Here is a 109501-nt window from a genome sequence, read left to right on the forward strand (position 1 = left end):
GAACATGCGCCAGGTTGTAAACACTCCCCGCCTGGTGCCCGACCACAGATGTCGCTTCAATCAGCCTTCAGTCAGGTTGAAAAATAAATCCTGGAGGTCCATACCTGTGTGATTACATTCTCTAATTATAGTTTGGAGCAGTAACTCCGAGATTACTAAACGAGACGGGTCCTCAGGGTGTTGTGAATGTAATTATATCTTGACAATTAATAGGCCCATTCCTCAGAGAAGAGTTTGTTGCACGGTGACGTACCTGACTGTTTTTAGCTCGCCGGGGAAGCCTTTGAATTATGACATAATTACAAGGGAAAACATGATATACAAGGATGATGTTTATCCCCAGGTACAGTAACAGTAAAGGCCTTTAATGATACAAGTCCATATCAGGGGAAAGTTTATATTTCTGCCGCACAGTGTAGCGCCTATCATTCACTGCTTGCTCAAAAGAGGAAACATGTTGAAGACGGAGTGCATCATGTCGACGGACACCACTGGGTCCCTGAAGTGTTGCTTTGTTCAAAGGAGGCTTGAATCAAAAGAACTGAAGCAAGGAAACACATGTGTAAGTGTTTCAGAAAAGAAAACATGAAGGTAAAGGCTGAAACATGAGGAAAATGTATTGCTGCCCGGCTTTCTGCATTCGCCAAAGTGTCTTTAGACAAGATGTTGAAAAAGAAAATTGGTAAAAAAATACGTGTTGTGGCTCACTTGGTAGAGCTGGAGCCCAATAGTTGCAGCCCTTTGCAATGGCCCCGGGTTTGATTCCCACTCGCACCCCTCCTTCCTGCTTTCACACTTATTCTATCCCATCAAATTATGAATTAAATTCAAAACAAGTTCTGTTGACACAATTGCTAACTCTTATTTGAAAAAACTTAATTTATGTATGTGTTGATAATTGTTACCAATTAAAGTCATTTTTAAGTTGGCCCTAAATTGTCCAGATAGCTATAGCGCTGCATATAGAGCTGCTGTACATGTGTGATTTAGTCAATGTGACTTGAAGTACTATGAAGCGCTTTGAGTGGAGTTGAAACTGGAAAAACTATATTGGATATACATATATATAGATATACATACATATACTGTATATATGTATATATATATACATACATGTGTACATTGATGTTTAGACATCTTCTCAGGACAGTGATGAATGGCCCTCATCTCGTTCTTCTGTTAGTTTTATTTGCACCTTTAAGAACAGGACGAATTTTGTCTTTATCACAATTAGCAAGTATATGTATAAAGTTTACTGACCTTACATTATTCCAAAATTATTTTATTATCGTCCAGCATATTAGTTTTTACTTTTAAACCCTAATCAAGATATGGCTTTAAAGTGTTACTGACTGATTATGTAGTGATGGAGTGCGAATCTCTGTGCTGGGCTCGGGTTGGCTCAAAGTCAAGGTGAGGCAGGAAATAGTTCAGGGGAGGTAATCCGAAGAGGAAGGTCACTGCTCGAGTGAGGTTTCCCCACACACACACACTCACATGCTGACACCAGATTTATTCATTCCTCTTGGTCGTACTGTTCATATTGAGATACATTCCTTCTGTACGTGATGCAGATGCAAAGTCCTCGTTCTATGTGAAAATGTATTCAGAAGTTTATCTGAAGCTAATATGAGGCTTTGGCAGCCAGAGTTAGACAAATAAAACGGATATCTTCTAGAATGAAAGTCTCATTTGGTGTAAAACTCCCTGCCCACCCCTCAGCAGTGTCAGATAACAATCCAACACAGTTCTGCAGCTAAATCCTGTGATTCTCACTTACACCCATTGCTCCCAGTCCACCTCCATCTCTCCCACCCTGTCAGCTCACATCTGCCCTGGATTTTCAAGCCTTTTCATATTTTCCACTTCCCTGCCATCCCTCCCATCGCAACTGGGGAGAAATCGAGAGTGAGTGAGCTACATGATGTGTGTGTGTGTGTGTGTTTGTGTGTATTGTATGTAGCATGTGGGCGTGAACATATGCATGTGTGACAGCGATGAAGACAGGCAGGTGAGGGGAGGCCAAGGGTGGGCGCAGGCTCCTGACGTGCCAGTCAGTAATACTTTTCCTCAGGTTGAGGTGTGCTCACCAGGAGGGTGTGTTGCTGCTGGAAAGCTCTGTAATGAACAGAAGGCTGGCGCTCTGCCTGATCAAATTCCACCACGGCCTCATATCTATCTTGCCTTCCAAAAATGTTCAGCATACCAGTGGGTTTTATTGACTTGTCAGAGCAGACAGCGGAGTGCAAGCTCTGCCTTGTAAGGTGTGCAGTTAGCAGGTTCCTGACGCAGGAATGTCTGCTGGTGACTTTTTAACAATTTCTAATACATTTTTGTGTCTTTAGGTGAAATTGGCAAGGGCTGATTAGAAGTACGACATATGCTGGGACAGTGGTAACTGGGATTCAAAACTTTACACCTGTGTTTATCCAAACTGGACTCGATCATGTCGGCACAAGTTTCCTTCAAATGAACAAGACAATAAGTCCAATATGAGTTTGCCTCATACCCAGAATGCAGCTTAGTAGTTCGTCTGGCAGCTCAGAAGATATTTACAGAATCTACAAAGATTTCAAACCATCTGGAGGAAAAAATTCCTCTGCTGTGCCACAAAAAGGGGTTAGGTTTTGTAGATCTTTAAGATTTTTAACCTGTTTCCTCAGCTGTGTCTTTGTTTCCTAATCCAAACGAAGAAAGGTGGAAATAACATGTTTAAAAGGATAACTCCTTTAAACCTATTTTTTCGGGTGTCGGCTACTACTGCATATGTGGAAAACTAAATTCTGGAGGATGTGGAGTTGGAAAATGTAAAGTAACCAGGCCTATAGAGCCTGTTCCTAACCTCAGTTTGAGGCTACAAGTGCGAAGCTACACAAGAACCACTGTTACAGGTTTTCTGCAGGTTTCAACACGTTGAATTTAATACTTTTTAAGACCATGATGAATGAAATTTAGGACCTATGTCAACTATAACAGACATAAAGGATTATCAGATTCCCAGAACTACTTACCCTTCACCATAAATTTAAGATTATAACCTGAAGTAGCCTCAAAGCACCACATTATCTCACAAACTACAGGTAGAGACAGGTGGTATCCATACTCTTTTTCACAGCCAAGCCAAACTAAACCAAATTAAACATGCCAACAAAACATGTCTCTTAAAAAAGCAAAACTAATTTCTAGGAGTGATGGAAGTAGTGTTAAATGAACGTTAGCATTAATAAGACCTACCTAAACATATTGAAGAACTATAATATTCTAATGTATTTAAGAGTTTTTAATACCTAAAATTCAGATTGTTTAATTTTTAGACTTTGTAAGACTCTGCGGAAACCCTGTATCAGCATAAAATACCAAAAGGCCCAATCTCTAACTCTAGTGTCATGGTTGAACAGCATCGTGGGCAATGTAGGCACCTTGGATCCTATATTAATAGGATCCAACTATATAAAAACCACAAGTGCAATGTTAAATTCATGAGATGATCTTAAAATGAAGAAAAATATCTATTTATTGATGTTACTGTCTGATATTGTATTCTTTCTTGTATCGTGCAGTGGACGGGTCATTGTTTCATGAAGATGGTTTGCAAAGTCTGAGGATTTTGAAAATACCTTGAGAACAGCTGTAAATGTTCAGCAACCTTCTGGGCTTCTCAAACATCGCGGGGTATTTATCTTCCTGAGAAGTAGATGCTGAGGTCTGTGACTTCGTTGTAATGGTAATAGCCTTCACGAGAGGCACAGAACGGGGTCAGTGTGAGCCTGCGAAAATCTACAAAACATCTTCCTTCCCAAGAAGGCTGTTCATGATTATTTCCCACACTTCTGCAGGATGTGTGCAAAAACACTGACTGGAAAGCAGTGGTTTGACTTTCACTGGTAAAACTGAGTCAGGCAAAAGGAGCTATGGTAAAGGGCCAATGCTGACAGATGCTACTCGGCTATCTGTGTCATAATGAGTTTAGCCACTTCCCCCCCGCTATTTCTCCATCTTTCTACTCTTTCCTCTCACCCCCTGTCCTGCAAATACAGTTAACTGCATGACCGTCCGCGATGAATGGCTGTTAACAGCTGCCTCTTTTTTGATGGTTGCTTGTGAGAGCATGTAATTGCATTTGGCCCTGGGTGTACATGCACTTATTTAACCAGTGTCAGTGCCCATTACATTCCACAGCAGTGCAACCCAGGTACAGAATGCAGATCCACAGGCACAAATGCAGCATGCTCTGTGGACGTTTGAGCCCAGAGGAACAATAGCACGAAAAACCTCCACTCAATACAAGACGATACTGCATTGCACTGATTGTTTAAAGGGTCAATTGACCTTTTCCAAGTGAACACAAGCTTACTTATTTCATTTTACTGTGTAAAGTATGATTTCCCACACGAAAAAATTTGGTAAATGCATTCAAATCTAAAATACTAGGACATAACAGTCGTAAACTTCACCGCTACTAGCAGGAGGATGTGCCTCGCTGGGGTAATTTAGCTGGTCCCAGTTGTTAGGGCTCAGAGAGGCTAATATCTGCTATGCTGGGACCAGATCCACACCGGGATCAGATGCAGAATTCCAAAAATGCCCATCCCCGTGCCAAGATTCAGTGTTGGACCCTTTTTATTTTGTTGAACCATCTTATCTCTTTGCATATTGTTCTGGTACCCCCCATCCCTCCACCCCCCGATAGAAAAAACCCATTATGAAGACAAAACATTTTTCAATGAAACTCATCTGAGCAGCCCGTCCTGACTCTGTGGATGGGAAGAGGGAGGTCTCTTTTGTGAACCAATGTTATGGAACTGGAATTTGTAGTTGGCAAAAAATAAACTACAAATTCCTCAAACCCACAAAAACAGACCTAATGTTCTCAGTGGCTTTCAGGCCCTATATCCATCAGTTATTGTGATATGTTATGTCACGCTGTGTCCATTACTGTGGCTCGGGCCTGTCTGTTGTGTGAGACAAACCATCAGTCATGTAACAGCCGGGGAGGTGAGACGTCCGTCTGAATCCCACAACATCGCTGCAGAGACAAAGAAGATGTGACGTTTCATACACGAGACCCAGATTCAGTCCTGTGGCCCTGCAATACGACTTGTAAGTGATTTATGAGGACAAAAGCTGGAGGTGTTTCATGCAATAAGGTGAGAGATGGCGTTTTGTGTTTGGGCCTCACATTCTGCAAGTGCAGCCTGACACCTAGAGGACAAACTGCGCACGTACGTACACCTGCGTGCACACGTCACACCATCGTCACCACACACAGGAAACCACACCCCCCCCCCCAGGCAATGACCCGTGGATGAGAAATACAAAACATGCATCTTATTAGCTCTTAGTTGTTTATGTGTTGTCCCCTGATCACTCTGTGGAATTAAGTTGTTGCATGATCAGTGATAAACACTCTGAGGGGGGTGCAATGCTGCAACCAACCAACAGATGGCAAAGTCTGCCCAGTTTACAGTGAGACCTGTGGGCCTCTGTCTGGACAATGTTAACCACGTTGTCACACTCAAAAAGCACATGGAGATCATAAATGATTTATAAATGTAAGACCATTAGTAAGGTTAAACTAGTAGTGGGACTGTAAACTCAGCACTGCTCCCAGTAGACCACATGCACCTTATAGGCTATATCTTATCCAGGGTTTCAACTAATTTTACTGTAATAATGATTTTCTAGGTGGACAAACTCATTATCACATATGTGCAATACTGCTACTTTGTATGCATTTTGTTTACATTTTACATTGGTCTCTCCTTTTTTATAGTTCATTGTGTTTATATAGTTTTTTACCTATTTATTACCTTTAGCAAGTGTGTATTTCAATATTTGCATCTTGCTGCAGTCACATGGAAACTTTCCTGGGACAACTTAAGAAAACTCTTATTCTATCGTACCTAATCATATCGCAGCTTATTTTTTCTTATCTCATTTTAGCGTATTGTATCAAATTGTATTGTATCGTATCCTATCATATTGTGTCCCATCACATTGTGTCTTATCTTATCTTATCTTGTTTTATTGTGTCGCATCAATAACCCATCTTATCTTATCTTATATCTTATCTTATCGCATTGCAACGTATCCAATCTTATTGTATCTTTTTCTATCTTAATTTATTGTATCGTATCTTATCTTATCTTGTCTTCTCTTGTCATATCGTATCGTATCGTATTGTATTATATCGTATCGTATTGTAGCGTATCGTATATTATCGTATTGTATCTTATCGCATCGTATCATATTGTATTGTATCTAATCGTATCATATTGTATGGCATCTCATCTTGTTTTATCGCATTGTATCAAATTGTATCTCATCTTGGCTTATCTAATCTTGTCTTCTTCTGTCACATCCTATCTTATTGTATCTTATAGAATTAATAAACTAAACAGAAAAAACAAACATATAAACACAAGAAATAAAACATTTTACTCACATCATTCCAGCATTAACTCTACCCTTTATTCAAAAACATTCCTAACACATCATCAATACGTTGCATCATGAGGTTTCTCTGTACAACCACCACATCAGGGGCCTTCCACAAGTGGAACTAGGAACCTTCCGCAGGTTTGTGCACTCGCCTGCACTTGTGTCCGGACTGAATCTGGCGGACACTGGCTCCCACTGTGCGATAACTGCTTGCTGGTGACTTGAATCACGAAGAGGAGACAAAGGGAGTGTATGTCTGTGGGATAGGGAGCGATCCCTCCATCCTTCCTGGTGGGAGGTTTGCGATGCACTGCGCAGACCCGTCATCCGCTACCGACGCATCTTCCTGGCCCCCTCCCCTCTCTCTCCCTCGCTCTCTCTCTCTCTCAGTCTCTCTTTCCTCCTCTTGCTGCCTGCCACTAGCTTACCTTACCTGAAGGGAAGTGCACAAAAAGGAAGGCTAATCAAGAGAACAGGGGCACGTCGGGCCGCGGGGCCTTGTGGTGTGGGGCGGCTGCTATGCTGCGGTAAAAACAAAAAACACGAAAAAGGCCTCGGTGCCGTCTGCGGTGTTTCCAGGGGATGTAGAGAGAGGGACGGCTCGGAGGGACACACCGACGGACCGCCGCGCCGTGTCTTGCTCTGCTCTGCCCAGCCCGCTGCACCGCTGAGCGGCCTGCGAGCCACACAAGATGTCGACCAGAACGCCATTGCCCACGGTGAACGAGCGCGACACCGAGAATGTAAGTGCTGCCGTCCGGGCAGAGACACCGGAGGGAGGGAGGGACGGGGGATAGCGGGATACAAAAAACAGCCTCGAACAGCGGCGGATTTAGCATGTGTGTGTGTGTGTGTGGTGGCTTTTTTTGGCGCACTGGTCGGTGCAGGTTTGTGATTTAAGCCGCTTCATTGTTGCACAGACACCGAGTCGGAGCGATTCTCTTCCTCCTTCACGCCCAACTTCTTTATTTCACGGCGGACTTGCGGGATTTCGGTGCGGCTGTGTCCCCGGCTCGTGTGCACACAATACGGCTACAGCCACAACATCGCACTGCGTCAGTGTGCTGCCTTTTTTTTAGCGGCAACACCGGGAGAATTCCCCCCCGTGTGGCCCGGGAGAGGTCTGAAAAACACACCGCCCGGTTCTCCCCTCGCACCACTGAGGGCATTTTCTAGTCCACAACGTCAATAATTAGGGAGGGTGGGGGAGGATGTTGCCCTACTTTTCAATGGCAACGCTCGGTAGCATCGCAATGTGACATCCATCACCTATTGGGCCCTGTTGTAACTGCACGCTCACTGCTGAGGAGGTGGAGGAGGAGGAGGGAGGTGTTGTTCACCAACACGACACTGATGAGCTGAGGCAGCACACACACACAAGTATTCATCTTAACGTAGAACAGCAAAGAAATGGCGAAAGATTTCTGTGTGAAGGAATGTTTGCAGGCACCAGTGGCGGATCTAGGATTTCTCTTGCCTGGGGGGCCATACAGGGGGGGCAGAGTTTTAACAGAGGGTGGGGGCAATTGTGTTTTTGGAACATGGGACAAGATGGTGAATATCACATGTGTGTGTGTTTGAAGCTGTAATGCTAACAGCCATCAAGGAATGCCTTAAAGGATCAGTGTGTAGAATTGAGAGACAGCTGGTGGTGAAGTTTCATGTTGCAGCTGAATACCCCTCACCTCACCCTCCACTTCCAGACATTAAAGAGAACCTGTAGTAGCCTTGAGTTGTAATAAAAACTCAAAAGGTGTCTAGTTTGTCCCGTCTGGACTACTGTAAAAAAACATGGCGGCCTCCATAGAGGGGACCCGCTCCCAATTTAAGTATAAAGTATTTAAATATAATTCTATGGTAAAGACAACAACAATTTGTACAATTTAAATGATTAAACACTTGTGAAAACATCACTAAGACCATTTTATATTCAATTTCCGCCAATAGACCCCTTTCACTTAAATCTTGCACACCTCTTCAATGTGCACCTTACACAAAAGGAAGTTGTGCATCGATGTTGGACATACCACCGTCGGGTTGGTCAAAGAGCTTGGAGTTCACGGACAAGCCCTGCGTCCAGGCCATAAAAGAAACATCGCAGACTGTAGAACGCTGCAGCTATTGGCTCTGGATCAGGAGGAAAGACCCCAACTAGGCCCCAAGATGTTAGGGACACACACCCAGATCTGATCAGCCTGTGGTGGGCCTGACTTAGAAGAGGGTGTCTTGCTATTAAAAGGCCCAAACACCCGTGGATGCTAAGGTACACAACTGATGATGTGTCCCTAATATCTGCTGGTAGTGTTTTCTCACTCTAGTAAAGTGTTAATGAAAAGAGAGGATGTTGCCCTGTGTTAAGCCCTGTGAGGCAAATTGTGATTTGTGAATATGGGCTGTACAAATACAATTTGATTGATTGACATTGAATATATTAGAAAAATTGTTCCTGGTGTACTTCAAAAAAGCATAGAAAATTATATTTCTGCCCAAATTGTCATATTAATTGTTGGAGTATTATTTGTAACACCACTGACAAAACAGGGGCCAATCAGATTTCAATGCCTTCCCTGACCCACACGCAGAGTACAACAATAAAATAATACCTCCTCTGACATGAGTCCAAAATGAGAACTGCTGTACGTGTACACTGACAGACTCTGACATATCTGGGTTCATCAGATTTTTTCTTTCTTTCCTGGAAACAAGAATAAAGCCTCCCTGTGTTATAATGTGTTACAGTGGAAAATGGCTGGGAGCAGTATTTCATTACCAGATAAAAAAAATGTGCTTTTATTTTTTGCATTTACAGTATGTATCCGTATTGTTCCTAATCACATGTTTAAATGTATTCTAGAAAATGCCCATTTGTTCCAGCAAAGTTATGTAACTTACAGAAACCTCAACATTAAGTTCTAATGGTGGTATCCGATCTCTGATCGCTCTTCGGGTTCAGTAATGCATCAGCTGAGGGGGCAGCTAATGTCCTTACAGTATATTGCTGCTTCAGGTCTCACAGACGTGGACGTAGACTGCTAGGCGGCTATTAAAGTGGTGCCCGAGCCTCGCTGCCTCTGTTTGGCTCTAGCATGCAGGCCCTGGGCCCACTAGCAGCTGAACTGCATTGCATAACAGCTTATTACTCACAGGGACAAGTGTCTTTTAGTGCAGGACAATAGAATCTCTACTGGCTTCCTTATTTTTAAATCTGTGTGTGTGTGTCTGCACAGGTGTGTGTTCATATTTTTTTCAATGTCTGGCCTCCCTGATGACACAGCGTCAGTTGTTGGGAGTTAATGGCCCAGCGAGTGAGATAAACTTAGTGTATTAATCACCTGCCTGTCCTGATGCTCCTCAATTTAATTTAGGGAATCTGGAGCGAGGCCAAGTGTGTGTGCGTCTGTGTGTACGCTGAAGGAAAAACTGACCGCATTACAAATCAGATCTTAAGTTAATGGGAAGAACTGAAGTCAATTTATTGTGGATATTTACCAGCTGCAATATAAAACGTGTGGAGGCTCCACAGATTGCTCTGTCATGGAGATCTGAAAGAGGGTTTTGGTGCATTAGAAACAAGGATGCTGACTTTGACTGGCATCTAATCAAGATTTGTCCTTGCCCACCTTTCTCTCTCTCTCTCTCACTTACACACACAAACTCTGACACCAGGGAGCGTTTGAATCCTGCTGTGCAGCTCTCACCTCTGTCGGGGATGTGGGCTAACCGAGGTGACGATGCACGCACTGCAGGGTGTAGCATTTCCCGGGTGAAACGGGAGCAGGGGAGCCTGGGTAACAAGACCAAGGCTTTATTCTCTGAATGGGTGTGGTCAGGAGCTCAGGAGCAGAGGATCATGGGATTTCTGACCTGGACTGACATCAGCAGCTGTTGTAGAGGAAAGGAAACAGACAGTAGAGACTGCGCATAGCCGACGTTGTACGTCCAGCCAGCTCTTCCTAATTCACCTTCACATGCCATGTCAGGGGGATGCTTGTTGTTATCTGTGGACCCAGCAACATTTTTTATAACTCTTGACTTACAGGGATTATCAAAGTCTTCAAATCTCTTCTTGAGGTCAGGAGGGTAAGTTTTCACGAAGGGAGAGAGGGTGAACCTGATTCTCAGCCCAGTTCCTCTGTAGACTTCCTTGCAGGTTACCTCTGTGTGTCTGTCTGTAAACGTACATGCTGAGACACACAGACACATGTAGAACACTGGATACCTCCTTGTATCTGAGAGAGTTAATGGGTTCATCTCTGTTTGCACAGCAAATATCCCTGTTCTGGCACACACACTAACCTCCACTGCTGCACTCTGCTGCATTGTTTGCATGTGTGCAGCTGATTTTGAGAAATAAGTCCATGTGGAGGTTCAGGGAATTGTAGCTGTAGCATTTGTGTGTCTATATTAATAAAAAACATCCGTCAGTGAATGAATATGTTTCTGATCTCCACTTGTATGGGTTCTCTGCAGCACTCATCGGTGGACGGCTTTGTTGAACCCCCAGCGCCCCCCACAAAGTCTGCGAGTCGCCATAGTCTGCCGCGATGTCGCAACTCTTTCACCTCCACGGAGGAGCATCCCCATATAGGCAATTACCGCCTCCTCAAGACCATCGGGAAGGGCAACTTCGCCAAGGTGAAGCTTGCACGACACGTCCTGACTGGACGAGAGGTGAGACAAATTTTCAAATATTTCATCTCAAAACCTATGTCAGCATTGCTCTTTCATTTCTACATGTCAACATTTAGGGCTGTGTCTTATTGGTTATTATTCAGATTATTTTCTCAATGAAATGATAGTGTGATTCATCTACATAGTCTGAAATTAGCCAAATATAATCTCTCATTCACTCTCACTCTCACTCACTCACTCAGACTCCGCATACGTATCCGATCTGCTACGTTTAAACTTTGATTTGTTTGAAATGATACCACAATATCAACACTGATCACCACATAATGATCCATACTGTTCTTGGCCTGGCGCACTCAGTTTGGCTCGACTCCGTTTGCAGTGCGCAGCGTGAATGATGGAAACACAGAGAGGAGCAGTAAATAACTGACAGAGCCGGTAAAAACTGTAAAAAATATATTTTTTACAGTCCAAACATGTATGAAAAGACCCAAATGAACACTGTAAGTGAACATAGTGGCGCTGTGCATGGCTCCCTGGGTGTCTGCCCCGTTGACGCGCCATTGTTCTGTGTGCACTGATCAGAAATGTTAATGATGCCTTGATTTGCTCCAGGTTAAACCTAGTTCATGGCCTGTTCTGACTGAGAATGAATGATCTCCTGTCATGATGATATTGTACTTGACCATGTTCGTTCTCTCAGTCTGGTCAGGTCAAGCTGTCTGTTTCTCTCAGTCACACACTCACACTGCTGACCTGTCGCAGTGATGGACGTGCTGGTTTGCTGCGTCTGTAATTAAAGCTCCTGTTTCCCTATGGAGAAAACAATGTCCTACGATCTGTTCACCGTCTTCCACTCACCAGGACTCACAGCACACACTGACAGCACTGATCCACCTCAGATTTCCTCTCACGTCTGTGCATTAGCCACTTCCCTCCTTTTAACTCCCAGAATTACATTATCTACCTGTTCACGTCAGAATATTTGGGACGTAATTATTCTCCAAGGTGAAACAGCTAACGGTTCCATCCCTTCTGTTTCCTTTAATGCTAATGTTGAACAGGCACACCGGGTATGCAACACTGTTTGCTGAGAAGGTCAGCCGCTGCTCTGAGTGCCTGAGTGCTTTTGCTAGCTCATCAGAATTCAAAGACATGGATCAGAACAGGTGGAAAGAACATAGCCCACTAAAACTGTTGCTATCGTAGCTTAAAGTCAAGTCTCCAAGCAGCAAAAAATTGCTCAAATGGAAAACAAATAATGAATTTGCTTTATTGCACATTATTTAAAGATAAAATGGAGATGAGACTGAGCAGCAGTTGCTTATAGGTGACAGAGAGTCCTCTTTATGCTGCAGAGAGTGACTACGGGATGTGGACACACGTCACACACCAACACTCGCTCAGCTCCACTCATGGAAACATTTGCTTCGACCATATGCCCTCATCTTCTCCCAACTAAGGGTGGGACCATGATACAGTATTATCGATTTAAGTGTATCAACTTTCAGTGAAATCCCATCGTCACAGATCATCATCACACATTAACCGACTATCGATTATCTTATCGTTTTAGCCATAAGATAATTCTGACTCCACTATGAACAATATAAACCAGAGAGCAAATGATAAAAATGGGGGGGGGGAGGAGCTATATAGCAGAAATTAACTTGCTCCTGGGCATTGTATATACAGGGTTACATACTCAATGAACTGTAAGTGTGAAAGTGCATGGCAGTGTAAAGAACAGTGGGATATAATGTGGATAATTACTCTGCATAAAGAGGAAGTTTATGTGCTTCCACTGATGCATAGAGAATCTGTACAGTCTGCTTTGGCATACATGTGACAAATAGAGAAGAAATCAGAAGAGCACATTCCCCCGCCTAGGCTAAATAGTCTGCTTAAATTCAATCAAGCTGCACCAAATCTATTTGTTACTATGCACACTCATGCTTATTGTAGCATTGATGTGGACTTGTCACCCAGCTCTGTATACCTTCCTAAAAACGGTGTTTACCTTCCGTTTCTCTGTATGAGAAATGACCACCATATATGTTAAAATACTTCCCTTTAGCGAACAGACTTCATGAGATAAAAATGCTGTCGAGAGGGAAATAAAAGTGTAGAGGAACATGTCACAAGCACTTCAGCATAAGTGATGCTGTTTCCGCTCGCAAAATGCGTGCACGATCACAAGACCTGCGCACGGTGACGAGCATATGGCCGGTGTATTACGACTGCGCTGAATAATTAACAATGATGCTCGTTGCCCTTCTGTCACTGTGGGGCTGAATTATTCACCTTGAAATCCATTAGAGAGACACACATGCACACAAACACTCGCATAGGATGTGATGCCACCCAGGCATTCATCAAATCTCTGAGAGCTCAGAAAGGGAAATATTGGTGGAGTGAATCGTGGAGGAAATGTAATAAATATCTCTGACTCATGCAAAGAGAATAGTGGAAGTTGGAACAATAGAGTGTCACATGAGGACAGCTTCAACACCTGCAGGCATACATCAACACACACACACAATCGCATACACACACAGGCTCCCCCGAACACATGTACATGCCTCCACCTGAGTTTTGTCCATGACAGGAGGAAGCAGAGAAGACTGAGGTTGGTCTATGCACCTGGCCTCCAAAGACGGGCTGCAAAAAGACACCACCTGCGCACTGTGTGTGTTTCTACACAAACAGACACACACATAGCGAGCCTGTCTGCTGTCTTACACTCGGGTTTCTCATCTCCCAGCTACACTGTGTTCTTGGTGTTATTATGGGGTTTAGCTTCCGGGTTTGGATGAAATCAAATGTAGGTCTCAGGGAAAGGTAGGTTTCAGGGAAACCCTGCTTGGGATGAGTAGCCACTAGCCTTTAATCTTTCAATGACTCTGCATTTTATTTCTGGTTTCCCCTTTAACAGGCTGTTTGGGACTAGAGCCTCAGTCTACATCCATTGAAATATATTTTTAAAGCTCTTAATCAGTTGCCTATTTTCAATTCTCCCATTGTCTTTCATCTCTAAAGGCAATTTCTACCCTTTCTACCTTCTCCAGAGAGGTCAGAGGTTAGGGCTGGTATCTTCTTTGTGTCAGAATCTTGTAGATTAGTTTAACTCAAAGGGTTACAAAAGACAGGGCAAGCTTTATTTACCTGAGTATTGAGTGTGGTCTTGATAATCCCACAATGCAACACAAATAAACAATAATCTTTAGTGCAATTGCTCTTAACACAGTCCAGGAAAAAACTAAAAAAAACACTCATTAGGTATTAGGGCTTCAGTTTTGATGGTAGTAGAGTGTGCAAACCCGACCTGGGTCGTACTCAAGTTCAAATATAAATACAAGCAGGGACAAATAACACACAAACATAGTAAACCGATTTAAAAACAAGGAACATTCATAGCATCATTATGCACTAACATTTTTAAATAAAACGGTACTCAAATGTACAATGTCTAATGCGGACAGAGTGTATTATGTGTAATACTAATTGGTGCCATATTTAGATCATTTCTTGACAAGACATTAGCAGTCGATACTGGCTGATGAAATGTGAACCAACCAGGAACTTCGTGTTTGTTCCATCATCAGGGCTGTGATTTCTTCATTGTGGTTAAAAACATTCTGTGGTCATTTGTCTTTGGTTAGATCACACACTCAAATATATTTATTTAGCCATTCATAAGTCTATTACTTAAAACTATGTAGATATTTTTGATTAATCTTGTGCAAGTACAAAAAGCCATATGTAGTAATTCCATTATATAGTAAAAGTGCTCGTCAGTCACTCATCAGCATAATGTATGGGGCTGACTGGTGAGTCTGCAGTATGGCTCAGCTCGTGGCTTTGTGAAAGCTGCTGAGCTCTCAGAAAGTGAGGGGAGCAGGTCTGTTTCACCGAGCACTTTGGGGTGATTATTGAGATGGATGGATCAGACCGAGGCCCGGCGAGATCTGCCGAGCCAACTGTAGATCAACCTGCACGGCCATATATATATTATATACCGGCTCGGCTGCAACACCGGGACAGTTCACTTCAGCCACTCTGTCCTGAGACTTTTAGCAGCTGCATTTACTTATTATATATTCACCATCATGAACAGATGCATATTTCCCCCCCTGTATCTGTTATATTTATATCTGCGATTCAAAGCTTCATCTCTTCACAAATTGCTGAACAGAGGAGCTTTAAGGTGTGTTCAGACAGAACAGCCCTGATTCAACTGTGACATGTTTTGACAAAAGCGGCTTCACAGCAGAAGAGTGAAATGATGAGGAGAGTTCATTACGACACAGGCTTTAGCTGTACAACCAAAATACAAAAAGTAGGATTGGTTTTGACATCTCTGTTGTCTTTTATCTCCTCCTGTCTCCCCCTCGACTCCCCTCCCCTTCTCTCTGTCTTCTCTCTCTCTAGGTGGCCGTGAAGATTATAGATAAAACCCAGCTGAATCCCACTAGTCTACAGAAGGTGAGTCTTTTGTTTTGTAGACACATGGTAACATTAACGTCTTGGTCGCAGTGACCGGTTAGTCACTCCTGAGTTTCAGCCGCTCTGCTTCTTTACTCTTTTTGAACTCAGGATGTGCTGTTTTCCATAATGTAGTCAGGAGAGACCACAGGGCATGTTTAATCCCACCCCCTCCTTCATTCTCTGTCAGTGTGTGGTTAGCAGCAGCTAAAAATACCCCTGCCTGGATGTTTGTCACTTACCCTTTTCTAGCAGTCATAACCGATTACAACGAAGGCTTTGGGACTGTTTCCTGATTACTGAGTCCAAATCCAGCCCTTTCTGCTGATTACACACACACACACACACACACACACACACACACACACACACACACACACACCTGATGCTAGATTAGACCATGTGTAAGGAAAGCAGTCACAGCTACACTATGATCCAGCATCGCCAACTTTAGAAGTAATGCAGGTGTGCTACTGACTGACTTTTCATGGTCATGACATTATTCTAGCCTGGCTCATTTCTGTTTTACTGTAGAGCAGAGGTCACTAATGGGCTAAGCGCACCTATAACTGATAAGTCAAACAGAATTGTCAAATTTGCCACTTTTCTAACCTTTACGGCACCGGTTAAGACCCTTACAGAGGAAAGGAGGGAGAATAGACGATGACAAGTGAGTCAGAGAAGAGTAAGGAAAGTATCTTCGCATGACTTTCTCTAAAATGAGAACGTCATGATGTTCTTTTTTTAGCTGTAAAACGAATTTCCCCCCTGTGATAATAAAGATATCCTTCCTCCTAAAAAGAGAAAATCAGGCAGCGAGAGAGGATTTATTTTTTATTAGACTTCTTATTAATAATCGCTCCAGTGCAGTGTGAAAATTAACAATATAGTAAATATTATAAAAATATTATTGCATTATACTTTCTTTGATTTGACACTGAGACCATAAATCTAATATTTCAATATACAAGTGTAGTCTAAACCTGCCTGTTTGCCATGGACTGTTAGCAGCGTTCTTTAGAAACTGTACAAGTGACCTGCAGATTGGGTCATAGTCTGCAGAACCCTGAAGCTGCGCCACCGCTGCTGCATAAAGAGTTGTTCACCTGTTTGCTCATATTGTGTAGATATTGATTGTATCACGTGAGAAAATTGCACCAAATATAACACTGAACTTCCTTGGGCTCTTAACACTGCACATGCCAAGTGTGAAGCCAATAAGATGAATGGTTCTCAAGATATGTGAGCCACAGACAGATTTCTGGAATCAGAACAATGTCAGTTACACATTATGATGTTTGATTAAGGACATTTTCTCTATCTGGAACTCTCTGAATTTTAATTGAATAACCCTGCTGTAGAGGTTGAACAAATTACAAAGCAGCTGCCAAGTATTTGTAATAAACGTAAGTTGAGGTCTTGATGGATCTCCTGGCCTCTTTCTCACTGTCGGCCATCAGGATGAGAAAATAATGCTGCTGTAGCATCTTAATGCCCAAATAATGAAAATATACAAAAAGGAATCCAGTGTAAGGATGAGAGGAGTGAAATCAATAAGTGCTACTGGAATAAATGAATTCTGGCACATTCAGATATTGGTATAAGGTACTAATGATGAGAGACCAACCTCAAGAAATTCTTTGTAGATCTGTGAAACGGCACAATTATTTCAGGGCATTTCTGAAAGGGTTTTGTTTCCAGACATTATTGTCTGTGAGCAAAGCGCATCTGTAATTGACTTGGACCCTAATGGGATCCGACTGCAATTCTTTAGCCAATCAGTGTGGAGACACTGCAAGAATTCTCAAGCTCTCAGTTCCACACTCATCTAATCTAACTGAGATACATTTCATTGTGTGAGCCCTTTTGTTTAGCAGCCTCTTGTGTGGTTCCTAATCTGCACACACGCAGTGGTGTAATGATCATTTAGAAGTGCGTGTGTGTGGCATTTAGATTCTGAATACGAACTGACTCTGACTTTACTGATTCACGTCTCGTCTAGGTCATGATAAGCGCTTACATTCCCGACAGGGTCTGCGTTTTCCGCTGCCGGGTGATGAACATAGCCTGCAAACGGATCATGTGAGACTGCAGACCAATCAGAATCTCTCTGATCAATTATTCAGTGGGCCTTTCAGATGTCAGCTGCAGTAGAACTGAGAGGGTCAATAAGTAGAAGTCTTACAGCTTTTTATGGGGAATGAAGTAATATTGGTGTGTTAGCATTTATGCTTGTTGATGTTACGCATACATTCATGTGTTAATCGTGATGCGTTTTTGTATCGTTATGAGAGGTGCTTGTATCTCTGTATGGAGCTTATAGGTGTAGGTTTTAATGTCCTCTGCTCTGTACTATAGATTTCTGTAATGGTATACAGACGTGTCATCTGCAATGCAGAAGCTTGTCTTATAATGCAGCAGCAGTCTCCTGGATTGAATCGATTATCTCATCGACTCTGAGCGTCCTATAGGATCCTTGTGAAAGCTCTTACTATGGATGCATTGAAGGGAGCATCCACTTTACTACACTTTGCACCCTTATAACCTTGGATTGGTCAAATCATATCAGGGAAAAATGTATTCCAAGAAAGGAATACAACCTTTCAGTCACTGTTAAAGATATAAAATGTAACAATTCTTCATTTATGTCTGTAAAACTACGCATTATGATGATGGAAGAAGACACTGTTTAGCCAGTTAGCCAGTCAGCTGTTTTTTCCTTCCACTGTTTGTATTGGTTACTCGTAATGGACGATTATTCATTGCCTCTTCCTGCGTGTTCTGTCACCCAAGCTCTTCCAGTAAAGTGCAAATGTTATTGGTGGTCAAGACAACTCCCATGATACGACTCTTCTTCATGATTTCATCAAGAGACCCCTTAGTGGCTTAAGGTCAAGAAATTATTGAAAAATAATCCATTGTTGGTCCTCAGAGTTGGTCCACATTTGTTGCTGATTTAATTCATTTTAGTATTTTTTAGTGGTGCACCGATGTATCGGCCGTATATCGGTAGCGGCCGATATTCGCCTCGTTTACTGCTATCGGCGTATCGGTAATAAACTTGACTTTCACCGATAACATTGGCCGATATTCATTGGTATGTTTTCTGCAGCCTGCCAATCTGGCATCCAGATTATGGTACACTGACGCCGGGTTTACACCGGGCGCTGAAGCGCAGCGCAGCGCCAAGGAAAGCCAGGCGCCTCCCATCCACCCCCCTGTTAAACCTTTGTGCGGTTCACATGGGCTGCGATGCGCCGCGCCAGCGCCCTTCACCGATGGTTTCGGCGTGCGAGCGTATCGCGCCAGGAAACAGACTGAAAAATGATTTTAAACGATATAAATGACATATTTGATATGATATAAATGATCAAATATGCATCCCATACTTTGTATTCCCCTTCTGTTGTCCTGGAGTTTTAATTTTCCCAATTTTCCCAATCACATAATTAAATGTCCCCCTCTGCCCATCCACTACAGCCACACAAGCAGTCATATAGATAAAAAGAGAGAGAGGGGGGGGCTAAAGGCTTGCTTGGAGAATACGTCATTTACCCCCGACACCCGACATTGAACGGGTTACATACAACAACAAGCGGAGAATCACGGGCTGACCGACGCGGAGAAATGCGGGTCCGGTGTGAACAGCCAGGCGGCTGCGCGCTTGAGAATAACGCGGCGCGGGGCGGCGCTTCAGCGCCCGGTGTAAACCCGGCGTTACACACCAAGAAGGCCACATGCAAGTAATAAACAAATATCTGTATCGGCTATCGGCTAGATTGTTGTTTTAAATATCGGTATCGGCCAAGAATTTCCATATCGGTGCATCCCTAGTATTTTTGGCTTTTTTTGCATGTTCAGTTGGAGGCATCCTTGTGGTTTAGACGTCTGGACTGAATTTGACTTGCTCCCCCTGAGGCTGCACGGCCTGCTGTTCTTCCTCATTACCCATTCCATCATGACCCTTACTCTGAGAAGGCAACAAGAAATGTTAGCAGTGAATGGATGTAAAATTTAAGAAGCCACACAGAAATTCAGGAGTCATATTAGTTGTGCAATGCAGCCTCTTGGACAGTAGATTTATCACAGTGCAGTGTACATTTTAATGGCTAAAATGCGTCTGCGTATCGCTGAGCAGCCTATTTCTAGATGCAGATATAAACAACAGACGGGCGTAATTATTGACTCAGTGACTCAGGCTTTTTACATTGCATTGGAGAGCAGAGGTTAAAGGATTCTGCATCTGTAAAGTGGACCTTGTCTCCTTCTCTTGCTCTGCTGTGGAGTTAATTAAACATTTTGTACTGAGGACAAATGACGAACTGTCTTTCACTCTATACTTTTACTGTTTTATTTTGTGATCCTGTTTGTTAGTCAGTGTGGGGGAGCGAGGTCTGAGCGTCCGATTTGGCCACATCACTCCGTTCACTGTTCTTTCATGTTGTCCTGTCAAAATGCCACTGATCTCTGTTGTTTACGGTCTCAGAGGAGCCAGGCTGTGGGCACACCATCTGGCACTGTAGGCCCAGCCAGCGCTCTGGCATATCCTATGTAGCCACACGCACGCACGCACACACACAAACACATAAGCATGCAAACACATGCAGACATACTGTACACAGGAGATCCTTTGGTTTATGCACAAGACTCCAGCTGGCTGAACCTGAATTCTTAGTTTTTTAATCATAGTTTTGGCAAAATTGTATATTTACATGCATTTATTGGTGTGTGCAGCCAGTTCACTTGCACATGCACCGCCATTCACTCACTTATCTCAGAGGTGGATTTAAAGTATGGCTCATATCACAGAGACAAAGAGATGAACATAAAATCCGTTTTTATCACTTCTTTTCCTGAGCTTATCTTTGTCTCTCTGGTGTTTCCCTCGGATTATTCGATTTAAAAAAAAAAAAAGAAAGGTAAAGCAGGAGCAAGAATGAGTCATGAGGTTAGAATGAAGCTCTGGTCTGTTCCTTTATGGCCCATTGGCGCTCTCTGCCCTGGTGTGACTTTGTGGTGGTTTCGATGTTACAGGAAATGAGGTCAGCTGAGATCCAAAGCACCTCCTCGGCTCTGCCACAGGAAACGCATCACAAGTCATCTGTGGTCAGGGATGTTGACGTTGTCATGGTTTTTCTGCATTTTAGCCCTAAAATAGGCCTCTCCGTTAATCCCCTCTTTCACTGTGCACACACCGCTCTGATCCCACCATCCCCTCGCTCGCCGTCTCTTTCCAATGTGCAAATAAGAGTTTTTCTTTTTCTTTTCATTGCTTCAACAAAGAGACCAGATCAACAAAATAATAAAGATGATATGATTGACATGTCAGGCGTGCTGCTGTGGATTTGCTGTTGCAGACGATATCAAAGCTTGTGCTGTTGGAATGCGAGACACATTCATATTTGGAAACCGTGGAGCTGTTTGACTTGTGACGCAAAACAGGCTGCAGCAAGTGAAGAGAGTAAACGACACGACTGAAACACTGACCGAGGGGGAAAAGAGAAAAACTCTTAACCAAATTAAAACCACAAAGCTTAAGTTCAGTCTCCCTCTTATATCTGAACATGACTTTATGATGTTTTCTGGTTAGTCAGAAGCCTTCGGAACATACCCTGACTCTGTTTGTGTAAAACACTTTCTGCTAGTTGTAAAAAGCCCACCATGGGGTCAAGCTTTCCTAATGTCTGTTGTTTGCGTCTATCTTGCGCCTGCCACTCTGCATTAGCCAATGAAATGCTGTCGGGGCCCATGGGCTAGAGGAGCTTTGGTCTTGTTCATATGAGTGGAATGTAATTAGACAGACAGCGTTGTTGTATGAGGTGAATCATAGTACAACTCAAATGTTGAGGCTGCTTAGATGCGTGCAGTTTACAGATTCATTCATGAGAGTTTTCAGTGCTGTGATTGAAAGAGCATCTTGCCAAAAGTGAAGTGCTTTTTGGGGCTTTTTGGAAAAGACTGCAGCTGCGTTGTGTCTTGGTGTGGTGGATAATGAATAAAAGACGGCACGACACAGAGAAAGAGACGAAGAGGCGTGCTGTTTCTCGTTGGGATTATTCTCAGCACCTCAGGAGTCGAGGACAGGACAAGACGGTGCGTCTGAAAGTCTTTCGATCGCTCCGTCTGCTTCTTTGTTTGTCTCTCTGTCCCTCGCTGTCTCTCTGTGACACACAGCGAGCAGGACTTATTTACAGATAGGCGGTTTTCAGGTAATGTTTGTGCACATTAAAACATGCAGACACATTCATTAGAGGGATGAAGGCTTCCCGGCTACCCATCCTATCAATAATCTCCATGTTGACTGAGCAGCTGTGCCACTGTGACTGAAATAGTCCAGCCAGTTCCTGTAAGTGCTCCCAGACTGATATCTGCTCCTCTGCTCCTTCTGCATGGGGACCCTGCAGTAATTAAGGCTAGTTTGGGAGTCTGGGCGCCCCTGGGTTGGTGGAAGTAGGTCACTGGCACAGACTACTGAGATTCAGGCACATTGGAAACGGCGTGTTTTCCTGTGTGTGATACACACTTTGTTTTTTGCAGCTAATCATTTTTGTCAAATACAGTCTCAGTTCCAAGTTTCAATTTTTAGTTTGTTTTCAAAATTAAAGTAAAAGAAAGAAATTTGGCCCAAATATTCACTAATTGTTCACCTTGTCCAGGTCCACCTTAAAAGCTACTTTATGCCACACTGACTCCCCTTTGTGCCTGTAGATATTATTGATATTTATACTAGACTGGATCAAACACACCACACTCATTATCTCTTGTCATCCTCCATATTGGCTACATCGCTATTGAGCTTGTATTGACAGGCACTGTGTTTGTTGTTGTCTGTTTTCCACCGCCCTTCTCAGATTTGTTCTAATTTTTTTTCCAAGTGGCTGCACGCGTGCTTCCCATGTGAGGGGCTTTAGGGCAATGACGCAAACAAGAGAGGGAGCGAGAGAGAAATAGAGAGAGAGAGAGAGAGAATGAGGCAGAGCTCGAGATAAAACACTGACTCTGGAGTCCATCACTCATTCAGAATGAGGATAATAAAGAGTTTCTCTCTCCATGGATGTGTCACATGTAAAAGTAACATGCGTGAATGTATGCACATTTATTTGAGGCTACGACTTCTGTGTTTATTCCTGTGCACTGCAGGGCGTCTTGTGGTGATTGTGTCAGTGTGTTTCTAACCCTAATTGACTTTGTTACCATGGGGGAACCTCTCAGGCCGACACAGCAGCTGATGAATATGGAACAGGGTTTTGCCACACAGGAGAAGCTTGGAAACAAAACCAGGTTCCCACAACAAATCAAACTATGACGTCTGCATGCACTTTACTTTAAAATACCTGATTCAAAATGAACAAATTAACTTTTTTTAAATGACTCCATATTCCGGTGTCACAGCAGACAAATCACACAAATTACTGAAAACTAGAGATGTTCTGATACCTGATATCGATTCAGGAACGTGGACTTTGCGTATCAGCCGATTCCGAGTACCGATCCAACACCATGTATTTAAAATATAACAACACTAACCCAGTATAACAGTAAGTGATGATTGATTTTATTGTTGTATGGCCTGACATACAGAGAATGAATTCATGCCATAGAACTTCTTTTATTAGTTAATTTGACAAAGCTAACGCTAGAATACAGGAAATCTCTTCTTGACTGCTCTAAAATCAGCACCTACCAGTGGCAGTACAGTGCAACTTCTGTTTTGGAGCAAGAAAAAGAAAATTGCATTTTTATCTTGGTGAAACTAATATTCAATTAGTACTTCAAAGACATGGTATCAGATTGGTTAAAAGATTCACATACTTGCCGATGCCCACCTCGGGATTCACATCAGTAGCAGCAGCATTTCTGATGCTGGTGTCGGGAAAAACCCCACTAAAAACTATTAAAATTCTTATTCAAAGTTGATGTGAGACAAATTAACATTTGTGCACAACTTATGTTTCTTTAAATGATAAAATAGTATTTGAAGCATTTTCTTTTTAACTATGACAGTTTGAGCCTATTTATACTTCAGGTTTTTACCATTCAAAATGTGCAATTCTAGATTGTTCTTGTTGTCTCAAAAAAATCCCACGTGACCAAACTAGTGCATATTTTTGGAAATATTTTCAGCTGCAGATTAACACGTGTGTGTGTGTGTGATGCCTAAATGAGAGAAGGAGGATGCTGTATGTGTGGTAGAGTGTAGCTCAGGCCGCAATTTTCTTTCCAAACGATTGTGAGCCAGTGAGAAAAGTAACTGGACCAACAGGACCAGAACCGATTCATTATTTAAAAAATCATAACCCAGCCAGACTGGGTCCGGGGGGACTCGGGTCGGGTATCCACACTCTAATGTGGGAACAACAGTGCTCATGTTCATTGTAGATGTCACCCAGTGCTGCAGTCTGACTAATTTAATGCATTTTAAATTGTTTTTTGGGACAAAAGTGGAGCTCTATGGCACATAGGAGTAATCTATAACAGGCCTTGATAACTCATAAATAATACAATTTAGTCATTATAAAATACTTTGTTGTAGAAAAAAAATTGCATTCTTATTCTTTTAATGGGATTTTAAACAGCAAGAAAATATGACAATGTGAGGTGATATTCTTGAAGCTGCTGCAGCTTTCTGAATGCTGTGTGTTTAAGTGTGTGTGCATGAGTGTGTGCAGGTTGAGAGGCGTCAGAAAGAAAGAAAAAGGGAGGCAGGTGAGCAAGTAGAGACAGATAAGAGAAAGAATTGGAGGGAGAGAGAGAGAGTGAGTACCTGCATGTTGTTGAACCAGACTAGCTGAGAGGACAGGACAGAGTCGGGCCTGCTCACACTGGTCTAATGCCTGTGTTTGATGACCTAGAAACATTAGAATATCCCAGCACTTATGTAAGACTTTAAAGGACCATTGCTTTGCACGGACACAGCTACACAAATGCATATACTATACTAGTGTCCATTCTCATGACATGTTATTGTCACTTTTCCCATTTTAAGCTGGAGATGAAAGCATCACTTTTTAAAACTTTTAGCTCAATCAAAGAGTTCTGCAAAAATCTGTGCTCTGTCTCCCGGTAGCAGTAGATGCTAAATCCCAGTCGAGTGAGTGTTGAAATTTAACACTCAAACACACCCTCAGCGTGGCACGACCGGGACTCGGCAGAATGTAAATGATTCAACAGCACCTCTGAGTGGCTGCAGGAGCTCGTCTGACACAAACACAGTCACACCAACGCTGAAGGAGGAGACACGCTTTTGAATGATTACAGCCCTGAATGCTCTCCTTTCTGACTCATGCTGTTATGTATGGTCCTCAGAGAAAATACAGGCAAGATAGCGACTTTCCTTTTTGCTGTTTCCCCCAAGAGTGGATGGAAACTTTTCCCCTCTGCAGTAGAGGGACTCGTATCAAATTAAACCCTGTACAGGAACTTGAATTCTGCTACAATTTGTTTTCAAGAACGGCAGCACCAAGGCAATCGATATGGTTATGTCCATGTTAAGATGGTTACATTAAGAAGCAGATGTGTAACTTGCAGCCTGTGTTGTGTTACTCTGCAGTGGCTGACTGTGTGTTACGCTGTTGTCTGGCTATTTAAATGGACGACTGGCCCAGTGGCTTGACTGCAGCGTGTCATTGGAGTTGTAATTCTGCTCCTTATCTGTGTAGGGCAGGGTTTAGTGTGACTTTCCCTTGCTGCATAAGTCATATTGCTTTTCACTGTACAGTAGTGCCATGATCCTAAGGTCCTCTCATTCTCCTGCAGAGTATAATCCGGTTTCAGATGTAGACACATTTGGAGTTTGTTGTGGCTCATTTTTCTCCGCTTAGCCCCCTCATCAGAGCTTAATACCATTTTCTAACTTTGCATCTAACCGGGTTACTCCGTGTCCCTCTGTGTCTCTGCAGCTCTTCAGGGAAGTCCGAATAATGAAGATACTGAATCATCCAAATATAGGTAAGTCTAAGCAAGTAACACCCCGTGAGAAGCTAAACCTGCGTAACAATTTGCTGGATCTGTCCAAGAAAATTTAAGTTCATTTGATTTATTGATAATTTTTTCAATGTGGATTGTCTGGTTTCCTGCTTCAATACTATTTGATTTTGCATCGAATTTATGCTTAACCCTGAAATTGCGTATTTCTTTACTGATATCACGATACCTTACTGGTTCACTGAATGCATTATTTCTGCCGAGTGTATCATTGTTTGAGCATTGAGCAACGTCCATCTCCAGTGAATTCTTAACTTCCCGATTTCTAGTTTTAGTTCCCCTATTCATTCCAACAAAGATTATGATTTATGTCACAATAATTACATTTGGGGCACTAGTTTTAGTTATCAGGGCTCAAACTTATGCAGCCAGTAGTCTCGCCTCATGCCACTGGAAGTCCACTGTTTGCTGATTTGGTGCCATAGAGTTACTCAAACAAGACCAGTAAACTAAAAACCTCCACCAATAAAAAACATCCCTTCTACTGTGAATGACTAATTTATTTGACCTCTGCCTCATTTCTTTTTTTCCCGATCTCTCCTGCAGTGAAATTGTTTGAAGTGATTGAGACAGAGAAGACACTTTATTTGGTGATGGAGTATGCCAGCGGTGGTGAGTGACGCTTTAATGCATGTCCTCCAACTGTGTGACATTTGGTTGATTTTTGTGAGTTTATTCAAGCTTTTAATTTCCACCATAGTCAGTTTTAGAGCAATTTAATAAGCATATACACGGACAAAAACACAGTCAGTTCTTAACAACATATCATAACTATCCCGACAAGAATGAACTGCTTCATAATTGTATATTTCTTGTGTCTCCTCCAGGAGAGGTATTTGATTATCTAGTGGCTCATGGCAGAATGAAGGAGAAGGAGGCCAGGGCCAAGTTCAGACAGGTGAGTCATCAGTATTGCTGCGCTCGCAGCTCTGCCGTCATTCCATTACTGCTTTCAGTGGGAACACTGCATGCACCAAGCTCAGGCTTCGTCACTAACTGCAGAGGAGAGATGGAGCGCAGATAGCTCGGCCTGAGAGAACAGGGGTTGAGAACGGTTCCTTATAGATGCTGCTCTGACACCTAGTGGTGCTGCTAGAGCAATAAGGCATCTAGAGCAGTTCATGGATTAAATAACCTCTTTCATGATTATGTTCTAAAATGAACAGAATGTGAATCCTGTGATTTTTATTCAATAAAGCACAAGCATGATCTTGATAAACAAGTTCCTATCGCATCCATGCTGTTCAGAATCCCTAACTGATGGTTTTAGATGACTCAGAGGATCAGTGTGTGACACAGTGTGGGCAGTGTGTGTATGTGTGTCAACGTTCAGAAAGGTAAGTGTGTGTGTGCCTGAGTGCAGGCAGGTGGGTGGCATCTGTCACAGAACAGTGCGTTTTCTCTTAGATTGATCTTGTCGGACACACGTTAGTTAATCTCCCTGTCAACTGCCACAGCAACTGTTCAGTGTTGATCTGCTTGATAAATACAGTTTGACAACACATACAGATTAAAATATCTTGGTGATGCTTAATCATTTACCATCATTCCCCTGTTTTTGGACTTAAACCACTTGCAACCATTAACAATACTGGGGATGTTTGCAAAGATTTGCTTAATTGAATGGTATTTCTGTTAGCGTGATAAAAGGATATAATTGAGATGAGAATCATATATTGTTTTTTCTTATCCAGGCAAAAAGTAACATCTTACTTTGTTAGCAGTCCTCCTAAAGTGTAATTCTGTTGTGCTTTTTGTTTCCATGTTTTCGCCTCTTCTATACATTTTATACATCCTATAAACCTTTTGTATCTCTGTCTCTTTATGTAAAGACTACTGTTTTGAAAAGTGCTGTTATCTTTCTTAATCTTAATATGTGTGTTTCTGTTTCAGATTGTGTCTGCAGTGCAGTATTGTCACCAGAGGAGGATAGTACACAGGGATCTTAAGGTGAGGATCCAAAGTCTTGCTCTCAATATCCATCTGAGAAAAACTCTTTGTAAATAAAGCTGATTTCAGACATGCACTGATCTCCAGACATTTTCCTGGAATTTTCTGGAGGGGCTGTATGTGAGAACGCAAATGTCCGAGTCAGTTGCTCCTTTTCCTGCCAGACCACTTTTAAAATGCCTGGAAAATATCAGAGTTAGCCCGTATGAGAATACAGAAGGAAAATGTCCAGAAAACTTACAGCGAGCAAGTGGGCCATGTTGATGATGTTTCTAACACAATGCAAAACTGGAAAAAAAAAAGAATACAAAAACACAGAGTGGAATTTATATGTCCTGCCTCCTGCTTTTCCATCCAGGAGCTACCCCTCACCTACATGTTCCGGACACTTTCCTGTTATGTGAAAGATAAACTCCGTAAAATGTCCAGTACCCAATTTTCTGGACTTTTTCCGGAGTCCATGTCTGAAAATGGCTTATATGTTTTAATTATGCTGATAATTTGACCATCCACATTGTATTTTCCTCTCTGTCTCTCCCCAGGCAGAGAACCTGTTGTTAGATGCAGACATGAACATCAAGATCGCCGACTTCGGCTTTAGCAACGAGTTCACTGTGGGCAGTAAGCTGGACACTTTCTGTGGCTCCCCGCCGTACGCTGCTCCAGAACTCTTCCAGGGCAAGAAGTACGATGGACCAGAGGTGGATGTCTGGAGCTTGGGGGTCATCCTCTACACGCTGGTCAGCGGATCGCTGCCCTTTGACGGCCAGAACCTAAAGGTGTGCACTTGTTCTGGCTCTTGGAAGGTTTACACGAACAGCAGCTTTAAATGTCTCACTTAAGTTGTTTATGTTTAACTTTGATAGAGTAGTAATTTTTCATGTGCAACTGAGTGAAACACCACAAATGCCTATTGGGAGACATTCCTAAGATGTGCGGTGTTTCATCTCATCTCTATAATAGCAGACTTGTGGTTGATCAGAACAGGTATAAACAGTTATAGACATTTTCGCAGGACACGCATCCAAGCTCATCTAAAACATGCTGAGACCTTTAATCTGGCTCCTAAGTTATTAAACCACACAGTTGCAAGGGGGGGAAACAACTATAGCAATACGTGCATGCATCAAAATGATGAATAATTAAATTCATACAGACAGTAAAGCCCAAATTCAAAGAGAGGAGCAGAATAAAGCGATACACCCTGGTATCTTGACCAAGTTTCTTATAAGTGAGATATGAACTCAATCTCTTCTAAGTGAGTTAGGATGTTTACATGCATCAACCTAAAACTGGGTTACTTGAATAACCAAATTTAGAGTGGAATTTCCTGTGTCTTTAGTTTGGAATGAGACTTTGTATTATTCCACCCTTCTTTATTATTGCAGCAAAATAAGCTGCAGTGATTATAGCAGGTCAAGGGACGGGGAAATAGCAATTTACCTTTTTTGTGTGTTTATAGCCCATCACCCTTATTTCCCTTAATTCTCCATTGTAGCACATAGGTTTTATGGCTCACAACCTTTTGTTTTAGGCTATGACAAGAGACTGGTTTTAGCAAAAAGGCTTTATTAAGCCCACTGCACACTACAAGCATTGCTAGTGAATATTATAAAACATTTAGCAGCTAAGAGCCAGTTATTTCCCTCAGGAGTTAACGTAGACCAAAACATCACTAGACAATATTGTGAATATTAAACTCACTCTATTCGCAATTTCTTGTTGCTAATTGTTGTATTTGATTTTGTCTCCGACGGTCTGGTGTGCAGGAGCTGAGGGAGAGGGTCCTCCGGGGAAAGTACCGCATTCCTTTCTACATGTCCACAGACTGTGAAAACTTGCTGAAGAAGCTGCTCGTGCTCAACCCTGTCAAACGAGGCAGTCTGGAGGTATTTCCAGCGTGTTTCACTGCAGCTTCTCTCCAGTTATTCGCTCCTCATTCACAAATGTTTTGCACTGGCCTGCAGTGGAACAGACCGTCCTGATGATTTGGAAGCACAGTTGTTGTGAGTCACCCGAAAGCACATAATTGTTGCTGTAGAAGACTTTAGTTTACAGCCTCAGACTGAGATCTGGGAACATTATTCATCTGAGACCAAACAGTGGTCTTACATAAGTCTTTAACTAAAACAATCAGAGAGAGTAAAACTAAATTGAATTAGTCAAAGCATTATAAGTAATACAACTAAATAAAAACAACAAAATACTCTGATGCTGTGTACTTTCACTGCATCCAGGTAATTTGTGATGATTGGCGCTTGTTTTTTCTTTACATACGATATATACAGTAGTTGTTGGTACAATTCACACTGGACAGTCGGTCCAGAGTCGATATCACCCCTGCACTGAGAATCAGGCTGACGTTCAATAGTAAAGATTTCTCCACCAATACTATCCATTGATCTCGCTGTTGTTCAGCCACAGCGGAACTCGCAATCAAAAAGGTTTCACAGTTGGAAATCAAGTCATCCGTTTCTTTAATTGTCATGTTGTGTAATTAACTGATGTTAGTCACGATTAATTATCTGTCATTATAAGATTTATAATTGTCCCGTTTCTTTGTTAGCAAATCATGAAAGACCATTGGATGAATGTGGGTCACGAGGAGGAGGAGCTAAAACCTCACATCGAGCCCGAGGCAGACTTCAGTGATTCATCCAGAATAGGTGTGGCAGACTGCCTGTGTGTGTGTCTGTATATTTGTGTGTGCATGTCGACGTCTCTTAATGTCACTTCCACGACTATCCCTGGGATTCATGTTGACTTCTGTTCGCCATCAGAGCTCATGGTGACGATGGGTTTCCCGAATGATGAGATCACAGAGTCTCTAAAAAGCCAGAAGTACGATGAGGTCATGGCCACCTACCTGCTGCTGGGCAGAAAAGCTCCAGAGGTCAGTCTGTCGACCTACAGCGCCCTGACATCATCACCAGTGTCAAACACACGGACCTCATGCCTCAACCTGTGTCTTTATATATTTCAGTTTGAGGGGAGCGAGCCTCTGACCAACAGCATCCTGGGCCAGCGGCAGCGACCGACCAGTGACATTAACAACGGTTCCAGCGTTTCTCCCGCCCATCCTAAGGTCACGCGCAGCATCTCGGCCAATCAGAAGCAGCGCCGCTACAGTGATCATGGTGGGGATGATGATGATGGTGGTGGTGGTGGTGTCGTAGAGAAGCCAAGTAAAGTAACCTCATCCTTCCCAGCTCTGAGAGGGCTGTGTGTTGAGTAGGGGGAAGTTGCTTTTATTTGCTGAGGATTAGCCAGTAATACGGGTATCCAACCTGTTGATGTGCCCGTGAGCAAATCATTAGAGCATGTCCAGCTCCACTGTGCAGCTGAATAATGCTGAGTAAGCTTTAAATCTTTGCTGTCTGGTTATCAAGCACATTTTATTGCGTGTGGTAACAGATTTGATTTCAACCTCAATTTTTATGGTGGAAAAAAGGCGTTCATCAAACCATTTAATTTTCATAAACGCTATATTTAAATGTGTGCAAGTCAGTGACTCAACCTGACCACTGCACTGATTGTGTAGCAGCTTCCTTCTATGTCACGTGGGGCCATTGTGTCTGCTGCCATCTGCTGGTTGGCTGCTTTCCTGCAGCTCCCTCAGGAACAGCACCTCAAAGCATGAGGAGGGAACAGCTTTGCCTTGTACCCGCTCCCCTTGGCTTCTGTAGTTGTCCAATTTTTATAACAAATTGTTGTTGCTGAGTTTAATATTTGACAGACTGGATTGTGTGTAAATCCTGGCTTTGAGTGGCTTTTTAGTGGTGTTGTAATGAGGTCATTGTCCTTATCTGTTCTTTTTTTTTTTGTGTAAAAATCCCGGCATCCGAGCAGTAGAAGGAAAGGGTGTGCTTCATAGAACTTGTCTAAATTTGTTCGTGTGTGCCTCTCTCCCAGTTGGTCCTTCGGTTCCTCCAGCCGTATCGTATACTAAGCGTGGCCAGGCCTTGAGTGTGGAAAGTGACCACAGGGAGGAATGGGACGGAGCACGCCGGCTGGAGCTCAACACCTCCAAAGGAGACGTCCCTGCTTCACCACTGGGGGTGCAGGAGAGGAAGAAAACTACAAGTGCTGTCGGGGTGAGAAAGTAGAGAACACGCAAAGAAACGCATGTACACATGAGCAAACAGGTTCATTCTGCAAGATTTTTTATCTGATATCATGAAATCCTCTTCATGTTCCAATAACCATCAATAAATATAGTCATCTGGGAAAAAATGAAAAATAGCCATGTCTGTGGCCCTAATATGATTGGCTGCAGTACCTGTCTGTCACTAACCGACCTGCCAGGCTGCACACATCATGCCTGTGCACTCACTTCACATGACCAGAGACCAGATGTGTAGCCTGCTCTTTCTAGCTCTTCCAGGATTACAAACCCTAACTAAGCTTTACTCATGTTTCAGTAATAATCAGTTCAAAATCCATGTTTTGTGGTGTCTAATTTCTCAAATAGACCAATGGATCGATGACTCGCAGGAACACATACGTGTGTGAACGTACCTCCACTGACCGATACTCAGCGATTCCTAACGGCAAAGACAGCAGGTAATTACAAATACATTCACATTAACCCACAGGGTGAGATTCTGCTCTGCATGTTCCCTGTTTATCTCTTGTCCAGGTTATTATTTCTGTATAGTGTTATAATGCATTGTTAACAATCCGCTCGCGTGCAAATACTCTCTGCCCTTTGTCCACAGTTTAACCGAGGTGTCAGGTAGCACCCCATCGACTGCAATGAGCTCCACACGACCTCGTCACACTAAGTCCATGTCATCGTCAGGGCATCCTTCAAAGAGCACACTGCCCCCCATCGACGACAACACGGAGCTAAAAGCCAGGTGAGCTGTACCCTGGCTTTGTCATCTCATATAACAGAGGCTGAAGGACGATGACGTGTTAAACTCTATTTTTGGCAAAGAAGATGGAGCAGACAATATAATTTACTTCTTAGCGCATGATGATATGCACCATCCATCTTATAATCTTTCTTTACTTTGCAGCTCCTCTCCGCGGGGTCCCTCCACCTCTCCGTCTGCACACAGTATTAGCACACCCGAGAAGAACCGCTTCCCCCGTGGCACCACCAGTCGCAGCACGTTCCATGGAGCCCAGCTGAGAGACCGACGCAGCGCCACCTACAATGGCCCCCCGGCCTCACCCACGCTGTCCCACGATACGGGGGCTCTCGCTCAGCAACGCAGGGGCACCTCCACTGGAATCATCAGCAAGATCACCTCCAAGTTTGTGCGCAGGTCAGTGAAGACAAACGGCTGCACAGATGATACTCGAGGTGCTAGTTAACACTTCTTGGACAGTGCAGATATTCACATTTCTTTCATTCCTTCCATTTGTCATCTTGAAGTAGAAAACATCTGATTCTCTCAAAAAACACAGGATTAGTGCGCTTCATTTTGTTAATTTTGTTTCTACTGTTGCATCATTATTATATTCCTACAAGCAAAATGAACGTCCTCATCTTTCAAACATTGTGTCGTCGGTGGTGAAGACGATCAGCAATCCTGCTTCTGCTTCTGCTTCTTCTTCTCTATTATCTAACGCTGTCTCTACTTCCTGCATTTGGTCCAAAAAAGGGCAGAGATGCCAGTTTAGACTTAAAGATGGATGATCATACTTACATTTTCTCTGAATGCCATCAGCTTTCATTATTTACAAAACTTAAACATCTATTTTCCATTTACATGCTTCAAAGTGGACGAGGAGACATACAATATCATCCATGGATTTGTCTGTCTCTGGTTAAAACCAAACTGCCTGACCGAGAGATTAAAGGATTACTTGTTGCAAAATGTGTTCAGATGACTTAATGGAAACTTTTTCAGCCGTGAAAACTAGGAAAGCATCTCATCCTTCTCTTGCGTCTTGAAAACATACATGCTGTTATCTTTTCTCAATCTATCGATCTTATTGTACCTGTTGCTCCACTGTTTCCCTTTCCTGTCAATGTGACAAGCAAAAGCCAGAACCACGTTGTCCAAACACCAGTTAGCTCCTTGTGTCACCTTGATGCTGGACCTTCTGCTAGAGGCTCACGGCTTTCTCTCCTTTTCTTTCTGCATAGAGCTCTGTCTTTCAGGTCAAGCCGGAGGTAGGAGAACACAACGCTTGCTGCACCTGTTATCCCCTGTTGAAACAAACCTAAAACCAAAACTCTGTGCCCACTATGACCTTGGCCCATGTTTCCTTAACCCCCTTACGTACTTGCCCACCACACCACGTCCTTGCTTACTGACACCCTTGTTATGTCGTGTATTTCCTTCCCGTGTGTCCACTGCCTCGAGAACGAACCTCACGAGCCCACCAGCTTCTCCTCGACTAAGCCACAATATCTGCTCCTCCGGTTGCTGGCTTTCCTCTCCTTACTTTCCCCCAGTTTTCATGCTGCGCTTAAGAGAACAGATTTAGAGCCACTTCTACTCTTCTTACAGATCAGTGGGGATTAAGGAAAGGTAGAGCGCAGTAGACGGTAGGATGCATTGGGTCATTGTGAACGAGTCCCGAAACGTCACAGTCTCCTCATTGTGTTCTGATCCCTGATAACCCAGGAGTGTGGATTCTTTCCTGGCATGATGCCTGACACCCTTCTGTGTCCAGTGATGATGACAGTGCTGTTGGAAGTGGGTGGGGGGGGACACATGTTGGCGGCAGCTTGTGGGTGTAACAGTGTATTCCCGGTTTATTTCAGGGTGCCCAGTGAGGGAGAGGCCAGTGCCAGGACAGAAACACCGAGGTGAGAGTTTGAGCGAGGACGTAGATTTCAACGAGAGCCTATAACCAACTTCTACCTCCTTCAACGTCTCTCTCTGTCTCCCCTCTTCTCTGCTCTTTCTTCCTTATCTCACTGAAGGAGTGTGTCCGGTGAGACTAAAGAGGACGGCAGTCGGGACTCCAAGCCTCGTTCGCTACGTTTCACCTGGAGCATGAAGACCACCTCCTCCATGGAGCCCGCCGAGATGATGAGGGAGATCCGGAAGGTTCTGGACGCCAACAGCTGCGACTACGAGCAGCGCGAACGCTTCCTGCTCTTCTGCGTCCACGGCGACGCCCGCCAGGACAACCTGGTCCAGTGGGAGATGGAGGTGTGCAAGCTGCCGCGCCTTTCGCTCAACGGCGTGCGCTTCAAGAGGATATCGGGCACGTCCATCGCCTTTAAGAACATCGCCTGCAAAATTGCCAACGAGCTCAAACTGTGACGACAGATGGAGTCCCAGTCAGTCTTCGGTGAGCTCTGATCGCGGTCTCATCTCATCACTGGATGTTGACTCACAGGACAAAATTCAGCACTGTAGGTCCTCGCCGTGCAGAATCAGGGTGGACTCGGCTGGTAACGTGCAATACTGGCCACGAATGTACTGTACAGGGTAGTGGATCAGAGAGATCGCGCAAGAATTAACCTCTTTGACGGAGAGATAGCAAAAACAGCTAACCCCCCTCTCTTTTATTTTTCTTCCGTCCGACTCTCTCTCTGTCTCTCATCAGCCCACTGCTCCTCGTCATAGGACACATTCATGTAACATGCAGTATGCAACTGAAGATGACCATCCTGCAATAATGTTTTCAATCTCTTTTTCTAATCGCCTACTACAAGATCTACTGTCCTCGCTGAAAAACCATTAAAATTACTGAAAGCTAAAATAGCCGCTTCGACACCTGTGTTAAGTCAGTATATAGATCAGGCTGGAGCCCATACTAAAACTATGTAAAAAGAGAATTGTACTGTATGCATAACATCTGCAGGTACTGTATTGTATATTGATTTTGCGTTCTGTACAGAATTTTATTGTCAATACTGTCTTTTTTCATTGAATTTTAAGTTCTTTCCTAATATAATTGATGTCTCTTAGAGCATTATCCTTTCAGCCTGTGAGTTTTTTTAATTCCTTTTTTGTAAGAGCCACCATATGACAAGTGTTTTTAATTTTATTTAAAGAGCACTAAATTATTTTGTGGAATATTAAGGGACGTGTTCCCTTGCCTTTTATGTTCTATTTTATTTGCCTACAGAGAAAAAAAAAAAACACTACGTTGCACCACATAGACTTGAGTAGTAAGTTCAGTTCAAACTGAGAAATGTGTTCACTTTATTTTCTCTCAGCAGCAGGTCGGCGATTCGGAGGTGCCTGCTGCTATTGCACAAGTTTTCCAGGGTGACGTGAACATGAGAGTATGCACCTGTGTTTCTTTCATGTTAGTTTGGTAGTTCTCAATTACAAACAAAATGCAGGGTGTAAATCGGTTTACTTTAGAAAACAAAAAGGACGGGACACCTTTTTTCCGAAGGAGTGAAGATGCATGAAAAGTCAAACAATCATCCTGAAAGAAGCAGAATTTTCTAAAGAGTCCGATTTAATCCTGCCACCAGTGTGATTGTGCAGGTACTTGTGTATCTCCTCGCTTGTGGTTTTCTTTTTTTTTTTTGTTTTCTTTTTTTTAATTCAGCGGAATTTATTGTATTTATTCCATTACATTGTAATGTGCTGCTTTGTAGAATTGAGGCGTGCACTTTGTTGGAGAAAATAAAAAAGATTTTATTTGTTTGTATATTTTTTGTTTGATTTCTCATGTTTGTACCATAACTACACCGCTAACTTCTTGGCTGCAATGTCCCGTGAAGTAGATGTGTTGCTGGAGTGTGTTGTTTTTGTGTGTTGTCATTTCACACTGACGCCACACGGTGCCAGCAATAGTTAGTGATGTAAACCTTTATTGACTCTAAATGACATGATATTAGTCAATAACTTAAATCCTAATCATGACACAATAAAATGCATTTTGCCAACATGTTAGTCGAAGGTAAAGCGTTATGAACAATATCCTCAGTTTTTCATTTCAGTCCCTTGTAAGTGTGCGAGAATAGTTCCAAGTTTGCCCGAAACGTTATTCTGAAAAAAACTGCATTTTTCAATACTTTTCAATACTACATTATACAAAGCGTTAATGATATAAATGTCACTCTCACACTACATCTCTGTTGAAATTCTCCAAATTATAAAGATAGATTTTAAATCATTCTCCTGAACAAATGTGTATCTAACTGGCGTGGTCCCTCTCAAACTTACAAAAGCTTCATTTATTTTTTACAAATATTTTTAGCGAACAAGTGGAAAGAGAAAAATGTAAACATTTAGTTTTGGCAGATTTGTTCGGTTGAACATGTTAATCGGTTAAAAAGTACCATTTCATTATTACTCTCTGTAGATAAATATATGAGATTACAAATGTATAAACTTTGTTGAGTCACATGGATGATCCAACATGAACAAAATAAGCTACTGGCCAACGGTAGAATTGAAATGATGAATGAGGATGGATGTTGCATTTGTAATCTGAGGGACGGCCTGAGTGAGGCCCTGGTCATGCATTGATGTCTCGGGTTTTAATCCTAACTTGAGATCCATGCATTGAACTCAACGTGCATCTCAGCCAAATACATTTGGTTGAGACACGTGCGTCTACATTTACCATGCACTGATTTCAATGGAAGATTTTTTAAAGAGAAAAAGAGTAATGCCTGCCTTTCTCAAGTTAGGATCAACTGATAGTTACTTTCAGTGATGTTCAGAGCTGCATCTGCTGCAACAGTCTTCTTTAAACACAAAAAACCCCCACTAAAGTTACCTATAATCTATCAATCAGCCAGAAAAAAAAAAACAATCACTCAATTGCTCAGATCAATAACCAGGTGCTCGTAGATCTGAGTTTTCCCTTTGAAACTGGAGGCCAGCAGGAACTGCCGGTTGTCTATGGAGACTGGAGAGAAGGCTCTTGGCGCCTGGATGTTCAGCTCCTGGAAATGGACAAACGTGCCCTTCTTGGTGTCCCAGCGGTACACCTGCGTGAACGAGTAATCACTGCCCAGAATGGCGTACTGCCAGCTGCCCACGGCGAAGGGCTGGAACACCATGGAGCCGCGAGAGGGCATGGTCTGCAGCTCTCGGAAGAGGGCCCCGTCCCAGCGCATCACCTTGGAGTCGCCGATGAAGCGCGTCAGGCAGATGAAGAGGTCGGACTTGACCTGGAAGTGCTTCACGGCGTAGACGTCCTCCATCTCCGGGATGTCCGTGCGCCGGTCAAACAGCTTGGTGCTTTTGTTCCACTGGTAGATGACAGGCCTCTGGGAGCTGCTGGACAGGATCAGGTGAGGCTTGGAGGAGATCTCCATGAACTCCACATCGGTGTCCCGGTACCACGGATGGAGCGACTGGTGGGAGTAGAAGCCGTTGCCGTTCCACTTGTAGATGGTGGTGGAACCGGCCTTGGAGCTGTCCGCTATGACGAAGAAAGATTCTCCGTCGATGCGGAAAGTCTCAACGTCGTTCGGTTTGCGGATTCTGAGGATGTCGATGCCTTGGAGCTTGATGAATTTGTTGGCGGAGGTGTCGCGTTTGTAGATGTGTGAGCCACCGAACAGCTGAGCCACGATGACGAAGAGCTGGTTGTCGATAACCAGAGGCTTGCAGATCACTGTGGAAGTGCCTGGTGAGGAGAAAGAGAGGACACAAACAATACAGCTGCACATGGAGTCTCCACGTGGTCCCTTAAAGATTCAAGATCTTAAGTCTTTAATGTTACTGTGCAAATAGAACAAAATTTAGTTTGAAGCCTGTAGATGCCTTATAGTTAACACACTATACTATAAGGTAAACAAGTATAAAAAATGGAATTAACAGGAAAGTTTAGATTTAGAAAACATGGTGAAATAGGATCAAAACAAAAAATATCTATTAACTTATTCCACAAACGTCTTTCTGTCTGTATGTGGAACGCATATCTCGCAAACTGTTTATCCCATCGGCTTTACATTTGGCAAATGTTTTCTAAGTGCACCAGGGAAGTGCTTTGTTAAATGTGGTGCGATTTGGACACGCGATATGTTCAGTATTAGTAAAAATTAAATTAACAGGCAACCAGCGCTCAACCAAGCTAGCAGTTAGCAGGAATGTGTCTTCAGTCTTCTCCTACTTCCTCTGACAAACTACAGCAGAGGTCGGCAGCTGGGTCTAACAGCAGGTCATAATTGCTGCAGGGACATTTTGATAATCTGATTATTTATATTTCACCATATCGGACCTAGACACAGACACTCACGGGTTTTAATCTCTGTCATAGACACAACAACAAAAAATCCCTTCCTCATTGGCAATTTGTCTTCGAAGTAAAAGCACAACCTTTGTTTTGTTGCTGTCATGCTTTTTCTCGAGCTGATTTGCTGAGATTTTATTTTGAAAAGTTGTGAAGTTGGGTCTGAAGTTCTCTGAAATGATTGATTCATTTTACTGAAACTGACTATAAAATCCTCACTGCAGATGAACCAGGTAGGATGAACACAAACGTTTCTAACTTCACTCTGCACCATAGACATAGTGACAGTATATTGTGGAAACATTTGCAGAGGAATCACTAAAGACAAAGAATAATTCAGCTCCGTAGCATTAACGCAGGTCAAGCTTACAGGAAAGTTTTGAACGGGCACTGCACTCAAAGCAATTCAAAATCGAGCTGTACTAAAGTGACAAATCAATCCTGTCACCACACGGCACTCCGTCACCACTTTACATCGGAAAATGACGTTCACTTACTGTCAATGTCATCGTAGTTCCTGAAGACCATCTCCACGTGGTCCCACTCCAGAAAGCTGCATTTCCCGATAAAGGGCTGAGCAAACACCACATACTGATCGTTCCCAAAGGAAAAGGCCTCCACCGATATGGACTCAAACTTCAGGGACTGGTAGGAGGCAAACTCTGCGAGAGAAACGAAAACACACTTCAAATAACGCTACGAAGTCAGGAGAAGCTGCGATTATTGAAGGAAACAGAGTATTTTCTGCGCCGCACCTGTGGTGATGCAGTCGAACGACTGCGCCACCAGATCGTTGATCTTCTTGTCCAGCTGTGAGGCCGGGCCTTTGCAGTAAATCTGATCCACTGTGGCGTTGGTGCTGTAAATCCACTCCACCAGCCACTTGAGCTTACAGTCACAGGTGAACTGGTTCCCCCGCAGGTCTCTGAGGGGAGAGAACCAGACAAGAACTAACCTCAGACAGCTCTCAGCTTTGAGAAGGGATTTTTACACGGAGCTGTGGTACGAGTGCAGGCTCTGCTCTGTGACCCTCGCTGCTTCCTCCGGTGTTCTCATTAATATCGAGGAGCTATAAAGAAGAAACGTCTTCGGTCGCTGATAGATGGCGAACTCTCTCTCCTCCTCGCTGCCTCATGTAATTTTAATGGTGTTAAAAGCACCAGCTGCCCACACATTTTTCAAGCTGTGGCTGAAGTAGAATAATGATACAGTTTTCTATATTTAGAGCGTGTACAGAAAACTCATTGTCCGCGTTAGGCTTTAACAGTATATGTACAGTTTATCTCTTTGTTTCCTGGTAACGCAGGATTGAAAATTCACACTTACACTTTAGTCAAGGCCTCAAGACCCTTGAACAAATCTTTAGGCAGAGTGTCCAGATTGTTGTAGGCCAGACTCCTGCAAGAGAAGAGAACAATAGCATCTGATCATTACGTCCCTCTAGATCACGACTATACACTTATTCTGCTGTGTTTTCTAGAGAAGAACCTGCAGTGCCTCACGGAATCTGAGTTTGGACGTGGATAATGCAGTGTTGCTTTGCAGAGGAATATATGAATATGTGCGAAAAGAACCTGGGAACATAATTCCACCCTGGAGGCTGGAGGCAGGAACATTGGTTATTGTGAGTTTGAGGAAACATTAAGCTATTTTTAGAGCTGCCTCCTCAGCCATTTTATGGCTTTCACAGCAACAGAAACGAGGGGAAAGAGGTGGATTCCGCTGCGGGGAAGGGTGTCGTCGTGTTTTCGAGGGACGACTAAACAATCTTACTTCTCTATTAGAAATAAAGACAATTAAAGCTGCAAAGCAAATGTGTATTTAAAAGGCCTTCAGCGTATAAACTTTATTAATCTGGACAGCGAAGGTGAGCGGATTTGCTTGATAATCATATTAACAGCTGCACAGTGTCCAGAGAAATGTCTATGTGGCACTAAATGTTGTGTAATAAACTTTGTCAGCACCTTTCTGCACCTGCACCTGGATGACAACACTATCTACTGACACAAGGGTTCTTTGTATTTTTGCTATTCTGCTGACGTATACGTGTAATGTTTTGCACAAGAAGTTATAGACGCATACTTACAGGTGCACTAAGGTTTTCAGTCCCCGGAAAGCGTGTGGCGATATCGACTTGATCTGGTTGTTTTCGATGAACCTGTGAAAAAGGCGACGAGTGAACGCAAAGAGGAAGGAAGGAGACAAACAGCTTCCAGGAGGAGTTTGTGTCGAATACTCACAGATACTCCAGATGAGGAAGACCGAGGAAGGCGTCCTCGTTTATAGATTCCAGGTTATTGGCTGTAAAGAGGCTGTGGAGAGATGCATGTAGTTAATATTTTATTATCTAGGGTCAGAAATGGGAGGATAACAAGCTGTTGTCCCACATTTGGAGCTACCGTGAAAAAAAAGGAAAGAAAGGAAACCCCTTGTCTTTGTTCCTCAGAGCCACACACCCCCTCCAATACATCAGAGACAGGGATCGATGCGCCACGAGGATTCCTGCAGGCTTACATGTTTGTTTTGAAGGACAAGGTAACTCAGTCAATACTCTCCCCCATGAGACAGGGAGGAGTGGAGGGGATTCCCTCCTGAAATGAAGGGATTCCCCCCATAGATGAAGCTCAGTGTGATACACACAGATACATGTCATGACAGGAGGTGGATGGATTCACAGCAAAGACACATGGTAAAATGGAGATTATGACAATTTCAAGAGCTAGAGCAACATCCATTCTAACACAGTGTGCATGATCAGTGGAGGAGGTGGGGAGAGGAGATGTATTGAAACGTTAAAAATGGCGTTTGATCACCTCACTGGAGGGGACTGACAGCATGCAACAAAGACTGAGGGACAAAAAGCTGGAGCAGGAGAGGTTTCTCACAGGAGGTGCAGGGCAGGCGTGTGTATGAAGCTCTCCTTCGGGATCTCGGTGAATTCAGACTTGACGAATGATCTGTGGAGGGGAAAGAGAAAAAGAGCCTGTATTACCAGTATGTCCCAGAGTGCTCAGTTGGACGTGCATGATCCTGTGCAGCAGCAGACACACATTTTGGAGAAGAGCACGTTTTGCAGACTGCACAAACAGCGGTGTGGAGATCAGGCATAAACCAGCGATAAATGGGACTTACAGAGATATGACATCCAGGGGGAAGCTGCGAGGGATCAGTCCTGCGCTCTCGCACAGCGCGTTATCTTTGGTGCATGTGCACGATGAGGGGCAGCGCGGCTGTTTGGGTTTCTTACTCTCCGCCACGAGTAGAACACACGCCAGCACCAGTAAACCGAGCAGGGGCGATCTCCTGCGCATCCTGCGTGTGTTTTCCATCCTTGCGGGGCGCTGCGGGCACGAACGACAGCCGTGCGCCAGAACCAGGGGTCTCGGCTCTGGTTCCTTCTTCCACCAGCACCACCACCACCACCGCCGCTGCTGCTGCTGCTGCTGCCGCCGCTGCTGCCTGTGTCTCTGCTGCTTCTCTTGGTGCCTGGAGGCCAAAGCGACGCGTTGTCCGCTCGTGTTTATCTCCAAGCGCCGTGCGCCACCGCCGCCTCTCTGGAGGTGATTAAACCGTGCGCCCCGTGCGTCCACAGCGCCGCAACTACTCCACACTTCACCCCCCCTTAGAGAACAAACCTACACACCTCGATCCAAATGTTAAATCTAATCAAACGCGCGCCTGTGGTTGCACGAGCTCGAGACAACACCAGCTGGCAGGTGGGTATCCCAGCGGGAGCAGACGGAGCATCTCCATCCAAAACCACGCCTATAGGGGCCTGTGATTTTTTCAGCGAGCGTCGCACTCGCCCCGCCAAGCTCAGTGGAAGGATCCCGCCCAACACACGCAACGGAATTGTGTAATTTTTCGTGAATCAGCTGCTGGAGTGAAAAAAAAAGAAGCGGGGACATGAGCCAGCGGATTGCTGGCTGCGTTTACGCGGCGCAGACGCACACGGGCTTTCTATGCGGGGAGCAGCGGGTGTGGGAAACCCGCTGGGGGAAGAAATTTACAGTCATAAAGGAAATACAGCTGCAACCACTGGCTCTGGGTTTCACCTCAGGCTGCACCACAAAGCCCGAGTGTAGCTTTATTAAAGCCATTAAATAGGTCCCCGTGATTTGGCACATTTGTGGGGTTTATTTCCTGGTTTGTGCGCGGTTTCCATGGCGACTGGAGGATGCAGAGATGTGATGGAGGGGTGTGGGGAAGCCCTCTGTCATCCTGACATCTGCTCGGTCAAATAACCCCCAGTACACCCCCTCACGGACAAAGGACAGGTTAACAAAATTGCCTCCCTGCTATCCTGCATGACATCATGCTCACTTCACCCCACACAGCCACATCAGATAAGGCCATGCTCCTTTCTATTTTTTTTATATATTGCCCTCCCAGTTTTATTGCAGTCTCCAGGGAGCCCTATAAGGTCCTCCTCACAGTCTAATTTCTCTGATCCCTGCAGAGTTATACGATTAATATGTTTACTCACTGTGCCTGGCAGGCCTGCATGCATGCGTCAGACGCCTTCTGGGAAGAAACATGTGCAGAAAGCTTTTTAAAAAGGCCCCCTGAATAAATATACTCTGGCTCCCTGCAGTCTCCCTGTCCCTGATGTGATTAGCTATACACCATTTCGTATTGTCTGTGTTAAATGAAAGCATCAGGAGGAGCAGGGTCGTGATGTGGAAGCTGTGACAAAGGCAGGGATGGAAGAATAAAAGCCTTCACCTGCAGCGAGAGAGATAAAGTGAAGGAGAAGAGGGAAAAACCAAGAGGAGAAATGTGGCTATGGAGATTTTTGGAACGGAAGGAGAAGTCTTGTTTTTCTCAGGCAGCTCTCGGCATAAACGGAGAACACTGGATATTATTGTTGGTCGGAAAGATGATGGGGTCTTGTCTGTGCCTCATAAATGCCATCATTCATAAGCAGAATAGAACACACACTGTCCAGCAAGTATTTGGCCACAGCTGACATGGTGTTTCTGACATTTGAAGGAACTTTCCGCACCTTTTTTTGCTTATTTTCTCGAACTAATAAACAATATTTGAGCATTTTTACTTTGCTCGGCTTTGTTATATGTGTCTTTTCTAGCTAAAAAGACTTTTGGCTCCACTCAGTCTTTATTTGCTCGGGTTGGTCAATCTTTCACAGTCCTCCCTCGTGGCCAGATCTTCCCACTAGGAGGCAGTGTAGAGCTACTACAAGGAAGAGCTTGTTTTATGAGCTGTCAGCTTTAAAAAAAAAAAAACGTCTTCTGTTTGAATTCTCTTTGTGATTATTTAAATTTAAATGAACTGTGATCCAAATGGAAATCAACATTCTTGCCATACAACACAAACATGATGGTATGGCGACCCTCCTGCTGCTCTGGTCTCATGGGGAATCAGGCCGTTTGGCGCCTACACTCTTGTTTTTACACGTTGACCTCTGGCCCGAGCTGGTGTCTTAAGGAGCCCTGTCAGTCCACAAAGCTGGCTTACCCGCTGTGACATGGCCCCCGGGCTTTTGTAACTGAGATGCTCCTTGGTTCTTGTATGTACAAAATAGGTTTGCACGCCACCTGTCAGTCACCTGCCTGAGCCAATCATACGAGAAAGGATATGGCAGTGACACAAAATACACATGATGATATTGTGATCCTTACCCAACACAAGAAATGTTCATTCCACTGCAGGGAACAACTGAGGGATTGGCTTTAACTGTGAAGCACAAACACTGAAAGCAAATAAAAATAAGTTTGAATTTACATTGGAAATCTGAACAGTTCCTGTTCTTAAGAATGTTCTTATAGTCATGTCACACAATGTATTCATTCATTGTTATTACCAACTTAACAATTGTAATCTTTCACTCATTGGTTGTACATGGCAGAGATATTGTCTCCTACTGGGACCTTCCTGGTTAAAAAAGGATAAATAAACAGTAAATAAATAAAATATTTTCTATTTCAATATCTTTCATTCATATCACTGAGGGGTAAATAAATATTTCCCTTTTAAAATGTAATCATATCTTTACATACAAAGCGCTTTATTAAATCAAAGTTTACAAAATAATATACTAATAAACAACACAGAAATGAAGAAATATATATATTTTTTAAATGTCATAAAAGATTTAAAAACACGTGACAGATATTTAAACGAAGTGGAGTTGATATATTTGTTATGGTCTAACTGTTTTGGTCCCAACTGCTTTACAAGCTGATACAGTAATTCAGTAATGCAGGTCTCTTGTAAGCTTGTTAGCGGTTGATTAGGAGATGATGTTTGGTCAGTCCTCTTTGGCTAAACCTCCCCTGAGCTGATCTCAGAGGTGAGCAACATTTACATGTGGGTGAGTCCTGAAGTCAATGAGGCTGCGAGAGAGACAAAGGAAAAAAAATTCAACTAAACAAAGGCAAAATTAATATTTTGACCTCAGAATGTGTCAAATACAACAAAAAGGCACAAACCAGACATGATTTGAAAATAAACTTTATTGACATGTTTGCAATCATGTATTACACTTGTTGCTATTGCACTTTTTATTTTAATTTTTTAAAGTTATATTTGCATGACAGAGTCAAATTTCTTTGCAAGGTCTTATGCAAACAGACACCAGAATAAAACAGGATATGACGTTGTCCTGTCACAGACTCTCTGTAGAGTGTGGGATGGGATTTTGGAAAAATACATCTTCTTATTTCAAGAAATCACAACATAATCACATGGTAAATACGACGTTTCAGTCAAACAAGTCATTTCTCCTGTACATGCTGACTTGTGCTGCACAGTGTTTCCGGCTGACCCCTTTCTTCCAGTGCCATATGTACTCTGGACACGCTGACTTATGAGCCGTGCTTTTACTTTATGTAAGCAGGCGACTTAAAAGGGAAAGCCTTGTGGCTTATAACAAATCCAATTCTGTCAAATCTTCTTACATCTTCCAACCATTTGCCGTGGACGTATGCTTGATATTTTCTTGGTGCTACTTCCAAGTTTAAAAAAGGGAACTACTCATTTTATTTATTCATCTTTTTCCACTACAACAAAAGATCATTTATTGTAGTTTATATTCCAAAAATATTCTGATGTAACAGTTCAAACTGCATTGCAACTGCAGCCTAATATTTCTATTCACATAAATATTCTTCAATTATATTTAGTATAAATATTCCCAAGTGAATGAAGACATTCACTCTTTGTAAAGATGGCAAGTTCAGTTCACTGGAGCTTTTTGTATTTACAAGAATTTGTTAAATGTCTGTTTTCATACTGTCACATTCGTATGTGACTCAGCTGTGCTGCTTTCTGAAGAACTGTACATTACAGGATACAAAAATAATGATTTGAGGATTTTTGCACATTACAATTCCCTCATCTGTGAACACGTGCTCATGCACGTACACACTGTACAAATACACATGCAGAAAAACATCCATAAATACTTTGCGAGGTCTTGGATGTCTAGCAGATCGCACATGTCTTTGACTTCCCAGCATCTTGACCTGTGAAAAGAACAAATGAGAAAGATAGTGAGTGACAATGTAAATACCGACTGAGCATCTGGAGTGTAGCAACATGTTGGCGCTCACCTTCATTGCCTCCGCCCTCCAGCTTTTTCTTCTCATCTTCAATGGCCTTTATCTTGGCCTCGTGGACGTCGGCGAGAGCTCTCCACTGGCCCCTGTTTATATTCAGCCCGTCAAACATGGGTGTGATCTCTGGGTGGAATCGAGAAAACTCCTGCAAACCATCAGATACACATAAGGTGGTTGTGTGAGAAAAGCAGCATCAAGTTCAAACACAAACAAATACACACACACGTTTGTTTCTAAGCCAAATATGCTGAAGTTGTGTGTATGGTACCTTGTACACGAAGGAGCAGACAAAATCGATGAAACCACACTGCATCTTGGGAAGCTCGGCAGAATGATTTCTGTCCATCATGGGCTGACCGAAGAAGAGGAGATGATTATTATTGCTATTATTACTACAACATAAAAATGCAGACATCATTACAATGGATCAAGTTCCTCTTACAATAGGCTGCTGGTCGAGAACTGTCCTCTCGAGGTCTCCCTGCTCCCAGAATTCTGCGGCCACCATCAGAGCGACCTATGATCACGATAAAAAATAAATGAATAAAAGCAATGACATGTGAACGATGCTTTGTGATGATGTCACAGGGCTGGAGAAGCGAACACACCTTGCTCTGAACCTCCCATGGCTTTGTAATGGCTGACAGGTCACAAGCTGTCATCATCATTGCCCTGCAGAAAATACATTCAAGGATGATTGAATTGCACCGAGAGCATCAACACGGAGCTATAGAAATGGTGAAATGCCAATTGCATTCCAGTGGATTTTCTCCGGTGTGTCATGAGTAATTTACATCAAAATCTCCTTCCTGGTTGCATTGTTGGAGATGTGGCTGATCTTGTCTTTCTCCTCCGGAATCCCCTCCATGAATTCCACGATTTTTTGGAACATGGTTCTCTTCCTGACAGACGAGAAATGTTTCAGATATTTAGTCCTGGATTATCATTAGCAGGCATTAAAAGTTATAAATACTTTTGTTACTTACTTGAAATAAAGTGCGAGATCAGTGGCAATAATGCAAACCTCAAACAGATGCTGCACGGTTTCAAACTGACGCTTCTGGAGGTTTTGGAAGATATTCAGGTTCTATGAAAGAGAGCAGAAGAGCAAAGTGAGAGAACAGCACTTTATTTCAAAACACACAGAAATGTGAACACTTTAAGGACCCACCTCATCCTCCATCAGAGTCTTACTGTACTCCAGATGATGCCGCTCCATAATTGAGGTGCTGTGCAGTTTTGCCAGTGGGGATAAACTCCTGCGAAAATCCACCGAAGAAAAGACACAACAAATGAGTTCAGTTCAGTTCCTCAGCATCAATTCGACACTGAAGTCACGAGCAAAGACCGACTAACTCTCACTTTGTCTGGTAGAGATTGTTGGTTCCTCTGTGGTCAATATCGTGGCAGAATCCAGCAGCAACCATGGCAAAGGCCTCGAGATCCGAGTAATACCTCCTCAGTTTACCTGTCTGTTGAAAAGCAGAGGAGGAAAAACCTGTGTCAAGTCAACACAAAGCATGAATGACAGAAATAAGAGACGTACATATAAAGAGACGTCTGACTCACTAGCAGCAGCGTGAACATGGTTTGTCCCACATTGAAGCCGTGCCTCCAGTTGTGGTAGGTGATATCTCGGTATCCCTTGCGAACGGTGTACATCCAACGAGTCAGGATCTGCAGGTCAAAAGTGATTCCACAAAGATGGCAACGATGATTCTTTGCAAGAAGTGGATCAGGGAAAACACTTCCTGTCTAACGTATACTGTACCTCAGCTGGGACTTTGAACTTCTCCACCACGCCCAGCTCAAAGAAGCAGCGGATTCCACACTTGATGAGCTCTAACTCCGACAGGGGGAAGTCACTGAATCGGAACTCACGCAGCTCCACGATGTTGGCTTCAGGGATGTTGGATCGCTGTACGGTGGAAACACAGTGCAAACAGTCGGTGTGGCATCACAACCACCAACCAACAACCAGAGGTTATGATGAGAAGCATTGTTATCTTTAAGAACATCAGAGTCACAGCACGCACCAGAAGTTTGTACATCTCCTTCTGGTCGCAGTCCTCAGGTGTGGAGCCAAACTTCTCCTGAGTGTTCTGAAGGGAAATGATCGTTAAAACAAATGTCAAACTACAGATCTGTGATTTTAGACTCTATGCAGAAATATCTCATGGATCTGGATCTCATGGAGCAAGTGTGGGAGCAGCTCACCAGAATGGTCTGCACGTTCTCCGGCGTCGCCTTTGACTGGTACATGAGCATTTCCTGGGAAATATCTTTACCCCACTCAGACCTGTTCAGTTTGTCGTACGTGTCGCTGTTCAGAGTGGACCAGCCCAGGAACTGGGTCAGCGCCTGAGGACAAACCCATTCAAATCACTCTGCAGTTTAAATGATTACCTCTTTCTTCAAAACGAGATATATGTCATAGTTAAATTATGACAATAAATTAACAAATACACTGAAAAAAATATTTAACTTAGAAATTAAACAAATAAATTGATACATTATGACATTATGGGAACAATATAACGAACAAGATTAAAAAAAGAGTTTGAGCCAATTTTCATACCTCTGTGATTTGTTCATCATTCTCATCGAATGGTTTTCCATCTTTCCTGTTGAAGAAAGTTGCAACACCAACAATTTCTTCCTTTTTGTTGACGATAGGGAGCGAGAGGACATTCTTGATCGCCCACCCAGACTCATCCACCGCTTCTTTCTGTCGGATGAGCCAAACCACATGATGTTGTATAAACAAAGAGAACTTAATAGAAGAGACTGATGTGATCAGGCGTCAGTGAAGAGCGTCTGACCTGAAATGCGAAGTAGTCGTCATTAGCAACGTTCATCATGTTGCAGATCTGGGAGATGTAAAAAAGAAAGAAGAAACAAAAAAGGAAATTAAAGTTTGGGCAGACCATTGTGGGAAGTTATTGAACTTGAGGTATTTGCACTACATATATTAACACCCATGTGGAACTTACCATTCCATTCTCAGCCACATAGGACGGGAGTCCGCTGACCAGAGCCCAGTGGTCTGCAGGAGGGCCACTGTGAGTTAACACAGGAGTAAGAAACTCAGATTGGAAAAGCAATTAAACTCCACAAAAAGGAAAATAAACCTGCATAAACAAGAATGGTACCAGTGCTGCATTACATCATGATACTTACGGGATAACTTTAATCTCCTCTTTGTCTTCCAGCAAGTAGTCGATAATCTTGTAGAAACTGATCTCCTGAAAGTTTAGAACATAATAGTGTTTGGAAATATCTCTTTAAAATGTTCAGATACTGGTGCATTGGAATAATGTAACGATAACAAACCCAGTGTTGGACTTACTCTGCCATCCGGGGTCTTAGGGCCCTTGTATGCCTCCTGATCTCCAAGTTTGATTGCCCACTCCTCGTAGAATTCCTTGTGAGGAAAAGGCCATAATCACGTCACTATGTGTTATTATCCATTCATCTAAACGCTGAGGCACAGGCAGCTTCAGACAGGTTGTTTGCAGTTAAAGTAAAACAACCTCTCATTGAGGTTTCATCTTTTCTCTTGACTTTCCTCTACACACCTTTTCTTTGGTCATGTCCAGCAGTCCCACAGAGTATCTCTCACACTTGATATAGGTCCTCACTGTGTACAGGGCTTTGTGAAACTGCCTCTCAATGTCTGTCAACTCCTCAAACACTTTGCTGGCTGACCACAGCAGCACCTACAGGTGGCAGGGAAACAAAGAACCACTCAGGAAAGGCTGGAAAACGACCGTGTCAGAAAAAAGAAAAGAGGACTCATTACCATGTTGTCTTACCTGGCTTCTCCTGGACTCTACATCCCACATGTAAGCACTGTGTGCTTGGAGAATGACCACGGAAGCAAAGTTCATATATTTGTTGAAGAGCTGTAGCAAAAGAATCACTTCTTGGAGAACTCGGCGGCACCTTGTTTGTTGAGAGCCATGATGACACCGATCGGCTCCTTTCCGTTCATGACGGGAGCAGTGATCATGCACTTTGTGGTGTATTTGGTCTGTTTGTCCACAAAGTCACTGAAATGAGAGTCCTGAAAAACACCGCACAAAAAACACAGGAGAGTTATTACGGTTGAGTACTAAAGACAGGATGGAGTTTAAATATTACAGATCCAAACTTCAGTCGTGCATGCTGCAGTATGATTTATTAGCACCATTACATAACTGGTTAACTTACAAACATTATATTTCCTTATGTTTATAATGCATGTTTACTGATGTATTTATTTTTTAAATGGAGCCTTTATTTTGTTACCACCTTATTGCTGCAATATGGCACATTTTCCCATTGGAATATCTCACCTTATCTTATCTAAAGTATTATCTCATCTTATGTAGTATCATCTTATCTTATCTACAGTATTATCTTATCTTAAATTAGCATGAGAATCACTCCAACAGAAATGTTCTGACAAGATTGCATTTAAATTAGTTATTGTACTTTGACGTGTAGCTGCAGTAATATGTTATTACACAGTGATAAATTGATATTAATATCTGAAATGCATTTTCATTGGTCCATCAGAATGTCATTCATCAGTCTTCACACTTTGGGCTAAACATCAGCGTATGTCTGCAGAGATAACATAGTGTGGTTGTGTTTAACCTTTGCCTCACTCACCTTCTTTACGTCAGCAACATTCTGGGGCTTCTTGGAGTGAGCCGTCCATCCAACAATTCCCATGTCGGTGGGGAAAACAATCTCTACGTTGGGGTTCACGAAATTCTTCTCAAACGGAGAATTGTGCGTCACATCGAAGAGGATCGTGCACAGCTCAGGGGTTCCATTGCGAGACCTGTTGCCAAAGAAGCTGCAGCGATCGGCTTGGATCAGCAGAGCAATCCTCTGGAGGACTTTATGCAGGGCTTTCTCCATCTGGTTGGTGCCATCCATCTCCTTTATGAGCTCGAATATGAACTCGGCCTCCTGGATGGTGCTGACATCCTTGTAAGAGGACGGGTCTTTGACCTGCACCTGGTTGTTGAAAGCAGCAGTGATCACATCTGCCTTGACTTTCTTCTCGTAGTACTCCTTTGCAAACTCAGGATTGTTGTCGAGGAACTTCTCTACAGTGTCTTTGTCTGCCATCCTGTCCGAGTTTGGATGAACGATCCCGACTGCACGGGAGGGGGGTAGGGGTTAGGTTAGAGAGATGCTCCCCTCAGATGGGTACAGCTGGATGGAGGAGGAGCAGAGCAACACAGATAAGGTTCCCTCCAGGAGAAACAGACCCTACTGTGACATTTCCCAGCCTCCTCAGTGCACACAGGACCAAAGCTGCAGCACCAACCCTCTCCCTGGTAACAGAAGGTAGTGAGTGGCTTACTGGGTAAGGGGATCCTAGGGGACACTAATAACAGTGACGCAACAGTCATAAAGCCCCAGAGCTTTCTTAAGTTGTAAATCCAGCCACTTGTCATTTTAGAGGGGCAAATCCCATCACAGGGAATGATGGCCTGCAGTCTGACCTGCAGTGTAGAGGAGGGCAGGGAGAAAGACTGGAAACATTCTTGGTGGGATGTCCTGATAATTCATCATAAGATATTTTGATCAGTGGTTCATTTCTTCTCAAAATACACAATAACATCCATAACACAATAGAGGGGGAACTCAGAAGGCCCATGCAGTCCCCTTATGACACCACATTTAAATTCACTGGGTCTGGATTTTTATTTGGATCTGCACCAAATTCCACACACTCATAAACATCAGCCACCCAAACATGCCTGACTTCTTTCATCAAGATCCATGAATTATCCTTAAAAAAGTGAAAAGGAGTCCCTGGATCCAAATAGCTATTGAAACATTTAAAAAGTAGCCAATATTATATAGTGGAAAGACGGGTTGTAAATTAAGGAGATTAGGATAATAATAAAACAATAACACCAGGTGAAGAGGAGCTAGGGACCACTTGTTAAAAAGCTACGTTTTAGTGGTGTCTGAGACGAATTTAGAGATTATGGAATGAGAAGACATTTGAAAATCTCCTGTCTAGGGTTAGGGTCAGTTATCTGTGATCTGAGGAATCATAGTTCACAGAGGAACTGTTATGATATGGTGACACCTGGCAAGTTGAAATAACTATTCACCAGCTGGTCACATCAGATGAATGACTGAAGTGTGGTTCCTCATTTCAGAAATCATCTCCAGCCGCTCCTCCAGAGCGAGACTGGAGTGTTTATCTCATCAGCCTGCAGGGCTCTGCTGGGCCACCTCTGTCAGACAGCAGCTACATTTAACCATTGATAGGATTAAGGGAGATTGTTTACTGCTGCCTGGAGTTTAATTACTCTTGTTGGCAAGCAAACAGCCACGTGTTAGTATGTGAGACACAAATTCTCTCCTCCTGCAGATGACAAAAGACGGAGATGACGTAACTAAATTATATGTTTTAATTTGCTACCAGGTTCTGAACATCTTTACTTACGATATTTTCAAAACGCTAATGAAAAATATTATTAGTTTCGCTGACTAAGGAGTAGTTCAGATAATAAAATATTTTTTGTAGACTGATAAAAGAACTGAAAATAGCAAAACTGTTTTAAACATATTTATTATTAAATTAATGTCTTTATAGTGTTAATGCTTTGAAATGTCTTTCAGTTTGAATGCACCAGCTCAGGAGCGTAGCAACCATTAGAAAAGAGTGTCCAAGGTGTATAAAGTTTAAGGCCAGTATTAAGTGTCTCTCCTCAGTGGCACCACGGCAGAGCCACAGCAGAGCTTTCGCCAGCCGTTCTTGAACTGGCACACCGAGTAGAGAATAGGATTGAGAGCCGAGTTGGCCAGTGTGAACGTCATCACCCAGAAGAACACGGTCGAGGAGACGTGCAGGTGACCGAGGAAGTTTCTGGCCAGGATGACGAAGGTGTTGATGAAGATGGGACTCCACATGAGTAGGAAGGAGAAGACGAGGACCAGGAGAGTGCGGAAGAGCTTCATATCCTGGCGGGAGACGTGGTACTCGGGAGACTCGCCAACTGGGAGTGGACTATCTCGGGTTTGGAGTCTTCGCCTGCAACTTTTAGCAATCTGCAATACAAATAAAACAATATTAACATAAAACTGGCATTCTGTCGTTTGTGACATTATATGATATATGAGATGAAGCCATTTATGCGACCTGAGTGATCTACATGAGGATTTACACAGAGGACGTGAGGTCATTTATCTCAGAGCTAAAATCAATGTGTGGCTCCTCAGTATCATTCTCCATTGTCTGCATCATGTTAATGTCCTCACTGCTAGGACTGCTTGTCCTGTGTAATATTGACAGTTGATAATGCAAAGCTCTGAGGTCACACACATTCGTCCTATTTTCAGCTTCAGTAATTAATAAAGCACACGCACGTCTGTTGCCACAATGACTGTGACATGACTAATACAGAGGGAACAAAGAGGAAGGTCAGAGTCTGTTGGCGTGAAATGTTAGTGCTGCTTTCTTCACAGTTTTACAAATGAAGGAGAAATGCGTTTTAAATATTGAATAATCATTATCACCACCGAAAACATGGATACTGTTTTTGTGCAACATCCCAGTGACACTAAAAAGGAAGAAAAAGGAAGCTAATATCCATCAAGATCCATTAATTATTTTCTGAGAAATCAAGGAGAATTATTTAAAAAAATGCCCTATCTCACAATGTTAAGGAAGTAAAAACTAAATCCTGGTTCCACCCCCTGATCCAGATCCACATCAATTGTTTTATTGGATACTTCACTGAACCATAACACATCCTGTCAGTTACTTACAGACATACAGATGTTAGCATCTTTCCACACTTCACTGTAAGAGCACAGAAAGCATTATTCCTTAAAAAAGTAGCTGGGATTCCATGATCTTAAAAAGGCCGTCACCCTTTCAGTGGTCCCTTCCAACACTTCCTGTTGTCAGTTAAAGAGCACAATAAACCCACCTGTAATATTTTGCTGTAACTGACCACAATAATGAGTCCTGGGAGAAGGAAGCACAGGGCGGTGAAGGATATATTCCACACAATCTCTGCTGTGGAGTCAGGCCACTTGAGAGTACAGATGTGTAGACGTTCCTGTGTGGAAACAGTGAAAATATACAAGAAAGCATCCATTAATAACAGGGACTAAGTGTGGAACTTTCCTTTCATTGACTTCAATTGAATTCATTGATACCTGCTCAGGAAAATCAACTTCCACCACAGTGAAGAAGAGGCTGAGGGGTAAAGCAGTGAGTGCAGAGAAGGCCCAGATGAAGATGAGGGTGGCGGTCACCATCCTGGGGTTCAGAGTGGGCGCAGTCTGCATCCGAAGGATCGCCTGGACCCTCTCCACGCTGATGGAGGCCAGGGTGGTGATGGTGACGGAGCCGCTCATACAGATGACATACAGCACGGTGTGACAGGCCGTGAACCCCAGCGTCCAGGACACGGTCCAGCGCACTGCCACTATCAATGGGATCATGCTGACAAACAGCAGGTCGGCCACAAACAAGTTGAGGGTCAGGATGGTCTTGTTGGCCAGCAGTCTGCGTTCCCAGGTTACCAAGGCTGCAGCTCCCGTGTTTGCTGCCACGGAGACCAGGAACACAGTGGAGATGGCCACAGTCTCGACAGCAGTGGCAGCAGCATGATCAGAGTGGTGCAACTCAGAGAAGAAGGAAAAATAAGTGAAGTTTCTCAAGTGGAGTAAGTGAGCGTGAGGGTCAATATCCATAGAGGCTGAAAAGGTATTTGGATCTAAGGTGCAGACTGAGTTCACTGGGTGCCTGATAAAATGAATGGGAAAGAGAAGCTGATAAGTGATACAACAGAAAGGGAGGAGGAGGAGGAGGGATGAAGGGTGGTGACTAACCCTTTACATGCTGTTTGCTCCAGCTGCTGCATGAATGGAAGTCAAATATTACAATCCCATGCTGTGTAGTTGAGCATAAATTTAATCCTATTATTACTTTTGTTGTTTATTTCAACTTCATCTTCTTTATTTGTATTGATATTCTCAGGTTTTAAAACACAGAAAATCACAATAAATATAAGAATTAACCAGAATCGCAAACACTCATAATGTTGCATAAGGTACACACATGCCTGATTCTTTTAATGAATGAATTATTTTCAGAGAAGTCAAGGAAATGTCCTGGATGTCACCCTCCTTGAACAAATCTGCTCCAAAAGTTAATGGTTCCAATCCCACCCTTCCACCAAGTGCCACGAAAATCAGTCCATTACTTTTTAATAACAGCACAGGCAACAATTGTAGTTTAGTGGGAATCGTGGTTGAATATGCAACAAGGCATATTCAACAAAGTTATCACATTTGGTGTGAAAGCATCTTCCAGAGGGCAGTTTTATACCTTCATCCAGTTGGGTATGAACGGCTTCAGACACAATTGTGCTTTTTGTTGTATCTCTGTTAACGTCCCAATTGTTTCTGCTCTTTCCCACTGGTCTTACAGGCCATGCTCATAACTGTCGTCTGTTTTTGTTCTTTTCCAACTTTCTCAGCGGCTGTATGCTTTGATGCTGTGGATCCTTTCTTGAGGAGCTCTGGATATAATTGTAACACACGCTATTCTGTTGTTGAATGAGTCTGAGGCGACGTCTCTGAGGGTTAATCCTAATTTTATAAGTGCACCTGTTGAACGGTAATGCTGCGTAAATCTCAAATTAGCTGCAGGGATATAATTAAATGGATTTCACTATTATTTACTGTTTGTAAGACTACTGGTTTGAGTGATACACTAACTGATCAGTCTGTCCTGAAATGGGCTTTTCTTTTCATAATAACCCTGGAGGGAATGATTTAAAAACGTTTACCGTTTATCTTTGTATTTCATGTATTATATCCATGTATTATTTCTATGCTCTGAGGGTATTTTTGTTATGTCTGGGCTCTCAGACAGGTTAAGCTCATATTCTAAATTCCCATGAAAATGTTTCCATATGAAATGTACAGAGGGTAAAGAGGTGTTCAAACCATATTGGCATATTGTTCTAAAGCTGTTAGCCCTTGGAGTCATGTTCCCATTACAAAGCCTACAGCCACCGCGCAGACCTCCAACTCCTTATAATGTTTGCTAGCAATACTAATCCATGGCCTTAAATAGGACTGGAGAGGGATTAACTTACAAGCTGTTTTGAGCTATTCATCTGGTTTGAACAGTGTGAGAACTTGGGAGGATCAAGGACCTGCAGCAGCATGATTCGACAAAGCATCACACAACATGTCATCACCTTTTCAGGTAGTTTGTCATAAACTAATAAAGTTGTGAATAAATTAAATCTGTGACTTGTAAAACTTGTAATCTTGGCTGAAAAGCAAGAATCACAACCTCTGCAACTGAACACTGTATTTTATTTACTTGAACTTCTGGTTGAACAGCGTGGCTCAAAAATCAACGTGCAGAACATGCAGAACATGCAGAACATGCAGAACATGCAGAACATGCAGAACATGCAGAGGTTCAAGGCTCAGCTCACTCGGAACAGGCTTCTAGGTGCTTCATCAGTTCTCTGTACTGACTGACAGGATACTCGAGCTCGCAGCAGGGACACTCCAGGAGGCTTTCATTCAGCGAGAGTCTGCTAGTGGAGGATGTCACGTAGTCACTGCAGAGCTGGGAGGGTGGGAAGTTTTTATAATGATTGACAGTCAGATGTTGTTCATAGTGTCAAACATGCAGAAGATACATATCCCCTTAGATAATAAGAGCCGTTTAGCCTATTTTGGATCATTCATTTGATTTTCTAGCAAACAACACTGTTTTTTTCTCATCTTCAGGCCTGTTTTCGGGTCAAAACTGAGCATTTAGCAGCTAAAGAGTCAGATATTGCCCTCAGGAGTTAGGGGAGATCCAAACAGAGCAAAAAGGGCAGTGAATATTGGACTTGCATATGTCAGTGTAAACAATAGTTTCCCACATTCCCCATAACAACTTTACAAGGTGATATATCAGTGCTTTGTTTTCTGGCTAATTCTCTGGCCCAGAGTTTAAAAAAATCAATAGCTGCAGCTTTGAGTTTCATCACTAATGCTAAATACAAATGTAGTCAAATGATCTATTAATGCCAACCTCTGTCTTTTTTGTCTCTTGGCGTTCAGTCTTCTTCAGCAACTTCAGGACTCTGACCATTTGCTTCTTTAAATGTGAACAATCCTGTCTCTCATCCTCAAGGTCTTGTGTAGAAATCTGGATCTTAATTAATTAGTTAATAAAGATTAATAATGAAGTCAAAGCTATAACAGGTACAGGTTTGGGTGGCATATTTTTCAGATAAATCAAGAATTCTCAAAATGAATGTGCTTATGTGAGGAATAACTTTCCCTTGGAAGGAAAGCAAAGAGGTTGCCAAGTCTCCACAAAGTGTTATTAAACTGTGTCATCATTAAGAGCAGGCAGATTAGCAACAGCCCTCAGGGGAACAAATCTAAGACAATTCACACAAAGTGACTATGACTGTCATACAGTACCTGACGCTCCAGATCTGCAATCTTCTCCTGGTCTGCACTGTGACTATTTAACACAAACTTCTGGAGGAGATTCACCTGAGAAAAGAGAGGATTGTTTTTTATTTGGTGGCTTTCCTACTTTGCATAATGAAGTTAAGTTATTTTTCCTGCTGAGAAAAATGATTCAATAAAGACGTACCTGCAGCTCAGAGTTGGTTGCCCTGCGCTTCTCCTCATACAGCGAGTCCTCAAGGTCTTTGTTCTTATCTGCCAGTTCTTCTACTTCATCCTCAGAGTGATGATCAACTTCTGGTGAACTTTTTCCACTCAAGTCTGTATTCTGCAGCTGCTGCTTGAGCTCCTCCAACTCCATTTCCCTTTCCTTGCACCTACACATCAACTATTCTGTCATGTGGCTGACTAACATCCTAACATTCTCCAACTTTGAATGAGACCATGTATAGATACACATTAAGCAGACGTACCAGTTCATGGTTGTTGTCAGGTTCTGTTGGGTGATGTTGACCTGCTCCCTGAGCACCTCCAGCTCATCTTTGGCTTTCTGTAAGAGTCTTTCATAGTACTCCTGCATCTGGACTATTCGCTTCTTCTCTATAATGAGAGACAGTGAATAAAAATAGTTTAAAAAGAGTAGAAGATTACACAATTGTATACGCAATCAACAATGTTAGACATAGCTTAACACATGCACAATGTCGTATTAAAACACAGTTTTGAAAATGCAGTGCAGGGCTGCATATCCTGCCATGCAGCAGGCTAGGCCAGTGTAATCTAGATATCTTAAAAAACTTGTTGTGACAGTCTGTTGCCCTTTGTTGCCCCAGTGTTGAGTTCCCACTGCCCACTGCCCCTCTGGCTCACCATCTGAATGGTCTTCATTGTGCTTCTTTGAGCAAGACAGATTGGCTTCGTTCAGCTGCTTCTCCTGCCATGACATTCTGCCCATAATGGCACTCACATAGGCATCTCTGTGCTGGTCATAATCCAGCCACTGCTTGTTCCTCTCCAAGGCCTCCAGGGATTGAATAAAAAGAATGAGAAGCACAAAACGGAGACAGAAAGAAACAGAGTTGTGCCAGTGGGATGGCCCCAGTGCACAAACATTCATCAAGACATTCACTCTGCACACAAGCTCACGGCCTTACTGACCAACAAATGGACACAAAGTAGAAACTAAAAAGTAACACAAAATACAGAAAGGTGGATTTGGTGTTGATTGAAAAATACAAACGGAAGAGAGCCTGTCAAGCTGTGTAGTAACAACAAAGTGCTTACATCTCTGAGCTGATTCTGGAGCTCTGTGACTCTGGTGCTGGAGGCCTCTTCATCCGACTTGAAGTCCTAATAGAAAACAATAAAATACAACACACCCTTACACATAGTGTATGCAGATAAATGACAGTATATTTTATGGCATCGTGACATGTCACAATAAAGGACCCAAACACAGGAGTTAGAATGTCAATGTGTTGGGACCTCTGCCACCTCTAAATGCAAAACAGACATTTATAAACAAATGCTGCCATCTAGTGGGACAGAGAAGGCAAGAGACAAATTAAACCCCCTAAGCAGCAACACAACAAGAAGACATTTTTACCTGTTGCAGAAAGTAAAGCACAGTTATAAATGCTAAAAGCGATGAATGCTAAATCCCATAAATTTTTCAGGGTTCCTGGTATTGTTTGTGCTGGCTCACTACAAAACCGTCATGGCTTATTGAGACACTTGAGGCTTTTTTCTATAATGACAAATCCAAATATCTATTTATTGCATAGCATTTAACACTATAATGGTTTAGGTGCTAAATATATTGAATTGTAGGAGACACTTTTATTTAAAAAAAAAAACTTTTTTGATTTCCATAACCTAGTACATATTGTGAATTTTGACTCTTGCTTATATTCAGTCACTTGTTTTTTTTAAATGAGCCCGACTGTACATTCTTCCTGGCAACTTGCTTTTAAAAAATTGACACTTAGTTGAAATGCTCACAAGCCTCGTCTCAATTTGTTCAACTTTTCTGGCGGAACCAGACACTCTCTCCGTACTCACCGCGTCTGTCACGTTCTCTCCTCTCTTATTCAGCTCTGATGGCAAAGCAGTCTTCTTGTCTTTGTCCAGCTTCACAGTGTCAAGATTCAGTAATCTCTGCAAATAGACACAGAGGAAAGAGTACATCAAACACTGAAACAATCACTGCACACAGCGCTCACTGGAAACACCATAACATGGAGTTTACAGTAAGAGCTGTTTATACTGACATGAGTTAACTAGTAGTTAAGACTGAATGTTTGAGCAAGTTTACCTCCACTAGCCTGTAATGATCCCAATGCTGGCGAGATAACTCGGCCAGGCTCTTCTTCAGATAGGCGTTCTCCTTCCTCAGGCTGCTTACAACCATGTCAAACTCTGAGCTGCGCTTTTTCCTGACGAAACCTTTACACTTAGAAGCTGCCATCTCTGTCACCTCTTCACAAATGCTACGAGAGACGGACACAAACACAACACATCTTAGACAGCGAGAGGCACACAATTTAAAACAGAAAACTGTTGAAGTGGCTCAAATCCATTTGCTTTTAGATTTTGAAAATAGCAAACCAATCACCTGTGTCAGCGAGGCTTTGATTCAAAAGTCCACTATGTTATGTTAACAAATCTATGTTAACATGATCCCTGAGGTGTTGGCATTAAAATGTTCAGTAGAAACATTTGAAACAGCAACTTTTGAATTTAGTGGCTCAAGCCCAACACGGCCCAGTACTCAGAAAACATGGAATTATCTACTTATTATCCACAATGGTACAGATTGGGTAGCATGATCATGGCTCAGTTTAATTCATTTTCTCTACTGGTGAAAGGTAAGAATTGCTAGCATTAGCAACATTCAACCAATACACACACACTAGCTGGATGTAGATGGACATTGGATACTGGGTTTTCTCAGCCAGTAATAATATATTATTCAACAAAAACAGGGTCATTGTCACTGTTGGTACTTGGCAGCAGTTTTTTTTATCAGCCATTAACGTCCATAGAGAAAGCAGCACCTCGTGTGGTTAGCTAAGCTAGCTAATGTTAGCTAGCTAATGTTAGCTGGAGTGAACACAGGTTTAAACAGGGATGTTAGCTCAGTAGCTGGTAGCTTAAGTTCTTGGTCAAATTAAATAGACGTTAAAATCTAAACACATTCACAACTTACCAAAAATAAAATGTATCACTAAGTTAAATAAAGTGAATGCTAAGCTAAGCTATGCTAACACTTCTTCTGCAGCAGACACCTGGCAATGGCAACCGTCAGCAGTCAGTTGTGTTAATGCTGCGTTCCAGACAACTCGGAATTTTCACATATATTAATTCAGATATTAGTTTGTTTTTCATTATTATTATAATTATTGTGATTATGATTATTATGATTATTATGATTCTGATCATTATTATTATTATTATTATTATGCTTGATAATAAATCACGTAAAGGTCCTTGAACCAACGGTATTAAATCGTTTCAATGTAGATTTAAGGTTAGGGTTTTTTATACAGATTCATACACAAAGCCAAAGCAAGCACTGAAAGTCCATCACTACAATAAAAAAACATAGAAGAAGAAAAGAAAACGAGTAAAAACAAACCAGACAAAAGAGAAGATACCAATAAAAGAATCATGAATAAATATCCTACCTTCATCTTCAGCATTCATAGAATAATAATAAAAAAATCATTATTCTGAATTAGTCAATTATTAATTAGTTGTTTTACTTTTCTCTGGTTATTTTAATGCTGGTGGCCACGTGAAACAATCTGATCTGAGATGAGACTGTTGTTTTATTATTTTATTATTATTCCACAACACCGGTGACATCAATGTTAGCGTGAACATCAGCAGGCAGAGGAGGCGTTAATAATACTGCCATTGGGAGGCGCTGCAGCACCAGAGAGGCTGTTCACCTGGATGTTGGATGAATCCACACGTTGATCTGCACATTGATCACAAAGCTGTGACCAGGGACTGTTTCTGAAAAGATGATGAGAATCTTCTGCACTTCTGGGTTGTGAATGCTTCCTGTGGCTGTGACTCATGAGAGCAGCTGCCCTCCTCTCCTCCTCGCATCTGTGTCTCAGTTCCTCCTGAGAGTAAACTCCCTGAGCCACAGCAGCAGCAGCGGAACATGTTTTCTTTCTGCGAGTAAACTTGGACCCTACGTGAAAAATGCTGCGGGTCATTGTGGAGTCCGCCAGTGGGATCCCCAAAAAGAGACTTGGAAACCCAGATCCAATAGCTGCGGTGACCTTCAGAGGTGAGAGATCAAATTGACTTAAACCTTTTTTTATTTCCTCCTCTGTAAACTGCTGTGTGCTCGATCAAGTAGATGCGCACACTGTTTCAGTTCCTATCAAACTTTCATATGTTTCTGTCATCCTCATGATTTTCAAATACAGCAGCATATAAAGTCTGCATCCTTATAAGGTCAAAACAATACTTCTGTACAGAGGGCTGTGGCTTCATTTATCTATTTATAATAACTTTAGTATATTTGATTCCTTTGTGCAAATTACCCTTTGATTCCCTCTCGATATGACTCGTGCCAGTAAAATATATTTTCCTTTGTGGTTACAGATGAAAAGAAGAAAACCAAAGCGATTGATAACGAGTTGAATCCTGTGTGGAATGAAGTAAGTGATGATTTCAGTTAATGCTTCATAGGGAACGATTAATGACCAGCGAGCTGTTATTACAGTTGAAACTAGTTGAAACTAATCCTGTCCCTGTCGTTGTCCTGCAGAGGCTCGAATTCGATCTGAAAGGCTCCTCCCTGGATTCATCCTCATTCATCAGTGTGGTGGTGAAAGACTTTGAAACAATCGGCAAAGATAAGTACGTGCATGACAAGCATCACTCAGACCAATGGTCACTTTTGCACCACTTATTCCTTGTATCCATGATTGTGCTTTCTTGACTTTGCCCTGATTGTGAAGTGCTTTGCCTCAACTCCTACTCCTTTTGATGTGTCAGTGAGAACTTGACATGATGTGACATGTGTTCTGCTTAAAAGTCCCCCTAGTTATTATGATCTTTTTCCCATGGAGCAGAGCACCGTGTTTTAACTTCACCGAGCTGCAGGACGCACTGCGACCATGTCAAGACTTGCAGTGTCAGTAAACACAGTGCCTTGTCTCCGTCATAACAGAGCTCCAGCTCGTGTGGGAGGAATGTTGCCTTAAAAGGAAAAGGAAAAGATAGCCTCTTTCTAACTTTCCCCTCTGTAGACTCAGGCTGCGATGATGATGGTGATGAGATTTATAACTCTGCTTAATTTTCTATTGGTTTTCATTATGTTCACTGCATTCTGTACATTATGAGTCTGAGTCGCTCTGTTTTTCTCAGTGCATGCACAATGGTAATGACATATCCACTCTGTCACTAGTGAGTGATTGTGTATGATGATGTATTTTGAGGGTGAGGGTGGAGTGCTGACCGCATCGGCCACACACGCACGCACAATACTTTTCCATGATCACTGTTTGCAACGCTACAGTGGGGTGAATGAGGGAGCTTGCTCTGGCTTGTCACTGGCACATCTGTGGTTACTGGCAGTGGTTCAGCCTGTAATGCTTTGCAAAAGTATCATGCTGACTGTGGAGGAAAAATGGGAAATTCAGGCAACACTTTGAGAGCAACACTGCAATATAGAAAACATTCCACAAGGAATCTGGCTCACAAGCTCAGCAGCAGTGAATGCCCAGTTGATATTTTAGTTTGCTCAAATAAGCTTGTTTAAAGTGATATGTATGTGGGTCAATGACGTATAAGGATTTTCAACAGGCCAATTTTAAAATACAAAAAAAAAGAATATCTATTATAATTATTCAAACATTAGGAATGTTGTGTACACATAAAATCATATCAAAATTTCAAATTATTTGATTTTAGTGCTTTTTCATCTAGATGAATTGGCCGTGACCTTAAAAAATGTCATGTGGTGCGACCGTAATTTATCTTAAAATGAATTAATTTCCTTAATATGCTTACATTTCTTTTTATATAAAGTCATTAGTAACAAAGTAGTTGCATTTCTTTAGAGTTTTTGTAAATAATGATCTCATATTTTTGTTCTATAATGTCACCGTCCCCTTATTAAATGTAGTTAACAGACTTATCTTTCCGGTAAAGTGCATAAAATTGATAAAAATGTTAAAAAAATACCATTCATTTAAGCATACTGTATCAGTGATTAATATTTCAGCTACAGAAATTTTATATTTTACTTTAAATTTAATACAGGTCTTGGTATTATTGGTCGCACCACATGATGAGTGGTTGCTCCAAATTATATGAAAACCTCCTATCGTTTAAAATGATCAATAAACAATAAATTCCATACAATAATTTGACTTAAACCAGATTTTATTAAAATTTCATAGAATTTTCATGAACACAAACATTTCCTAAACATTTTTTTTAATAAAAATCTCATCAAGAACATTTAAGTGCAGCACACATTGTTGTGAACAAACATTTCATTAAACTGGCTGCTCTTGTGTACATCAACCAGAACTGGTGGAATGTTCTCCATAGATGGCGGCGTAAGGTCTAACACAGCGTTTGCCATATTTTTACTTTCTCTGTAAGCTCTGGATGCAGCCCTCCAGTTCTCTCTCTGATTCCTTTTCTCTCTCTCTGTCAACTCACTTGACTTGGCATATGGAATCTCTCCCTGCTGTTTATTTCTCTCGTAGCTGAAAAAGATATGTAATGTCATGTCATGAATCAATAAGTTATTTTGGACTAATGATAGATGAACATTTTAATGCAAATATGCATTTCGTCCAGTAATGAAAAACACATAAGAGCAATATGTACTTCATGTTGCTTTATTTGTATTTTTCATTTTTAAAATGTTTTAACATACCTTTCTCTTCTCTGAGCAAGGTTCTCCGCTCTTGCTACAGGGTCGGAATTAACACGCTGCATATGGCGAGCGGTTTTTATTTTGCTTGGAAGTGGCATCTGGTAAAATAAATTTAAACAGTTATAAATAAATAAACACATAAATAAATAATAAATTACTAATAAATTCATAATAACCGAGGTAAAATTACATGTTACATTTTTGGGGTGGTATTTATTCATGATATTGTACAAAAATTAAACATAAACCGTTGTTTCTGAAATATTAGAAAAAAATACTCTAATTGCATAGAAATATTTTCCAAATAATACTAAAATAAAGTACTTTATGTATATAAATCATTAATTGAATTTAAAAAAGCCCCAAAACTCCCAATCTAGGACATATATCTATCATGTAAAACACTCTGCAATGGTCGCACCACATTTGGTCGCACCACATGATGTTTTTCTAGTTCAGTCAAAATTTACAGCCACAGAATTGGCCACCTAAAGAAAACAAACTAGGTCAGCACAAAAGATCACTATGAAATTTATAATCAAAATATATATTTTTAGAAATAACTTGATATCATATCACATACCACATGATATCCAAATGTGGCAACTACATACCAGCTGTGAAAAAGGTTATTTTTTTTCAAAATTTGAGAGAGAGTTACAAACCTGTTGCTGCTTCCATGGGTCCTTGGCAAAATGGTCTATGATGCAACTTCCTGTCTTTGAATGGATTTCAACATCAAAGTCCCAAATTGGTCCTTTCTTGATGGTCGCACCACATGATATTTCATAAAATGGACATCATCGGACAAAGTTTGTTTGTATACTATGATGGAAATATAAATGCAAATGCTTTGCAATTTTGTACAGGATTACAAAAGACTTTGGAAATCATGCCAAATATGGCAGAAAATAAATTTGAATAGATTTTGAGTAATTTCAAAGAAGCTTTCACAACAGCAGTCATGGCCGGACGGTTGCACCACATGATATTTTGACACTTTAAAAAACAGAAACATTTAAATAACTAATGGTTTTTGGAAATTTAAAGTGTGTACATATACGGGTCAGGTACTACATATATATATGGTATTTCTTTATGTATTTAAACCTTTATTAACAGAAGAAAATGCAGTCGGACAGAAAATATAGGCGTCACGTCAATGACCCATGTACTGTAGTAGAAAATATATCAGTTTACCAGGTACATCATCCAGTGGCTCTCTCACTGCAGTTAAAAAGTCATTTTCCTTTTCCTGCTCTGGAGCAGACCCAAATACTTAAAACCAGAGTTTCAACTGGAGTTTATTTTCTAGCTTCCTAGGAGAGTTTGTTATATATACAAAACCTTAATCTGTGTAAACCAATCTAGGTATGTGGCGTTTGCAGTGGCAGGGACAGTGAATACCACATTTCAGCTGACCATCGTTTTCAAGCACAAGCCCAATGTGAGTTGTAGGGAACCTCCGGCTTCCAGGCCCCATATGTTTTTTTTTCCTGCACTCAAGGAAAGTAAGATAAAATAGCAGACTAACATTCATGGTGGTCCCTTCTGGCTGTATGCCTGTCAGGTCACGGTCAGGGTGAATAAATTATTTATCCTAGAATGGCCCCTTTATATTTAAATACTTTATATTTACAACTGGAGCGGCTGCTCTCAGACTGGACAAACTAAACACCTTTTAAGTTTTTATGGCAACCAGGGAGCCATGCACATCTCCATTAAGTTAGCTTACAGTGTTAATTTGGGGTATTTTCATACATGTTTGGGCCCTGAAAAGTTATGTTTTACAGTTTTCAGCAGCTCTTTCAGTAATTTACTGCTCCTCTCTGTGTCTCTATAATTTGCACTGCGCTAACCGCATGCCCCGCCATCTCCTCCGGCTCTCCATACATTGTCTAAGATTACAAATTCTCTTGTTTTTACCCAGACTGCAAATACTGGGTTCCCCTTAAGACTGACCGACCTAAACTTGCAAAATGAGCTAAATGAGCTACTGAATTTATTCACAAGGCACTTGGCCCTCGAAAGATGTTATAAAAATTGAAATGGCCCTTGATAGCTAAAAGGTTCCCCACCCGTGTTCGTTCGTATGTTTTGAGAATGAGAGAGAAGAGAGTGCCAGAGCATAATCATGAGTATGACTGTGCCTGTACTCATGTTGCTTACTTTAGACAAGCTTTTAGCCCGCCTCCTTGATTCTGTAGTTTTCCTACTTTCAACTGGGCAGAGATCGCCCATCACATGCCTGCGGTAAATGATAATTGTTTCCATCTTCCGTTTTTTTCCCTTGTGCTCTAGTTCCCTCCTGTGTAACCAGCAGGTCCTTGTCATGCAGCAAAGTCTCGGCCCCCTCGAATTATGACATTGTCGCTCACATTGGCAAAGCAGATTTTTAGTAAAACAATTTTTTTTACATATGAATCATAGCCTCCATTTGTGGTTGCAATTAATCAAACACTTTAAACCGTGGTGTTCATATTTGTCTTCTGCCCTAGTGTTGCAATCCATCACAGTAATTAATCACCGTTGCTACATGACATCTGTTTGGTGGACAAAGAAACAATGTAGGTGTCGTTGCTCAGTTCGTCATAATATGTGAAGAAGTGAAATTGGGAAGTACAAACTGTCAAAAATCCAGAGCACAGTCACAAACTCGGCATCTAATTCCCTCATGTTAGAATTGCACAAGTTTCCCCCCCTTGTGTTTCTTTTATAGCCACCCATCCATGTGATTGTTTCTTTCCAGCTGTGATGATTCATTTGCTGATGTTTGTACGATCGTCTGAGCAAAGGAATGTTTCTGTGATTGCCTTTCAGACTCATCGGTTCGGCAAAAATCTCCCTGAGAGACTTGGCCAGTGGTCAAGGGAAGTCCCTCCCGTCCAAGAACGTGCCGCTGATCAATGAGAAGCAACAGGCGACTGGGGTGAATAACATTATCCTAAACGTTGCAATTTTATACCAAAAGGCAGCTCCTGCTCTGGCAGCAGATAATGCCTGGTATCTGTGTAGGTCTGCAGGAAGTAGCTGACTTTGCTGAATCCTGCAACATGACATTATGTATCAGACATATACAGCAGAGAAGAAAATGTTAACTGAGAAAAATTAAATTTTTTTATTCCCAGGCAACCATTGATTTGCTCATTAGGTATGATGCACCTATCAGCACCACACCAAGCCTGAATGAGCAGCCAGATGGAGACGTGACTCATAATGTGGATGATGGTAAGTAGACAGTTAACTAATTAAAAGAGACAATATGGTTATTTTTGTGTTTAAGTCACAATTATAAGCAAACAAATGCACAAATACAGTACAAATGTAAAAACTTCAATACATAATATAATATATATAAAGTAAAGTAAAAGTAGCAGTAAATGGATTACAGCAAATGAAAGCATGTTTTTGGCCTGTCTGTCTGTCTTTCGGGTATTTTTTTCAAATTTTTACCAGTTGTCACTTGGGCTTAAACAATCGCAGGGCGGTAAGTCGAAAATCCAGACTAATTATTCATATGGAACCCTGGTTATCATCGCACTGACCCACATGCAGAAAATGGATGAAAAGTTGACATTTTTATCATTGATTTCTGAGTTGCTTGTGCTTATCGTCAACAAGAATGTCACCATTGAGAGGGTGCATGTTGTCTATTTATGTTGGATCCAGATCAAGCCGAGAAAGCAGTTTGTCAAATAGTTTGAATGATATTGCAAATGAGTTCATTGTGACAGGCCACAGTGACGAAGGTGAGGAGGGCGAAGCAGACATGGAGGGAGGAGGTCAGGGGGGAAGTCCGGGAGCTCCCACTCAGCCAAACCAGCCTGGAAGACCCAACAACAAGCCAGTTCGTCTGAGCCGTAAGAGGCACAGAGCCCTGGCCAACAGGCCTCAGGACTTCCAGGTATTGTTTAAGTTTTGATTACTCTGTTCCTGGATAATCACAAATGCCAGTGTAGAGGGAATTTCTAACTGTTAATCACATGAATGACAGCATGCTGCACCAGTGTAGATTCACATTGAAGGCTGAACATCATATTTCTGTTCCCATAACAGGCCCAGAAACTTCTTTGAGCAGCCTTTTGTCTATACTGAATACAGTGTTTGTCAACCCAAATTGTGCCTTTTCAAAAAAGACCCAGATAAATGGTTGCTCTGTTTGTTCAGCCCCCTTACTGATTCTTGCAATGTCCAGATCCGCGTTCGGGTTATCAAGGGTCGACAGTTGCCCGGCAACAACATCAAGCCGGTGGTCAAGGTGAACACATGCGGACAGACTCACAGGACTAGAATAAGAAGAGGAAATAACCCGTTCTTCGATGAGGTAACAATCCATGCATCGCTTCCCTTTCTGCATATAAACAAATAAATTATTACTTCCTGTACTTGTGCCTTTTATCTTGCTTGTCTGTTCCCTCCAGTCTTTGCCACCTAATCTCCGCCAGCTTCAATAACCTTCTGAAGTATTTCGGCCTTTAACTTTCTCCTCCATATTCACCTCTTTTCAATGTTGTCTTCCCTCACCCTCAGCCTTTTCCAAAGAATAAGCATCTCAGATTAATAACTTGTAAACGTTTGTCACAGTCACGATAATAAAGCGTGTCAGACATCAAACTGTACTGTCCATGCAGTGAAAGGAGAAATAATTGCTCATTTATGGCTCTTTCTGTCTCTCAGATGTTTTTCTACAATGTTAACATGCTCCCATCGGAGCTGTTTGACGAGAGCATTAGTATTCAGGTGCGTAGATTTATTCTTTATAATGCAATGGTTTTTACACAAATAAATGTTTGCTTTTAAAATTCTGCATCTGCTAAAGCTGTACGCCTGCCTTTCCTTGACAGGTTTATGACTCCTCCTCCCTCCGAGCTGACAGTCTAATGGGAGAGTTCAAGGTATTCCAGTTCAAGTGTTTCAGAAATCATGATCAATGTTCTGTTAATCTCAGCATTTTGATCTGTAGGGATTTATCTAGTAGGTAATAGAACAGAGCTGTGACAGATTTCACTTGTTCCTAATTGTTTTTCTCCTGTTTTACCCAGTTGGACGTTGGCTATATTTACGATGAACCAGGTCAGTGTTACCAAGTCTGTAAAAAAGTCAAATTAGTTTATACAAATTATATGTAAATATTTGAACATGCTTACTTTGTCCAGCTCATGCCATAATGAGGAAATGGCTGCTCCTGAGTGATCCTGATGACCCCAGCTCAGGGGCCAGAGGTTACCTGGAAGTCAGCATCATTGTCGTTGGCACTGGGGATGCGCCACCGGTACGAGTTACCTTCTTATTCACCATCACATTCCTTTCTGTTAACTACAGAAAGATTTCAGTGCTGAAAAATATCATTGAAAAATATCTTCACCTCTCCTCTCCTCTCCTCTCCTCTCCTCTCCTCTCCTCTCCCTTCCTCTCCTCTCCTCTCCTCTCCTCCTCTCCTCTCCTCCCTTCCTCCAGTCTGAAAGGAAAGAGACAAGTGAGGAGCAGGACGACATAGAAAACAATCTTCTGTTGCCAGCTGGTGTCACAATGCAATCGGCTACTCTGAGCCTCAAAGTCTACCGCGCAGAGGATATGCCGCAGAGTAAGTGACCTATAATGTCATAAAGTTTCCCACACCCTGCAGGGTAATGTACTCAGATCCCTTCAGAGAATTCCTACTTATGAATGACTTAATGTTGCAGTGGATGACGCCTTTACTCAGACTGTAAAACAAGTCTTTGGAGGGAATGGAGACCGGAAAAACTTGGTGGACCCATATTTGGAAGTCAGCTTTGCTGGGAAGAAGGTACATCATCTGTAATCAAAAGTAAAATAAAATGTTTCTGTAATGTTCTTGCTGTGTGAATATTTTTAAATTGTGATCTTTTTTTCTGGTTTTAGTTGTGCACCAAAATCATTGAGAAAAATGCAAACCCAGAGTGGAATCAACTCATCAATCTCCAAGTCAAGGTGCTGAAGATGCACCTACAGAGGAGTCAAATGATGTTGCTTCAAATAATAAAAAACGTTTTAACTTCAGCACTACTTAACACACGATTCTGCCCCTGTAGTTCCCGTCCATGTGTGAGCGCATCAAGCTGACTATGTATGACTGGTAAGACAGGAAATTTCATTCATACACAGCTTCACAAGCAACAGTAATATCACAACCAGTATTTAACATGGCCGTTTACAATTTGCAGGGATCGTCTAACCAGGAATGACACCATAGGGACATCATTTTTGAATCTCAGCCAAATGTCCTCTTCCGGTGGAGAGATTGAAAGTAATCATGGCATTTGTATGATGATCAGTGTTCTAGATATTGCAGACTGACAGGCACTGCAATAATAAATGTAACCTCATGACAAGCCACATGGTAGATACTTGGATTTAAGCCTTGAAACTGTCCAGGTCGATTTTTAAAAAGCATCTTTGTGTTACAGCGAGCACCGCAGAATCAGAAGTTGGTTTTCTCCCAGCTTTTGGTCCTTGCTATGTCAACCTGTACGGAAGCCCCAGAGAATTCACTGGCCTGCCCGACCCATACGAGGAGCTCAACCATGGCAAGGTAACACCCCCCCCATCAGCTCAGTGCTGAGTGTTCACAACTGAAAAGAGACACAAGATATTTCACCTTTATCTTGAATATGTAAACGTGAGGTTTTTACATGGATGTGTTGCAGGGCGAAGGGGTCGCCTACAGGGGGAGGGTCCTCGTTGAGCTGTCCACTCAACTGGATGGAAAGATCAACAAAATTGTTGAAGACATCCCCTCTGATGATATCCTGGTGGTTCAGGTAAACACTACACACCTGTCCTTACTGTTGTGTCCTTCTATTTTATTTTCTTAAGATGCAAGACCCACAGTTTTAAATCTGTTAGTCAATATTCTCAGTGTCCATCTTTAGGGTTTCCTACAGAAAATATTCAGTCTCTAGCACAAGAGGTGTTTGGAAACTGAGTGAAAGGCAAAACAACAATGTTCCTGCCTTAACCTTTTACACTGCCACATCTTCTTTTAACTTGTAGAAATACCAGCGCAGGAGGAAGTACTCTCTGTGCGCCGTGTTCCACGGTGCATGCATGCTCCAAGAGCCGGGTGAACCAATTCAGTTTGAGGTCAGCATCGGTAATTATGGTAACAAGCTGGACTCCACCTGCAAGCCCCTGGCATCCACCACCCGGTTCAGCTTTGCTGTGTTTGATGGTACGAAAAGAAGTCAGCAAGGATTCTTATCAGCCCATAACCCTGTTTTAAGGTTCTAACAACATGACACAAACAATTAGACAGTTCAAGTGTTGTCTAATGGAGCAAATTTAAGAATGGTACATTTTGTAGGAGGAATTTCAACCCTGTTAATGGTATTTTTACCAAAATATAACAAACAATTATCAGTGTAATATATAAGAAAACGTCCACTATAGTAGTGAACACTGGGCAGTTCTTTAGTTAAACTGTTCCTCACACTATAACCCTCCCCTTTAGTTTGTGGTAAAATCTACAACTTGTATTTAAAATGATTGTGTGTATTTTATTTTGTGTACCTCAGGTAATCAATACTATTACCTTCCCTGGGCTGACACCAAGCCGGTAGTGATTCTCACGTCATACTGGGAAGACATCAGCCACCGTCTGGACTCTGTCAATGTTCTCCTCTCTGTCGCTGAGAAACTGGTGAGAACTAGTCACAGTCACATGTTGGCAGAGTGTTTGCCTAAATGTTGCACATCTACACAGAAAGTATGACTCAATAATCTTTTATCTGTTGTGATTTATTTTAGGGGTCCCACCTCACCTCTTTAAAAATAGCCATCTTAGCCAAGGTGCCAGATTCACGTCTGGGAGAGATTTGGCTAAAACTCATAAACCACATGATTGAGGATCTTAACGGGTGAGACAGACGTGAATGATCATACACTACAACACAGTGTAACTTATCGCTAGGCAACTGTAATGTGCATTTCCAGGTGGCTGATTTAATTCTTTTGTTTAACTTTTCTCTGTTTTGACAGTTTGAGGCTTCCGGGGATGGAGGGCCAACCCAACGTGACTGCACTGGACATCCAAATTAAAACCCTGCGTGATGCTGCTGTTGACAATATCACACAAATGGTCACTCGCATGAGAGAAGAGGCCGCAGACGTGAGGGCTACTGTCAGTGACATTGAAGACTGGTTGGACAGAATCAAGCAGCTGGCAGAAGAGGTTAGAAAGAAATCGTAGCATGTAGCTTTAATGTTTACTACCAGAGTCTTCCACTACAAGCATAACTGTTTTAAGTAGCTCAAAAAGATATGGGGGGAAGTTAAATGATATAAGTGAAATGTTTTGTGTCTCCATTAGCCTCAGAGCAGCATGCCAGATGTGATCATCTGGATGTTGAGAAAAGAGAAGCGTGTGGCCTTTGCCCGAGTCCCAGCCAACCAGATCCTCTACTCCAACTTCAGTGAACAAGCCTGTGGCAAACACTGTGGAAAAACCCAGACCATCTTCATGCAGGTACAAGACCAATAAACATTGCAGTGATTTCTGAGTAGATGTTTCTCAGATGGTGTCTCAGAGTCCCTGCACAGGATGCTGCAGCTCAAACGTTTGACCTGAGCATTTTCCTTAATTAGGATAATGTTTAGTTTCATCAGGTGTCGCGCACATCTTACAATGCAAATTTCACTTTATAATCCTTTCATTAGAAACACTGACAGCAAGAGTAACTTGTTTTGTCATTTTAAGAGAAAAAACATGGCACGGTTTTCACCAATAAACCCTACTGCAATCATAAAAACATTCTTTTCTATTTCTTAGTACTGTATTTCCCAAATTGGTCCACTGGATATAGGAAATTGTTACAATTGTGATGCATTAACTTAACAAACTGTATGAAAGTATGTTAACAAATATATTGAATATTCGTATACTATTGTGAATAAAGAATATATATAGGAAGGATGTCCAAGAGAGACATAGTGCTAAAAAACACAATGTTTCTCCAAGTGAAATAAAAAAGTCAATTTATTTATCGATTTATTTTCATTTATTTTTATTCATAAACTTCATAGATAAATGCCAAACAACTAAAAAAGGTACATCTTATTCCTCAGTACCCCATGGACAAAAACAAAGGTGTGAAGATCCCTGTTCAGCTGCGGGTCAACATGTGGCTCGGTCTCTCTGCCCATGAGAAGAAGTTCAACAGCTTTTCAGAGGGGAGCTTCCGTGTGTATGCTGAAATGGTATAGTTTCTATACACACAATGTTTTAAATATGTGGGTTTCCCTTTACTGTGCTTTGTGTAAAACATTGTTCCTAAACCCAGATGTTGTCTCCCTGCAGTATGAGAACCAGGCTCAGGTGTTTGGGAAGTGGGGAACCAATGAACTGGTCGGGCGCTATAAATTCTCAGATGTGACCGGAAAAGTGAAACTAAAACAAGAACGCTTCATGCCACCGCGAGGATGGGAATGGGAGGAGGACTGGCTTGTTGACCCTGAGCGATGGTAAGCTTAATTAGATCACTTCATCACATACAAGCACGCACATACACAGACACACACACACACGGAGACTTGCGTGATTCATTGCTTGTACAGTTTCATGTACAAACATCCTGTTGTCACTGTGCAGTTTATCAGAATCCTGTTCACATGCCAGATGCACATCAAAAACACAATTAAAGGAAATGAAAAGGAATTTCAGCCGATGTTTTGGTTCAAGGCTCCTTCCCTCTCTCCCTCAGTGCCTCCTACTTCTGGAGTGCTTACATTCTCCCACAGAGGCTTGTGTAAATAGTTTTAGCTCTCTCTGATCCTACTCTTCCTGAGCTGTTAATCACGGTCCTGAGTTGCTGAAAGTCATCCGCTTGTGTTTGCTGTGGTGCTGCTTTTTTCTACAGCCTGTTAACAGAAGCAGATGCGGGCCACAAAGAGTTCACAGATGAGGTTTTTCAGAATGACACCCGTTTCCCTGGTGGGGAGTGGAAGCCGGCTGCGGAGCCCTACACAGACGTGGTACGACAAACACACAGTTCAGCTTTGAGACACTATGTGAAACATGTGGGTGACGATAACAGGACCAAAGCCTGTCGAGTCATGCTTGTGTCCAACGATATCAGATGCTTTTGTGCTGTTATACACTAAGGACAGGTACGTAAATATGACCCAGTGTCTGTCTGGTTCTGGTGTGTAGATTTCATCAAGGCTACTTATTATTATGGAATAACTTTGGGAATTTTGTCTGAATAATAACCCAATCGACTTAAAGCTGCTGTAGAAGGGGTCCTGTGTCAGCCTAATCAACAGCTTCCCCTCAGATCTTTGGAATGATGTAGCATCCACCAGCACAGTGTTACGGTCCACAGCTTCACCCTCATTCAAGACAGAGTAGGCAGTTGTTTTCATTTAAAAAAAATCTCTGTTAAACCCACTGCAGATTACTCACTCAGCTCCAAACATCAAACTGACAAAGTTAGAGACTAGCTTATTAACACAGTGAAGAATTTGCACTGCAAAAAACAAACATTTCACTCAGAAGTTGGTGTTGGAGAGCAAAAAACAAAGCTCAAAGGAAAGTAATGTGGAAGAAAATCTAGTAATGCTGATTTAAAGTTTGTGATTAATAATAATAGTATGAAAAGTGAAATCTTTGTACTTGGGAAGCTGTAATAAACTTGTACTATTGGAAATATTTCCTTAGATAACCCAGACAACCAAATAGCAGTCATGGTTGAAATAAACAAATTTAGAGTTTATTAACAGAACCCAAAATAATTTGATCTAATAACTGTAATGCTACAAATACACAGATGTACTTGACGTAAATGAGTCTCTGTTGTGCAGAATGGAGAAAAGGTTCAGAGCCTGGAAGAGTTTGACTGTCCTCCTGGATGGACCTGGGAGAAGGACAGCTGGAGCTTTGACAGCAACAAAGCTGTGGACGAGCAAGGTAACATGAACACAAAGACTGAGATCAGAATCTTCATGTCTGAAGTACTAGAGCCTCACAAGGTCTGTGTGTATGTCTGTGTGTCCTGCTATTAGGTTGGGAATACGGACTTACCATTCCTCCTGATAATAAGCCCAAATCCTGGGTTGCCGCAGAGAAGATGTACCACGTCCATCGCAGGAAGAGATTCATAAGACCCAGGAAGAAGACATCTGATAAAGTGGCTGTTGCTGTGGTGAGGAAGTGGTAGATGAGAAAAACGGTGGATTGGAGAGATGTTATGAGCGTAGCTTCTCAGTCTTTTCTCGTGCTTGTCTCTTGCATAGCGACGAGAATCGGTTGAAGGTTGGGAGTACTCTTCCCTGATTGGATGGAAGTTTCACAGGAAGGAGCGCTCCACCGACATGTTCCGCCGCCGCTGCTGGAGGAGAAAGATGGTCCCATCAGATGGCATCGGAGCCTCCGCCATCTTCGGACTGGAAGGGGCATTAGTGAGTTTTGCTCAACCGCACTAAGTAATGTTGCTGAATATGCATCGCATTCTTGAATGCCGTCCAATTCCAAAGCAGTTGACACAACACGTTACTTACAGTAATAGCATGTGAGTTATATCCTGTCATCGTTCTTCTGCATCTCTCTGATCCTGTCAGACAACTTTTTTTAGTCCTACAACATTTTCTTAAAGTTTTATTTAAGTTTTGCTCAAATGTTTGCTATGAATTTTTCCTTTAAGCTACTCACCCTGCATTTTGTCAACAGGGGGTTGATGTGGATGAGAAGGCCAGTAAAATGGATGCAGCCAAACGATTTGGTCTCAACACCCCCACTGTTTCCTGCCGCTTTAGTCGTAAGTCGATGTGTCAGATAAAGTGCATTCCTGGTGACTAAAGACCTTGTGTTTCTTTAAACTTCCTGACTGACCCTAATGCAAGATAACAATGAATCTTAAAGTCAGTAAATCCTTTATAATGTGTGTCTTATCAGCGGTGTCGTGGGTATCCTGTGAGATTATCTTGTTTTTAGTTTGTCATGCTGATAAAAACAATCATCTTCCTCCAGGGTCTTACATTTACCACCTGAGGGTGTACGTGTATCAGGCGAGGAATCTCTGTGCCATGGACAAAGACAGCTTCTCAGGTATAAACAAAGCCGTCCATTTACGACTCAGTATTTGCATAGAAACCAGGTCAATAGGAATAAATTTAATCTAATCATGATGCACCATTTACCAAAGTAAATATTTCATTAAAAAGTTGTTTCAGTCAAACACTACCCTCGTCTTCTCCAGATCCCTACGCTCATGTGTCATTCCTGCACGTGAGTAAGACCACAGAAGTCATCAAAGCCACTCTGAACCCCACATGGGATCAGACTCTCATCTTTGAGGACATTGAAATCTACGGAGACCCACAGACAATCGCTCGCAACCCTCCGGATGTGGTCTTGGAGCTTTATGACAGTGATCAAGTTGTATGTTGAGTTTGCTAAACTTGTGATCAACTCACAGAATCCTACAGAGTTCTGACCAGACTTTGCTAATTCATTGTGTGCTGCTGCACTTTTTAAACTAGGGTAATGATGAGCCTTTGGGTTACTGTACGTGCCCCCCAGTGGTGAAACTGAATCCCAGTGTGGCCGTCACCACGAAGCTACTGTGGTTCCCAGTCACCAAAAAGGGTCGCGGTGCAGGGGAGGTTCTGCTCGCTGCTGAGCTCCTACTGAAGGACAAGGTACAGCAGACATATACAAATAAACATATTATAACTCAGCTTTATGAATCTAAATGCAGGAGGCGATGCTGTGCTTTGCCCTACAGGCTAATCAGGGAGAGCTGCCCTTGGTCCCTCCTCGACGAGGGGAGAAGCTCTACATGGTTCCTCAGGGAATCAGGCCTGTGGTACAGCTCACTGCGATAGAGGTACACAATCCAGTCCTCCAGCTCCTTTATTACTTCAACACGATTGCATGATCAGACAAGACCAGCCCAACCCTAAGATTTCTCACATTTCTTTCTCAGTTCTCATCTGAGAAAGGATCTGCTTGCACTACTTTTCAAGTGTGTTTATTTGCTTATTTGACACCAGGTCTTGACCTGGGGTTTGAGGAACATGAAGACCTACCAGTTGGCCACAGTTACCTCTCCCAGCTTGATTGTGGAATGTGGTGGAGAGATTTTTCAAACTGCCGTAATCAAGAACTTCAAAAAGAACCCGAACTTCCCTGGATCTGTGCAGCTGCTCAAAGTGGTACTAACCACACGTCTCCGTGGAGTCAAAGTAGAACGTGTCCTATTCCAAATATCCAGGCACCTGTAAACATCTAAACATGTGGATTATCTTGTTCTTTCCCTAGCTCCTTCCCAAAGATGAGATGTACACCCCTCCCATTGTGCTGAAAGTAATCGATCACCGACCCTTTGGAAGGAAGCCTGTAGTGGGTCAGTGCACCATCAACTGCCTGGACGAGTTCCGCTGTGACCCGTATCAGATTAACAATGAAGTCCACAGGTCTGCTCGAGGTACTTACACACATGCATGGACTGTTACACACGTTCACACACTCGGCTATATACAGACAATATTTATTTGATCATTTTCCATGAACTCTGCAGTGGCAATGATCACTGCTGCCCATGGAGATGTGGTCATAAACATTGAAGGGAGACCCATCATGACAGCTGAGGTGAATGAACCTGTCATCACTAAATTCATTAGCAAAATGTTTACATCTATTGTTTTTTATTAATAAGAACTTTGTTTGCTTCACTCTTTGCAGCTCAAAGCAGAAAAGGTAAGAATCTCTTCTTTCTTCCAAAAATAGTCTGTTGATATTTACTGTAAAAAATACTTCAAGTTCATCATGATTCGTCCCCGATGTGCAGGAGGAGGAGACAGTGGACTGGTGGAGTAAGTTCTTCGCCTCTATCGGAGAGGAGAAAAAGTGCGGGCCCTACTTGAAAAAACGATACGACACATTGCAGGTGAGGATGTGTCCTCGCATATTGTGAAAACACAAGAACTGATTTAATCTAAGCTTAATTTTGTGCGGTAAACATCCAAAACAAAAAGATTTACTCTCATGCTGAGAAGTCCAGCATCAAGAAGATTCAGAGTGAGTTATTTGGAAAATCAAAGGTGGGAGTTCTGTGAAATCTTCATGTGAAAATATGGTTAGACTGAGTTAATAATAGCAAATAATTATTTTGTTTTAGGTGTCACACATAATGCTTAAGTCCAATATATCTCATTTGTAACTTGATATCTGTAACATGTCAGTATCACTATGTTGTGTGATTATCAGGTTTACAAATGTGAACTGGAGGAGGTTAAGGAGTTCCAGGGACTCACTGATTTCTGCAGCACTTTCAAACTTCAGCGAGGAAAGACTGAAGACGACGAAGACGACCCCTCGGTGGTGGGAGAGTTCAAGGTAACAAAGCATCACTGTCACTCAGCCTGTTCTTATACCTGAACCTTTGTAATGTGAACAGTCACAACTTTGACTGTTGCATAGCTTTTGCCTGCCCTCTAGTGGAAAATGTATACATTTCAGTTGAAATCAAGGTTTCAGCAAAGAATGGTTGCTGTTGCTAAATATGAACAGCAGGGGGCAGCAATGTCAACCAAATAAAATGTTATCTGTTAAATTCTTTCACAATTATTATTCTGCCTTATCACTCACTCACAAAGTCTTTCAAATTAAGGGGGGTCGGGAGTTTTGGACAGCTGATCACCTTCTTTTATTTTGACATTTCATTCATCAGATGGTGGTTAAAGTCACATAGAAAAGACAAGTGCAGAGTTTCATTTATTATCTACAATTTTTTGAGGGAATATTAACGTTAGATTTTAATGGCTCAAGTCTGGATCTATTGAGCCCTTCAAAATTAACAAGTGTTATGTTATTAACTGGATTGTCCTTGTTGCTGGTGAACAGGGATCATTCAAGATTTACCCACTGTCAGATGATCCAGGGGCGCCAACACCACACAGGCAGTTCAGAGAGCTTCCTGAGAGCGGACCTCAGGAGTGCGTGGTCAGGATATATGTTGTCCGCTGTATTGACCTGCAGCCAAAGGATACAAACGGCTTGGTGAGATTTGTATGAAGATATATCTGGTCAACCACCACTGGTCTCATGCACTGTAAGCCCTTGACTTTTATTATGTGAAAAACATGCTTTGATTTACTGGAGTTAATATATTTTTCATTCTCATTTCAGTGTGACCCATACATTAAGATCGCACTGGGGAGGAAAACATTGGAGGACAGAGATAACTACCAACCAAACACCCTTAATCCAGAGATTGGGAGGTAAGACAGTGATGTGACCTGCTCAAATAACCTCCTGCTTCTTTTCTAGACGTTCAAATGATGATGACTAATTCAAAATTGTGAATAACATAAATAAAAAACACATACATTATACATCTTACATTTTTGTGCAGGATGTTTGAGTTGTCCTGCTTCCTGCCTCATGACAAGGACCTGAAGATTGCTGTGTATGACTTCGACCTCCTGAGCAGAGATGAAAAAGTGGGTGAGACGGTCATCGATCTGGAGAACCGACTCCTGTCTTGTTTCAGGTCCTGCTGTGGCCTGCCACAGACGTACTGTGTGTGAGTATCTTTCTGCATGGATACCGATACCAAATCCTTTGTACGATGGCACATCCTACAACTACCTCGACGTCTTCTCTCATACATTATAGTTTCTGTGTGGTTCAAATGAGATGGACGAGGCTCTGTCGGTTCCCTTTCTTGCAGATCAGGGATCAATCAGTGGAGAGACCAGCTGAAGCCGTCTCAGATCCTCATGAACACGGCCAAAGTGCAGGGTGTTCCTCCTCCACGCATAGAGGGAGATGGCAGCTCACTGACTTTCTCAGGAAAAGAATACTACCTGCAAGATTTTGGTTGGTACTGTTTGTCACTGTGTTTTATTTATAGAATGATTACATCTATATTCTCACTGGTTGTGTCTTTGTTTTTAGTTTGTGTTGTAGAGTTATGAGTATGCTACTTGGTTGTTATTTTGTCTGTTGTTTAAAATTGATCATACGTCATCGCATCAATGTCTGTCACACCCTCTGCAGAGACAAACACTGTGATCCACCAGCACATGGGCCCAGCCAGAGAGAGGCTGGCCCTGCATGTCCTCAGAAACCAGGGCTTGGTACCAGAACACGTGGAGACAAGAACCCTGTTTAGCTCCCACCAGCCCAACCTGTCCCAGGTTGAAACAACAGCAATAACATATGATAACATACTATTATAGGATACAATAAAATTAAGATGTGTGAAGTATTTGTGCAATAGCTTTCTTTAAAAGTCACATCCTTTTCCTCCACTGCAGGGACAAATTCAAATGTGGGTTGACGTTTTCCCCAAGAACCTCGGTTTGCTAGGGCCTCCGTGTGAAATCACTCCACGCAAACCCATGAAGTACGAAAGTCTTTACCTCATCAAATATTTTGACTTGATGCATTGAACGATGAAGTATAATCGTATATTTGAAACAGGTACTCCTTGCGAGCCATCGTTTGGAACACAACTGAAGTTATTCTGGATGAAACAAGCATCACTGGAGAAAACATGAGCGACATCTATGTGAAGGGGTAGAATACCTTTCCCACCTGTTACCTTTACCATTCTGAGCATGTTTTTTATTAAAATACGAAGCTAATCGGAAAATAAAATGACCACATTATTTTCTAGATGGATGCCAGGGATGGAGGAGGACAAGCAGAAGACCGATGTCCACTACAGATCCTTGGATGGTGACGGAAACTTCAACTGGAGGTTCAGCTTTGGGTTTGACTATCTGCCTGCGGAGCAGCTATGTGTCGTCTCCAGGAAAGTGAGTGAGAGCATGAATCAGGAACAAGGCGTATAGGGGTTGTTTTTCATAACCGTAACATTTGTTGTGTGATGGTATAATTTCTAGTAATGATATAAAGTTAAGTGTCTGTTTTTTTACAGGAGCACTTCTGGAATCTGGACAAAACTGAATTTAGGATTCCTCCTAAACTAATCATCCAGATATGGGACAATGACAAATTCTCCCTGGATGACTACTTAGGTGAAAAACATTTTCTGTTATTTACCTCATTTTATTACATGACCAGACAAAGTGAAAGCCTTGAAAGGCAGGGGTTTACTTCGATGTGTGCGCCATAATGATATACACAATCATTTTCTGTCCTCTCTGTCACAGGTTCAATTGAACTGGACCTACTCAAGTTGATCCCCCCGGCTAAGACCCCAGAGAAGTGCAGCCTGAAGATGTTGCCAGGGATGTCAGTGTCAGCCTTCTCAAAAAACCCTCCACCCAACTCACTCTTTTCTCAGAAGTCTGTACGAGGCTGGTGGCCATGCATTATGGAGCAGGACGGGAAACAAGTGCTGAGTGTATGTTTATGTCCGCAGGGTTATCGTCCTTATTTACGTTTTTTTTCCTGGTCAGTTTAAATATTGATTTGAAATTTTCACAGGGGAAAGTAGAGATGACCTTGGAAATCGTGGAGGAGAAGGAGATGGAGGAGAGACCAGCTGGGAAAGGCAGAGATGAGCCCAACATGAATCCCAAACTGGAGCAGCCTAAGTAAGAAATGTAGCATTTTTTCAAACAAGATTGTGGATTGTTATATATTTATTTACATAATGTGAATGTCGCTGTTTGTTTCGTCTTCATCAGCCGCCCCGACACGTCATTCTTCTGGTTCATAAACCCCTGCAAAACCATGAAGTTCATAGTCTGGCGCAGATTCCGATGGATTTTCATCGGAGGGATTCTTCTTCTGCTTGTGATCTTGTTCCTCGGGATTCTGTTCTACTCTCTACCTGTGAGATCACTCACTCTGCCGATGATTTCCTTTGTCTAAACCATTCAATGTTCAGATAGTGTTTTTAATGCAGTAACTCTGAAATCCTTCTGTCCACAGAATTACATCTCAATGAAGATTGTGAAGCCTTTCTCCTGAGGAGCTTCCCAAAGGAGCTTCCCGTCTTCCTGCAGCAGAATCTTCAGTATTATTCATCATCACTGTCCATCAAAAATATGCAATTTTATAATATTTGAATATGCAAGTTTTTCTACTGATGTCATAACAGGCTGATATTCATAATTTTCTCTCATAATCAGAAATAACTGTTTTTTTATACTCTCAGTATTGCACTGTATCTCAATTCATAATATCTCTCTAATGATCAATTTTAGGAAAAAAAATCAAGAATGTCAAGAATCATTTTATTAGTTTTGTATAAAGAAATAGTTTATATGTTGTTGTATTTTGCATGTGTCATTTTGTAAGTGTGATTTCATGCTACAGTTTAGTAAGATATGTGATGATGTATGACAATAAAACAACAAACAAACAATCAATCTTATCACCAACATTACTTGAGCAATATCCACATTAAAACATACTTTTTTAAAAATGTTTTTTTAAATTCACTTTATACAAAACAGACACAACATAATAGCAAATCAATTGAGTCACATAGCTGCCAAAAATTAGGAAATCAAAGACTAAACAAAGAATAAAATCAAATAATTTATAAACAAAATTAAGCACTATGTGTTTTATGTGCTTCAATTGCTTCAATTTTCCCTCACACCAAAAATTAAAGAGTCATTTATTCAGTTTCGTGTGATAAAAACATTGAAAACTGCCAAATACGATGGTGAGTGAAATTCAACATTATTCCGTAAAATAGCACAAGATTCAAATCAAAAAACAAACTTTTGAATAAATGAAATCATATACCTGAAGTTTATGATTTCAAATAAATTAATATTCTTGAATTATATACAGTTTTTACCTAATAACTTTAAATGCCATTCACCTTCTACCAGTCTACAGTATCTCTTTTCGCCTCCTTAAAGTTTGCACGACACTAAACTGCTTTCTGTCCCAGTTGCTGGGATACCAGCTCCAGATCCCGCCTCCTCTCTCCAGGAACGCGTTTTGATTGGTCGCTATATTTCCTGCCGTCAAGCGGAAGCATTCAACAGCGAAGTGAAAGTAAAACAGATACTGGTCGTTTGGAGCCAGAGAGAAAAGGCTGCATTTCAAAATAAATGTTAAATAATGTAACGCAGCTAACTCAGGTGTTTCACAGAGCGCGGGACATGCCTGTAAGTCGTATCTCTTGCATGTAGTAGACGCAACACTGCTAGCTTGATGAGGTTGAAGTACGTGGGCGCTATCCACAATAAACGAAGCTAACGGCTAGCGGTTATATTTTTAGCCTGTCAAAGCTAAGTTAGCGGAAGGGGACTTGTGTTGTGACGCACATGACGTGTTTTATATCAAGATTAAAGCGAATAGCCGAGTAACTATTTATATTATGAAGTCAAGCGTAAGATACAGTTACCGGTTAGCTTAGTGAAGCTATGTCAAACCTGTCAGTGTCTGCTTTCCTTCATGATGCATCTGCTGTTTGTTGGTTAAAATGAAACTGATGGAGGTTGAAGTGAAATCTGAAACCATCATCTGTGGCCAGATTTCGGTTTCACCTCCATAGACAGTTTATAAAAAGACTTTCACCACAGAGAGCTGCTCAGCTTCGTGATTCGGACAAGTGGACAGAGATCTTCAGGTTTGATTGAGAACAGAACTCTGATTGTAGCCTCCTCTAACCTCAGGCTTATACAAACCTTTATATTTGTCTCTCTGCTACACCAGAACTCCGATGTCCTGTTTAAAATGATCAACATTTTTTTGACAGTGTTTCAACGTGGAATGTTTTTCTTTTCTCAATCAGCTTTTGTCGGTTCATCTTGAATAACCTGTAGTTAAGATGGATGAAACGATGGACTCTCAGAGAAGGTAAGACGTTCATGAGGCCTTTAGGATATGATGTGCTCAAATACGACTGGTTGATATGGCTAACAATGTTATCTGGACAGAGAATGACAAACATATAGTTAACATACATTTGATAAGCACCAACACATTTTACAATTCTGAAGTTGATCAATTATGAGCGAAGCGTCCTCACTGTTCTTGCACTATGCATAAGAAAGCTACCGATATATACTGAACTTGATGGAAATTATTGATGTTGTTTTATTGCAATGCTCAAGCTCTCTGATCAGGTTTTTATTAAGTAATATGCACATAGTTTAATCGTTAACCAGAGGTTGTACAAAAATTGACTCAAACTCTCACTCTGTTCTCCTGCAGTGTGACCGGTGAAGTCATCCCAGAGGACGTAAACAATGATGCACCACAACCAAACTTAACAGATGGAGAAGATGAGTCATTTTGTGGACAGCAGAAGCCTGATACTGCAAAAGACTCTGCACCATCAGAGAACACACAGGACGACATAGCATCTCAGAATTCAGTGGACTGTGGGTCTGCAGGAGGGTCGGATGAATCTGGCCTTGCCGAGAGCAGCAGAAGTAACGCGGCTCAAACACACTGTTCTAATGGACAGAAATGTAAGAGGCCCAGTTCACCTGGTCCCCATCCTGTTAAAACCACCTGCATTGATGTACAGTCTCCAAACCCCAAGCTGACCCTCTGTCTCAGTATTAGTCCCAGAAAGGGTGTGAGCAAACCCAGTGATGTGGAGATGCTGAGTCCTGACAGTCCGGTCTGTAAAACCATGCTCACCAGCATCTCTGCAGACAAGGATCATGATGGCGGTGCTTGTGTGGAGGACTCTGGCTCCGCAAAGGCTCAGGAAGTGGAATCACAGCCGTCTGTCAAAGACTCTGACTCTGGAATGTCGGCCAAAGAAGGAACCCCACACCTGGTTGCCACGGGGACTGAGGTAGCAGAGTGCAGTGGCTCATCTGATATGAGCCAGGAATTAATCAGTAACCAGCCAGGTGAAAGGTACTAGTTAACATTTCCACTATTGTTTTTTGTACCCACTTCCAAAATACTTGTCCTTCATTAATCCTGTTTATTTCTGTACAGTATTTCATTTGCATTGCATGGCATGGACAAAGGATGGTTGGGGACCTCCATAGATGAGCTGAACAGAATGCCCCAGTGTGCCCCCCCTCTCTCTCACCTGAAAGTAGTGCCTAACCACACTGTCACAATCCGGGTGAGTCTACAGACACTCGTTTTGGCTGTGTGCGTGCATGTGGGGGGGATTGTATGTGATATTTTGTTGTGAGACTACATTGTTTCGTAGTGTGAGACATTATAAGACAAAAATGTGTCAGAGGGATTGTGAAAAATAGGCTGTTTAGATACTGAGTGCGGGAATGAGGAATAGGGAGACACCACTGGGCAGGGTGAAGTCGTCCTCCATGATCCCCTCAGGGTCTCTTGTCAGAAAAGCTCTAATCAGACTGTGTCCTCCACTGCTACTCCCACAGGAAGCAGTGTCAGTGCTGGTGTGTAGATACAACTTGTTCTAACATCTAACAGCTACTGCCACCCAAGCACGACTCTGCCCATCACCCTCTAAATCACAACAATGATATTAGATTTTTAATTACTGTTCTTAGATAATCCTAGGTCTACAAACTGGACAGCCTTCAGTTGTTTAGTCAGCCAGCAAATGAATATGTCATTTAGTAAAACAAAAGTAAAGCTCTAACAAAACAATTTAAATGCAAACACAGCAACAACAAAATACAGTCATCTGTATTGACATTTATTTTCCCTGTTGCAGACTGATCTCCTTAGAGAGGGAGAGGTCCCTGTGCCGTATCCCTCAAAGTTCAAAGATGCGTGGGAGGATATGTCAGTGAAGATGCCCTGCTCTGAGAAGAACCTGTTTCCTATGGAGACTGAGGTAAACTAGAAGTTGTCCTTGAGCTGCATCACAGGCTTTCATCAAACTATGTCAATGTGTTACAACAAGGTTACAGTAGGGACATTGTAGAAAAATTAATTTTTCTATTGTTGTTGCATGCAGGACGGAGGTGTCCAAAGTCGGTGGGATCTGATCCACACTTCCTTGCGGGGAGGGTTCAAAAGTTCTCTGGATGTGAGGGTAAGATGACTGAATTTTGTGAACGTATTGCCCAAATATCCCACCAAGATGGAAGTCTTTTTACATATGAACAATTACTTTCTTGCACATTTTTTAGATTTCCAGTGAAACACCATAACCTAGAAAAAACCCTCTTTATGTTCTTTGTGTTTTTTCTGTCCACTTTAACATGTGAGACTGTTTTCAGAGTTTCATTATTCCAATTGCAGCAGGTTCAAATTTACACGACTCATTCCACAAACAGCCACATGGTGGCAGAGTTTGCATCAGTTGTAGAATGCATTAAAAGACTATTTATTTTTGTGTCTTCAAATGCTGTTATTCCATTGCCAAAAATGTTTTTATATTCAAAATTTGTCTTTGTCTTTTATAAATGATTAACTCCTAATTATTCTCTTCAGGATGCAATATTGAGATACAACACAACACATGCAAAGAAATGGGACTTCACTGCACTGAACCTTCTTTGCACGGAGGTAAGCTGTTTAAAACATGGACTCTGATAAAACACTCAAGTTTTCTCTAATTTCGTAATTTGCAGTAAAGCAGCCTTTCATATTCGTAATTGAAGAGACATGTAAACAAACTCCTCATCAGTGAAATGCAGCCTGTTGTGTTGTTCTGAAAGTCAGCCCCAATGAACCTTACCTGGCAGTGTTTGTTTAGCTCACAATAATTAACTATGACTTTGAAATGTACCTTAAAGAAGGATGAAGCGTGAGTTGTAGAGAGCAGTCTGCTCTCCTCTGTTGCACCAATGTGCCTCGTCCCCTCCCATTACCTGGAAGTCTCACAGGAGCAAATAAGCATCAAACAGTTAGGACAGACGAGCACGGAGCATGACGGCAGCAGCTGCTGCAGGTGAACCAGGGGAAATCATTTCCTTTTCTTTCTTCAGTAGGAAAATTATGTGGCATAATTATTAACCATTTTCTGTTGGTTAAAAAACAGTTTTATTATTTAAGTCTGTTATAAATTCATATACGGTATTATTGGCAGTAACTGTCAATTGCCCGTGTTTATCCGAGGAATTGAGTCAACATATCGACTTTATTACCACTCACAGTGTCATTTACTAATGTACATTCTTGTGGTTTGTTGTCAAATTCTTAAGTAAGTTGATTTCTTTTGATTAGAGCCATTACAAAAAAGATGATTTTGCTAATGGACCTCTTTGGTATTCATTACAGTCCAGTCAGATCGATATTTGAAACCTCGGTGATTATTTACACAGCTAAATTAAGACCATTAATAAAAGATTTTTCCCTCCCTCTTCTAAAATTATTTTTCAGAATAATGCAGAGAGCTTGAGAGATCAATAGTCGTCTTGAGTCTTTTTAGAGCTCAAACCAGTTTCATTAAAGAGACCATTTAAAACTAAAAAAAAGGAAAGCAAGGCCAATAAGAAGGTTTCACCCCCACGAGTTTATTGCGTCAGTAGCTCCAACTGTTCATTCACTTCCCACAGCACAGTACTTGTTCCTGTTTCTTTGCTGCTGATGCATTTAGCGTGTGAAGGTGCTTCTCACAGGGCAAGTCAGGGTTGGAAAACCACATTTTTTTTATGTTATTGGCAAAAGATTTAATATCTTTATTTATGTTGCACTTCTCAAAAAAAAGTTACAAAATGCTTCACTTATTATTAATCACAATAGTAAAAGAATAAAAACACTAATTATATGACAGAAATTTAAACATGACCACCCATAAAGATATCGGGGAATATGGCATTGTAAAAATACGTTTTAAGCTTTGATTAAAATTAAGCTAATTGCTCACCATGCCATATTTCATCAGGCAGGGTATTCTAGAGCTCGGTCCCCCTCAGTCTTTAGCTTTGAAACCTGGAATGCTTTAAAGACCCCTACCAGAGGATGTCAAGGTGCGAACCTTAAAATGTATTCTAAAATGAACCAAAATGCGAGTCTAAACTGGCTAAACCTGGGATGATGTGTTCTCACCTGTTTACTCTGATTTAAAACCTGGCAGCCGAGTTTTCTACTGTGTGAAACCGTTCACAGACTTCTTTATTCAGGCATGTAAAAAGGATGTCGTAGTTATCCGGATGTAATAAAGAGATAAAAGCATGTACAATTGTTCCTGTATCTTTAAAAGTTAGCATAGGATGGATTCCTTAGTTGATAAAAATGTTTGTACAAGTTTTGTGAAAGGCTGCGAAGTTAAATACATGTATAGATACACAGTGCTCACTGGTTGTTACCATCTTCTGTCTTTTCAATCCGTTGATGGATGCCGTATGAGGGCGAATTTGCAATACTCCAGCAGGGATGATTAACAGCTGCCATTCCGCAGCAGCCATGCATCTTCTAAGTCATTTGTCTTTCACACACATCTAATGCAGTAAAGAATCACACTGAGTGTACAGCCATTCGATGGTGGGCCGTCCAAACAGATCTGAAATTGACAGAATACTTTGTGCAGCTTCTCTGCTCACAAACCGATTTTTTACATTTCCCTCTTTCGCTGCAGTTTGTGGTGAGTTTGAATCCTAACTGTTGCACTCCTCAGCCAAGAACACCTAATTAAATGTGGAGCAACATTGCTGCAGCACTGGGGTGACTGTCAAGAGGTACATTGCCCCTGGGCTGGTGATTGACACTCTGCTTAACGTGTAATAGCCATAGGGGGGGAAAAAGTGCTATTCAAATTAGAGCTTGTCTGTAAATTGTCTTAGGGTTTCTCTCCTGCCAAATGAAACTGTCACTGTGTCACTTTCTGATGAATGTGTGAAGGCCGAGCAGGAGAGCAGTCCAAGAATAAGTGCAGGTGATGTTCCAGTAGTACACGACCACACAGGAGCAAGACCGCAACAAACCATCTCCCCTGTCACTTGAATTGCTTCTATCTCAGAAATGGGAGAATTTTAGACCTCTAAATAAAAATTTTTAAATCAAGACATGCTTAAGTTGAGCTGCCAGGAAATGAAAATAACATGTAAAAACCAGAATGGATGGAATATCTGCGCGAAATCGATCGTCAGCCATGCAGCAGTAAATCTGGAGCTCATCTGCCATATACATATTCACGTGAAAGGTATAGTTTGTTTGCGTAGCCCATCCCGCGCTGTGTTACTGTTGTGGCCAGGCTGCTGTAGCTATGGAAAGTGCAGGGGGATCTACCCTCATCCTGCTGCATCACCATCTACCATCTATTAGTCCCACAGGAGCGCTTTATGATGTCTGCCAGCTCATTTCTTCTGACAGCGTTTAGTCAGACCTGCTCTGCAGCTATATAAATGCCCCCGGCCAAATCGCCCACCAAAGACTTCCTGTTGAAAATCAAGCCACCCTGCCACTCTGTCCACAATTGGTCATTTGCATTTGCTCCAGAAGTCCCATTTAATCAGCGTGAGCTCCCCCCGCTTACCTTGATAGAATAAGGCAAGTGATTGACGACGGTGACGCTCAAAGCCAATACACTCATAAGTGATTGCATTGTAAATCTGGGTCTATGATGGAATAACGGTGTTTATTTTAGAGGGGACTGCAGATGGATGCTGAGGTAAGCTATAGGCTGAAGTATGGATGTCTCGGCCGTGGCGGGCTCTCCTTAGATTGATGGCCGTTTCCTCTAAAACAAGTTCTGTGTAGCGAGTAGCTCTGCAGCGTTCTGTTTCTTCTGTCACTGCTGAAGTGTTGGGGTTATTGATAACTGAGCAGTGGGTGCGCCTCACTATAACAACAATAAACCTCTGTTGCCTTCACCGACACAGAGTTTTCTTCTTTGATATGAAAGCGCTTTCCTCAGATATTGGTTTACTGGTATTGGGTTATGAGCTCAGACTCACTGTAAACTGTTGTTACACCATCTGATATTTTCATCAAGTAATTTTTCCTGTCTTTACTCGGTTTGAGAGCAGGACTTATTGATTTCACTCTCAGTTGTTTTGGAATGCAATGTGGGACAATTTCATTTGACAACACTTCACCTGGCACTCTATTGGTTGGGGCAAGCAGAGCAAATCCAAGCACAAGCAGGGGATATTTGAGTTAGAGCGCAGGGTTTTGAGTGAGAGCGTTAAAAAATCTGAATGTGAAATCAATAAGTCCTGCTCTCAAAAAACAACACTATGCTCTTGATTAAAGGTTTGAAAAAAACTAACAAAAATTGCTCAATTTAAATGTATTCGATATTAAGTAGTATGTTCATAGTATTTTATACCAAAATTCATAATATAAACTATTAATTAACCAGATAACATTGAACAAAAATGAATGTGGTTGTGATTTGAATATTCTTGATGAAATGGCTCAAAGATTAGATTTAAATTAATGGCGTTACGAACCAGTTTGCCACTTCAGATCTCATCATTCACTCTGACTGCTGGCTCTGAGTAACTGCCTGTCTAACCAGGCAGTCAGCTCCACAGAGTTATCACATTTAACAATAGTCTCTTTTCTCCACCTTCTCTCCAGTATCTTGAGCACTGCGAGGTACAGCACCTGTTTGAGGCCATTTTACCTGCCATGGTTGAACTGGCACTCAGCGCTCCTCGTCTCTGCACATTGGTAAGTGCACTTCACTATTTTTCTATAAGTACACAAATTCACGTGATTGGCAGGAGGAATGTGAGTAAAATAAAAGGTGAATGTTTGCATTAAAGTGGGTATAAAAAGTCAAGGGTTCACCGTACAGAAGAGGAAGGACACGCCTCTCCTTGGATGGTACGTGTTGTACAGGATCGGCTCATGAGTTACAACTGGTAGATACTAAATGCCCCCTCTTGGTCTACATCACAAACTACTTCATTAGAAAAGAGGATGGAAAGTGGAGAGGTCCGTCTCATGTCCTGTCATCCAGCTGATGCGTCATGCTTGTGCACTTGAGAAAATTCCTCTTACTTTTTTGCATTCACCGTTCCGCTAAGCCGGAACTGGTTATGAATTTAAAATGTCAGTCTCTTCCCATTTGGACTTCCACACAAGCCTCTCATCCTCCGAGCAGTATATTTTGGGGGGAAACAGGCTTTGGTATCACTCCCTGATGGATCAGCTCCATATCAGATATCAGATCTTTTTAAATGTCATCTCCATTTGTCTTCATTTTTTATTCCTTGTCATCAATTATAGCAATGCAAGAATGCCTGGATTGGTAATTTTGTAATCCACTTATCTAATCCTGAGCCTACAGTTTGATTTAATAAAGTTAATTTAGCTCCCGCTCTGGACAGCAGAGGAAAACCCCACTAGCTGTTATTTGAGACAGAAACGACGCTCACGTTTAACACAAGGAGGGAATTTCTGGTACAGATTTCCCCTCTGAGTCATTTGTAGCGGTTGGATAATGAAGCTTTCTGATGCTTTGTTTTGCAGTATTAAGCATCAAGGCTAATGTTTATGTGTGTGTTATTAGAGCGGGTATTGATCTGCTAACTGGGCAGCCTTGGGAGGCTCTTTAGCCCTAATCAGTGAAGATAGATGGGCCTCGTGTGTCTGACTGAACGAACCTGGGGGAGAGCAAAAAAACCGGGACCTTAATTACTACCACCCATTTACCTAATGGAAGTCTCCTTGTCTCCCCTGCTCGCTAGATTACTAAACCAATTATCTTCCCCCATTAGACCTACTGTATCGCACCCACATAACCTTGTATTTTTCCTCATCATCTGTCCTGGTGTCTCTATATTTCCCTGTCTCATCCCCTGTGCATCAGATTTTTTGGATTTGATTTGACTTCACACTTCAGTCTCTTTTTTTCTTTCTATTTCTAGCCAATTCCCCTGCTGAAGTCAAGGATGAACCACTCACTGACTCTGTCTCAGGAGCAAATTGCCTGTCTTTTGGCCAATGCCTTCTTCTGCACATTCCCCCGACGCAACTCCCGCAAGTCGGAGTACTGCAATTATCCTGAGATCAACTTCTACAGGTAAAAGACACACCATCCCCTGCAGAAAGCTGGAGAGAGATAAAACACTGATCAGAAGCTCATTAGAGTAATAGAATAACCCGTGGTTGTTAGTATTTTATTCAGATTTGCCCCATGAGTCTCTTTGTGAGTCATTACTTAAAGAATAGATCTCATGACACAGGAACATGATTGTACTGAATTGAGTCAACAAATCTTTTCTAGTCCTCAATGACTGTGTTCTTTTAATCAAACCAGGGTCAGGTTTTCTCTAAATCTTTTCTGCAGTGTTCTGTCCAATAATTGGACATTGCACAACTCTCTTATACAATCTGGACAGATTATGTTTGAGTGGCTCTGTTTTCAGTGATTCCACCATTCAGAGAAAAATAAATATATTTCCATAAGGGGGCACTACTGCCTTGAAAACCTCTAATAGATGTTATTTTTTTTTCAGTTTCTGCTTATTTATCAAGTGTCCACTTAGTCCAGTGTTGCATGTTTAACTTGTGGTGTTTCATTAGTTATTTGTCAAATCGTATATTTATGTGTTTGTTTGTTTTTTTCATAGTCCTGCTGTTACACTGTGTGTGTGTGTCCCTGTCACCTTATTGACTTGAGGATAAGACTGTGGGCAGAGACTCTCTTTGAACTCCATGTTTGTTATGTCTTCCTGTGTGGGAGGGAGATTCAGAGTGGGAGTTTTAAACCGGTGTTCTCTGGTTCTACCTACTCAGACCCAGTGGTCTGTTAAAGAAAGCCTGAGATGGTTAATTGAAAAACATATTTTTGATGGAGTGCTTTAAAGTGCACACACCCATCTTGCATCTAGTAGAGAAATGGCGGTTATGCCGTTTTATTTGAAGTAGATCCCTAACGATAAAGATATTTGGGGCCTGATCTTGATACTGATATTAGGGAGTAAAAAAACATATTCCATTAACGATATATATGGGCCAATATATATATATTTTAAATACTAATACAAAATATTCTGTTTTCAAAATTGTTGCATATCGGCAAACATAAACGCCCATACTGATATTTCACTCAGAGCCTCATATCGACTGATTTTTGTTGGCCAACTGATAAATTGGCTTGAAGAACACAACCTCCCTTCTGTTAGTGTAACATGTGCAGCAGCAGCAGCAGCAGCAGAGGGAGAGTTGTACTGTTGTGCTCTCTTATAACTGTGGTCCAGCTTGTTTGAAAAACAGATGTCATTGTTGTTTATTGTTTTGTTTGGTCATTGTTCCTCGACATTTAATATAATGTCTATCAGCAGGCGTCCTGTTGAAAACGGTGGGAGTTATGTTTTTTTAATGTGGGTTAGCCGCAACTGGTGATGGCTGCAAATCTGAGAAGTTGTCAATGGAGGATGTAGGGTTAGTAACAGAGTTATAATGATATTTTAATATTGTTTTTATGGACTTTAGACACTGACTAGTTCAGATTTCACCTCAACTCAATTTTCTTGTATATCACTGTCTCCTCATTAGTGATAACTTCTGGTGTTGTTGCCTGGCACACTGGAAACATTGTTCTTATTGTGATCACACTCTTTGCAGAGCATGTAGGCCACATTTAGAACTATATAATTTTGATATTCCCTGCAATCTGCATGACCTCTGGGGGTCGGGCAGTATTACATTATGAATCTCAGGGACAGTCATATTGATTATCTGTGATTTTTGGTCTTAGTCCCTCCTTTAATTCCCTCGTTTTATCTGAACCGTTATCATACTCTCACAATCAGTCGTCTGTGTTCATGATATCTTCCTCCACATCAAACGTTAGTGGCAGTCTGAGTGAAGAGGCCTCTGTAATAATGTAAGTATTGATTCCAGTTGCAGGGCTGGCTGTTTCAGACCCGTGCCAGCACTCGGGCCGGCCTCAACTATCAGCATCTCTGCCTGCAGCCAAATACAGGAGAGAGAAAGGGGGAAAAAAAAGTCTGAGAAGATGAGACAAGACAACCAGTCCGGTCTAAAATGGTCCTCTGGATCGTTACCAGCCCTCCTCCCCTCCTTTAATTGAGGGAGTGTCCGTCACTTTGCTTATTGGTTACAGTAGCGCTCTGTCATGGACAAGCAGAGCAGCAAGCAATCTGCTGATTGCTGTTTTGGCAGAACTGTCAAGGTTTGTCCTCCGTTAAGTGATGGATAGATTTGAGGGGGGAGGAGAGAAGGCAGAAGACTTATCTCTTTAGCCTGCTCTCCTCTGCTTGAGAAGAAAATGACATCGGAGACCCATCCAACAATTTAACTTGTGATGAAAGCCTATTACCAAGGAATAAATCCTCTTTTTATTTTGTTGGTGGTGCACTGAGTGACCATGGTGACCAGGCCTGTGATGGCTTAGGAGAATAGCTTAATTGGAAAGGGAGAAAGTGTCTGAAACATCATCTCCTGCGGAATTTTATTAAGGTTATAGTGGATAAGAGCCAATATTTAATATGACTGTCCTTGAAAATTAATATTACTGCAAATATATTTTGCAACTAAATCTTTCTTAATTAGTTAAATTTCTTTCTTCAGCATTTATGATTTGTGACTCTTCTGGAAATGTCACACTCATCCGGCCAAGTTTCACACATTGGATATGCAGCAACTGTCTTTCAATAAATCTGATTTTTTTCCCCACACTTAAGTGCTTTGAGTGCATTGCCTTTTAATTTCGTTTATCCCCTCTGTTTTTGTTTCTGGTCTGGGCAAAAAGCGGCAGGAGGGACAGACGAATGCTGAACTGTGATTAGTCATCAGCTTAGGTTGCTTTTAATGGAGGGAGAGTACCAGTACGGGGTGATTTAAGCTGTCCACCGAACGCTCCCTCTATTCCTCTCTTTCTCCCTCCCTCTATCCCTCCACTCTAGTTTTTATGGTAACTCTGAAGAACTGAAACACGGCCTCAGGCAGTGCCATTGTATGAAGGATGGAGATAGATGGGAGAGACATCGTGTCAGTTTGAAAGCTTGACCTCACTCATCACATGCCATAGCATGGTTGTGCAGTGGGCTATAGATAATGACTCAGAGTGAAACATTAATACCTCTCATCTGCTGAAGTGTAACATATATAAACCAATATACTCACTTGTTATCAGTTTCCTTTGTAAGAGACTCTGAAGACCATCACGTGCTGTTAAATAAAGTGTAAAGATTTTACATAGTTCTCTTTTCCCATCTACTTTTTGTTCCAGGTTATTTGAAGGTTCTTCTTCAAGAAAGATCGAGAAATTGAAAACACTGCTGTGTTACTTCAGGAGAGTTTCACAAACCAGTAAGCATCACAACAATATCCCACATGAAGTTGTAGCAGGTCTTTATCTTCAATTGTATTCTGATTATAATTTTCCTTCTTTTTAAGAGCCCAAGGGTCTTGTTACCTTCACAAGACAAACACTGAACAATCTTCCAAACTGGGAAAGGTATTATTCTCTTTTCTACTGATATTATAAGTTTAATGAATTAATGACCTGAATTTAAATAAATTGGGATTCCTAATACAACTTATATGCACTAATCAACGTTAAAACCAAATGGTAATTGCTGTGTTTTGGCAACACATATAATTTTATTTGTATAAAAAATGTATTTGAATGTCTGCACAGCTTGATTTAACAAATTTGAACTGATTTGATGTTGTGTGTGTGGACTAAAAACCAAACAAACAACCTCAACACACCATCTTTTCCTCTTTTGCTGCTGTGAGAGATAGTGGTAAAAGGATAAAACAAAGGCAACGATTTGTTGTGGGATGGATTTTAACTGTCGGGGTTCTGTGACTGAATGATGCCAAATACAGTAAAAGACCTGAGGCAAAAGTGGCAGTATATATATGTTTTTACAGGAGTAGTTAAAAGCTTAACATTAAGTCAACATAGTGAAATCTTAACAGCACATTAGTGACGAGGAAAGTTTCAGGGGATATTTACAGATTTCCATCAAATGTGCGATCATTTTCCTGGAGCTTTATATTCATTCTTGTCCACAATTCAAAAGAAGTTATATATTTTTTAGGACACTTGATTTATTGAACAAATGTTGTGTCTTTGGTTCTTCTACTACTGTACATACTGTAGAGTCCACGCTTTGGTGAATATCCTTTTTAAAAAACTGTACAAGGGAAATCTTTCCACAAAAGCATGTTTACCTGGCTGGAATAACTGAAAGCTTTACACTGTTGTGTTTGTCAAGCTGTCAGACTCAACTGACGCGTCTACACATCACCTGTGAGGGGACGATTGAGGACAACGGATACGGGATGCTGCAGGTTGGTGGTATTTTACAGTTTTTCTAATGCCATGTTGAACTACTTATTCAACCTGGCATGATAGAAATCAGTCCACCTGTCAGTGTTCCCTGAACGCTGTGATACTCTTCTTTCTTTTTTAACAATGGTGCCACAATCTCAGTGTCTGGATTGGTGGATTAGAGCATCACATTTAATGTATCATACCTTTTTTGCACTTGTTGGTGTTGTCAAACCTGACTTATGACTCTGACCTTCACCGTGACTTCTCTGTAGCTTTCAATAGCAAAGGCACTACTGTTCTGTCCGAGAAGTTGTCCACCACTTCAGCTCAAAATCAGTTGTTTTTCTTTTTGCATATCTGTGACGGTTATTGGTTCTCTATCTGTCTGAATTGATTCCCCCCGTCTCCTTACTCCCCTCACTGTTCCAGGGTGGGTGGTGCTTTTTTCTCTCCTGGTGACAGCTGATGTACACACTTGAGTAGCTCAGAGAGGCAGGGGTGGAGGGAAGGACCCTGGGGTGGGGGGATGAGGGAGAAGGAAGTGCATGGAGGAAAAAGATGAAGAGGGTGAGCCGACTCTCTGCGACGACCCAGTGGGCCAGGAGTCTTGCGGGCGGATTGATGGCTACCTCAGCAGGCTTGGGCACTGTCAGTGTGTTGAGTGCCAATAGGCCTGGGTGGGCTGTCATTCTGTCAGGAGGTAAGATTTAAGGGTGAGGAGGGGTGAGGTTAGGGGTGAACCAGTGGCGGAGGCATGGAGTTGAGCGACTGGTTAAGAAAACATACACATGCACATACAAACACATTTGCTGTCACACAGACTGACGTAGCTGTGGGCCAGTAAGCACAACCCTCACCCCTGACAGGACGTTTAAAGAGCAGCATCGTGCTTGAAGGAAGTCTCCTCTTATCCATATTACAAAAACAAGGAGTGGGCTTATATCACATGACATATCATATCATATCATATGTCCTGCATTGAACCAACTGTCACAGAAATAACCACAAACTGCTATATCTTGTTATTACATCATTTTTGGGGGGGTTGGATCTTAGTCCATTTGTTAATGTTACAAACACTGTTACATACTGACCTTTAAAATTATTTAAGACACTTTACAGTCTGCAGCCAATGCCCGCAGATATGTGAGGCTTTTTGTTTGTGCAAGTATTTGGATCTTATACCGAAGAACTGGAAAGATTTCAAAGATTTGGTTACAATCCACCCAATAACATTCCAGTAAAACACATGATATCCTCATGGTGATACTTGTCAGAGAAAGAGAAAAGCTGGTATCATTAGTTTTATTTAAGCCACAAACTTTTGTAAAAAAAATTATTCCAATCAGTTTAGATTAAGTCATCTTCTGGGGAGCATGAATGCAAAATATCATCATTTCCTAATCAGACTATTTCCCAGCAGGAAGCCGTGTCATGATGCTCAGACATTTATCTGAATGAAATGACCACAGTGGGTGACAGATTATAAGGACACATTAATGGTATCATTTGTTGAACTAATGGGAGGGACAGAAGCTAAACCTAAGTTCCTCTTAAATGGATTTAATGGGTGGGACAAAGGACAATATATTAAGATCACTTAGAATTTATTTGGTTATGAATGTATGGTAACTTGCAGCAACTGCTTTATTTAAATGGTCCCATTCCATTTTGACAATGTATGAGACTGATGATGAAAGTTGTTTCAGATGAGAACTTATTTCTGGATTCTCTCATCTTGGTTAACGCCTCCATTTATTTTCTTTTATTTCCTGAGGTGGACTTTGCAAATAGGTTTGTCGGTGGAGGAGTAACGGGACATGGACTGGTGCAGGAAGAAATCAGGTTCCTCATCAACTCTGAACTAATCGTCTCTCGTCTTTTTACTGAATGTCTGGAGCCCAATGAATGCCTCATCATAACAGGTACGTTGTCACTTACTCTCAGGATCTGTCTTCTCACACAGTAATTATTGTACATGGGTATTGTACATGGGTTCTACCTCCATCCATGTGCTTTATTATGTAGAATTATTTATATGAAATAAGTCACCGCACAACAACAGATAAGTCAAGAATTAAAAATCAGTCAGGATTCAATAGAATAAAAATCCTTTTACAACACAGACAGAGGTTTTTGTAAAAAAGACTTCATCAAACATGTTCCATCTTCCCTGGTGATCAGAGCTTCACTGCTGCCACATTCAGCTCAAGCTTGTTGTGTGGTCAGTCAGACTGATATCAGCTGATTGACCAGGACAGTCATGGATATTCCACCTCCTCACCTTGAAAAGCTCTTTCGTTGTATGTTTAGGAGCGTTGCCCAGCCATGTGATAAAATATCATCCAGTGATATGTTTTTTTTGTGGATTCGGTTGAATATGAGCTGACAGAATGCTCCTTTATACTTCTGCTATTCATCTCTTGGTTCTGTCAGCAGTGAAATCATCAATAAATGCCAGTGTGCCAGTTCCATACACCCCCGGGCTTTAACAGAACCACCACCGTGTTTGACAGATGAGATGGTGGCCATAGGTCTTAAGCTGTTCCTTATTTTCTCCGCACTTTCCTCTTTTCATCATTTTGATAGAGGTTGATGCATTAAATAATGTTAAAATGACAAAGAAGCATTTAGTATAAGTGTCTAATTTTAACCTAGTGGCTCTGTGTGTTAAAAGAGCTCTATCTTCTAATGTAAAAAAAGATATTTCATATGCAACAGAGAGAAACAAGTATTTCACCCATGGTGAGACAGCTCCAGGGAACAGGGACGATCAATCCAGGAACTGGTTCCAGTGAAAGAGAATTTCTTATTATGGTCCTTTTTGTTTTTGCTCTTTGCCGTAGAGACCACTGAGCTTTGTGTGCTCTTAGTCCATTTGCAAATGCATCGAGAAATCTTGCATCAGATAGACAGATCTTTGTATTTTACCTTACTGATACAGATTTAGAGCACGATCTCCCACATAGTTCCCTCTATATTTGTGTAAAACCAGTAAAATTATCAATGAAACTTGGTGCTTTAATTTAATATTCATTGTTTTATTTCAAGATGTACACTCGACTATAAGTTGTTTCCTTTTTTCAAAAATGGGTCATTCACGAGACCATAGGATATATAAAAAATATATATATAAACAGAGTGTATAAAAAGAAAATATTGTCTATCCAATCAAAAATCTTTGTGGACTATGGCGTTGTCCTTCTGTGCAATATGAGATATAGGGGAATACTGATAGGTTTCCATGCAGTTGAGTTGCAGTTGTAAGTGACAAGGTGCTTATTCGTAAAGAGGGAATGGAGCCATTGTTGAGCAGACAGCGAGTGTTCAACTTCCGCCATTGTTTATTTATTTGATTATGTCTTGTGGATCAATACCTTCAGAAAACCACTGTGTTTTCCTCACATCGTGTTGAGACAGAGGATATCTGTCGTCGTGTTGTCCTGTTACACACTGTGCATGTACTGCATGATTAAAAGTACAGAGTAAATAGTAGAACTAGAACCAGTTATATGGTGCTGCCACAGTGTGAATACACTGAACGTGATACACCTTCATATCATGTGGTGTATAAGACCTTTAATGTTTTCATATTGCTTGGTGTTTTTCACATCTTTTCTTTCTCCTGTGTAACATGTGGTGAACATGTTTTGTTGGTCTCTGAGTTAGTCTCTGCCGTTCACTGAGCCCTGTGTGTTTATTCGTCTCCATCCCCCAATCCTTCCATTTGGTTTAAAAGTAAATCCATTGCATTGACTCACTTGGGACTGCCCAGTTATCCTTCATTTCTCCCCAGCAGAATTGCTCTATTTTTCAACCTCCAACTCACTCTGCTTCGGTCAACCTGTCTTAAGTGCACTGGCCTCTCATTTGCTGCCCCCTCCTCCTCCTCCTCCCCCTCCTCCCCCTCCTCCTCCGCTGACCATCCTACTTTTTTCCTGCTTCTCCGCGATATCTCGTTCACTGCTGATCATAATAACAAAATGCACAGAGATAAAGATCATGGAGTCATGTTTGTTATAGATGTTGATTAAAATTAACCTTCAATATTTTCGGTTTGTATTGTCACTTCATGTCCCCTTACTGTGTTTTCAAATGGCTTTAATTGATTAATTTGTCACTTGATTTATTCCTTCATCATATTTATTTTAACTAGTATCTATAAACCTGTCGGATGAGCAGACACTTTATCTATTTAGCATAGCAAAATTAATGTAATATCCACTTGTCCTGTTATAGTATTTGTATTCATCTGGGACATAAAATTCGTTTTGCTTTTGTTGCCGTGCCAGACATGGTTGTACAGTGACTCAGCAACACATGGAGTCAGTCAAACCAGCAGTCAAACAGACTGGTCTGCCAGTTTTAGTTTTATTTTCCTTTTAACCTTCCCCCAGCGCTGTTATGAAGTGTGTATATGGTCAAGTTTCCAATTTCCTCTGAATATCATCTTCTACAAAAAAAAAAGCTTTAACTCCATGTCGATGTGTTGACCCACCAAAAAAAACCCTAAACTATGAAGCCACAGGTTTTTAAAGATACTAGCAGATATAAAACACTGTAGCACTCAATCTTTACTTTACTAAAGTACTACCCCCCAAACTGAGACATTATAGGGGGCTCAAAGATTTCCTTGGACTTCTTTTAGACCCTGATCCCCACAGTAGAAACACATGGAGTTCCTGCAAACGTTCCTAATTTCAGGGGAAAGTTCCTGCAGTTCGTGGGGACAGTTCTTGTGGTGAAAATGCAGCTTTAGATTTGTCCTTGTTGACACAAGAGTCCTCCTGACATTTAGCTGAAGAGAAACTCAAATATAAATGTTGTTCCCAAATTTTTCATTTGATTGATTCTGTCTGTGGAGTCTCCTCTGAACTTGTGACCAGCAAGAAAGACACATTGACATCAAAGTATGAAGAGACGGGGAATGTGGTCTTTTGGCTACAATCTGTACTTAACATCACTTGTTGCTATTCTTCTGGTTGTGAGGAGCAGAGTAGTATGAGCTGTGAGAGCCCCCTGACCCACACTGATAGCACCACCAAACAAATACAATACGTGTAAATATCGACCCCTCTCTCTTGTTTTCCTTTACCTTTCGCTCTGTAAAGCTAGCATAATCTGTTTTGTATGGCGCCGTGTTGTCTTCTTCGGAAATCCCGTCTCTTGCAAGTCACCTTCAGCGGTTAGTCACCCCCTCCATGCTTCCCATAATTCTGCCTCCCTCCCTCTTTCCCTCCTCCTCCTCTCCACTTAACTTTATTACATTTTGGACAGAAAGGAATTTATAGCCCAACTAAGGTCATCGCTCTGCTAATGGAATGGGCCAGTTACGCCATAGATTCATTAAAACCTTCAGAATATTCCTTGCACGCAGCCAGTGTTTCCTCTTTAAGTCTCGTCTCTGTTTCGAGACTCTTTATCCGTCTCTCTTCCCGTCTTTGTTGTTCGCCTCTGTGTCGTTAAGAATACTTCCGTCTCTTTAGAGGTTTCTTCATGTGGGTCTTCGAGGTGCATTTGGAACTTGAACGTCATATAAATGTTTGTCCATGAATCGGAACATAGAGATCCTCGATGTAATGTAGTGATGGAGGGCTATACGCTACCATGGGCTGTTGCCAGACTAAAAGGGATCAAGGTGAAGGGAGAGGGATATAGATCTGTCGATGGAGAAAGTGATAGGGGTTTCCTGTCGTTTGACGTTAGGAGTCGCTATTGTTGTAGAAAGGACTTCATTGAACCAACTGGACTGGAAATGGCACTATATGTTAAAAATAAAGTACAGCCAAAGCTTTTGGTCGAAACATAATTCTTTGCTTTACTGCCATTATCGGTTTATGTTCTTCCTCCAGTACATTAGCTATTAACTTGAGTCATACTTTGATGTATAAAGACGTTTAGAAAATTATGCTTGGGATTAAATTAAAGTAAACTCTGTATTTTAATACGTCGTCTCAAGAGATGCTCTGAAGAATGACATTTAGCATTGCTTTTGAAATAGCTTGTCTAGTTATCGTGAACTTTATTCTACCCCACTCAGCTAGTGGCACACTTAACTCTGCCAGTACATACAGGCAAACCTCTTGGGCTATGTTAATCACATGTTACTCTTCACTGGTGTGCTTTGTAACCACCTAATGCCTAATTCATAATGTACGGAGCCTTTTAATAGGCAGAATTTTCAGTGTTGAGTGCTGCTGTGTTTGTAATGACAAATGATGAAATCTTTGGAGCCCTGACACGTACTGTGAGAAGTAAAAAAAGTGTCTTGCTGTCTTAGTAACAGAAGTGAGTTGCCATGTCATTTATTAAATAATATACTGATGTGTCATGGTTTGCAAGTATTTTTTGCAAATGTGGCCGAGTCAGTGTCTTCTGTTCAAACCGCTGCTTTTATCATGGCTGAAAGCTTTTCATTTCAAACCCCAAAGCGGATTACTTATTAAATCAATGGCCTTTATTTACGGCAATCCAATGCAGGCTGATACTGTGTACTCACATGGGGAGCATAGAAAGCACTTAATTAGATTTAAGAAATAAGGCGGTGAAACAGATTTAGGCCCACTGTGCGCTCTGACCGCTGAATACTGAGTAATGTAGTTTTTATTTTTTTTCTTCGTTCTCTGCAGGCACTGAACAGTACAGCAAATATTCTGGTTATGCTGAGAGTTACAAGTGGAAGGAGAGCTACAAGGATGAAACGCCCAGGTATTATTTTCATCAGATTGTCACAGATTGTTATTGTTTTGATATTTTCATTTTTACAATCTTTAATTCAGGCAGAAACATTTGGGGTGAAAGATGGGTTCTAAGTCATTTTCAGTCTTATCCTCCATTTCGTTTAATACATTTTCTCTCATTTCCAGGGACGACTGGCAGAGACGATGCACAGAGATCGTGGCCATTGATGCTCTTAGATACAGAAATTTCTTTGAGCAGTTTCTCCCAGAGAAGATGACCAGAGAGCTCAACAAGGTGAGAGACAGGGATGCATGAGAAAATAGCTTCAACAATTGTGTTTTAAAAGATGGAATTGTCAGTAGTTAACAAGTGGAGACAGTGGTATGTTGTTTTTCACTTGAACTTTGACACATTATCAGGGGCCACCTGCAGAGATGTTAATTAAAGGCTCGGTGGTCTGTAACACCATTGAGCTCAGGGCTACACAAATCGAACTAAACAGCAATTGCTTACAGTAGTGGCAATAGCTGTGCTATGCAGCTGTATGTTGTATTGTAATGTTCATGGTTCTACCTCAGCCTCACACTTTGTCCAACCTACATAAGACCCACCAATTAAAATGCCACCAACAAGATCTCTCAGTCTTTCAATTGTTCTATATTGTGCAAAGAGATGTTTCTCATGTCTTTTTCTTCCAACCTTAACTTCCCCCTTCTCCCACCCTGCAGGCGTATTGTGGATTCTTCAGAAATCACGCCAACAAGCGGCCCCTTTCTGCAGTCGCCACGGGCAACTGGGGTTGTGGAGCTTTTGGTGGAGACACACGACTCAAAGGTAGCCTTGGTTGATTCAAAAACACAATAGGGGGGGAAGAAAAGAGTGTGTGTGTGTGTGTGTGTGTGTGTGTGTGTGTGGAGCAACAAATATCATTTCATACACGAGAGCTGGAATTATAAAATTGCTAACATATGCATCATATTACTTATTTTTACATTTCTTACTTTGGAATCTTAAGCAGCAGCTTAATATCAGTAGCTCAGACAGGATCCTTCATTCATCAGCATTCAGCATTCCTGCAGCCTGAATGTTATGGCCCAGTCCCAGATGCCGGCCTCTCTCAAACCCCTCTGGTCAATTAGTAGCTCTTCCTGGGTGTCACTCAACCGTTCCTTCCCTCCCTTTATTGATCACCTGACGCACGTTTATGTTTTCCATTAAAAGGGCGATTGATTACCGGGTAGGGACACCATAAATCCAGGCTGATGCAGGTCTCTGCGGCTTTGCACAACATCACTCTTCATAAGCAGGGGCCCCCCTTTACTGTCCCCTCGAGTACGCCAATGCCGCAAATTATCGGCAGTTGCATTTCCAGCTAATGCTGACACATTTTTGTTACCATTTAATTTAGTTCATACTTACACACCATGTTACTAAAGGAGCATTCGCTGTGTTATGCCTGATTTCATGACGTTCGAACTGTGACAATAAACATTGGTGTGCTTGTGTGCCGCTTCATATACTATAGAACAGAAGGTGTTAATTTCCTCTGTGGCGTTCTATGAATAGATCCACTGGACTTGACAAAGTCCCTGAGGATGATATTAGCTTCCGGGGACCCCCGCCCATTAGCCCTGGAATTGGCATAGCTGTTATTTTTAGAAGGCAATAGCTGTATTTTACATTCCAGTCCCGGCGCTGCCTTGAGACGTGGTAGTTACATAAGACTAAGCTGTTATGTTGTGTGTAAAGATTACAGACATTTTGCAAATGATGGTTTGTTTTGTGCGTTCATTAATCTGAAATCAATATCCATTCCGTTAAATATTTAAAAGCCTTTAGACCCAATTTGCAAGGGCTAAAAGATGGAGTGACGTTAATGAGGCTGTGCTGCCATTGGTGGATTATTTACTCTTCTGATACAAATTGCTGCTTCCACTTGTATTTTTTTTGCCATAAGCTGCACCTGGTTTATTGAACAGTTAGTTCCTCAGTGGCCACAATTACACATTCATGATTTCACACTGAAGCTGAAGCATACATACAACCCTAAAACACACACAAAAAAACGTCCTTATAACTTTGTCTTTCCCCCCATTTTTTCAGCACTGATTCAGTTGATGGCTGCGGCAGAGGCCGGTCGAGACGTGGCTTACTTCACATTCGGTGACGCTCAGCTCATGAGAGACGTCAACGAAATGCACACGTTCCTCACCGAGAAACAAGTCACCGTTGGTAAGACTCGCACGCCAAACCAAAAGTTATTTTTATTTTAATGCGTGAGTTGGAATTCCTGGTGGAGCTGCAGCCACACAGCTGTTATCTGCCTCCGTTCAGCTCTTACAGTAGATTACATAACAAACTGTGATGATATCAGCCCCTGCTGAGATTGGGGGGCTCGTACAGCACATGGACGTTGTCCTTGTTTGTGTCATTACCGGGGACAGTGTGCATAAATAACAGGATACAGTCCATCTCTATGTTAAGTTATTCCACCTTATGGGCCACATCTCCTCCTCAGCTCATCCATTCAGCCTCCGCCGCAGAGTGGATTACTGCTTGGACTGACCCCAGCCTCTCCCCTCCCCCTCTTTTCATTTTTCTTCCACTGACATTTATTGAAGCCTTTCAGAGAAATTCCCCTCTAGCCATCCATTTCCTAAAGTGGAGCTACGGAGAAAAAGCTCACGGCTTGTGTGTGTGTGTGTGTGTGTGTGTGTGTGTGTGTGTGTGTGTGTGTGTGCGCGTGCGCGTGCTTGACTCATAAATGAGCACGAACAAACTCGTATTTTTTTAGTGTTTTTGTCCCTCTTGCAGTTTTGGTCTCTCTTGGTTTTTTCTTTGACTGGGTGTAGTCTCAGGTAACAGTAATTTCTAGATATATAGCATAGGTGACATTTTTAAACCACTGAATCTCATCCCGTTTGTCGTTTTTGTCTCCTTCTCTCATACTCTGCTTCATCTCCCTCCATATATCTTCCTCCTCTGTCTCATTGTCCTCTCCTTCACTCTCCCAGGACGGCTTTACAGCCTTTTGAACCAGTACTCGAGCGTGGTGTGTAAGAGCTGCCGCACGCCTCGGCCTGACGTCAGTCTCTACAGTTTCATCCACAAGAAGGTCTCCTCTCCAGCAACAGCCGACGCCTCAGACACAGACAGAATTCTGGGATGTCGCCTGTAACGTCAGACTTTCATTAACATGGGGAGAGGTGACTCATCCTCCCTCCACCTGTCTCTTTGCAAAACAGAGACTCCAGGTTCAAAGACCTCAATGTGCTCTCAGTGTTGTGCTCACAATCACTTTTTTCTCTCACACACACACACACACACACACACACACACACACACACACACACACACACACACACACACACACACACACACACACACAAACACACACTCTCCATTTTAAATTTTCGATCCTAACATACAAACTACCGAAACACAGTTTTGCCTTTCTCGCTGATGGTGTTATAGGAGACTCCGGATGTGGTGAAATGTTTCAGAGACTTATAGCAATAGTAAATCCTGGTTGCTGTTAGGCCTTTCTCTAGACTAAATGTGATGTGGAGTTCTTTAGTTTTTACACACTTATTACAAATATGGCCAAATAGTCATCATATGCATGGTTGTGGACACTTTTCACTACGGATAATCCTGGTTATCTCGTCTTATATTGTGTTTGCTAATCTTTTTTGAATTAGTCATTTTCTCGATTTTACCATACCCAGGCTGTGGTGAGGTTCCTAAATCCAGAGAGATGATGAGATGCCATACTGTAGTCTATGCATGGGTCACATTTATGTATCAAGTATTCTACAAACATATGCTGCTCTTTTCGATCCTCTAGGGATGTCGAAGTTCAACACACATATGGTCCTTCAGGTTTCTATCAATACAAATGAAAATTATCAATAAAACGGTCCCTAGTATGAGAATCATTTCAGACAGTGGATTATATTCTGATTGATGTAATCGAGTGGGGACCGAGATCAGTCCTCACTCTATGTTCCGTGTGAAGCACAGTATTGATACTGCATTAAAAACAAATAAAGAGGGGAGCAGATAAAGAATGAATTGCACGCAAAATATTATTTTTGTCAATGTTTTAACCCAACATTTACTTTGGGAATGTGATTGTTTTTTATTATTATTATTATTATTATTATTATCATTATCAATATTCACAGTATTTCCTGATTTACAATGGATTCTGTTTAATTATGGATACACAGATTTAAGACTGTAAATGTATTGAATAGTACTGTATGCTAGGTTTTTAGGTTGTACTATTTTTATTATAATTTCTTAATTAAAGTATATACTGTTCAAATTTAATTTCTCCGCTCAAATCAATACGATTTACTGGATAATGACCAAACATCTTTCAGGGACCAGCTTCTTAAAGATTTCATAACCACGCTTTAGGTGACTCAAACTTTTTAATCCTACCCAAAAATGTATTTCAAGAGATCATTCTGCATTATTCTCAGCTTGTAGTTTCTTTACATCTGCACAACTTAATAATTCAGATCATGTAGAAATAACGGATTTCATTGCAGAACTGTTGCCTTCATCAGAGAGAATCCATTCCTTTTCTTATACATATATTTGTGGCCCGGTCTCGGCACAGCAGATTTGTCACTTAATGTAATGAAATCATACATTATTTAATCAGTTGAAATGTGATTGATTTTTGTGACAGCACGTGTTCCAAGGGGCTGTCAGGGAAAATTTAATTCCACCTCCAAACATGCTTAATTTGATGAATTAGGGTTCCTAAATAGCCCCATGACGTGGTCCTCCATAAATGGTGTGTAGGCTTGGCTGGGGTAAGTGGATTACACAATATCTGCTCCTCTCGCTCTTTGTACTGAGCCCGGCATTGACCAAATCAGCTCTGGACTTGTGTGCACACACTACAGTCAATTTGGTTTGGCAAACCTAACTGCTGATGGCGGCCGTGAGCCTGAGTCACCTGAACATTCACTTTTTTTTAGGTTACTGCATAGTGCCTCTTGGATTAAATATTTGAACACTGGACATTGGCTCGATGTGTCAAGCAAATCCTATGAATGAATAACCACAGACAAAAACATAGATGACGTATTTAAACTTTTTTGCACAACAACCAGAAACAACAGGTCGGAGGATTTCAATTCCACCCATACGCAAGAAATGTCTCAAAAACACCAAACAGCTGGTCCAGTCTCGTCCTGAGTAGTGATGTAATTATTCTAAACAGGATGTAATTTAACACGGAGCCCTGTTACCCAGAGGCACAGGTCTTTTCATCGATGAACACTATTAATAAAATGCCAGAAAGCCACTGGTCTTCGCTCCATCTCTGTCAGGCGGCAACGCCACTACAACAAAATGGCATTTCAGTTCATAATTGCCTGACCCCGTGTTCTTTAGGTCAGCCGGAGAGCCGCAGCGAACACAAATGCAAATAATGAAGGGAAGAGGTCTCTTTCAGGGGAACGCTCAGGGTTATTGTAGGTTATCTAGTGAAGTAAATACAGGCTGAATATATTGTTGTGGGGGAAAACCCTTGGTTGTACACACAATATGTTGTGGTGCAGGGTTAAATGAGACATTTTGTGTTGATAAAAGGAGATATTGTGCTTCAATTTGATACAACAACTTTAAAAACGACAGGTATACTTTACTAATGCTGTGGATAATGGGATCCTCTTATATCTAGACCTACACTGTTTTCTGTCTTGTTGATCCTCTTACAACTTGTTCCCACTCCCTCTTCCCTCCCTTTTTTTCAGTGGTGTGCTTTGTCATGATGGATAATACTGTTCCTCCCGTGCCTCCAAGTATGAATGATGAAAATCTCGATGAGGAGGAGGAGGAGGGAGCGGTGGTGGAGGGGAAAGGAAGGAGGCTGGAATGAGGGAGCGAGGGGAGGGCCAATTATCTTATTGTTTAACCCACTCAAGGTAGAAGCCCATCAATCAGAAACCACTTGCTCAAGTGTCTCATGTTCAGCCTCTATAAAAGTTTCATTGGGTCATATAATTAACACTGAGGGGAGAAACATTTGTGTGATGTAAGTTGTGTGTGTGTGTGTGTGTGTGTGTGTGTGTGGAGGGGCCTGGCAGGACAGGATTAAAGTAAGTATATTGATTATACATCTGATTGCTATTATAAACAAAACACCACAAACCTAGACCATAATTAACAGATTCCTGTATTGATATTGTTATTATTATTACAGTTGATGT

General features: G+C 41.9%; 7 protein-coding genes and 1 long non-coding RNA gene across 11 annotated transcripts; 3 read left to right on the forward strand and 5 right to left on the reverse strand.

The window, feature by feature from the left end:
• The first annotated feature begins 6536 nt into the window (after positions 1–6536).
• Positions 6537–36072, forward strand: LOC118118824 (serine/threonine-protein kinase MARK1). 4 transcript variants are annotated; one of them, XM_035172231.2, is made up of 19 exons: positions 6537–7184; positions 10912–11112; positions 15505–15558; positions 25458–25506; positions 26089–26154; positions 26370–26440; positions 27436–27492; positions 28035–28271; positions 29262–29381; positions 30059–30158; positions 30273–30385; positions 30476–30677; positions 31405–31586; positions 31964–32055; positions 32211–32351; positions 32514–32765; positions 33593–33619; positions 34217–34261; positions 34379–36072. In XM_035172231.2, the coding sequence occupies exons 1-19, from the start codon at positions 7134–7136 to the stop codon at positions 34722–34724; spliced, it is 2406 nt and encodes an 801-aa protein (XP_035028122.1). In that variant the 5' UTR covers positions 6537–7133; the 3' UTR covers positions 34725–36072. The 4 variants fall into 4 exon arrangements, with proteins under 4 accessions (XP_035028122.1, XP_035028125.1, XP_035028124.1 ...); XM_035172234.2 differs by having other exon boundaries at positions 6538–7184; positions 30476–30629; XM_035172233.2 differs by lacking the exon at positions 33593–33619 and having other exon boundaries at positions 6539–7184.
• Positions 36073–36212: 140 nt separating this feature from the next.
• On the reverse strand, positions 36213–42622 carry LOC118118825 (leucine-rich glioma-inactivated protein 1). Its single transcript, XM_035172236.1, has 8 exons — positions 41746–42622; positions 41499–41570; positions 40854–40925; positions 40700–40771; positions 39940–40011; positions 39369–39538; positions 39111–39275; positions 36213–38007 (listed from the first exon to the last, which is right to left on the reverse strand). The coding sequence occupies exons 1-8, from the start codon at positions 41940–41942 to the stop codon at positions 37190–37192; spliced, it is 1638 nt and encodes a 545-aa protein (XP_035028127.1). The 5' UTR covers positions 41943–42622; the 3' UTR covers positions 36213–37189.
• A 3437-nt stretch (positions 42623–46059) lies between these two features.
• On the reverse strand, positions 46060–51317 carry LOC118118823 (cone cGMP-specific 3',5'-cyclic phosphodiesterase subunit alpha'). Its single transcript, XM_047342399.1, is given in 22 exon segments — positions 46060–46100; positions 46188–46338; positions 46462–46545; positions 46636–46710; positions 46802–46865; positions 46988–47095; positions 47180–47280; positions 47365–47452; positions 47556–47665; positions 47763–47870; positions 47965–48111; positions 48230–48295; positions 48411–48554; positions 48772–48921; positions 49016–49063; positions 49187–49253; positions 49374–49438; positions 49543–49617; positions 49772–49912; positions 50009–50107; positions 50110–50259; positions 50850–51317. Coding segments are annotated over 22 exon segments (2550 nt in total).
• Positions 51318–52765: 1448 nt separating this feature from the next.
• LOC118118642 (free fatty acid receptor 4) lies at positions 52766–56413 on the reverse strand. The gene is made up of 3 exons (XM_035171795.1): positions 54378–56413; positions 54146–54277; positions 52766–53261 (listed from the first exon to the last, which is right to left on the reverse strand). Exons 1-3 carry the CDS (start codon positions 54915–54917, stop codon positions 52908–52910), a joined length of 1026 nt encoding a protein of 341 aa, XP_035027686.1. The 5' UTR covers positions 54918–56413; the 3' UTR covers positions 52766–52907.
• A 122-nt stretch (positions 56414–56535) lies between these two features.
• Positions 56536–60976, reverse strand: LOC118118641 (centrosomal protein of 55 kDa). Its single transcript, XM_035171794.2, has 10 exons — positions 60871–60976; positions 59977–60151; positions 59724–59819; positions 58947–59012; positions 58533–58683; positions 58136–58262; positions 57850–58039; positions 57672–57746; positions 57274–57396; positions 56536–56817 (listed from the first exon to the last, which is right to left on the reverse strand). The coding sequence occupies exons 2-10, from the start codon at positions 60127–60129 to the stop codon at positions 56677–56679; spliced, it is 1122 nt and encodes a 373-aa protein (XP_035027685.1). The 5' UTR covers positions 60130–60151; positions 60871–60976; the 3' UTR covers positions 56536–56676.
• Positions 60977–61637: 661 nt separating this feature from the next.
• On the forward strand, positions 61638–82880 carry myofl (myoferlin like). The gene is made up of 53 exons (XM_035173224.2): positions 61638–61965; positions 62286–62341; positions 62452–62543; positions 67399–67507; positions 67707–67806; positions 68313–68482; positions 68774–68902; positions 69256–69318; positions 69423–69473; positions 69621–69651; positions 69735–69850; positions 70036–70162; positions 70263–70366; positions 70462–70530; positions 70632–70675; positions 70764–70846; positions 71007–71131; positions 71247–71360; positions 71593–71770; positions 72114–72238; positions 72346–72455; positions 72577–72769; positions 72908–73063; positions 73663–73794; positions 73895–74058; positions 74454–74568; positions 75397–75502; positions 75598–75737; positions 75829–75993; positions 76262–76349; positions 76562–76639; positions 76791–76972; positions 77074–77232; positions 77319–77420; positions 77587–77748; positions 77855–78020; positions 78114–78184; positions 78278–78292; positions 78384–78482; positions 78803–78931; positions 79439–79594; positions 79724–79815; positions 79950–80120; positions 80268–80416; positions 80597–80736; positions 80857–80945; positions 81023–81118; positions 81219–81360; positions 81483–81582; positions 81718–81911; positions 81995–82104; positions 82198–82345; positions 82445–82880. The coding sequence occupies exons 1-53, from the start codon at positions 61878–61880 to the stop codon at positions 82481–82483; spliced, it is 6132 nt and encodes a 2043-aa protein (XP_035029115.2). The 5' UTR covers positions 61638–61877; the 3' UTR covers positions 82484–82880.
• On the reverse strand, positions 64181–65345 carry LOC118119342. Its single transcript, XR_004698072.2, has 3 exons — positions 65244–65345; positions 64579–64676; positions 64181–64405 (listed from the first exon to the last, which is right to left on the reverse strand). It is a non-coding gene; the product is annotated as an uncharacterized LOC118119342 (long non-coding RNA).
• Positions 82881–83481: 601 nt separating the features above from the next.
• parga (poly (ADP-ribose) glycohydrolase a) lies at positions 83482–107598 on the forward strand. Its single transcript, XM_035172339.2, has 18 exons — positions 83482–83640; positions 84270–84334; positions 84692–85351; positions 85436–85568; positions 86145–86267; positions 86391–86468; positions 86870–86944; positions 90905–90997; positions 92200–92354; positions 95532–95611; positions 95699–95759; positions 96529–96604; positions 98365–98512; positions 103217–103295; positions 103454–103562; positions 103997–104102; positions 105372–105500; positions 106283–107598. The coding sequence occupies exons 2-18, from the start codon at positions 84306–84308 to the stop codon at positions 106444–106446; spliced, it is 2298 nt and encodes a 765-aa protein (XP_035028230.1). The 5' UTR covers positions 83482–83640; positions 84270–84305; the 3' UTR covers positions 106447–107598.
• The last annotated feature ends 1903 nt before the right edge of the window (positions 107599–109501 follow it).

This window comes from Hippoglossus stenolepis, chromosome 12 (genome assembly GCF_022539355.2).
Source record: "Hippoglossus stenolepis isolate QCI-W04-F060 chromosome 12, HSTE1.2, whole genome shotgun sequence".
Classification (NCBI taxonomy): Eukaryota; Metazoa; Chordata; class Actinopteri; order Pleuronectiformes; family Pleuronectidae; genus Hippoglossus; species Hippoglossus stenolepis.

Excerpts from the sequence above, each read along its gene's own strand:
- parga (XM_035172339.2), top strand. The coding sequence starts at position 84,306 with ATGGATGAAACGATGGACTCTCAGAGAAG. Across the intron at positions 84,335-84,691 it reads ACGATGGACTCTCAGAGAAG|TGTGACCGGTGAAGTCATCC; the intron begins GTAAGACGTTCA and ends GTTCTCCTGCAG. Across the intron at positions 86,268-86,390 it reads TGTTTCCTATGGAGACTGAG|GACGGAGGTGTCCAAAGTCG; the intron begins GTAAACTAGAAG and ends TGTTGCATGCAG.
- LOC118118825 (XM_035172236.1), bottom strand. The coding sequence starts at position 41,942 with ATGGAAAACACACGCAGGATGCGCAGGAGATCGCCCCTGCTCGGTTTA. Across the intron at positions 40,926-41,498 it reads ACGCCTGCCCTGCACCTCCT|CCTCTTTACAGCCAATAACC; the intron begins GTGAGAAACCTC and ends ATCTCTCCACAG. Across the intron at positions 38,008-39,110 it reads GAACTACGATGACATTGACA|GCACTTCCACAGTGATCTGC; the intron begins GTAAGTGAACGT and ends TCTCCTCACCAG.
- LOC118118642 (XM_035171795.1), bottom strand. The coding sequence starts at position 54,917 with ATGGATATTGACCCTCACGCTCACTTACTCCACTTGAGAAACTTCACT. Across the intron at positions 54,278-54,377 it reads AAGTTGATTTTCCTGAGCAG|GAACGTCTACACATCTGTAC; the intron begins GTATCAATGAAT and ends GTTTCCACACAG. Across the intron at positions 53,262-54,145 it reads GTTACAGCAAAATATTACAG|ATTGCTAAAAGTTGCAGGCG; the intron begins GTGGGTTTATTG and ends TTTGTATTGCAG.
- myofl (XM_035173224.2), top strand. The coding sequence starts at position 61,878 with ATGCTGCGGGTCATTGTGGAGTCCGCCAGTGGGATCCCCAAAAAGAGA. Across the intron at positions 69,652-69,734 it reads CTATATTTACGATGAACCAG|CTCATGCCATAATGAGGAAA; the intron begins GTCAGTGTTACC and ends TACTTTGTCCAG. Across the intron at positions 74,569-75,396 it reads CGGAGCCCTACACAGACGTG|AATGGAGAAAAGGTTCAGAG; the intron begins GTACGACAAACA and ends TCTGTTGTGCAG.
- LOC118118641 (XM_035171794.2), bottom strand. The coding sequence starts at position 60,129 with ATGGCAGCTTCTAAGTGTAAAGGTTTCGTCAGGAAAAAGCGCAGCTCA. Across the intron at positions 59,820-59,976 it reads ATCATTACAGGCTAGTGGAG|AGATTACTGAATCTTGACAC; the intron begins GTAAACTTGCTC and ends GTCTATTTGCAG. Across the intron at positions 58,040-58,135 it reads CTGACAACAACCATGAACTG|GTGCAAGGAAAGGGAAATGG; the intron begins GTACGTCTGCTT and ends GTTGATGTGTAG.
- LOC118118824 (XM_035172231.2), top strand. The coding sequence starts at position 7,134 with ATGTCGACCAGAACGCCATTGCCCACGGTGAACGAGCGCGACACCGAG. Across the intron at positions 26,155-26,369 it reads GATGGAGTATGCCAGCGGTG|GAGAGGTATTTGATTATCTA; the intron begins GTGAGTGACGCT and ends TGTCTCCTCCAG. Across the intron at positions 30,159-30,272 it reads CAGTGATTCATCCAGAATAG|AGCTCATGGTGACGATGGGT; the intron begins GTGTGGCAGACT and ends GTTCGCCATCAG.